This window comes from Cnephaeus nilssonii (genome assembly GCF_951640355.1).
Source record: "Cnephaeus nilssonii genome assembly, chromosome: 20".
Classification (NCBI taxonomy): Eukaryota; Metazoa; Chordata; class Mammalia; order Chiroptera; family Vespertilionidae; genus Cnephaeus; species Cnephaeus nilssonii.
This window is the reverse complement of record NC_137091.1, coordinates 43751941-43877211: the sequence shown is the minus strand read 5'-3', so window position 1 is coordinate 43877211 and position 125271 is coordinate 43751941. Positions and strand designations below refer to the sequence as shown.

The 125271-nt window shown below is 53.1% G+C and overlaps 5 protein-coding genes and 1 pseudogene across 8 annotated transcripts; 4 read left to right on the top strand and 2 right to left on the bottom strand.

Annotated features, from left to right (window-relative positions):
- Positions 1-13976: 13976 nt before the first annotated feature.
- ZSWIM9 (zinc finger SWIM-type containing 9) lies at positions 13977-26248 on the bottom strand. Of its 3 annotated transcripts, none has more exons than XM_079800762.1 (4): positions 26226-26248; positions 24728-25012; positions 21560-21872; positions 13977-16451 (listed from the first exon to the last, which is right to left on the bottom strand). In XM_079800762.1, exons 2-4 carry the CDS (start codon positions 25000-25002, stop codon positions 14322-14324), a joined length of 2718 nt encoding a protein of 905 aa, XP_079656888.1. In that variant the 5' UTR covers positions 25003-25012; positions 26226-26248; the 3' UTR covers positions 13977-14321. The 3 variants fall into 3 exon arrangements, with proteins under 3 accessions (XP_079656888.1, XP_079656886.1, XP_079656887.1); XM_079800760.1 differs by lacking the exon at positions 26226-26248 and adding an exon at positions 26061-26193; XM_079800761.1 differs by lacking the exon at positions 26226-26248 and adding an exon at positions 26057-26140.
- Positions 26249-28782: 2534 nt separating this feature from the next.
- Positions 28783-61361, top strand: LIG1 (DNA ligase 1; the record flags this gene model as incomplete). Its single annotated transcript, XM_079759810.1, has 28 exons — positions 28783-28886; positions 29325-29415; positions 32402-32566; positions 32927-33056; positions 35254-35349; positions 36850-36957; positions 37609-37728; positions 37947-38022; positions 40912-40938; positions 41072-41152; positions 41399-41455; positions 41534-41706; positions 42848-43014; positions 43270-43346; positions 44225-44316; positions 44500-44599; positions 47191-47276; positions 47891-48006; positions 48907-49002; positions 49264-49374; positions 49922-49993; positions 55704-55848; positions 55979-56061; positions 57291-57443; positions 59047-59100; positions 59702-59845; positions 60932-61024; positions 61149-61361. 28 exons carry the CDS (start codon positions 28783-28785, stop codon positions 61236-61238), a joined length of 2907 nt encoding a protein of 968 aa, XP_079615936.1. The 3' UTR covers positions 61239-61361.
- A 4359-nt stretch (positions 61362-65720) lies between these two features.
- On the top strand, positions 65721-84603 carry CABP5 (calcium binding protein 5; the record flags this gene model as incomplete). Its single annotated transcript, XM_079759809.1, has 6 exons — positions 65721-65783; positions 67632-67662; positions 68167-68310; positions 69735-69844; positions 74278-74450; positions 84507-84603. 6 exons carry the CDS (start codon positions 65721-65723, stop codon positions 84601-84603), a joined length of 618 nt encoding a protein of 205 aa, XP_079615935.1.
- Positions 84604-85426: 823 nt separating this feature from the next.
- ELSPBP1 (epididymal sperm binding protein 1) lies at positions 85427-100556 on the bottom strand (the record flags this gene model as incomplete). The annotated part of the gene is made up of 5 exons (XM_079800793.1): positions 85427-85584; positions 89153-89308; positions 91586-91732; positions 92155-92292; positions 100487-100556. The coding sequence occupies 5 exons, from the start codon at positions 100554-100556 to the stop codon at positions 85427-85429; spliced, it is 669 nt and encodes a 222-aa protein (XP_079656919.1).
- On the top strand, positions 94904-98864 carry LOC307092425 (taperin-like; annotated as a pseudogene). Its single transcript has 2 exons — positions 94904-94938; positions 96985-98864. The product of its transcript is annotated as a taperin-like (transcript).
- Positions 100557-115613: 15057 nt separating the features above from the next.
- Positions 115614-116683, top strand: LOC307092539 (binder of sperm protein homolog 1-like; the record flags this gene model as incomplete). Its single annotated transcript, XM_079759808.1, has 2 exons — positions 115614-115851; positions 116541-116683. The coding sequence occupies 2 exons, from the start codon at positions 115614-115616 to the stop codon at positions 116681-116683; spliced, it is 381 nt and encodes a 126-aa protein (XP_079615934.1).
- Positions 116684-125271: the final 8588 nt, after the last annotated feature.

The following is a 125271-nucleotide window of genomic DNA, read 5'->3' as shown; positions in this document are numbered from 1 at the left end:
CTTCAGATGGCTCTTAAGTGATGAACTATTCGTGTAGCCTTGTCCACACTCCGCACACTTATAGGGCCTCTCTCCGGTGTGAAGCCTGGTATGTCTGGTCAGACTCGAGGACTTATGGAAGGCTCTCCCACATTCCTTACATTTATGGGACTTCTGCGCCATGTGTCTGTACGCATGCCTATTGAGGTGGAGGGAATATCGGAAGGCTTGCCCACATTCCTTACACTCATAGGGTTTCTCTCCAGTGTGAATGCTCATGTGTTTCATAAAGAATGCATGATAAGCATAGGATTTCCCACAGTCTTGACATTTATAGTTTTTCTCTCCATTCCGCGTACTCCTGTGGGACCCGGCGTTTGGAACGTGGGCGAAGGTTTTCCCCCTTTGTTTATTCTTGCTCTTTGTCGGCGCTGTGTGAGATTGCACCTGCACGGCAGGCATCGAGCTCCTCCGGAAGATGTTTTCACACTCACTGGACTCGCACACTTGCTCTTGAACGTGAGTCTCGCGTGCCCGAAGGACACAGTCTTCCAGGAAGACGTTCCCCCATGGCCCCCATTCATAGACATTTACCCCCAGAAATGGTTTATCAGGTGCACGAAGCACGTGATTGCGATTCTTGACCCATGTGACTGGTGGCCGCTCGGCTGGCGTTCGCACACGTGGAGCTGACCGAATGCTCTGCCACCGTCCTCTATTGTCCTGGCTGTCTCCAGAGGTTTTGTGATGACTCCTTAAGACACAGTTTGGATTCAAAACATTTTGGGGTGTGTGTTTTCTTGTGGAATCTCCCTGGGAAGGCACAAGCTTTGAGCTGGGCTCAGGGTTCTCCCTCGTTTCACAGACTTGAACCAGACAGCCGTCTTCCTCTTGGGCAACCGCCACGCGCCTCCCTTTCTGCCCCCTCCGCCTGTGTGGCTCCTCTGCTTGGTGGCCTTCCCAGTCTCCTCCTGAAGTGGGATTGTTGCTTGTCAAACACACTCTGTTGGCTTCACGAATTGTGTTTTTAGCAAGAACGTCCTGCTGAGAGGCTGCGTCTTTGGTTTTCTGTCGAATCACCTCGCCTGAAATACAGTGCACAGAAGTTAAGCGCTTCGTTGAAAGTAAAGATGGGCTGGAGAGGGTAAAACAGGTGAATGGCCGTGTGGGCTTCTTTCCTTTTTAAATAAGCTTTAAAGTTATTTTTATTGACTTTAGAGAGAGGAAGAGAGATGGATAGAGAGATAGAAACATCTATGAGAGAAACGTCGATCGGCTGCCTCCTGCACGCCTCCTACTGGGGATTCAGCTCAAAACCCAGACATGTGCCCTGACTGGGAATTGAACCACGACCTCCTAGTTCAGTGGTCGGCAAATCGCGGCTCGTGAGCCACATGCAGCTCGCGAGCCGCGGTTTGCCGCTCTGTTGACTAATGAGTTTGCCAACCACTGGACTAGACTAAATGTTACCGTGTAGTTGGAAGCTGTGAGGATTAGGCAATTGTGGCATATTGTGTGCAAAGAGGTAAAGGGTAGTATATGACAGTGGTCGGCAAACTCATTAGTCAACAGAGCCGCGGTTTGCCGACCACTGTCCTAATTCATGGGCTGACAACTCTCAACCACTGAGCCACATCAGCCAGGCTAATATGCTTTAAAAAAATTTATTTCAGCCCTCGCTGGCTTGGCTCAGTGGATAGAGCGTCAACCTGCAGACTAAAGGGTCTCAGGTTCGATTCCGGCCAAGGGCACATGCCTGGGTTGTGGGCTCAATCCCCATAGCGGGTGCGGCAGTAGGCAGCCGATCAATGATTCTCTCATCATTGATGTTTCTATCTCTCTCTCCTTCTCCCTTCCTCTGTGAAATCAATATATATATATATTGATTTCAGCCCTGGCTGGTGTTGCTCAGTGGTTAGAGCATTGCCTGCGAACAGAAGGGTCTCAGGTTCGATTCCCGGTCAGTGGGCCCCTAGGTTTGCTTTCGGCTGGCTGAGTTTCCCCACTCAGACTCTCTGGGTGCATTCCTTTTCCGCAAATAAATTATCACCGGCTTTGGCTGCTGTTTATCTCTTGCTTGAATTCTTTCCCACAAGAAGACAAGGACTGCGGACACAGAGCACGGTCTCCGGCCGGAGGCCACCTGCTCACCGCTGACCACATTTCCAGTTCCACCGGGGAGACCCTGGTCTACCAGCAGCAGCCGTGTCTCTGGATAGCTACAAGACGGGCCCCACTTCAGCTGCCTCCTGAACACGGGAGGGCCCGCCCCCCTCCGGGCACAGGAAGGGGCCCTTACCCACGGAGGCCAGGTTCCGGATGTTCTCCAGCATTACGTCTCGGTAGAGGTCCCGCTGCTCCGGGGCCAGCAGGGTCCACTCCTCCTTGGTGAAGTTCAAGGCCACATCCGTGAAGGTCACCGCGTCCTGAAAGGAAACACCCTTTTTGGCTCATTGGGGTGGCCTTACAGGTAAAACTGTGTCCCCTCCCAAAGACATGGTGCAATCCTAGCCCCCAGGCCCTCGAATGGGAACTGATTTGCAAACAGGCCCTTTGCAGAGACAAAGGGATTAAGATGAGGTCACACAGGAGTAGGGCGGGCTCCTGGGACGAGGGAATCGGGACAGACCCACAGAGGGAAGGCGTCACAGGACAATGGAAGTGGAGACGGGAGTGATGTGTCTACAAGCCAACGAGTGCAAGGACCGGCTGCTGTACACAGGGTGTCCCCAAACACGTCCGCACACTCCAGCAGCTGGTCACTCAATGGAGGGTTCTTTCCTTTCAGCCAGACTGAGCTTGGCGCAAAGGAAATTCATCCTAAAATGCTACTGGAAGTTTGAAAACGCAGTTAAGTACGCACACTGCCTCTATAATTATTCAAAGTGTGTGTACAGCCCTAACCGGTTTGGCTCAGTGGATAGAGCGTCGGCCTGCGGACTCAAGGGTCCCAGGTTCGATTCCGGTAGGGGGCATGTACCTTGGTTGTGGGCACATCCCCAGTGGGGGGTGTGCAGGAGGCAGCTGATCGATGTTTCTCTCTCATCGGTGTTTCTAACTCTCTATCCCTCTCCCTTCCTCTCTGTGAAGATCAATGGAATATATTTAAAAAAAAAAGAAATGTGACACTCCAGTAAAGCGATCAAATGCTTGGCGGCAAAACTAGACGTTAAGGCAGATAATCTAGGTTTACCCTGCAGTCTCTCAGGTGGAAATGTCAGACTTGGATGACATGGAATGCAAAGTCAAAAATGGTTCTCTCTCTCCCGTTTACCATTTTAACTCACTGAGAAACCTTGTATTCTAAAAATCCTATCCTCCTGCCCTAAAAAGTTTGGCTCAGTGGATAGAGCATCTGCCTGCCCGGTTCTGGGCTCGGTCCTCAGTAGGGGGCGTGCAGGAGGCAGCCGATCAATGATTCTCTCTCATCCTTGATGTTTCTCTCTCTCTCTCTCCCTTCCTCGCTGAAATATCTCTCTATATATTAAAAATCCTAGTCTAGTAAAACGTGGCTGTTTCACATCATAAGAAAGGGACACCCCACCCTTGCCTGGGGCATCTAAGTCCCTGGCCCAGAGGAGCGGGGTTTCAGATAAGCGGGCGGCATCCACCGCCATCTGAGTTTGTGGTTTGCCGGGAAACAGCCCGACGGGAAGATAAACCCACGGCTCTGCCGGCGCCTATCTAAGCGGCGGCTTCGCTGAACCGGAGCCTTCCCCGCAGTGAAGGACCCCGGCGCCCCGGGTCAGGCGGGCTCCTGTGCAGCGCAACCTCCCCGCCATACAGCCGGGGCCCCGGTTTCGTCCCCGGCGGCCTCCCGCGCTCAGCGTGTCCTTTTACAAACTCGCTCCGCGGGGGTCTCCGTTCACGTCGGACCAAACTCAAACCGCGAAGCCCCGTCCCCGGAGGAGCGCGGGCAGCCCGCTCTGCCGGCGGGAGCCTCCCCGCGGCCCCCTCGCACCGGCTCCAGCGCGGGCGCACGTGGTGGATCCAAAGCGCACCGCTCCGCGCCGCTGCCCTCGGGGTCTCTCCAGGGTCAAGGGCGCTTTGCAAGGTGGTGGCACCCCCGCCCCGCCCCAAGGCGAGAGGATTCAGGCGCAGCACGTGGGCCGCTCCCGGCCTCCCCCGGGTTCCCCTCGGCTTGGGCAGCCCCGGCTCCCGGCCGCCCCGCCCCGGGCTGGAGCCGCCGCGCGGCCGGCGCACTCACCATCCCGCAGCACCGGCTCCCGGCGCGGCGCACGCGCTCCTTCAGGTGCCGGAGGTAGCGGAGCGGCGAACGGGAGCCCTGGAACCGAACAAACCAGAAGAATCAAATAAACCGATACCAACACCCCGCCCCCGCCCCGGGGGATCCGGGACCGAGGGGCGTCCCGCCCAGGCAGGCGTCCCTGCTTCCCACCCCCTTCATCCAGAGGGACCGGTTAGGGGGTGAAGGGGAGGAGGAGCCACGCTGGAAAGGCTCCCCCGCCCCCCGGGGGACCGCACCCCTGCCCTCCCCGCGGACCTGACCTCTGGGAGCGCAGGGCCTGACCCCGCCCCAGCAGATTTGCAGATCGCAGGCCCTCGGGCGCTTCCCGGCGCGGGGCGTTCCCGCGTCTTCCCTGCCTCCCGGCCGCGCACCCTCCCTGTCTCCGACTCCGGCCCCAGACGCGCTCCGTCCTCCCCAACTTTCGGTCTTTGTAGCCTAAATGCACGGTGGGCGTGGATGCTTCTCCACGGGTTTTACTTGATAAGAACCCAGCGAAGTCGCTTAGCAACGGAGCTGCTCAGACTTCATCAGGGACAACGAATGACACACCTCACTTGGCTTTGATAGCAAAGCAATCTTATTTCATTAAAAAAATATATTTTTATTGATTTCAGAGAGGAAGGGAGAGGGAGAGAGATAGAAACATCAATGATGAGAGAGAATCATTGATCGGCTGCCTCCTGCGCGCCCTCTACTGGGGATGGAGCAGCAACCCAGGCATGTGCCCTTGACTAGAGTCAAACCTGGGACCCTTCAGTCCTCAGGCGGAAGCTCTATCCACTGAGCCAAACCAGCTAGGGCAAGCAATCTTATTCTTAAAGACTTGATTTTTGTCATAATTTGAATCATATCAAGCCAATATACATTTTTTTAAATGAAACGTCTCTTCATTTCTACTAATGCAATCCTACCTTAAAGCTTATGTTGTCTAATATTGATATATACCTTGTTAATAAACAAAATTCAGCCCTAGCTGGTTTGGCTCAGTGGATAGCGCATAGCCCGCAGGTCCGTGCAGGAGGCAACCAATCGATGTGTTTCTCTCTGTCTCTCCCCCTTCCCTTCCACTCTCTCTAAAAATCAATGGAAAAATATCCTTAGGTGAGGATTAACAACAAACACACAGACATACACACACAAAAAACAAATAAACAAAATCCAACCAACTAAATTTGAAGATCTAATTGGCTTTATTAGATCTCAAGCGATTCATGAATAGGGCAGTATCCCAGCTAGCAACTAAAAAGAAGGTTGTAAAAATGGAAAGTTTTTATAGGCAAAAAGAGGGTGGTGACCAATAAATTATATAACAGGGTATAGGATATTAAAAAAAACCAAAACACCTCACACATCCTAGCTGATTTGGCTCAGTGGATAGAGCGTTGGCCTGAAGGGTCCTGGGTTGGATTCCGGTCACGGGCACATGCCTGGGATGTGGGCTTGATCCCCTGTAGGGGGCGTGCAGGAGGCAGCCAATCAATGATTCTCTCTCATCATTGATGTTTCTGTATCTCTCTCCCTCTCCCTTCTTCTCTGAAATCAGCATACTTTATATTTTTATAAAATATATAAAAATATATTTTAAAATGTATTTTAAAAACATTTCATTAACTACCAAGAATTAAAAATGAGAATATCCTAACAAAACTTAGAGTGTAAAATGTTAATCGTTTCGTAGTTAAGCGTGCTACAGGCAGAGTTTCAGTTCCCCTTCTGGCCAGCCTCAACCGCAGGAGTGTAGCAGATGCCGAGGCAGACAAGGCCTCCAACATCCTGTCCCCAGGCCTCAGCGAGAAAACCCACAGAGAGAGAAAAGCGCCAGACACTGACACACAGGAAAGAGAATATCAAACCCCCCGGAGAGCTGAAGTGGGAAGCGGCTCGTCCCCAGAATTCCTTAGTTCCCCTCTTCCCACCACCCCCTTACAAACGCCCTTTGCCTACCCTGAGACGTTGAGATGGTTGTTAAGGCATGAGCCTGCCATCCTCTCAGGTTTTCGGCACCCGGATAAACCACTTTCCCTCCATCACACCCGTGTGGTATGTTTGGCACCATGGCAGCAGGCAAAGGAACTGGAGGCTCGTTTAGGCTGGTTTCAATTATACGCCCTACCCTCACACATGCATAGCCTCTCCCCTTACCAACATCGCTCATCAAAATGCCCCTTCTTCTTCTTCTAACCAGAGATGAACCTACATGGACACATCATAATCACACCAAATCCATAGTTTACCTTGGGGTGGTCTTCCTGAGAACCACCGTCTCCAGTCTTGGGCAAAGGGAGAAAGCGCTCTCCCTGAGTTGACTTATGTAGCTGGAAGGCTCCGCCCCTTATCTTTGATTGGTCAGCTCTTCGATCCTAATCCACACCTGTTTGTCTTGGGTCTAGAGATTGGGATCGGGCCTAAACTGGCAGTCGGACCTCCCCCGAGGGTTCCTGGATTGGAGACGGTACAGGCTGGGCTGAGGGGACACCCCCCCACCCCACCCGTGCAACAATTTCGTGCACCAAGCCTCTAGTCTACAATAAGACTTGACTTTGGCTGGCTCGTGGGTCAAGAGGATGGGAAACGCCATCCCATAATCATTTTGCAACGCATGCGTATATCAAATCATCACACGGTGCATCTTAAACGTACATGTAAAACCAGGGAGAAAAACAGTATAGGCAGCCCTGGCCGGTTTGGCTCAGTGGATAGAGCGTCAGCCTTTGGACTGAAGGGTCCCGGGTTCAATTCTGGTCAAGGGCACATGCCCAGGTTGCAGGCTCGATCCCCAGTGGGGGGCGTGCAGGAGGCAGCCAATCAATGGTTCTCTCTCATCATTGATGTTTCTATCTCTCTCCCTCTCCCTTCCTCTCTGAAAGCAATAAAAAATATATTTTTTAAAAGTATATGCCACCCCCAAGAGATGCCACTTTGGCACAAGAATTATTCCGAGCAGATGGCAAGTGAGCATGGAGATGCAGGACATTTGCTGGCCTCGCCTTATCTGCCGGGCAGCCGGGCATATGTTTCTCTTTGAAGAAGGTGCCCATCCCCCACCCAGTACCAGGGAGGGAAGAGCGACTCCTGCCTGAACACCTGCAGGAACGGACTCACTAAAATAGTCTGCGTCTTTCACTCGCCCCGCCCTCCCTCCCTGTTTCCTGTTCCTCCAAGCCCAACCCTCTTTCCTTTGTTCCAGGGAATGTGAGCCCAGAGCCGCCTGCTCCTGTGTGCCACGTCTTTTCTGTGAACCCCTGAACTTGTAACTGTGAGTAAAAAGTGTGCGCCTGTTCTCCTGTTAATTGTCTTTTGTCCGTTTCATTCACAGGCCCCAGACACCCAACCGAAGAGGAAGAGGACAAGATTTTGTGGACGAAAGGGGCCACATGCTGACCTGACAAGCTCAGGGGAGGCCGGCATGGCGGTCTTACAAACTCAGAGACCTAAAGGAACCACAAAGGATGGTCTGGAATTAAACTTTAACTAAAAGCAGTGATGGTGGGCAGTTGAGTCCTAGGCCGGTATCTTCACTGACAAGGTCAACCTTTACCTTCACTGAGCCTATCTGTCTTTTTGCATCTATGATAACATATCTATGAGATGTCTGGGTAACTTGTAACTTCCCTTTTTCTGGAGCCCCTGGGGCACAACCAACTGTGGTGGGCGCCAGGGCAGATGCCACAAATTCCTTCTTTATCATGTTAATTGTTCCTGCACCCACCTAAGTATGTGTCCGTCATTTTACTTTTTTTAAAATATATTTTATTGATATTTTACAGAGAGGAAGAGAGAGGGATAGAGAGTTAGAAACATCGATGAGAGAGAAACATTGATCAGCTGCCTCTTGCACACCCCCTACCGGGGATGTGCCCGCAACCAAGGTACATGCCCTTGACCGGAATCGAACCTGGGACCCTTGAGTCCACAGGCTGACGCTCTATCCACTGAGCCAAACCGGTTTCGGCTGTCATTTTACTTTTTATCCAATCCCAGGGGTTTCCCCCTCCCCCTCCTTTGTTTATTCCACCTCCTTAATCTATCACCAATGAATTCATGTAACCCACCTACGTCCCTCCTTTGATGGCAATGTATAAATACAGATGTAACCCGCCATTCTCCGGAACATTCTCTCAATTGTTGAGGTTCTGCTTCCCGGCATATGTCGACAGTTTAGCTCAAATAAACTCACAAAAATTCTTTACAGGTTTCAATGTTTTTTTTTTACGTTAATAATTTTCCTTCTTAACATGGGAAAATGGCTCAAGAAATCACAAATGGGGCCTGGCCAGGTGGCTCAGTTGGTTAGAGCTTCGTCCCAATACCCCAAGGTTGCAGGTTAGATCCCGATAAGGCACATGCAAGAAGCAACCTATGAATGCATAAACAAGTAGAACAACAAATCAGTCTCTCTCTCTCTCTCTCTCTCTCTCTCTCTCTCTCTCTCTCTCTCTCTCAATGAATAAATTAAAAAAGAAATCACAAATGGGACAGATCCTGTAATTCTGTTCTATAGTGACTGAGTATACTTTGAAAAAATGAAAAACAGCCCTAGCCGGTTTGGCTCAGTGGATAGAGTGTTGGCCTGCAGACTGAAGGGTCCCGGGTTCGATTCCAGTCGAGGGAACTTGTCCAGGTTTCGGGCTTGATCCCCAGTAGGGGGCCGTGCAGGAGGCCGTCAGTCAATGTTTCTCATCCATGTTTCTGTCTCTGTCCTTCTCTCTTCCTCTCTCTCTAAACATAAAAAAAACACACACACAAAAACACCCCAAAATCTATACCATGTTCATGAATCCAGTGTCCTGGTTGTGGGTATAAGGGCACAATGCCATGGACACATGGGAAGACATGTATGTTGGTCTCAGCCTGTCAACGACCAATGTTGGGGCTGGACCAGCATTGGGGTTCTTATTATGATTGCAAGACACCCTTCAGCAATAACCGTCAGGAGTAAGATACAGGTTTATTACTTACAAGGCCTGGGAATTACATAGCACACCTGGGGCCACACAGCAAAGTCCTGGGGAAAAGAGAGAGAGAGAGAGAGGAGCTGGGGTTCTCTTTTAATTGGGGTCGAAGGTGGGAGGCCTAGGGCTCCATGGGCTCACTCTTTATGGTGAACTTAAAACATATAAGGGGAACTAAAAGGCATAGGAAGAGAAAACAAGGGAGTAGCCCAAATGTTCAGTTTTGTTTTTAATCCTCACCTGAGGATATATTTGTATTGACTTTTTTTAGACAGAGAGGGAGAGAGAGAGAGAGGGGGAGAGGGAGAGAGAGATCAATCTGAGAGAGAAACATTGATTGGTTGCCTCCCTTATGCACCCCGACCAGGGATCAGACCTGCAACCTAGGCCTTTGAGAATCGAACTGGAAGCCTTTGGGTGTACGCGATGACGCTTCAACCAGCTGAGCCACCTGGCCAGGGTGACTCTAGTAACTATTTTGATGATGACAGATTCCGTGTGTTACCTCAGATAATCCTCAAATTTGTGAGATGAGTATTATTATTCCCATTTTACAGATGAGGAGATTGAGGCACTGGCAGTTTAATAATCCTACAAATAACAATGAATTCTATAGAACATCCCAAGTCTTCCTCAGCCACCTCCCCATTCATTTGCTAATGTCCTCAACCTCCTGGTGCCCCAATTCCGCCTTTATCACCCAAATTCCTGGTTATCACATGTCCCCGCACCTCCCATATGTCTCTTTCTCTGAAACCCCTAAAATACCACTGCTCTTTTATTCTGAATAGCCTCCATCCATTTCATCAACATCATTCACGGAGTGTTTGTGTCCTCTGTGCCAGGCACAGTTCCCGGCACTGCTATTTCCGTGGTGAGCGGAACAAGGCCGCCCCCTAGTGGAGAAGATGGACAATGAAAAGGCACATGATCAATGACCAAGATTAATTTTAGATAAGGAGACGTTTCTAATAGAAATACTACAAAGGGATGGGGTAGTTGCTGAGGTGGGAAGGGGGAGGTGGTTACTTTAGCTAGGGCTGTCTGAGCGAATGAATCCTCTCTCCTGGGAGGTGACTTTTTTTTTTTAATCCTCACAACGATGCTCTTTTTCCTCTCTGAAATCAATAAAAGTATATTTAACCCTTTGCACTCGCTTGCTTTTTTCTCTATTCCTTTATTCTAATGCTAACTGTGTCGAGTCACACTCGACATCCGAGTGCAAAAGGTTAAAAAATATGTTCACATACAGCCCAGATGGTAAAGTAGTTCATTATATCATCTGCTCTACTATTTTTTATTTTTAATATATTTTTATTGACTTCAGAGAAAGGAAGGGAGAGGGAGAGAGAGATAGAAACATCAATGATGAGAGAGAAGCATTGATCGGCTGCCTCCTGCATGCCCCACACTGGGGATCGAGCCCACATTCCGGGCATGTGCCCTTGACCGGAATCGAACCTGGGATCCTTCAGTCCGCAGGCCGAAGCTCTATCCACTGAGCCAAACCGGATAGGGCTGTTTTACTATTGTATAGGGTTGAAGATTTTCAGAATAAGTTTTTCAAAACAAAAACACTTAGCATAGCCCTGGGCACACAGCGAGCGCTGATGCTAGCGTTGGCTTCAACACTCCCCTTTTTCTTGCGTATCCCCAGCTCCTCTTCCTACAACCCAGTTACTCTCCAATGCCCCATGAGCCCTATAATAACTCATTCTTCCCAAACGCCCCAATCCCCCCAAATTAGGGTTCCAGGCAAAAATACAGGATGCCTAACTGAATTTGAATTTCAGAAAAACAACAAATAACTAAAATACTGTGTGTTGTGAAATTCGGATTTAACTGGTTGCTTTCCCCCTAAATCTGGCAATGCCATCCACAATGTTGACTTAGCTCACTAAGGTATCCTCAGGGCTTGCCAGATGGTATTCAGTTGATCTTCTAAAATAGTACCAGAGCCCTAGCTTAGAGGTTTGGCTTAGAGGATAGAGCATCAGCCCTTGGACTGACGGGTCCTGGGTTCAATTCCGGTCAAGGGCAGGTATCTCAGTTGCAGGCTTGATCCCCAGCCTCAGGTCAGGAACGTGCAGGAGGCAACAGATCGATGTCTCTCTCACATCGATGTTTCTCTCTCTCTCTCTCTCTCTCTCTCTCTCTCTCTCTCTCTCCCCACTTCCCCTCCCTTCCTCTTTCTCTCTCTTTTTTAAAAAAAGATGGAAAAATATTCTCGGATGAGGATTAAAATTTTTTTAAATACTTAAAAAATAATAAAATAGTACCAGAATTAATTTACATAATTCACCAATTCCTTGTAAAACCTCCAACTTCTCCATATCACCCTAGTTCCTTTTCCTAGAAGACCCCCCTTTTCCTAGAACACCCTAACTCCTCCGTAGTCACACCTGCCTGCTCACCACTGCATTTCCGAAGTCTAGCTGTGCCTGGCATGTAATAGGAGCTCTACAGATAATTTCTGCGAGACAAACGGGTTTAACAGTCTATTTTCCCCACTGCATTTCTATTTCCCCCCAATCATCCGCTATCTATTAGCATGCCGATTTTTCCAATGACCACCCTAAAGCCCCTCATTACATACGAATTCACTAAAACACTCCACCTCCTTCAAAACTCCAGTTCCCCTAGATCACCCGGCTCCCCCCATCTCAAGATTCCTTCGTCACATTCTCCGAGAGCGCCTTTTCCGGTCACTCTGATTCCTCTCCTGTTATCACTAATCCCTTTGCTCTCACCCCGCCGCCTTTGGCCCTACGGTTACCATGGCAACGTCCACCTTTGGCTTCCCCTCCACCCTCTGCATTAATCCTCTTTGGTTCCAAGCCCGGCCCGTCACCATGGAGACCGGAGCGGTCCCCTCTGCTCCCCTCCTGTGGTCCTGGAACCCAGACCCCTCCCACCGGGAGAGACACGAGGGGCCCTGCAATGCTCAGCGAGCCAACGATTCACATTCCTCTGTCCCCAACCTTAGCGCCCCCCCAAGTACTCAAGAGCTGTCAAGGGACAGCTGATCATACTGCGCAGGCGCACAACTTGGAAGGTGCTGGCGGCGCTTAGCCTGCTGGGAGTTGTAGTTTTCAGGTACACGTCGCCAATGGGAGAGCCGGGTGGGGTTATTGAAAAGGAATCTTGCTCCTTTGTCACCATAGCAATATGGAGCACGATGAAGCGCTAGCTCTACTAGCCAGCCTGCCATTTATATTCTTTCATCTTTCTAACCCAGTGCTTACTGCGGAGATGCTGGAAAACAAAATAGAGCTTATATTTTGGTGGGGGCAGATTGACTATTAAAAATGGGGGACACAGATCATTGGAAAACAGGGTATGTTAATAGGTAATTGAGAGCCCTTTGGGGAAGCGGAATGTTAGAACACTGGTACACACACTCATTCATCTATCCTCAGATATGCACTATTATTATCCCCAAACTGTAACGAAGACAGAATAAGAAACCACATGTCACATAGCAAGTAAGTACCGGAGCTGGGATTTGACTGAGTCTGGCTTTATCGTCTGTATGCTTAAGCACTGCTAAACTGGTCAACAGCTACATGGTGTAATCTTAGGAAGTGCTAAGGTTGTAAAGAATAATGTTGAGACTGGCCCGTGTGGCTCAGTAGTTGAGTGTTGATCCATGAACCAGGTCACAGTTCAACTCCCCATCAGGGCACATGCCTGGGTTGTGGGCTTGATCCCCAGTGGTGGGCATGCAGGAGGCAGCCGATCAATGATTCTCTCTCATCATTGATGTTTCTCTCTCTCTCCCTCTCTGAAATCAATAAAAACTTATCTATAATAATAAAAGTGTAATATGCTGATTAGACCGGATGTCCTTCTGGACAACCTTCCGGACGAAGCTGGGGCTGCGAGGGAAGCCCGGATCCCGGGTGCCAGAGGGAAGCTGGTGCCAGCAGCCAGGGGAAGGCCTACTCTTACATGAATTTTGTGCATCGGGCCTCTAGTGTGTGTGTGTGTGTGTGTGTGTATATATATATATATATATATATATATATATATATATATATATATATAATGTTGAGAAAGAATGGAGTGGCTTTAATTTATTTTTATTTACTTATTTTTTGGGGTGACTCCTTAGATGAACTGTTCAGGGATGGCCTTAGGAGGTGACATTTGAGGGGAGGCCTGAAGGGACCGAGCTGAGCATGTGGAGCAGGTAGAGGTACAGGAAGCCTAAGCTGCCGTGGAGATGGATTCATTGTGGCCCCTTCCTTCCACCGGCCCCCAAGAGGCCCATGGGAAGAATGAAGGAATGCTGGACCATCTCGCTTTCCCTCCGGGCCTGGGCCTCCCCCAGAAGTCAAGAACTCAGCGTGGAAACCAAAATAATGCTGTTTTATTCCCGTCTTGAAGCACAATAGCCCCGACTGCTCCCCTCACCACCGGAGGCCCCCAGGCCGTCCCCCAAGACTCTCGGGCTCCCTCTTGTTCCGTCTTCTGGGAATGACAATCAGCAGGTGACGGGATCCAAGCCTCCAGTCCTTGGGGAAAGAACCCAAATCACTCTGCTCCTGTCCTCTCTCCCCCTCTTCCCCACTTTTCCTTGGTTGGGTCTCCGTAGGTTCTTCCCTCTCCACCTTTCTCCTTCCGGCCCCTCCTCCTGCCTCCCTCTGCTTCTTCCTGTTTCTTCTCCATTCCGCCTCCTCTCTCGCGCTCTCCCCCATTTCTATCTTCTTGCCTTTTCTTCCCTTCCCTCTCCTCCATCTGTCCTCTTTCTTCCTTGCTTTGCCCCTCCACCCCCTGCGCCCCATGGACTTGACCAGTCTACTCCTGCCAGGCGGTGCCCAGAGCCAGGCATCCTCCCCGCCTCTGTTGTTCGTTCTTCCTTCTGCCTGGGCCTGACCCTGTCTATGCCTCATCGTCTGAGGAAGCCATCAGAATCCACCCTGGCCACCACCTTCCACACCTGTGGCTCCAGGACCTTGGAGACCACTGACCACTTCCCCTCGCACCCAGAGAGGCAAACTGCCAAGGTGAGGTCCCTGGGTGACCCAGGAGGTGGCCAGAGGGGCTGGGGTGGCCTCCTTGGCCTCGGCCTTGTTATCTTTGGGATAAAAGAATGCCCTCCGGCCCTCACAGGGAGGGAGGCGGGCAGGGGCTGAGGGTCAGGACTCGGGGGCTCTCCCCCAGCAGTCCCTCAGCAGGTCCACGTGGAATAAGGCCGCCCCCGTGAGGAGGCGTGCCGCGAAGAGGTGGCGGCAGGGCAGATGGCGGGCAGCGTGGATGGAGCAGCTGCAGCGCGTCAGGGCGCCGTCCAGGAAGAAGTCCGAGGTGCCATCCTTCAGGGCAAAGCCAGCCCCCGTCACGTGGAAACCCCGGGTCCCGTGCTGCCTGGCGAAGGACAGCTCCTCGGCCACCAGGTCGGCCAGCTCTGGCCCGCAGGCCGCGCGGAACTTGGCCAGCGGCTCCCAGTCCGCCTCCTGCTCTCCTGACGGGCAGCGAGGTCTCTTTGGTTCCCTCGGGCCTCCTCCTTCACTTCCTTCCTGAAGTCTGTCCCCTGCCCAATCAGGATCACCCTCAAACACAGTCCCCGTGGGGGTGCCGCACAGGACTCCATTCCCCAGCCCTAGACACCGCCCTCCTGCATCCATACACTCCCTTCCTTGCCCTGCTCGGTTCTTGGGGCCCCCAGACCGAGCCCCCCCTCCCTCTCCATTCTCTAGGCCTGTCACCCGGGGGTCCCCTAGCTGGACCAGAACTACGTCCTCCAGGTCCCTTCTCCTTTTGACCCCCGGCCACACTCCTCTCTCTTCTCTAATTTCTGACCCTCTCCTCTCCTGTCCCCAATGGGGCGCCCTTTGGTCTCTGTTCTCAGGGACCGGCTCCGGGGGCTCCTCCAAATGGACCCCCCTCCAGTTCCTGACCTCCACCCTCCCTCCCTTCTCCGCTTCCACCGGGAGCCCCTTCTGGTCTCTGGGTTTCAGTCCAGGGACTTTTGCATCAGGCCCCTGCACGCCCCTGCAGCTGCCTCCTTCCAGGCCCCTGGCCCTGGCCCAATCGAACTGGGTCCTCCCGTCCGCGGTCTGCAGAGGTCTAACCCTTCGGTCCTCCAACGGCGCCATCCTCCAGGTGTACCCTTCCAAACTTCTCAGCCCCTGGTCCTCCACGTGGGCCCCGCTCCAGACGTAACCCTCTAGTCCCCAGTCACTCTCACCCTCCAACTGGGCCCCCCTCCAGCCTCGGTGCTCGCTCTCCAGCTGGGACCTTCTCCAGACACTCCCTTCGAGTCCCCTCACCTTCTGGTTCTCCAGCTGGACCCCTCTCCAATATCGGATTTGCATTCCTCTCTCCTTCTCCCGTTCTGACTGAGCCCCACGCCGGTCTCTGGTCTCCAGTTCCCTGGCCCACTCCTCTAACGGGGCGCCTCTCCAAATACTTCCTTCAGTTGGGGCCCCTCCCCAGTCTCCGTTCTCCCGGCCCTTTGCTCTCTCATCCTCTACCTGGGCTCCCCTCCACCGCTCGCCCTCCAGCCAAGGCCCCCCGCCGCCGTCGAGCGCCACCTCTCCGGACGCATCGGCCCACTGCATGGCCACCAGGTCGCGGAGGCACTGCGCCATGCTGCGCGACGGGCTGAGGCGGCGCAGCAGGCGCCGGCGGTGGCCGCGCACCAGGGCACACGCGTCCAGATCGCGGGCTGCCTCAAAGGCGCGGAAGCGCACCCACATGTCGCGGCGAGACGCCCAGTTGCGCTCGAAATAGTCGACGAAGGCGGCGGGGCCGTGGGCGCGCAGCTCCACCAGCGCTTCGGCGTAGGCGGCCGGCGACGAGGCGCCGACCAGACGACACAGGCGGGGCCACAGGCCGGGGTCTTCGCGGCCGGCGCCGCCCAGCTCCTGCGCCTTGCTGAAGAGCGTCTCCAGGCCCTGCGCGCGGCAGATCTGCACGCGCGCGCCCGGCAGCAGCTGGCGCACGGCGGGCAGCTGCGCGGTCACCTCGGGCCCCGCCGTCAGGCAGCGCACGCGGCCCTTCACGTCCGGCACGCTCTGCAGCAGCGAGGCCAGCGCGAAGCGCAGCAGGCTCGGCGTGCCCGGGCGCGCCACGCAGCAGGCAGCCTGGCGAGCGCGGCCCGCGCCGTCCACGCACAGCACCGCCAGCAGGTCCAGGGCGCCCTGCAGTCCCGGCAGCCGGTCCACCAGGAGCATGCGCGGGAAGCGCCGCAGCAGCGCCCGCGTGCGCGACGTCAGGAAGAACACGGTCTCCACCACCGCCTGGTTCTCCATGAACACCAGCTTCACCTGAGGGCCGGGGCGGGGAGGCGGGGAAGGAGGTCAGGGTACGCCGGGGCTGCCACGCCCAGCTCCCCGACCTCAGTTTCCCCGGCTGGGGGATTTGGAAATCCATTCATTCATGTGGGCATGCAGTTATTATTTTGACCGGCAGGAGGCAGTGCAGGGCAATGGTTAAAAATGTGGGCCCTGGAGGCCAATCGCTTGGGTTTGCGATCCTGGCACCACCATCTAACAGCTGCGTGGTTTTTGCACTAGACAGCCTCTCCGAGTTTCCGTTTCCTTAATCACAAGGAACAACAACAGCCTGTAATTATTGGAATCGAGAGTGGAAACAAGTTAGCCATCCCTTCAAGCGCTGAGAGGCAGCCTGAGGCAGCGGTTCTCAAGGCGTGGCCCTGGACCAGCAGCACGCGCATCACCTGTCAGGATCTTGACAGAAATGCGTATTCTCAAGCCCGCCCCCACCTGCTAAGTCAGAAACTCTGGGAGCGGGGCCTAGCAACCTCCAGGGACAAGCCCAGCAGGAGATTCCCATGCTGGCTCAAGCGTGAGAGCCACTGGTTTTGGTAAAGCGCATAGACCATGCAGCCAGACTGCCGAGGTTTGAGTCTGGGCCTCACCGCTTTCCAACCTTGTCATTGAGCCTGTGCCTCAGCTTCCTCCGTAACCTCCTTTCCCCCCATTTCCCTCTCTGGGAGCTGAACATTCATTCCCTCGTGCACGAAGAGGCAGATCCCGCAGCGCCTCTGGAGCCTGCTGCCTGGGCTGAGATGCGGGAGCCCTAACCTTGGGGCTGTGTGGCTTCCGGCAACTGCCCTGACCTCCATCTCATTTGTGAAATGATGATGCCGAGGGTATCTCTGATTGGAAGGCTGAAATCAATGAAAGCATTTAGAATGCTGCTTGGCACAAATATTACTATTATTCAACAATACTCACTCAAAAAGTGCTCTCAAAGCGTTTGTTATCACTATAATTATATAGTAAAGACCACGTCCCCGTAATGGCCTTCTCTAACTATCCCGCTGAGCAAACACTCTGGCTCTCTCTCACCCGTCCTGGCCATGGCACTTACCGCCCTGAAGCATGTCACCTCTTGATTGGCTGGTTTGCTTACTGCCCGTTTGCCCTGCCTAAGAGGTAAGCCCCACAAGGATTTGTTGCATTTCAGACACCTGTCCCAGCGCGTGGGCTCAATGCATCCTGCATGTGTGCGTGCACCAGTGCGTGGGTGTGAGTGACGTCCAGGGCCTTCGTCTCTGGAGTGGAGGTCAGGGTACAGTGTTTGAATCCTGGCTTTTCCTCTTTTTTTTAATAAATATATTTTTATTGATTTCAGAGAGGAAGGGAGAGGGAGAGAGAGATAGAAACATCAACGATGAGAGAGAATCATTGATCGGCTGCCTCTCGCACGCCCCCACCAGGGATCGAGCCCACAACCTGGCAATGTGCCCTTGACTGGAATCGAACCTGGGACCCTTCAGTCCCCAAGCCAACGCTCCATCCACTGAGCCAAACCAGCCAGGGCCTGGCTTTGCCTCTTAGTAGCTCTGAATCCTTGGGCAAGTGACTTCCCTTGCATTTTAGCCTCAGTTTCCTTGTCTGCAAAATGGAGAGAATGAAGCCTGTTGAACAGGGTCCTGGTTCGGATAAAATGAGATCATCTGTGTCCAAAGCTTGGCAGGCCGGCTGGCATGAGTCAAATCCCAGCTATTACTACTGTCTTCCTCGAGCTCTCAGCAGCGTTCAGATGGTGACCCTGCCTCCTTCCTGGAACACTGGTGGCTCTCGGCTTCCGTCACCCCGAACAGGCCTGGCGTTCCTTCCCCCCAGGCATCTCCTCTGCCCGTTCCTCCCCTGCTCCACGTCGAAGTGCCACAGAGCCCCGGCCCTCTCCTCTCTCCCCTCTCCCGCTCTGCCAAGGGGATCGCACCAGTCACCGCCCGCATCACCTCTGAGCTGTCCAGGCTCCAGACCTACCTACCCAACGGCCTCGGCACCGACATGGCCCCTTGGACGGCGTGCGTGACCGTTGAGACTAGTGGCCCAAAGCCCTGAAGTTGCCTCTCACTCTCCCAACCTGCCCCTCCCTGGTCAGCCCCATGTCCATCGAGGGCTCCAGCGTCCACTCCACAGCTCAGGCCCGGACAGTCAGGGCTGATTCTTTGTTTCCCTCCTTCTCCACCCTCTGCGTGCAGTCCATCCCTAAGTCTTAGAAACGGCCTTCATAACGAGTCCGGAATCTGACCACTTCCCCGACCCCCGTGGCTACCACCACCTCTCACCTGGTTCTACAGCTGCCCCTCACTGGGCTTCCTGTCTCCATCCAAATGCCCCTCTGTTCCCCGCATGGGTACCAGAGGGGCATTTTCAAAACTCCTATCAGATCATCCTCCCCCTGCTTAAAAGCCTTGCTCAGGACCTGGCATCACACTTTTTTTTTCTTTTTTAATCCTCACCTGAGGATATTTTTCCATTGATTTTTAGAGAGTGGAAGAGAGAGGGAAAGACAGAGAGAAATATTGGGCTTGCTTGGGCTAGGGACGGGCCAGCAACCAAGGCAGGTGCCCTTGACTGGAATCGAACCTGGGACACTTGGGTCCACAGCCCGATGCTCTATCCACTGAGCCAAACCGGCTAGGAGGGCATCATCACACTTGAAGTAAAATCTAAGCACCGATCTCTCCACAGACTCTGTCATGACCCATCTCCTTCTACAAGACGGTTAAAAAGCACCGCATAGCTCTCCGCTTTCGAGGGGAAAAACAACCCCAAGGAAAAAAAAAAAAAAGCCTAGTAGAATCCAAAGAGAACAAGGCAATTGCTTTCCTAACCCTGAAATCATACATTCAGCATCTTAAATAGTACTGGAAGGCAATACATTTTATGAAAAAGCCAAGTAAGCACACCACTGAATTAGTCACAACACCACTATCATTTTTCTCAACCGCCATCCGTTTTTATGCTATTACTTTATGATTATGTCAGCAGAAGTTTCAATCTGGTGTTGGCTGGTATGATGTAAAAAGAGGCTACATGAAGCCCTAGCCGGTTTGGCTCAGTGGATAGAGCGTCGGCCTTGGACTGATTCGATTCCAGTCAAGGGCACATGCCCTGGTTCGATTCCAGTCAAGGGCACATGCCCTGGTTGCGGGCTCGATCCCCAGTAGGGGGCGTGCAGGAGGCAGCCGATCAATGATTCTCCCTCCTCATTGATGTTTCTCTCTTCTTCTCCCTTCTTCTCTGAAATCAATAAAAATATATTTAAGAAATAAAGAGGCCACACACAGAGAGAACATTTCCTGCGATAAGGCTGTGTGACTACCGAGCGGGAGAAAGTGCCCAGATTCAGACAGGGCTCAGGGGACCGGCCCTCCACAAGCCTGTGGCTGTCACCTGCTTGGCAGCCTGAGCCTCTCTGCCCTCCTGCACTTAGGCAGGGTCATGTGACCTGCTCTGGCCCACAGAGCGTGACTAGAGGCCTTAGCAGCCCTTCCTGACAGATATGGCACTTATGTGGGACGGGTCCCCATCTTCCTGTACCGACGCCACCGCCAGGGTGTTCTTATGATTCCGTGATACCTCCAGAATCAGGGCCACAGCTCTCCCAGCTCCCCCGCAGGCTCATGCCTTTCTTTCCTCCAGGCATGAAAGAAAAAAGCACAGCCAGGGGCAGAGACCAGCCTTCTTTCCTTCTCTCCTTCCTTCCTGGCTTCCCTTGATGCCCACCCAGCCCTGAAGTTGGGTCAAAGCCGCGGAAAGCTCCCTCGGCGGTCCAGCGTTCTCGCTGTCCCTCCAGCACACAGAGCTTGCTCCTGCCTCTGAGCCTGTGCATTGGCTGGACCCTCTGCCTGGAACTCGCTCCCCTCATAAAACTCAGCACCCCTGACCCCCCATCTAATGCTTGATCTGGGTACAGGGATGTTTTCATTTTGTGAACACGCAACACACTGTGTACTTACCATTCACGCATTTCCTATACGTGTCGTTCAGTTTTAAAAATGTGGGCTTGGGCCCTGACCGGTTTGGCTCAGTGGATAGAGCGTCGGCCTGCGGACTCAAGGGTCCCAGGTTCCATTCCGGTCAAGGGCATGTACCTTGGTTGTGGGCACGTACCCAGTAGGAGGTGTGCAGGAGGCAGCTGATTGATGTTTCTCTCTCATCGATGTTTCTAACTCTCTATCCCTGTCCCTTCCTCTCTGTAAAAAAATCAATAAAATGTTTTTAAAAAATGTGGGTGTGGGTGTCATCTCAGACACACAGACCAGGGGCACTGGGGGGAATCGATCATAGAAGGGGGGTTCCACGAGAGTGGACATCAGAGACCACCCCACTCCACACTTTCCATGCATGTTTCTAAAACAGTGCCTCCCGTCACCTTGAACCCTCCTCTTCCTCGCGCCCAGGCCTATGACCTGGTATCATATCTGGATGGGTGTGTCTACTGTCGGCTTCTCCCCCTGCCACTGCGAGCTAGTGCCAGCCGTCACTTCTGCAAATGGCCGACAGTCAGCAGTGGCTATTTAAATTGCAGGTAGTTATGCCCTAACCGGTTTGGCTCAGTGGATAGAGCATCAGCCTGTGGACTGAAGGGTCCCGGGTTCGATTCCAGTCAAGGGCATGTACCTTGGTTGTGGGCACATCCCCAATAGGGAGTGTGCAGGAGGCATCCGATCAATGATTCTCTCTCATCGATGTTTCTCACTCTCTATCCCTCTCCCTTCCTCTCTGTAAAAATCAATAAAATATATTAAAAAAATAAATTGCAGGTAGTTACAATGAAATACAATTTAAAATCCAGTTCCTCGGTCCTACCGGCCATGCTCAAGGGCTCAATGGCTAACTGTGGCCGGGGCTTCCCTGCGGGCAGCGCAGCATCACAGACCGTTTCCTTCACTGCGGGAAGTTGGACTGGGTGGTGCTGGCGCTGCGCCAGAGGGCGTCTCTGAGGGCAGGGACCACTTGCGTCTTCTCCGCTGCTGCACCCCCAATGCCCCCATGAGTAGTTACGGAATGAATGGAAGGAGGAATGAATGAAGGAGTGAATGGATGAGTGGGAGGGTGAGTGAATGAATGAATGAATGACCCCCCACCTGCCTCTCCTGAGACCCCACCTTGGCCTCAGGGTCCTTGTGGAAGAGCCCCTGGAGCACGCGCAGGGCGTCGATGACGCTGTGGTCACGGTCCTTGCAGTAGGAGAGCAGGCGGTGCACGTCGGCCAGGACCAGGAACTGCTTGGAGATCTTGTTGGTGGTGCGCACCGGCAGGCAGGTGTTGGCCAGCAGGCGGCCCGGGCGGAAGTAGTAGGCGAACTCGATGGGGCAGGCCGGGTGCGAGTGGGTCAGCTGGCACTCCGTCACCACCAGGCGGTCCCGCAGGGGGCTCAGCTTGACGATGATGAAGGCAGGGCAGCCCGCCTCGTGGTGCCTGCGGAGGAACCACACGGCCGCCAGCACATCACCCACTGCCCTCTTCGTCCCTCACTCTCCTTTTCATTATTATTTTTTATTTTGTTATTATTTTTTAAAAATATTTTTTATTGATTTTTTTTACAGAGAGGAAGGGAGAGGGATAGAGAGTTAGAAACATCGATGAGAGAGAAACATCGATCAGCTGCCTCCTGCACGCCCCCTACTGGGGATGTGCCCGCAACCAAAGTACATGCCCTTGACTGGAATCGAACCCGGGATCCTTCAGTCCGCAGGCCGATGCTCTATCCACTGAGCAACACTGGTTAGGGTTATTATTATTTTTTAAATTTAGAATGGTTTCAAGCATAGAGTAGAGGGCCTTAAGCATATGCCGGGTGCCTGACTTTGGGCAAGCCACTTCTCCCATTTTTTTAAAAAATATATATTTTTATTGATTTCAGAGAGGAAGGGAGAGGGGGAGAGAGATAGAAACATCAATGATGAGAGAGAATCATTGATCGGCTGCCTCCTGCACGCCCCCTATTGGGGATCGAGCCTGCAACCCCAGGCATGTGCCCCTGGCCGGAATGGAACCTGGGACCCTCCAGTCCGCAGGCCGACGCTCTATCCACTGAGCCAAACTGGCTAGGGCCACTTCTCCCTTTTTTTTTTTTTAAATTCTTTCAAGAAAAGGATCTTAAGATTTAACTGATCTCCAGAAAAATGTTTCCATTGCTTCAGCTGTAGACAGGGAGAGAGGTTTCCGGGAGTCAGACTTCTTGTGAGGTGGGCCCAGCGGACAATTTCTAGAGACAGGGAATTTTCCCAACAAATCGCCCGTATGGTCTTGTTCTCCTGCACATTCACAGTCGAGCAGGTCACGAGGCACACAGTGTGAACTCTCGTGTAATGTGAACGAATTTCTAAGCTCCTCTACTGAAAACTGGATATGCTCAGATGTCTTGGCCAGGTCTACAACTGCCCCAGAAAGACCTTGCCGACTGATCTGCCTTTGATAGATCTTTTCTTCTACTGTTCCTGTGGTTAGGAGCCTGTAAGTATGTACTGGATGTTTCTGACCATCTCTCCACACTCCAGACATTGCTTCGGTTGCAGGTCTGATCCCCGGCCAGGTCAGGGCACACGCAGGAGGCAACCATTCAACGTGTCTCTCTCACATCAGATCTCTCTCTCTCTCTCTCTCTCTCTCTCTCTCTCTCTCTCTCTCTCTCTTTTTCTCTCACTCTCTCCCTTCCATTTACTTCTCCCATTTTCCAAGTGAGGAAACTGAGGCCCAGAAAAGGTGAGTCACAACCTCAATGTCACCGGCTAATCAGCAGCAGAGCCATGGTCTGCACCAGAAGCCTGTGCTCTCCATTCCTCCTATAACAGCTATCCTTTACCCAGCCGCCCCGTGTTCCCGCGCATGGTGTCACGGGAACCTCCCAGCAGTACCACGAGGTAGGTACTGTGATAACGCCACTTCACAGATGAGAAAACCGAGGCCTGGGCATGTGAAGTCTGTTGCCTAAGACACCCACCCAGGAAGTGGGAGGAGGCCAAAGATGGGGTGAAGGTTTATTTCTAGAGATTAATGGGGGTGTATCCCGCCCGGGGCCCCATCTGCATAGAGGCGCCACCCTGGGGCACCTAGCTCGAGCAGCCTGAGGGCAGAGTCTGTGTTCTTAGGCACTCCACTCTTGTCCCTGGCTCCCCAACCAGCATCTCAAACTCATGCGCCTACAGGGGGCCAGGCAGGCAAAGCAAGGAAGCGGCAGTGCTAAGTATGAGCAGCAGGGAGTGGTGGGGTCTGGGGCAAACCTGAGTGCCGATGCCCGTCTAACTGGGGTGGCCGTCTGCCACGCGGGAATGTGGGCTCAGCCTCTTCCTGTGCTTCAAGCGGAGCCAGAAACTAACATTCTATGGGGAACGTTCCCAGTTTAAAATTGGGGCCGATTGAAATACGCTTTGCCATCTGGGCGTGTTTCTTTCTTTTTTCTTTTTTAAAATATATTTTATTGATTTTTTACAGAGAGGATGGGAGAGGGATAGAGAGCCAGAAACATCAATGAGAGAGAAACATCGATGAGCTGACTCCTGCACCCCCCCCACTGGGGATGCGCCCGCAACCAAGGTACATGCCCTTGACCGGAATCGAACCCGGGACCCTTCAGTCCGCAGTCCGATGCTCTATCCACTGAGCCAAACCAGTTAGGGATGGGTATGTTTCTTAGCTCTCTTGGATTTCTCACTTGCCCTACTGTAGCATGATAGTTGGAGGGAGTTACAAGTGGGTTTGTTCATTCAACATCAATCTTCCTGCTCAGTCTGACGTTTCAGACCGGCAGGGAATTTGTCCATCTAGCTCAAACAACCGCCTCTCCATCCCCCCAGGGAAATATCCCAGCCCCCCTGCCGGGGCCTGGCCCTGTATTTATTGAATCCATGGACTTTTCTCTCTGTCCTCTGGCTCTCTCTGCAGCCCTGTCTCTGATCTCCTTGTATGAGCACAAAACCTGGCTTTCACCTGTTTTTCTGGCTCTGTCTGGTATCTCTGGCTCCAAGTCTCCACGTTTCTGGAATCTGTTGAGTCTTTTTTTCTTCTTCTGTCTCTTGGGTATCTATCATAAAGTCTGTAAGTAGAGCCCCTCCCGTCTCTCACTGTGTGTGACTTTGTCCCTCCAGTTCACGCGCTCTCTCTCAGTAAGCTTCCTTTCTTGACCCTCTCAGCCTCTCTTACAAGGTACACTTAGCTGTTTTACTTGGCATCTCTCTCTTCCAGTCTCTGGGTGTGTGGCTCTGTGCTTACCCCTCCCCCTTGCTTCCCGTACCCCTCTAGCACGCAGCAGGGTGGTGGCTGAGCTCACTTACCCCATGGCGGGCCGGCTGGGAGCACGCACGTCCTTGCACACCAGCCGCACGTAGCTGTACTTGAGCACGTCGATGAGCGTGTACAGCGGGGGCAGCCTGGCCCAGTGGCAGCGCGTCAGGTGCATGGAGCTCTGGATGAAGAAGAGCGCCAGCCGCTGCTGGCACCACGCGTCGAAGAAGCGGCTGAACTCAGCCCAGGAGAAGAAGGCCCGTTCCAGCAGCTCCTGCTCCTCCTGCTCCTGCTGCCCCACCACCATGCCCCGTGGGGGCTCCATCCTGGGGCACCTAAGTCAAAGGTGGGAGGACAGGTGCCTAAGACCGCAGACCCATCCCCACCTGAGTATCCTACTCCCTCCACTTTAGACCTGCCTCTCGGCTACTGGTGCCTCTATGCAGGCGGGGCCCCGGTGGGATACAACCCCATTCATCTCTAGAAATAAACCTCCACCCCATCCTCGGCCTTCTCCCACCTCCTGCATTATCCACGGACGGCTGGAGCCCGTCATCCTGACCCCTAACGCCAGCTCTGGTTCCCTCCTCCGTAGACGTGACCCCTAGGTACAGTTGGGGTCCCTCTCCCAAAGTATGACTCTTAAGCTCGGTTGTGGAGACTTCCTCAAATAGGTTCCCAACTTCCAGCGAAGACCTCCTCCCCCCCCTCCAGATGTGCCTCCGACATGTGGCAGTAACCTCTCGTGCCCCCATTCGTAAGGAACTCTCCCCTCCGCGTGTCTACACTTGGCTGTACAGCTGTGCCACACCCCCCAAAGATGCTCCATCTCCAGATGTGCTCCCACATCCCGCCGGGGACCCCGCACCCCCAGTCATATTCTTCATACACCTGCAGCTGTTGACCCTCCCCCAGGTGTAGCTCCTACGAGTCGCCTCACCCAGCGGTGGCCCCTGTTTCCTAGAAATACTTCCCTTTCTGGATGTCCTCCCCACAGACAGCAGGTACTCATTCCTCACAGGCGGGTACCCCATCCACTTGTGGCCAGTTCTCAGAAGTGTCACTAATATTCGTCTGCGTCCCCCTTCCTGCTCAGTCGCGCTCCCTCCGTCCCGCTGGGGCCCCCTCCTTTCATCTACAGGTATCATCCTCCAGGGGTGCGTTATGGTCCGAGACATGGCCCCGGGTCCTCAGATACGCTCCATCACTCAGATGCTCCAGCGTCCAGCTGTGCGACCCCCACCCCTGCAGCCCCGCCCCGCCCGCTCTCCCAGCCCCTCCCAGCTCCGCCCGCCGCGGCCCCTACGCTCCCGCTGTCCCACCCAGTGGTACCTCCTCCCTCCCCCAGATGTGCACCCTTCCCGCCCCTCCCCACTCACCTACCCGCCCCGGAGCGGCGTCCACCTCCCACAATGCCCCGCGCCAAGGCCCTTGCTCCCGGGATGCCCCGCGCGGCCTCCGGCCTCTCTTCCCGCCGTGCCTCGCGCAGCGGCTTTTTCCAAGTCTCCCTCTTTCCCCGTCCGTCACTCCGGGGACCCGCAAGCACACCCGCTGGTCCAGACCGAGGAAAGGCGCGGGCCTTCTCCCAGCGTGCTCTGCGGGAGGGCTCGCCCCCTCTTCACCCCTCCCCTAACAGCCTCCCGCCCTGGAGACTACAACTCCCAGCATCCACCGAGCGGCGGCGGCGCGGACGTCGCCCGCCCTGGCCCCGCCTCTCAGCCCGGCCCCACCCCCGGCCGCCGAGGTCTGCGCGCGAAATCCGTGGCGCGAATTTGGGAGCGCAGTCGAGTACCCGGGGGTTCCCGGTGAGACGCCCAGGGCTGCGGCGCGCAGGGCCAGCGCGAGGCGAGTGGGGCGGCCCGCGGGGGCTGAGGGGCGCCCGGGGCTCGCGGCTTTGCGGGGACTGCCGGCTTCAGCGGCCGGGAGCGCGGTGAGGAGGGGAGAGCGCCGGCAGCGCGGCCGCCGGAGGGAGAGGGCCGGGTGGGAGGTGGACGCGCGGCTGGAGCCAGTTGGACGGAGAGGGTTTCGTGCGAGGTTTGGAGGGACCGGGCCACCTGGGTGGGGCCACAGTCAGGAAATGGCTAAGTGGACTGGGGCACCGAAAATTGGAGGGGCCGGGGGATGCGGGCCACCGGGGGGGGCGGGGTCACCTGGGGGCGGGGCCACCTGGGGGCGGGCCACCGGAGGGGCGGGGCCCCGGAGGGAAAAGTGAAAAGTTGGAGGCGTGGCCAGCTTTAAGGGGTGAGCCATGGAGAGGCCAGTGGTAAGGCCCTGGTGTAGGCAAAGGCCTTATGGAAGGTCGGGAACCTCCTGGATGGGGAGTGGTCTGGCCTCGGTTACCTGTTTGGGGGCGGGGCCAAGGGGAGGGCTTTGGAGGCTGGACTGGGAGTAGGAGGCCTCGGTCTGGGAAGGGGTGGGGCCGTAAGTGGATGGGGTACCCGCCTGTGAGGAATGAGTACCTGCTGTCTGTGGGGAGGACATCCAGAAAGGGAAGTATTTCTAGGAAACGGGACACCGCTGGGTGAGGCGACTCATGGGAGCTACACCTGGGGGAGGGTCAACAGCTGCAGGTGCATGAAGAATACGACTGGCAAATCTCACTGGCAAATTATTCTGGTCCGGAAAAAAGGGGAGTTTCTTCTCGAGGGGGAAGTGCATGTTTCTGATCTTGTGGATTGTTTTTCTTTCTGCAAGAAGGAGGTTTATGGCCCTAGCCCAGGCGCCCTCAAACTACGGCCCGCGGGCCACATGCGGGTGTTTTTGCCGTTTTGTTTTTTTACTTCAAAATAAGATATGTGCAGTGTGCATAGGAATTTGTTCATAGTTTTTTTTTTTTAAACTATAGTCCGGCCCTCCAACGGTCTGAGGGACAGTGAACTGGCCCCCTGTTTAAAAAGTTTGAGGACCCCTGCCGGTTTGGCTCAGAGGATAGAGCGTTGGCCTGTGGATTGAAGGGTCCCAGGTTCGAGTCCAGTTGAGGGCACATGCCTGGGTTGGGGCTCGATCCCCAGTGGAGGGGGGGGGGTGCAGGAGGCAGCTGATCAATGATTCTCATCATTGATTTTCCTATCTCTCCCTCTCCCCTTCTTTCTGAAATCAATAAAAATGTTTTAAAAAAGGGAGGTTTGTGAGTTTTTGTATCTGCACAAGCAGTCTTCTCACCAAGTATTTGGATTTCTGTTCCAGAACAGCAGACCGGAGAAGAGGAGGAGGAGCGGGGAAGGGACAGTTTTGCCGCCATCATGCAGCGAAGTATCATGTAAGGAACCCTCGTCCCCCTTCTCGTCTTAAACTCTCCGAGTCTCTCCTTGTCTCTGGCACTCGCTGCCTTTTCTTAGAAAAGCTCAGGTTGGCATTTTCCAGAAGTTGATCAGTATGGGAAACGGGGAGTGAGTTAACTAAAACGTTTTGGGTGCAGGGTTCAGAAAGCCTAACCCAGTGGTCGGCAAACTCATTAGTCAACAGAGCCAAATAGCAACAGGACAACGATTGAAATTTCTTTTGAGAGCCAAATTTTTTAAACTTAAACTTCTTCTAACGCCACTTCTTCAAAATAGACTCACCCAGGCCGTGGTATTTTGTGGAAGAGCCACACTCAAGGGGCCAAAGAGCCGCATGTGGCTCGCGAGCCGCAGTTTGCTGACCACTGGCCTAACCCAGTGGTTCTCAGTCAGTGGCAGAGTCGCCCTCCACATCTGGCAGGATTTGAGGTTGTCACAGCAGGGTGAGGGGGCTAAAGGCCAGGCATGCTGCTCAACATCCTCGATGCAACAGAGAATGGTCTGGCCTGTCATGCAGGCATGCCGAGGTTGAGAAGCCCTGTCCTAAGGCAGGGCTCAGGAAAAGAAGAAAGGGGATTACGTGGCTGTGTCGTTGAAACCTTCTGGAGTTAATAGTTGGATCTAGTTGCCAAAGCTTTGCCCCTGGGAATCGGTCTCTCGCCATGTTTCAGCTCTGCTTTCCTTCACGTTGCGTCGTGTTGGCAGGTTCTCGTCCTTGGGCTCTGGCACCAGAGAGTTAGCAGTCCCCGTGGGAAGAGGCTGCCTCTCTCCCAGCTGTTCCAACAACGTCTAGGCTCGTGTTTCATTGGCTCAGCTTAGGCCCCATGGTGGTCCCTGATCTGGCCACAGGGATGCAGGTCTCTGATTGGCCAGGCCTGGGGCATGTGCCCAGGTCATGGGTGAAAGGACAGGCCTATGCAAACCTCAGGTACGGAGAGAATGTGGGGAAGAGGCCTCCCAAGAGAAAAGTGGAGGGCTGTTATCAGGAGCTAGTCAGACCCAGACCTGGACACCCACCGCACAGACCTGGGAGATGGTGGCTCATACAGACTCCACGCTGCATTTTTCTCATGTGATGAGAAATCTGGGGCTAATCTGTCCTTAGCTTATACTAAGTGCTTAGTTAATACTTTTTGGGTGAAAATGGGGATGTGGCATGCCTCTCAGGTTGAGTTAGGGCAGAAAAATAAGCAGAGTGTTGCCTCCTCATCTGGGCTTCAGTTTCCTTACCAAAGGGGGTTGTTTGAAATCTCCTGTTACATGGTAGGATAGGAACTGGCGTCAGAAGCTGTAGAGGACATCATGGATTGGAGGCGTTCTTGGTGCTGTTTTCATTCCCTTTCTTCCCCCTCCTGTGCTCCTCCAGGTCATTTTTCCACCCCAAGAAAGAGGGCAAGGCAAAGAAGCCAGAGGAGACATCCAGCAGCATCAGAGAGACCGAGTCCCCTCCGAAGCACGTAACGGGTCTGGGATGTGGTGAAGTTGTTCCTCTGTCAGTCAGGACTCTTGGCTGCAAGTGTTAGAAACTCGTCTCAGGCTATCTCAGGATGTCAAAGGGAATTTTTGACTTCAATAACTGGAAGTCCAACAGGGATGTCCAGCTTCAGGCACAGCTGGATCCAGGGCCTCAGAGTTGTCTTCAGGGCTCTGTTTCACGTCTCTAGAGCAGCGGTCGCCAACCTTTTGGACCTCACGGACCACCAGTTTGGAGCAGCGGTTGCCAACCGGTGGTCTGCGGACCGACCACTGGTGGTTCGTGAGGTCCGAAAGGTTGGCGACCGCTGCTCTAGAGCAGACTTTCTAAGAGGCAGAAAAGCTGGCCACTGGCCTCATTTTGATGCCAGCTTATCAAATTCAGTGATTTTCAACCTTTTTCATTTCATGGCACATATAAACGCATTACTAAAATTCTGCCGCACACCAGAAAGGATATTTTTTGCTGAACTTACAGTTTTAACTCATTCACAATTGATGGCTATTGTGCTTTTTTGAGAATTTAAGGGAAAAGCGGTCAGTGCCCCTGACTAGTCAGGTGCTGCATGTTTTACAAATTCTTGCAGCACATCCGTGTGCCTTTGTGGCACTCTGGTTGATAATTGCTGATCTAAGAAGAGAGCATCTACTCCAGCACCGACTTCACAAGTTCATGGGAAGGCCCTGCTTGGGTCACATGATCACCCCTGGACCAATCAGCTTGCCCAAACATGGACTCAATCTAGATTTCTTTCACATCCCCAATTTGGGACCCTGGGCAAGTAACCTTACTTCATGTGTCCCGGCTCCTGATGTGTGATAGGGTATCTTAATCTCTGTTAGGCTTTCTGTGTGGGTTTAATGAATTAACGGTGTACGATGTGGAGAATAGTACCCAGTTCACACACTTATAGGCTCAGTAAGTGGCAATAATCAAGTCATATTCTCTTCAACACTCTTGATTTTCAGATCTGCCCCTGTTGTGTATACATAGCTGTATATCCTATACTAGAGGCCCGGTGCACGGATTTGTGCACGTTGAAAGGAAATTAATTAGAAGAAATATTTTAGAGGCTGGGGAGGGACCACGGGAGATTGGCCAGCTGGGTTCTGATCTGCTGACTTCAGCAGCAAGCTAACCTACTGGTCAGAGTGTCTGCCCCCTGGTGGTCAGTGCATGTCATAGCGACTGGTCGAACAGTTGACTGGTCAGGCACAGCATATTAGGCTTTTATTATGGGAATAATAAGATTATCCTAGGATAATAAAAGCTTAATATGCTAAGTGTCTGGTCTGGTCAGCCATTCAACCGATCAAGTGTAATATGCTAATGATTGCTAAGGCTGCTCAACCGCTTGCTATGTTGTGCACTGACCACTAGGTGGCAGAGAGTCAACTGGTCTAGTATGTATACCCTAATGTGGAATTATACAAGGTGATTGATAATATGTTAAGTCAGAGAAGTAGGTAAACATTTGAAGTCTTTCTAATCACTTTCCAAAGGAACTACTTTTACGAGTTTGAGGTATATCCTTTTTTCTGTGCCTATAAACATATGTGCACCTACCAGAGTTATTGATACATAATAGGTGCTCAATAAATATTTGTTGAGTGTTTCCCATACTTACATATTGCACAGCAGGACTGTCGTTTTGGTCGCTAATCTAGCCCAAGTAGCTGGCACATGCTTGATATATACCAGATGCTCAGTAATAGATACCTTTATTTTTAAATAGCAAAAGTTAGATTAATATATATGCAAGTTGCAGGTACAGATTGGCAAACACTCAGATATTTTTTACACTCATGGACTCATACGATACATACTTATTTTTTCAACAAATACCTATTGAGTGTCTTCTGCGTGTCAGGCACTGTCTGGATCCTGGGCTTTAGTGAGCAAAATCAACAGCAGCTCCTCTGGTGGTGTTGATCACCTGCTTTTTTCCTCTCGAGAATGTCTTTTAAAGCCTTTCCATGATGCTTTGTATAAACCCACTTTATTCTTTTTGAGGATCCATAAAATGAGTGTGCCATCACTGACCTAACTAGGGAGATATCTCCATTCATCAGCCAGACCATGAGCTCTGGGGATGCAGACACCTGTAGGAGTCAGCCTTGTTCTCGTACTGTAAACGACCTCCACACTGCTCTGTGTTTTGATGGTCTGTGCCTGTGTTCTTCACCAGACCGGGAGCTCTTCAGAGCCAGTGTTGGGGGTGTAGTGGGGCTGCATAGGGCTGGTAGGCAGCTCTGTGCTAGCAGGTTGTCTTGAGACCGACGTTCCCTCCTTACCCACCCTTCCCCACCACCCTCCCAGCCCAGCCATGCCCTCATGAACATTATCAAAGCAGGCCAGCAAGTTCAAGTTCCAGGGGTAAGACCATGTGAGGGCAAGTTGCTTGTCAGTCATGGCCACTTACATTCTTATTGGTCAGAACTTATTACGTGACCATGCCTAGCAGCAGGGGAGGCTGGGAAGTGTAGTCCCTAGTCGAGTGGCTATGTGCCTAGCTACAACTCAGGGGCTTGTATGACTAAAAGAGGGTTTTCAGATGGATGTTGAGGCCAGTTTCTGCCCTAAATAGGGACTGCACTTGCTCTCAGCATCACCCATCACACAGTGGGCACATAGGCCTCCAGAGATTCATCATGGATAGATAGATAATTCAGAGTATATGCTTAGGCTTGGCTGGGTGGCTCAGTTGGTTAGAGCGTCATCCCAATACACCAGGGTTGCTGGTTTGATCCCTGGTCAGGGCACATGCCAGAAGCAACCAATGAATGCATAAATAAGTGGAGCAACAAATTGATGTTTCTCTCCCCCTTCCTCTCTCTCTAAAATCAATAATAATAAAAATAGAGTATATGCTTAGGAGGCCCCAGAAAATGTTCATTGATGGTTGAAAGGAGAGGAATCAGACATGGTGAAGGAGCTGGAGTGTTTGTCTGGCCAACTCTGCCAGCTAGAACACCCCCATTTCCCCACCTTCTAGGGTGGCGCTGAAGGAGCGGAATAGAGTGGTGCCTGAGAGTGACTCTCCAGTGAAGAGGTCGGGGAGGAAGACGGCCCGGGTCCTGTGCAGCGAAGGGGAGGAGGAGGAGGATGAAGCCATCACGTCCCCCAAAGGCCAGGTTGGTCCCCATCAGCCTGCCCACTTTTACGGCAGAAGCCCTAATTCCCATTAGCCTTTGGAACGGAGTGCAGCAGCTGCTCAGGAGGGCCCTGGAGACATGCCCCGGAGGGGAAGGGTTTCGTGGTTGTGTCCTGGAGCAGTTGGGCTGGTCTCCATGGTCCTAAGTCCGCCTAGGTTGTGGGACCCTGTAAGAGGGGCCGTGGCCTGAGCTGGGGCTGGGACTGGTGGCATGGAGAGGAGGAGAGACACAGACGAAAGGTCTAGCGTCCCTCTCTGCTCTCAACTGCTTGGGAAATGAGATAGCTGGGCGCTCTCCCCGCCCCCCCTCCACCTAATTGCTCTTTCTGTCTTCTTCCAGAAGCCTGCCCCCAACTCTCCACACGTCTCCCCTCCCGGTCCTGTCACGTCCCCTGAGAGCAGCCCTTCCCTCTCCAACACCTCTCCAGCAGCGACCATCTCCCCGTCAGGGATTCCGAAGCGGCTCACAGGTAAGGACACACGGGCCCTGCCCTTTCAGTTGCTTGTCCTTGTCCCCACTTGGATTTCCGCACCAGGCAACCATCCTCGTGACAGCTCTGAGCTCGGCCTTGTGGTTAAGAGCACAGCTCCACCCTCCGCTGGCTGTGTGACTGGGCAGATGACTTCATTCACCTGTTTTTATCCCTCTTTTCAGTGTAGATACCTGAAGATTTAAGATGATGAGTGTGGTTCGCATGTATTGCCATTGATGGTGTGGTATCCTATGTAATAAGAGAGGAATATGCTAATTATCTGTTATGCTGTGAGGCGTAACGACCAACCGCATAACGACCAGATCACAGATCTGCAGGAGGGTGGGGCAATGAACTACAAGTGGGCAGCAGAGAGCTACAGGAGGGGGCAGGGCAGCAAGCAAGCAGGAGGCGGAGAGCTACAGGAGGGGACAGGGCAGCAAGCTATGTAGGGGGAACGGGGAGCTACAGGAGGGCGGGGTAGCTGGCGGAGAGCTACAGGAGGGGACAGGGCAGCAAGCTATGTAGGGGGAACGGGGAGCTACAGGAGGGCGGGGTAGCTGGCGGAGAGCTACAGGAGGGTGGCAGCGGCCTGCTGGCGCACGGATTTGTGCACAGGGCTACTAGTAAGAAATAATAGTGGTAACGAGGGCTGTGGGAGCACAGAACTGAGCCAGCCCAGAGGAGGCGACCCGGAAGATGGGGTAGGGTTCGCTGTGTTGGGAAAGGGCGATGGGAAGTGTTGCAGCTGAGAACAGCATGTGCAGAGGCCAAGAGATAGAACAGCATGGTGTGTTTGGGGAGTCCATACGCTTCAGTGTTTCTGGAGAATACAGTGCAATTTGGAGAGTAGAGAGAATCTGAGGACGAGTGGGGAGAGATGAGCTGAGGAGGAGAGTGGGGCTGGCTCCCGGAGGGCCCTGCATGTGAGGCTAGGGAGCCCATGAGGCTAGGGAGCCCGGGCTTTGGCCTGCGGTATGGGGAGCCGTGGGGGCGCTGTGAGCTGGAAGGGCTGGTCAGGCCTGCGGGAGAGGTGGTCCTAATAAGATAACTGAGTGGCTCGGGGCTGACACTAACATTGGCTTGGGGTGTATCAGGGATTCATTTTAGAGGAAGTGACATCTGAGCTTTGTCCCAAAGGGCTGGGCCACTAGCTCAACAACACGTGCAGAAGCCCAGAGGGGTGACAGTGTGGAGTGTTTGGGAATGACAGCAATTCAGTGATGTCGGTAAAGAAAGTGGATTGTGTGGCATGGGCGTTAGAGGGTCAGGTGGAGAGAAGTTAGGGAGGATGGTAGGACAGAGTGGACACTAAAGGACTTTGTCCTGGAGTGGGGGGGCGGGAAATGCGGAAAGCTTTTGAGCAGGGCAGGGACAGTCCCAGCCACAGCTGCTGAAGGTCCCTCTGGGTCATGTGAAGAAGCCAAGAGACCAGGGACAAGGTGAGAATTGATGAAAAGCATTACAGCTGCCTTTTCTTCACCATGTGATCTCAATTTGGAATCTTCTAGAAACAGGCTCTGAAACTGTGACAAGGATTCAATGCAGACCATTTCTTGGGGAGGTGGGAGGTGCAGAGAAGACAGTGATTCAGGGAAGGGGAGTCGGCCAATAAGACGTGTTCTTAGGTCGGATCCCGCAGTGCGCCCTGGAGCTTCATTCTCTGGGGAAGCGCTGGGAATTGGCCTAAATGTGTGCAGAATGATCTACCGGAAGTGCGAGGAGCAGGGTGCTTGTACACCAGCACCGGTAGTCATTGGGTGAGGGAACTCCCAGGCTCTGTTGATTCCTGGTGCATCGGGCCTCTGAGGTTCTGGGAAATGTGTCCAGGACACACGGACATGGTCAGATCCTAGGGATGCAGGGCTCGGAGAGCGTTGGCTGCAGTTGGGACTGGGCTGAGCCCATTACATCCTTGCTTACTGTTTGGGATTATTTCTATTCTGCAGATGTGGGAGAGTGAGGCCCAGAGAGATTAAGTAACTTGCTCACCGCCATACAGCCAGGAGGCAGCGTGAGCTCCAGGCACAAGCTCACACTGGGGCAGTAGCTGTGGGCAGGAGGAGAAGGGGGGACCCAGGGCCTTTTCAGGAGCCCCATCATAAGGGGGTTGGGGGGGGCGTGGTGCCAAGTTCCCCGGGGCGGGGGCAGATTGGCCAGCGAGTCGGCCACACCTCAGCCTTTGCCTTCCCAGCTCGCAAGCAGCTTTCTAAACGGAAGATTCAGGATGTCCTAGAGGAGCACAGCATGGACAAGGGCCAAGAAGCCAAGAGGAAGAAGGTGGAAGAAGGTGAGGTACCGGGAAGAGGTGTGTGTGTGCGTGTGCGCATGCGTGTGTCTGTCTGACTGTGTGTCTGACTGTGTGCACTGAGGGAAACCTGGAAGGGCGTGGCCTATCCGGGAGGACAAGGGGCTAGGACCCCACTGTGTCCATGAATCTAAATCCCCACACACCAATATGGGATTTTATTAGGAGAGCATTTTGGAATATATTCACGTGGCTGTCTCAGTTTAGTTTCCATACACAGTTTCTCACTTTTTATCGTTACTTTTTGGAAATATGTTCCTCTAAATGATCCCCTTTTTCCTTGTAAATTTTACCAGGAAGCAGAGGCTCCCACATTTTCCCAGACCCCGCAGTGTCTCAGGCATTTTTTCATGGTGCCCTTGGCCAGCACCAGACCAGTTCTGTTTATTAAGCAGTGGATATCCAAACCACCGTTGATGTTCTAGGAGCTTGGGCACTTGAGGAACATGATACACATACGTTGAGAGGAAGATTAATATTTCTACTTTATTCTTAAGTAGTCACAGTGGTTTGCTAATAGGATGTCTCCGGGGCGCTGCACCGTGTCTCAGACTGGAATCCAGTTGCAAACTGCCACCCTCATTTCCTGTTTCCTGTCCCATGCTGATTTCTGTGCAGCACTTGGTTTTTATCACAGCAACTAGGGAAAACCAGCTTTGCAAAAATGTAACATCAGAAACTGCAAGGAACGTGACCCGATACTGAAAACTAAAATACCTTGACGTAGTAGTTCATCAGTGTGGCGCACAAGTCACCAGTTTCCGTGGAAAGTGTCAGATATCCTGCCGTGTCCCTGTGAGTTCGTGCATCTTGGTGACGAGGGAGCTGCAGTGATAAAGATCTGATCGATCGATCGATCATTTGGGGCCTGAGATTAGAACAGCTGCAGCCTTTGCCACTGTCGGCTTGTTTGTTTAATAAAAGGTCTTTATTAAGCTCATCTTACCCGGGGGAGATTTCATTTCCTGTTGGCAATTTTTAGTCAGTAATGAATTTTACTATGAATTATCAGTGTCTGGGGATGTGGGGGTGGGGGGGGGGTGGCTTTTTCTATTAAGATAAATTTTCCCCAAGTTAGTTTATAGAACTTTTATTGTTACCCTGATATGATTTTTTTCGGTCAGTTTAAAATTTTTTCTTGTAATTTATAACAAGTTATCACATGCAACTCCTGTGGTAACTAATTCTAAAATAATTATAAGGAAAAACTGGCCTTGCTCAGCTGCACAGGTGAACACGGGATCGCTTTCCCTTGGAGGTCCCCACCTCCCGTCCCTGTACAGCAAGCATGTCAAACTCAAAGGCTGACACGGGCCAAATAAACGAGGCATGTGGCCCGCGGGCCGAGAGTTGGACGTGCTTACTTTACAGAGACGCTTGATTGGCTCAAGAAAGAATGAAGGGGCAGAACGTGTTGGGAGTTGAACTGTCCTTGGGGGTCAAAGTGATTTTTTGCCTTCTCGCTTTCCTGTGTGTCGTCAGAAGCAGAGACCCCAACAGAAAACCTCCCAAAGCCAGAAGAGGCCAAAGAGAAGAAAGCAGAAGAGGGGGACCTGCCCATGATGCCCCCTGAGCCCCAAAACACCTGCAGTGAGTTTCAGATCCTCGTCCCCCTGCAGCCCCATCTCTGCTTTTGGGGTCAGATGCCTTTGGAGGACAATTCATTCAAATGAGACGTAGATTCTCAAGTGTGCTGTTTAAATGTGGATTCCGGGTTTTATTATTGTTATTATTTTTCTGCATGCACGTGAGAAAAAAAGAGCCAGTCATCCTTCAACACAAGGCATCTCAGGAATCCTAGGTACTAAGTGTAACGAGTTGAGCAATAATTTTTAAGTTGGACAACCAGGCGGAGTTGCGGGGTTTAGATGTGAGCCTGCCCCTCACAAGCCCGCCATCCTGTGTCCGTGAGACCCCTGAGTTAGAAACAACCCATGGGGCCGTTTTTAGGGTGCAGCGTGGTACCTAATTTTCTGCAGCTGCAGAAATGGGGACATTTTCTCATCGGGCTGGGATGTCTTTTACCCTTTCCGTAAGTCTCCAGTTTGGGGCCAAGTGCTAGAATCCCATGAGTTAGTACTGACAAAAAAGCATCAGGCTCAAAGCTTACTCTGGGCAGAGGAAACGGGCAGAATTGGTTAGGTTTTCCATTCAGAGGGTCAGAATGACCTTGGGGTTAACCAGGGAAAAGCTCCAGGGTGGAGACAGTTTGCAGCATCATCGTCTGACCTCTCGCTTTAGAAGCCGAGCCGCCGACAGAAAGCAGTTCAGAGCCTATGGTGGTGGTGAAGCAGGAACCCCAGGACGAGGACCAGGCCAAGCCTCCCCCCAGAGCTCCCAAGATGCTCAGCAGTTTCTTCAGTGAGTTTCTCCTCCTGCCTCACCTCCCCTGGGCTGTGCTGGGAGGAGGCAGGCCCGTCTTTCTCCAGAGAGAGCTGCAAGTCCATCGGCCTTCCTGCGTTAGAAAGTCTAATTAATACATCTCCTGGCTTGTCATTGGCTATTGAGTGTTGGGGAGGGGTGTGGGATGGGGGCTATCAGAAGGAGAAGGACCCACAATTTTCTGGCTTCCTTCCCAGCCCCCCGGAAGCCGGCAATCAAAAAGGAAGTGAAAGAAGAGGAGCCTGGCACCCCAAGAAAGGAGGCGTCCAAGGGGTGAGTCAGTGTGTGTTGTTGAGTAGAGAGGACAGTGGATTGAAAAGAATCAGGCGGTGGGCCCAAACCTCTTTGATTTTACTGTAAGCTTCCAAAAAGGAGACAGATAATCACAGAAAATGTTCAGCTTTAATTATATTAATACTAATTAAAAAAATGTATGGGGGATTCTTTTTTTTTTTTTCTTAATATATTTTATTGATTTTTTACAGAGTGGAAGAGAGAGGGATAGAGAGTTAGAAACATCGATGAGAGAGAAACATCGATCAGCTGCCTCTTGCACACCCCCTACTGGGGATGTGCCCGCAACCAAGGTACATGCCCTTGACCGGAATCGAACCTGGGACCCTTGAGTCCGCAGGCCGACGTTCTATCCACTGAGCCAAACCGGTTTCGGCTGGGGGATTCTTAACATCAGTTTTGCACCCCAGTGGAGACCTAAGTGAGATTAAGTGGCATCGTTTCAGCGTGCGCCTGCATTGCAGCAAGCTCCTTTCCTCGAACACGCACTGTGTCAGGTTCAGCGGAAGGTGCTCTCCATCTCTGCAGCAGTCCTGTGGAGGAGGCGGGTATTTTAGCCATTTCACAGGCATTGGAACCATGAGCCCAGAGAGGTTAGGTCGGGTTCCCCGAGTCCCACAGGGAGGGGGGGTAAGGCCAGGCCTGGGCCCCAAGTCCCCTGATTCCTAAGCCTGGGCTCTTCCTCACCACTGCCCCGTCGTGCCTCCTGGGTGTGCGTCTGTGCTTGTGCATTTATGAAGACGTTTCTCTACCACAGACAACGTTTTATGTCTCGTTTTTTATTTCATGTGATGCTGCAACCCTTTTTCTTACACCTCTCCCAGCCCGATCACTTGTCTGTGTCTGATGGCTGCCTATAGGTGACAGAGCGACCTCCAGGACCTCCAGTTTCCTCACCTTTGAAGTGGGGATGTATTGATGACAGGAAGTTAACATCCACTGTTAATTGTGTCCCAGGCGCTAGGCCGTGTGCATCTGTGTGCTCCTCACGGCGCCACGGGGTGTAGATGCTGTTGGTCTCCCCTTTCACAGCAAGGGGAGTGGGCCTGGAGGCAGGGCAGCATCGTGGAGTGCTGAGACCCCAGCTCCACCCTTGCCAGCTGTGTGGCCTCAGGGAAGTGACAACCTTTCTGTGCCAGTCTCCTCCGGAGGGCTTGAGGCATGTAGACTAGGCCAGTGGTCGGCAAACTGCGGCTCGCGAGCCACATGTGGCTTTTTGGCCCCTTGAGTTTTTAGCAAAGGCCAGCTTAGGAGTACCCTAATTAAGTTAATAACAATGTACCTACCTATATAGTTTAAGTTTAAAAAATTTGGTTCTCAAAAGAAATTTCAATCATACTCTTGATATTTGGCTCTGTTGACTAATGAGTTTGCCGACCACTGGACTAGGCTTTGGCTATGGCCAAACTCAGCAAGTTTATAGCTGCTGCTATCATTACTGTCATTACTATTATCTGATTTTAGTGCCTTGCTTAGGTCGCAAACGGGGAGTGTGGCAGAGTTGGGATTTGAAGCAGGCAGTCTGCCTGTAGAATTTCTTACCCACCATGCTCTGCTGCCTCTTGTTGTAGTAACAATAGAAACAGCCAGGACGGCTACAGTTATTCAACACAGAGCCTGTACACTTTGTTGTGCACAGCCCTGCCCCTGTCCCATCCACAGTCCTGTCTGCAGAAGCATCAGCAGAAGAGCTGAAAAAATCTGGAGTCTTCCCATGTACCCTTCGGTCCCCCTAGTTTTAGAATAGTTATAGGCCTGAGGCTGGGGAGTCAGTGTTATATTTATTTATTTAAAATATCCTCACCGGAGGATATTTTTTTCCATTGACTTTTTAGGAAGAATGGAAGGGGGAGGGAGGCGTGGAGGGAAGAGAGAGAGAGAGAAACATCAATGAGAGAGAGAGACATTGATTGGTTGCCTCCTGCATGTGCCCAGACTGGGGACGGAGATCAAACCTGCAACACAGGTACCTGCTCTTAGCTGGGAATCGAACCTGCGACCCTTCGGTTTGCAGGCAGATGTTCTAACCATTTAGAAACACTGGCCAGAGCATCAGTGTTGTTTTTAAAATAATCCCCACAAAATGCACCTTGCGAGAATCCTTACCCTAATTTTCTCCTTAACCCTTATGACCACATGTCACTGTAGGATTTTGGTGGCTTCATTGTACAGGTGGAGACACTGGTTTGGAGACGGAAGCCACTTATCCAGGGTGACACAGCTGGTTGGTGACGCAGCAGGGATTTGAACCAGATGGTCTGACTGCAGTCTGGGCTGCGCTGGCTCTGACGGGGTCAGCGTGAGGCTCTGATGTAGTGCTTTAGAGCAGTCTGGAGCCCTGCTCCTCCTAGCTGTGTGAGCGGGGGAACTGCTTAACCACTCTGGGCCCCTGGTCTGGGAAATGCGGAAGAGCCCGCACCTGCAGGACTGCTTGCCAGCAGCTGTGTGCTCTTAGCACAGTGCCTGGCACTTCGTGGCGCCCAGTGACCTCACCCTTGTGCTGTCCACTAGAGTGAGCGAGGGAAGGCTGGTGAGAAGCCCAGAGGTCTCGTAGAGTGGACACCAAAAACCATGCTCCACTGGAACCACGCTGACCCCTTTTCTGTTCCTCAAACATGTTGAGCGTGTCTCTACCTCAGGGCCTTTGCATTTGCTGTTCGCCCTGCCTGGGATGCTCGTTTCCCTGATAAACAAACACTCTGCTCACCCTTCGTGTCATTCTGCTCAGATGTATCCGCTCAGGCCTTCCCCAACCACCCTCTGAAGTAGCATCTACCAACCCGCTTTCTCCCTCTACTTGGTTTTATTTTGTTTTCTGAAATACTTTTTAATATCTAAAATTCTTTGTTTATATATTTTCTTCCCCAGACTCTCCCACTCGGATGTGAGCTCCAGGTTAGCAAACTTTATTTTCATTTACTTCTGAGCAGTGCCTGGCCATGGTAGGTGCTCAGTAAATGTTAGTAGGAGGAGCGGCTTCTCTTCACCCAGCCATCTACCTTACCTAATCTCCCCTTTGCCTCCGCAGCCCCCTGGACCCATCCAGCTACAACCCTGCCAAGAAGAACTACCATCCCATCCAGGACGCATGCTGGACGCAGGGCCAGAAGTGAGGCTTCGCCCTGCCCGCCCTGCCTGGGGGCCTCTCAGGAGACCAGTCGCAGGACACTGTCAAGGGTCTCCTCTGTGTTTTGGGGACACAGCAGCATTGAAGGGGACAGAGAGAAACCCCGGGGAGCAGGCGGGATTGGGGGTGGGCATGCGTTTGGGTATAGCAAGGCCGTCCTCAGGAGGCAGGTGGGTGGAGGGCAGCGTGGGTTTACATGCTGCTCTTGTGTCTCCTTCCCCTTCCCAGGGTCCCTTATCTGGCTGTGGCCCGGACGTTTGAGAAGATCGAGGAGGTTTCTGCTCGGTAAGAGTCAGGCCGGGCGGGCGGGCGGGCGGGTGCTCTCTGCTCTCTCCCTTGCCTGGCAGTCCCTCCCTTCTCCAGGCTCCGGATGGTGGAGACGCTGAGCAACTTGCTTCGCTCCGTGGTGGCCCTGTCACCTCCAGACCTCCTCCCCATCCTCTACCTCAGCCTCAACTGCCTCGGGCCGCCCCAGCAGGGCCTGGAGCTCGGCGTTGGGGATGGTGTCCTTCTCAAGGCGGTGGCCCAGGCCACAGGTGAGGAGGGCTGTGGCGGACGTTCGGCAGGAGGGAGCTTGGAGAAGGCAGAGAGGCCGGGAGGGTCTGAGATGATGGAGAGGGACTCCGAAGGCAGTGAGTGAGGAAGACCTGGTGGGGCAGATCGGCAGGGTGTGAGGGGCCAGTTCCTTGTGTGTTAGAGTCTTGGTTGTATTGAAATGACGTGTCGGTAGGGCGTCGGCTCTGCGTTTCTTTTCAGCATAGACGAGAGAGACCTTAGCAGTAAGGTACCTTAGCAGTAAGGCGCCAAGGACGGGGCACAGAGGGCAGAGGGCTCCGCCTGTGGCACTGCTGGGCAGCGACCCCAGCCCCACAGCTGCCTGCTCCAGCCTCTGTACTGGCTCCGATGGAGGGAGAACTGCTGGTCACAGCTGTGTGATAACTCAGTCTCCACTTCCCAGCCCTGCTCTTACAGCCAGGGGTGCCCGTGGGCCCAGTCTGGGCAATGAGTGAGGCCAAGACACGTCTGTGTGTTTAAATTGGTGACTTCAGAAAGTTCAGAGTGGCCCTGGGCGGGAAGCTCAGTTGGTTAGAGTGTCATCCCGATACACCAAGGTTGCGGTTCGATCCCCCGTCAGGACACATACAAGAATCAACCAATGAATGCATATATAAGTGGAGCAACACTTATATTATCGATGTTTCTCTCTCTCTCTCTCTCTCTCTCTCTCTCTCTCTCTCTCTCTTCCTTCCTCTCTCTAAAATTAGTAAAAATAAAAAATAGGGTAACAAAAGAAAAAGCAAAGGCCTGTGGACACTGTTGGATGGTATTCACAGTTAACTAGGGGACAGGCAAAGGGTGCTTTGGCCTCCTCTGTCTACACTCGCCCCCTGGTAATCTCATCCTACCCGTGGCTTTGAATCCCATGTACACACTTACACTACCACTACCCTAGTGTAGACGGGTTCATCCAGCTGCTTACCATACTCCATGTGGACGGCTAATAGGCGTCTCACACCTGATGTAATGGAGGCAGATGAGCCATTTCAAGGAGTGGGTGGGCACTAGGAATGGGGAAGTTGGGGGCTTGCCACGAGCACACGTAGCTGGAGAAAATGCCAGAGAAAGTCGACATGCAGCCACGGGCCTCACCCTGCTCCTCACACTCTGCCCCCCAAGGTCGGCAGCTCGAGTCGGTGCGGGCTGAGGCAGCCGAGACGGGCGACGTGGGGCTGGTGGCCGAGAACAGCCGCAGCACCCAGAGACTCATGCTGCCCCCGCCCGCCCTCACCGCCTCCGGGGTCATCGCCAAGTTCCGAGACATCGCCCGGCTCACTGGCAACGCTGTGAGTGGGGCAGGGCCGCTCGCCCCAGAACCCCCAACCCTGTGCTCTTCGCTTTGGGGACCCAGTGCCATGCCTGTGGCAAGGGGGTGGCTGGTTAGACTCTTTGGGGCTGGATCGCGTCAGTTCCGTGAGGGGTGCAGAGCGGGAAGGTGGGTGCAGTGAGGGCGGCATCTCTCCAGGCAGCTGGATGGCCGGGAGGAGGTGTGGTCCTCTCCCTTCACCCTGGGCCTGACTGCTCTGCCCCCACCTCTTCAGTCCACAGCCAGGAAGATGGACATCATCAAAGGCCTCTTTGTGGCCTGCCGCCACTCAGAAGCCCGATTCATCACCAGGTGAGTGTGTGGGCTGGGAGGCGGGAGAGGTGGAGGCAGGAGGGACGGGCAGTTGGAACCCCGGCCGGTGCCTGGAGCCCCTAAGATGAGAGCAGCATGCACTGCGCGAGGAGCCAGCCCTGTGGGAATGGGGACACAGGTCTCCTTCAGGGGCCAGCTCCTCTCCTTGGTCCTGCCCGGAATCGGGGGCTCGTGGGTGAAGAGTGCCATGATTGATTAGTGATGTCTGCCTTGGCCTGAGCCCGGCAGTGAGCGTGGGGGCCAGGTGGTTGCCGTGACAGTGAAACACCATGGACATCCTGGAGCATTTCTTGGGTGCCCTGCCCTGGGCCACGTGCTTCATCCCATCAGTGCCTCCTGCAGCTCTGAGAGGCAGGCGGTTTCCTCACCCAGTTTTCAGAGGGGAGGTGGAGGCACAGGGAGGGTAAGCCTCGCGCTCCAAGTCACTGGCTCAGGTCAAGCCTGTGCCGTGACAGGTCCTTGCCCATCACGCTCTTGGGCACCACTGGGGCAGGCTCTGTTCTGGTTCCAGGCTGGCTTTGCCCCGCCTCCCCCTCCCCAGGAGGTGGCAGCTGACCTCACCCAAGCCTCACCACTTTTTAGATGAGATGAAAGGCGAGGACACCTGTGAGGCACATGGTTCTGCCCCCAGGAAATGCCAGTGGTGATGGTTACTGGCCTCGGTTTCCTCATCTGTTAAGTGGGGCTGTGTGATGTTTGGGCCCCTTCTGGCTCTGAAGGTTGTTTTGGTTTTTGAGGAGAGGGTCTACAAAGGGTGGGGGTGGGGGTGGGGGAGACTGGAGGAGCGGAGGAAGGTGTAGCGGGCAGGATTGGACAGGTGTGGGCAAGCCCACTGCCCCTCACCCGCTCTCTCCCAGAGCCCTGAGTGGACGGCTGCGCCTCGGGCTGGCAGAGCAGTCTGTGCTGGCCGCCCTCGCCCAGGCCGTGAGCCTCACGCCTCCAGGCCAAGGTGAGCCCCCATGTGGTCCTGTGCCCACCCCTTGAGTTAACCCGGGCGTCCCTTCTTCCCTGAGGAAAGTGTCCCCGGCACCCGTTTCCATTCCTTGTCTGTAGCACCCCACCCACTGTGGACCCTGGGGTACCTGAGGGGGTTGGGCCATCCCAAAGCCTCTTCTGTTGGCTCTTGTCTTAGAATTCCCCCCGGCCGTGGTGGATGCTGGGAAGGGCAAGACAGCAGAGGCCAGAAAGACGTGGCTGGAGGAACAAGGCATGATCCTGAAGCAGACGTTCTGGTGAGACCCGGGGCCGTGAATCTGGGAGCCGCTGGGGATTGATGCCCAGCGGGGGGTCAGATATGTGCGGCGTGACAGGGCTCCAGGGAGAGCCATGTGGAGGGACCGGGCCTGCAGCCTCCACAGCGAGACGGTGACAGCCCAGAGTGTCAGCGGCAGGAGGGCTGATGAGCAATTCCACACATGCCACGGGGCACCTGCTCTGGGCCAGGACCACAGGGTGCTGGGCACAGGCAGTGAGTAGCCCTGCAGAGCCCCAGGCGGGGCAGGGGTCTCCGGTCTGCCTGCGCATGGAGATTACAGACGTGCTCTCACTCTCCCCCCCTCCCCCCAACCAGTAAATCAGCACCTCCGGGAGGTGGAGCCTGGCCTGGAAGAAATACTGTGTTTTGTTTTGCTTTTAACGTCCTTGAGTGCTTCTAACGTGTCGTTAAGATGACAGATGGGAGCTGAAGGCAGCTCAGACTAAGGGACATAGGGTCAGAGTGATGTGTAGTGACACAGGGAGGACGGGGGCAGATAGCAGAGGCAGAGTGATGAGGAGTCAGGGAGAGGTGGGGGCCGGCCAGGGACCAGGTGACAGCAGGACTCAGGGAGAGGTGGGGGCTGACCAGGGACCAGGGACAGAGGACTCGGGGAGAGGTGGGGGCTGACCAGGGACAGAGGACTCAGGGAGAGGTGGGGGCTGACCAGGGACCAGGGACAGAGGACTCAGGGAGAGGTGGGGGCTGACCAGGGACCAGGGACAGAGGACTCGGGGAGAGGTGGGGGCTGACCAGGGACAGAGGACTCGGGGAGAGGTGGGGGCTGACCAGGGACAGAGGACTCAGGGAGAGGTGGGGGCTGACCAGGGACAGAGGACTCGGGGAGAGGTGGGGGCCGACCAGGGACCAGGGACAGAGGACTCAGGGAGAGGTGGGGGCCGACCAGGAACAGAGGACTCAGGGAGAGGTGGGGGCCGACCAGGAACAGAGGACTCAGGGAGAGGTGGGGGCCGACCAGGGACAGAGGACTCAGGGAGAGGTGGGGGCCGACCAGGGACCAGGGACAGAGGACTCAGGGAGAGGTGGGGGCTGACCAGGGACCAGGGACAGAGGACTCGGGGAGAGGTGGGGGCTGACCAGGGACCAGGGACAGAGGACTCAGGGAGAGGTGGGGGCTGACCAGGGACCAGGAACAGAGGACTCAGGGAGAGGTGGGGGCCGACCAGGAACAGAGGACTCAGGGAGAGGTGGGGGCTGACCAGGGACCGGGGACAGAGGATTCAGGGAGAGGTGGGGGCCGACCAGGGACCAGGAACAGAGGACTCAGGGAGAGGTAGGGGCCGACCAGGGACAGAGGACTCAGGGAGAGGTGGGGGCTGACCAGGGACCAGGAACAGAGGACTCAGGGAGAGGTGGGGGCTGACCAGGGACCAGGGACAGAGGACTCAGGGAGAGGTGGGGGCTGACCAGGGACCAGGGACAGAGGACTCAGGGAGAGGTGGGGGCTGACCAGGGACCAGGGACAGAGGACTCAGGGAGAGGTGGGGGCTGACCAGGGACCAGGGACAGAGGACTCAGGGAGAGGTGGGGGCTGACCAGGGACCAGGGACAGAGGACTCAGGGAGAGGTGGGGGCTGACCAGGGACCAGGGACAGAGGACTCAGGGAGAGGTGGGGGCTGACCAGGGACCAGGGACAGAGGACTCAGGGAGAGGTGGGGGCTGACCAGGGACCGGGGACAGAGGACTCAGGGAGAGGTGGGGGCTGACCAGGGACAGAGGACTCAGGGAGAGGTGGGGGCCGACCAGGGACAGAGGATTCAGGGAGAGGTGGGGGCTGACCAGGAACAGAGGACTCAGGGAGAGATGGGGGCCGACCAGGGACAGAGGACTCAGGGAGAGGTGGGGGCCGACCAGGGACCAGGGACAGAGGACTCAGGGAGAGGTGGGGGCCGACCAGGGACCAGGGACAGAGGACTCAGGGAGAGGTGGGGGCCGACCAGGGACCAGGGACAGAGGACTCAGGGAGAGGTGGGGGCCGACCAGGGACCAGGGACAGAGGACTCAGGGAGAGGTGGGGGCCGACCAGGGACCAGGGACAGAGGACTCAGGGAGAGGTGGGGGCCGACCAGGGACCAGGGACAGAGGACTCAGGGAGAGGTGGGGGCCGACCAGGGACCAGGGACAGAGGACTCAGGGAGAGGTGGGGGCCGACCAGGGACCAGGGACAGAGGACTCAGGGAGAGGTGGGGGCCGACCAGGGACCAGGGACAGAGGACTCAGGGAGAGGTGGGGGCTGACCAGGGACCGGGGACAGAGGACTCAGGGAGAGGTGGGGGCCGACCAGGGACAGAGGACTCAGGGAGAGGTGGGGGCCGACCAGGGACAGAGGACTCAGGGAGAGGTGGGGGCTGACCAGGGACAGAGGACTCAGGGAGAGGTGGGGGCTGACCAGGGACAGAGGACTCAGGGAGAGGTGGGGGCCGACCAGGGACCGGGGGACTGGCAGGCAGAGGTGTATCTTGCAGCCAGAGAGCAGAGCTTCCAGGCTGCCTGACTTTTGAGCTCTGGAAGGACACCTCCCACTTATTCTCCTGCCCCCACCCCAGCCAGGTGCCCGACCTGGACCGGATCGTCCCCGTGCTGCTGGAGCATGGCCTGGAAGGGCTCCCGGAGCACTGCAGGCTGAGTCCAGGTACGGCCACCCGGGGCCTTGAAGGTCTGGCCACAGCCTCACCCTGTGCACCGCTGGCTCGGGGGTGGGAGCTGGGGCTGCCCCTCCTTCAGGCTCCTCTCCCTCCTCTTGGCCTTGGCTCTGCCCTCCAGGGAGGCTGTGAGGGCTCCCCTCCCAGGCACTTCTCTAAGAACCCGAGAACCTTTGTCCCCAGGGTGGAGTGTTGTTCCCTGGGGCCCAGACCCATTCCTTCCCCCAGGAGCTGCACTCTGTCTAGGTCGGGTATGAGGCTGCTGTTGCGGATTCCCCAAGGGCAGTGGGTCAGGCCAGACCGAGTCTCTCACACCCGAGTCCAGAGGAAGGCAGCGGCCAGGGTGGGCATTCGGCTACGCTCTGGGATCACCCAGGGACCCAGGTTTCTTCTCTTGCCACCCTGTCATCCCAAGATTGTCACCCTAATGCACGTAATCACAGATGGCTGACGTCTCCGTCCTAGATGTGAAAAGAGAGGGGACAGCCAGAGTCCTGTGAGGGTGTGACCCAGACCCTACACACATCGCTTGTGTGCAATTAGCAGTCGCACAGTTAGTGGTCCCTCTGCATCTTTCCTAACTCTCCCTCTCCTCCCCTCCCAGGGGTCCCCCTGAAACCAATGTTGGCCCACCCCACCCGGGGCGTCAGCGAGGTCCTGAAACGCTTCGATGAGGCCGCTTTCACCTGCGAGTACAAATACGACGGGCAGAGGGCACAGGTAAGGGGGGTTGATGCATCCCTTCCGCAGAGTGGACAGGGCCGGAGAGCAGGGTCGTGGGGGCAGCCGGACCCCAGCGCAGACACGGCCTCCGCGGACTGCCCGTCTGCCCTGCACGCCTCGGGGCTTAGTTCCCACCTCTGTGCAATGGGTGCAATAACCACCCCCTCACTGGCTGATTTGAAAATCGATTTTATTTGGTAAAGTCGTCAAAATTCCTGACCCACAGCAGTGGGAGCTCAAGAAGTCAGTTGTGCTCGTGCCCTGCTGGTGGGTGTGCTCATTGTAGCAGATGCCGCGTAAGCATAGGAGCAGTTACACAGGCGTGTGTCCTGTGACCCAGGGCTGGAGACGCCCTGTCGGGTCTGTAAGGGTGCTCGTAGCTTTTCTGTTCATCGCCTGGGGATGGCTGGGCACCGTGTCACAGATGGGTCTTCAAAACACAGAGAAAAAAAATAAGAAACAAAATGACTTACAACAGTGACAGTGATTTGAAATACTATACATACATGTTTTAAGTCATATATATGCTACACCCCACACAACTATTTCTTACGATAACATATGTATAAAGTGGCATCGATGTAGCTCTGCTTGAGCACTATAACCAGGCTGTATTACAGTAAATATATTAACAGTAAAACCCAGGATAATAGTCACAGCATAACAACATCCAGACAAATCACATAGAAAGACCCTTGTGCGGACGGAGAGGGGCGGGACTGGGATGATGAGAAGGACGAGGGTGGGAGATGCTGTTTGAAAGGTGACGATTTGCTCAGGTCTCTGAACCAGTCCAGCTTCCGAGCTTCCCCCAGTAAAGTGGGGTCAGAAGAGAAAGGAGGGGCTTCCTGGGGTGGATTGGGCTCTGACTTCCTCTCCCCTTCCCCACTGTCAAAGATCCATTTTCTGGAAGGCGGGGAGGTGAAGATCTTCAGCAGGAATCAGGAAGACAATACCGGAAAGTACCCTGACATCATCAGCCGCATCCCCAAGGTGGGTGTCTGCCACCCCCCGTCTCTCTCTTCCCTCCGGCCGGGGCTGCAGTTACTGCTGCAAAGAGCCGGGGTTGGCCCAGGCCAGCTCGGTGCAGCCCGGGATACTGGGTCCATGTCCATGTGTCTCTTTGAGTTTGGTTTCAAGTTGTCAGTGGACCTTGAGAGCTACAGCAGGAAAAGGACATTTGTTCCCCTGAGTCTGCCTTTTGGCCTCGTCCTCCACCTCTCACCAGCCCTGGGTTTCCCCTTCTACTTTCAGATTAAACTCCCGTCAGTCACATCTTTCATCCTGGACACAGAAGCCGTGGCTTGGGACCGGGAGAAGAAGCAGATACAGCCATTCCAAGTGCTCACCACCCGCAAACGCAAGGTAGCCTCAGCCCCACTTCACTGCCTGCCAGGGTCCCCCACTCCCTCATCTTCCTCCCAGTCCTGCCCAGTCCCCAGAGGGTCAGAGTGTTTGTCAGGATGCAGGTCTCAGCCTGTGCGACATGGCTGCCACAGCTCCAGCCATTGCATTCTCATCCCAGCGGGCCAAGTAGAAAGAGGAAGAGCTATTTTCCTACATCTCCGTGTTTTATTATGAAAGAAGGTCTGTTCCAGGAGCCCCCACAGCCTACACCCCAGCACTTCTTTATTCTCATTGGCCAGCTTTGTGTCCTGTCACCACCATTAGCTGCAAGGGAGGCTGAGAGAACAAATGCCTGACAAAGGGGGGAGAGGTTGGGATCAGCCGAGAGCCATCACAGTTTGGTGTCGGGGCCGGCAGCATTGCCACCTCCCAGCTGTGTGGCCTGTTAGGTGGGAGCAGGGGAGAGTGGTAGGTGACAGCAGTGTCTGCCTCAGGCAGGATGGGAGGGGACCCAGTCAGGCCCGACTCACCTTTCCCCACCCTGCTCTCTTCTGCCCCAACCCAGGAGGTGGATGCAGCGGAGATCCAGGTGCAGGTGTGTTTGTACGCCTTCGATCTCATCTACCTCAATGGAGAGGTGAGTTCCGGCTTCACTTCCCGGGGCAGCCGAGGGGTGAGCTTGGGAGCCAGCGGTCTGAGTTTCACTTCTCACTCTGTCACGTCACTGAGTTGGGAGGCCACTCCTGGGCTGTAGTGCTCCATGGTCCAAGGAGTTGTGTGGGTCCCCAGGACCCTCCAGGAGTCTGGGAGGCCCTCCCTACCCAACTGCACATCTGTGAGGCGGATTTTCTCCATGTAGTGTGGCTGCCTGAAGCAGATGTGAGGATCCAGTCCGTGTTAAGCTAATGTTTTTGAGATCATCACTTTTATTGCATATTTATTTATTATTATTTTAAATTTTATTTTTATTGATTTCAGAGAGGAAAAGAGGGGGGGAGAGAGATAGAAACATTAATGAATCAAACTGTGACCACCTGGTTCATAGGTGGACACTCAACCACTGTGCCACGCTGGCTGGGCATCATCATTATTATTTTTAAAATATGCTTTGGTTGATTTTTATTTTTTTTAAGAGAGAGAGGAAGGGAGAGGAATAGATAGAAATATCAATTAGGTGCCTCCTGCACACCGCCTACTCGGAATCCAGCCTGCAACCTGGGCATGTGCCCTGACTGGGAAATTGAACCTGTGACCTCTTGGTTGTTCATGGGTCGACACTCAACCACTGAGCCACACCAGCTGGGCAAGATCCTCACTTTTAATGTGATGAATATAAATATGTGATATAACTAATGTATTAATACCATATGGTAAATATTGAGAGATGTAACCCACATACATAGGAGTTCTTTGGAGTGAGTTCTCAATACATTTCAAGACTGTGAAAGGATTCTGGAACTGAGAAGTTTGAGAACCGCTGCCCCAGGATAGGTACAGGTTGAGAGTCTAGCCAGGCCATCTGCTTTCATATCCCCGCTCTCCCCTCCTAGCTGTGTGGCCGCAGATGACTGGCTCAGCCTCTCTGTGTCTCAATTTTCTTATCCGTAATTGAAGCGCTAACAGCACCTGCTCTGTCTGTTACAGGCAGGTTAAGTGTGGGACGTGGGCATGGAGCGCCGTGGCTGGCACATGGAGACTTTGATAAAATTAGCTGCTGTCGCCATCTTCCTCCAGATAATCGTTGATGATCTGGTAGCTGAACAGTGACAACTTTCCCTGCCCACTTACTAGTGAGGTGGAGTCTTTTCGGGCTTGTGGGCACGGCATTTGCTCTGTGACTTGCTCACTTGTGACTTGTCTTCTGGGTTCTTATTCGTGTCTTTCTCCAGGAGGCCAGTTTGTGGCCCCAATGCTGACATGCATCCAAGTGTCTAAACCACCTCCTTACGATGCAAATGAAAAACAGCATTTAACCTCAAAAAGTAACTGTAGGAAGACCAGTGGAATTCTGACTTGGTTTCCCAGGGTCTTTGGGGGGAAATCTCAAATATTATATGCTCTATGGTTTTTTCCTTCAAGTTTTGATTGTCCCTGCTCTGCGGGGTCCTTTGTGTCATGAGCATTACACATATTTCTTCTTATTTGCCTTTTAACTTGACTGATGGTCTTTTTTGCTTCATAGAACTTGTTTTTAACTGTTATTTTATATTTAGTCAAACATAACATTTTCCCCCCTTAATGCATTCTCATCCCTGAGATTAAAGAAGGAAAAAGGTCATCCTTTTCCTGGGATTCTAAAAGTTTTCACTGAGCTTTTCTTCTGGTATCGTCACCGTTTGTGTTCTAGTGGGAATTGGCACCTGTGTGCGTGTCAGGCAGGAAGTGGGTGCCCTGGCTTTCCTTTTACCAGATGGCGGGTGAGTTGTCCAATCAGCCGTTTATTAACTGAATTCATTTCTCCCGCTGCTTTGAATCACTTTTCCGTGAGACCCGCTCAGTCCCCTCCGTGCTTGGTCTTCCTGGTCCCTCTCCTGTGGTGCTGCAGGCCGTTCTTTTAGTTCCTCTCTTACAGTGATTTTAAACTATTTTCACGGCTTTCTGTTCAGGCGGACATTTAAGTTTTTCCCCATCAATAGTGTTTTTCTTTTGTAAAATCATCCCAGTGAACACTTTGTACAGAAAGATGAGAGAATAACGGTAATGGTGAAGTTAGAGCAGATTCTGGAGTCAGACCACATAGGCTCTATATCCCAGCCACACATTTCTCAGCTGGTGACTTTGGGCAAATGACTTAACCTCTCTGAGCCTCAGCTCTCTCATCTGTAAAATGGGGGAACCCCTACCTGAGAGAATGAAGATCAGCTGAGCTGTGCTGCCAGTGCAGCAGCCTCCAGCCCCATGGAGCAGTTGTGCCCTTGAAATGTGACAGGTCTGAATGAGATGTCTCTACGGGTGAAATACACACTGAACTTGGAATACTTAGTCCAAGGAAAGATAAGCTAAACTACCTTATTTATTTTTTTTTTCCAATTTTTTTATTAAGGTATTATATGTGTACATATCTTACCATTGCCCTCCCCACACCCCACTCCCATATATGCCCCCGCCCCCCAGAGTTTTGCATCCATTGGTTATGCTTATATGCATGCATACAAGTCCTTTGATTGATCTCTTATCTCCCCCACCTCTCCCTAACCTTCCCCTTGTAATTTGACAGTCTGTTTGATGCTTTACTGTCTCTGTATCTATCTTTTTGTTCAAGTTTATAATGTTCTTTATTATCCTAAACTACCTTATTAATAATTTTTTATTGGTCATCTTTTAACATGGTAATATTTTAGGTATTGTGTTAAGTAAAATATATCATTAAAGTTAATATATGTTAACTATTTCTTTTTTTAAACCTTTATTGTTGAGAGTACTACAGATGTCCCCTTCTTCTCCCCCTCATTAACCCCTTCCACCTGGTTCCCTTCACCCCAGGCCTTCACACCCTGTTGTCTGTGTCCGTAGGTAATGTATATATGCATGTGAGTTCTTTGGTTAATGTCTTCCGTGTTCTCCTCCCCCTTCTCTCTGAGATTTGTCAGTCTGTTCCTTGTTTCCATGCCTCTTGTTCTGTTTGCTTCATCAGTTTATTTTGTTCATTAGATTTCTTGTTCATTTATTTTGATTTTTAGATTCAATTGTTGATAAATATGCTTTTATTGCAATTTTATTGTTTATATTTTTTATCTTTTATTTCTTCTTTTTCTCCTTCTTCCTCCTCTTCTTCTTCCTCTCCTCCTCCTCCTCCTTGACTTTTTATTTTTAAAATATATTTTATTGATTTTTTTTATAGAGAGGAAGGGAGAGGGATAGAGAGTTAGAAACTTCGATGAGAGAGAGACATCGACCAGCTGCCTCCTTCATACCTCCTACTGGGGATGTGCCTGCAACCAAGGTACATGCCCTTGACCGGAATTGAACCTGGGACCTTTCAGTCCGCAGGCCGACCCTCTATCCACTGAGCTAAACCATTTAGGGCTTCTCCTTGACTTTAACATTTCGTGTAGTACTGATTTGGTGTTGATGAGCTCCTTTAGCTTTTCCTTGTCTGGGAAGCTCTATCTGACCTTCAATTCTAAATGATAGCTTTGCTGGATGGAGTAATCTTGGTTGTAGGTCCTTGCTTTTCATCACTTTGAATATTTCTTGCCATTCCCTTCTGGCCTGCATAATTTCTGTTGAGATATCAGCTGACAGTCATGGGTGCTCCCTTGAAGGTAACTAACTGCTTTTCTCTTGTTGCTTTTAAGATTCTCTTTTTGTCTTTAACTCTTAGCATTTTAATTATTATGTGCCTTGGTGTGGGCTTCTTTGGGTTGAGCTCCCTTATAACCATTGTTTTGAACTTTGTATCTGATAGTTTTCTTGCTTCCATTTCATTTAGTTCTTTTTCTAGAGATTTCTCTGTTTTTTTCATTTGTGACATGGCTTTGGTGCTCACCGAGTCCGCCCCTTGAGTGTGTGACTTGTGGAGGTGGTAGGGTTGTAATCCGGCGTGGTCTGAGGTTGACTCTCGGGTGCACTGGCCCTGGGGCCTCCCAGGAGGTGTAAGGTCAGCCTCTGCCTGTGCCCTGCCCGGGGCCACCCCGCATGAGCTACAAAGCAATCTGTAGATGGCTGCTTCTTGTATTGAGCTTGTACGAACCCAGGAGAGGCCAAGCGGTGAACCAGGGCAGGCTGCTGCTAGTTCTGGGTCTGGGGCCACGTATTGAGAGGTAAGGGCATGCTGATGCCAGCTGCTGCTTAATTGAGAGATTTTAGGACAGTCCAAAGCATAAGGCAAGAGAGGCCAGTTGTATGGATAAGCCACTGGAAATTGCTTGATGAGCCTGCAAGTAGGGAGGGGCAGGGAAGTGGAATCAACAGGGCAGGGTGAAAAGTGTGAGCCAGGCTGATGGGGAGATGCAGATACGGTGCCTGCCAGTCGGCTCTGTGGCAGGGAGGGCTCAGCAAAGGAACTCTGGCCTCTGCCAGCACTTCTGTGTGGGAGAAAGCTGCCCCTCCAGCTCTTGCCCTGAAACCAGACAAGTTAGTTCCTCCCTGAATGTCCCAGGTTCCTTTCAAACTGCTGCCTCAGTGCTGGAACTCAGGGACGGGATCTGAGTACTACTAGTAAATCTGTGTGCGGGCCCTTTAAGAGGAACACCTGGGACTCACGTAGCCTCCATGTCACTCAGCCACATCCCTGCTGGTTTTTATAGCGCAAAGTTACAGGGACTTTTATTCCCAGCACTGGAACTCTGGGCTGGGGGCCTGGTATAGGGCTGGGACCCCTCGCTCCCGAGGGAAACCTTCACAGCCAAGATAATCCCTCCCAATTTTAAACCGCCACATGTGGATATGGGACCAGCTGGTTCCTTGATTCTGCCCCTCCGAACAGTCTTGATGTGCTTCTTCTTTAATTTCTTGGTTGTAGGACTTCTGTTCAGCTATATTTCAGGTGGTTCTGAATGATGGTGGTTCTGTATTTTAGTTGTAAATTTCGATGTGGTTGTGGGAGGTGGTGAGTACTACGTTTACCTATGCTGCTATTTTCCCTACTTCTTTAAAAAAATTTTTTTATTGATTTGAGAGAGAGAGAGAGAGGAGGGAGAGAGGAAAAGCCCCACATTGATTTGTTGTTCCACTTATTTATGCATTCACTGGCTGGTTCTTGTATATGCCCTGATTGAACCCAAAACCTTTGTGCATTGGGACAACACTCAAACCAACTGAGCTACGTGGCTCCAGAAATTCCAGAGTTAAAAAATGGTCACACTGTGTGTTTATTAGACAGTTCCCAGCACAGTGGCTACCAGGGTGGGCAGATAATTGCACATTCAGCTTCTTTCTGTCCTAAAGAGGCAGAGTTGAGCTGCTGTGACAAAGATGGGAGTATCCTGCAGAGCTGAGAATATAGTAGAATTTGGTTCTTCATGGGAAGAGATTGCTGCTGTGCATCAACATAGAAAACACCCTCTCAGGAGCATGTCTGTGTTATAGCATAATGATCGTAGGCTTCTTTCGGCCTTGATTCAACTGGTGTTAAAAAAGGAACAATAGTCTTAGCTACAAGAGACCGTCCAAGCTCCAGCAGGGCCGAGGCTCCCTGTCTTACGCCCCTGGCGTCCCCGGGATCTGAAAGGTCTCCAGCCCCCGGGCCGCTGGCCAGCCTGTACTTAGACTCTCAGAGCCCTCATGTCGGCTGGTTCTCCCCTCTCCAAGCTTTCCTTAGCTCCCTGTGACTTGTGCTCCCTGTTTTGGGGACTTTTCTTTTTCTTTCCACAATGGCATCCCTTCCTCGCTTGCCTGCCCCTTAGTCCCTGATTCGTGAGCCCCTTTCCCGACGCCGGCAGCTGCTCCGGGAGAACTTTGTGGAGACGGAGGGCGAGTTTGTCTTCGCCACCTCCCTGGACACCAAGGACATGGACCAGATTGCAGAGTTCTTGGAGCAATCGGTGAAAGGTGAGGGTGCCGCTTCCCTCCCCACTGCGGTCAGTAGCCGGCCTGTGATCCCGGCCCACCCTGGACGGTTCGCCTGCTCCGGCCGCTGTGAGCCCCAGCTTCACAAGGGCGGCGCTCTGTGTCTCCTCAGACTCCTGCGAGGGGCTGATGGTGAAAACCCTGGATGTCGATGCCACCTACGAGATCGCCAAGAGATCGCACAACTGGCTCAAGGTGACTGTGCCCCCCAGCCTTCCCGCTGAGCCCTGGACCCGGAGATCGTTCCTGACCAGGACGTTGACTTCAAGTCCTACACTTCACCCTGTTTGAGCTCAGGAGCCTTTTCCTGAACCCTCTGCCTCGCGTTGTAGCCTCAGGTCTCCCCGCTGCCAGTCCTTGTTAATGAAATCGCCAGCTCAGTGCCCTGAGGCCGCGGCGGGAAAGCCAGATGAGGTTTCTCTTCTCCCCGAGCCTGCCTTCCATGTCGGGCGAGGCGGTCCGCAGGGCACAGGGAGAGTCCGGGAGTGATGAGCGCTGTGAAGAAACGTCAGCTCAGGGGCAGCGAGGGCAATTGGAAAAAGCCTCAGAGGCCACATTTGGGTCAAGACAGACAGGAAAGGTCGGCCGCGTGAAGATCAGAGCAGACATCTAGGCAGGGCGAGCAGCAAGTGCAAAGGCCCTGAGGTCAGAACGAGCTCGGTGTGTACAGGGAGCGAGGCACGTGGCTGTGGGGTCAGGGTGGAGAGCAGGCCCAGGTTACACAGCGCCCTGGGGACTGGTTAAAGAAAACAGGGTCTTCAGGGTTTCGGAAGCCAGCAGAGGTTCTGAGCAGGAAGGCACGTGATCTGCTTGTCATTTTGCACAGGTCCTCTGGCTGGTCCGTGGTGGTGACTGGTGGGGGGTGCTGGGCAGAAGCAGGAGCACAGGCGGGAGGCTATTGTTTGGTGGGAATGATGGAGAGGGACATGAGGAGGGGCAAAAGGACCGGAGCTGGGAGGGTTTGGAGTTGAGCTGGCCAGGCCTGCACCTTTATGAGTCGTCTGTGGTCTGTCTCCCCCACGGACTGTAAGCAGCTCTGAGGGCAGGAACCTTTCTTGTCTTAGGACACAGCCTCTGTGCATCCCCGAGGCTGAGCTCCTGCCCGGCTCACGGTTGGCACTAATTAGTGTTTCCGGAACGAATGGATAAGTGTTCTCTGTGTGAAGGAGTGAGTGGAACCTGTCTCCGTACTGAGGGAAAGCGGGATCCAGCATGACCCCAGGTCTCCCCATCCGGCCTGTCCCCTCCGTCACACCTGCTCCTCCCATGGCAGTCGCCTCGTTCCCTCCTCTTTCAGCCTAGATGCCCGTTCGTGTCCGTTCTCAGTGGCCACGCTCCGTCTTCTTTATGGAAACTCCTCTCCACTCTCCCAAGCCACCACTTCCGTGATTCTCCCCCTCACCTCCTGCCCTCCCTCCTCCCAGCTGAAGAAGGACTACCTGGACGGCGTGGGTGACACCCTGGACCTCGTGGTGATCGGCGCCTACCTGGGCCGGGGGAAGCGGGCCGGCCGCTACGGGGGCTTCCTGCTGGCCTCCTACGACGAGGAGAGCGAGGAGCTGCAGGCCATCTGCAAGGTGCGGGGCTGGGCTGGCGCTGGCGCAGGGGCAGGGGGTGGGCTCCACTGGGCCGGGGGGCCGGATCGGGGGCTCTCACCTCCCTGCTTTTCCTCGTTTTTATGTACTTTTTCTGTCCCTATAAAGTCGAGTATAGAAAGATGGAAGGAAGCCCTGTCAGTCAGGACCTGAGTTAGACAATGAGGCCTAGGTCAGAGAAGGGTTTCTTTCTCTCGTGTCATGGGAAGTCTGCAAGGGGCGCAGGCTGCTGCTTTCCCCCAGTGGGTTTGCCACGTGCTTCAGCCTCTGCTTCACAACGTGGCTGCAGCCGGAGGTGGGGCCACCTGAGTCAGCCTCCGCCAGCGAGCAGCGTCTGCGGAAGGTGCATTGGTCAGAGCTCTGCTCCTGGCCCAGCCCCTCTGCAGGGGATCCTGGGAAACGTAGGTTTCTTTTTTCTTTAGTTTAAAGCTGCGCACATTTGCCACAGAAAGAGAGTAAGCTATCACCCACAATCCCGGTACCTGGAGGCAACCACTGGTCACATTGAAGGGAACGCTTTGTCTTTACAAAATTGTGATCCTTCTCCACGAGTAGTTCTCTCTCCTGCTGTTGCCCTAGAAGTACTGTATTTCCGTGCTGTCCCTGCCTGGGTCGTAGAGACGGGAAGTGTTGGAGGTTTCTCCGTGCCATTCAGGACTTTCACGCGCATGACTTGAGTGCGTCCCTAGAGTTTTGCAGCAGCTGGGCCCCAGTTTCCCGAACCGGCTCCTGCGGTTGCGGGGTAGTTTTGCATTGCTGCCTGTTCTTATAAGTCAGCACTGCGCATGTGTTAACTCATCGTCTGTAGAAGAGATTTTATAATTCACAAGTATCTGTGGCCGCCAGTCTGTCACCATTTTACATAATTTATTAGAATACTTTTCTGCAAGAGCTGTTGCTGGGACAAAAGTGAGAAAAAATTTTATTTTTATTTTAAAAAAATGTTAAATATATTTTTATTGATTTAGAGAGGAGGGAGAAGGAGCGAGAGATGGAAACATCAGTGATGAGAGAATCATTGATCTGCTGCCTCCTGCATGTCCCCTACTGGGGATTGAGCCTGCAACCCGGGCATGTGCCCTGACCGGGAATCAAACCATGACCGCCTGGTTCATAGTCGATGCTCAACCACTGAGCCACACCGTCCGGGCAAAAGTGAGAAGATTTTAAGGCTCTCAGTACAAAGGGCTTTCTGTTGACATTTTAGATCAGTGGTTTGAAGTTGTCCGTCTTGCTCTTTTGCCCGCATCAAGGAGTATTTTTTAGCCTTGACTGGGTGGGTGACAGAAAACTCTTGGCAGTGTTCCGATTGGACATGACACCAGTTATGGGGCAGGTGGGATGTCAGGGGCCCAAGGGAGTGACTTCCGGGCCAGGGAGACAGAGCAGAAGGAGCAGGGACTGTCGCCCCGAGATTTGTTCTCCATCCCAGGTCTGCGAGGGGTTGGCTGGATGCTCAGCACCCTGTGGTTTCTGTGGGTGCTGGTTAGGCTGGAGCGGGCTGGGGGCGCTGGTGTGCAGATTCGGGGCCTCAGCGGAGCAGGGAGGCAGTGCTGGCCGCTGACCTGCCCCGTCCTTCCCGCAGCTTGGAACTGGCTTCAGCGACGAGGAGCTGGAGGAGTATCACCAGACCCTCCAGGTGAGCGGGCGGGCCCTGCGCCTCTGCAGCGTGCGCTTGGCTCTGGTGAGCTCGGGCTCCGGGTGCCACTGGCTTTGGGGGTGCAAGTCCCAGCTGTGCCGGCCACTAGCCAGTGCCGCCAGTCAGGGGCCCCATCTCCCCGAGCTCAGTGCCTCGGCCGCAGCAGGGGGGCAGTCTCGGGGCAGGGCGCTCTTGTGGGGTTCCCTGAGTCGATCCTTAGGGTGCTGGCTGAGCTCCTGCTAAGTGGGAGTGTTTGCGGTCATGGTCGGGTGTTTGGGTGTGGCTGTCTTGTGTTGGTATCTGTGATTCGGTTCCTGTCCATTCTTTGGTTCTCTCTCTCTAGGTCTCTATCCCCACCTCCCGGGGTCTCTGCCCCTCTCTCTACCTCAGTCAGTCTTAATTTCTTGTCTCAGCTCCCAGGGTCTCTGTCTTTCATTTATTCCTTCTCCCATTTCTCCCCACCCCCCATTCCTGGCTTTGTACTTTAAGGAATGTTTGTGTCTCTGTCTTCCCCCATTTACCTCACTTCCCAACCCCCCAACCCTCGATCTTGATTCTGAGACCCGAGATCCTCTCTTCCACCTCCTGCTGCTCCCTGCAGGCCCTGGTGCTGCCCACCCCTCGCTCCTACGTCCGGGCAGACGGCGCCGTGGCCCCGGACCACTGGCTGGAGCCCAAAACCGTGTGGGAGGTCAGGTGCGCAGACCTCTCCCTCTCGCCCATCTACCCCGCTGCCCGCGGCCTGGTGAGTGACTGCGCCTGGGGTAGACCCTCCAAGGGAATTCCGGACGGGAGAGTGGGGGGGCCCTGCAGACGTCCCCCTTCCTGGGGGGGGCGGGGAGGATTGGGAAACCTTGAGCTTGCATTTTATTTGGGTGTCAGATAACAGGGTCAAAAGTCTTCTCTTTTTTTTATTAAAGAGAAATGCCCCAGGAGTAGAAAGAAAACAGTGAAATTGCTGTTTCACACTCAGCTCTTAAGTAATTTTTGAAAACACAGTTCTTTCACGTAAAAGCTTATGACACATCCTGTTACTTTCTTTCTTAACTGTAATTAATTCCCACACCACCTAGCTGTCCAGTTCCTTCTCTCACTGGTGGTTCAGTCCTCACCACGCGGAGGGCCAGGGCCGCGGAGGCGCTGCCGGTGCCCAGCGCGGGCTCTGAGCTTGCTTCCTCCTGCAGGAGAAACGGGGTCTCGCATTTAAGTGTGCTTCCTTTGAGATTTCTTCGGGTCTTTCCATCTAGCAGCCGCTTTTCTGATTAGAAGCGGGCCTCCGTTCAAAGGCGGAGCCTGTGTTTGGGATCACATGCCTCTGAATCTTCTCACTCATGGAGTCAGGGTCCCGGGACCAAGGGTTGGGAGCAGCCTGGGCAGCGGGCGCTGTGCCAGCAGCAGGGCACCGGTGTGCACGTATTTAATCCTCAGGACTCTGAACAGCCCCACCCTCAGGTGGGGAAGGAGAGCCCCGGGACCTGAGGGACTGGCCCCGGGTCTCGCGGCTCCTGGGAGTGGGGAGCTGGGATTTGACCCCACAGTCTGGTTCCAGAATCCACACCCTGACTCCGCTGCTCTGCGTCTCGGCCCTAATAACGCCAACCACCTAAAAAACAGCTGTCACAGCTGGCATTTCTTAAGCGCTGCCACGTGCCAGGACGGTCCCAAGGGCTTAGTACCTTATTTAACCCTTACAACAACCCATTGCTTAGCCCCACGGTATGGGTCAGGAAATGGCCAGAGGTGCAGGAGCGGGGAGGAGACTTCGGTAGGGAACTGTTAGCGAGGACCGAGGGCTGGGCCACAGGAGTCCCCATCGTCACGCCCTCCCCAGGTGGACAGTGAGAAGGGGATCTCCCTTCGCTTCCCTCGGTTTGTTCGCGTCCGTGAAGATAAGACGCCGGAGGAGGCCACCACCAGTGCCCAGGTGAGGCCCTGGGAGGGGGGCGCTTGCCTGGCCCGACAGCTTCTTGGCGAGGTGGGCGCTGACCTGCAGGGTGGTGAGGGGAGGGGCACCCTGGCTCTGACCACCGCCTGCCCCGTCTCCTCAGGTGGCCTGGCTGTACAGGAGGCAGAGTCAGATTCAGAACCAGGAGGATACAGACCAAGACTCCGACCTGGACCTGGAGTGTTTCTACTAGGCCCTGCCCTCCGGGACGGGCGGGCCAGCACCTCTGGTGTTAATAAGCAGATCTGGTGTGCAGTGTGTGTGAGGGTGTGGTTTAAAGTGGGAATTTAGTCATTTTTTAAAAATAAATAATTATTAACCCCCTGCTCCGTGTCCAGGTCTTGCCGGGCTCAGGGGGTGCTCTGAAAGCTCGCATGTGGAGCACGCGTGCCAGCGTGCCAGGGGCTGTCTGAAGCAGCGCCTTCCAGCAGAACTTTGCAGCGACAGGAACATCTTCCACCCCCATTGTGCACTGTGATAGCCACCGGCCAGCGGCGAGCACTTGAAATGTGGCCGGTGCAATGAGGACATATTCTATATATGTTTATTTTTACTTATGTATTAAAATACTAGAGGCCTGGTGCACGAAAATCGTGCACTCGGGGGTAGTGGGGGCAGTCCCTCAGACCAGCCTGCACCCTCTCACAGTCCGAGAGCCCTTGGGGGATAGCCTCCTGCCACCACCGCTGTGCTCGCCAGCTGTGAGCCCGGCTCCTGGCTGAGCTGCGCTCCCCCTGTGGGAGCGCACTGACCACCGGAGGCAGCTCCTGCGTCAAGCATCTGCCCCCTGGTGGTCAGTGGGTGTCATAGCAACCGGTCGTTGTGTCATTCGGTTGATTTGCATATTAGCCTTTTATTATATAGGATGTTTTTAATGATTTTTAGAGAGAGGAAGGGAGAGGGATAGAGAAAATCATCAATGAGAGAGAAACATCGATAGGCTGCCTTCTGCAAGCCCCCTACTGGGGATCGAGCCTGAAATTGAGGCATGTGCCCTGACTGGGAATCGAACTGGTGATCTCTTGGTTCCTGGGTCAATGCTCAACCACTGAGCCACACTGGCTGGGCTCTGTTTCTTTTTAATTACATTTCACTTAAGTAGCTCCATGTGGTTAGTGGCTATTGCATTGGACAGTGGCAGTTTCAACTTTAGAAACTCATTTAACCTCCCAGCCACCTAACCAGGGGGCCACCGTCCCAGAGAGGACAGGGAAGCACAGAGGAGGGAAGGGGCTCGCCCAGGGCCGTAGCCGGTGTGCTGGCACCAGGGTCTGACTCCACTCTGGCTCTGGGCCCACACCTTTCGGGGATGGACCTCCTCCTGTGGGAGACAGGAAGTTATAGTGACGTGGGAGACCCAGCTCTGCCTCGCACCCCTGGGGCTAGGCCTGGCCTTCAGTCCTCACACAGCCCTCTGGACCTGACCCCGTGGGGCAGGCAGCGGCTGTATGCGTCTTGCTCATCCTAATAGCCCCAGCCCTTAGTACGATGCCTGGCATTCAGTCTGATCGAGAAGGAGCCAGCCCTTCCCTTCCCGCCTCACCTGTGCACACGGTGGTGGGTCCTGAGGAACGAGCCAGGGAGTCAGAGGGAGCAGCCCCTTAATCAGCGAGCCCAGGGCGGCCGCTGCTGGCGGCTTCTTGTCCTGGGGGCTGCGATTACCCCTCCAATAAAGTGGCTTTTGTTTCTCAGCTGAGAGTTCCTAACAGAGCTCTATCTTAAAGGACTAGTATGCACCCATGCTCATCAAGTTCAATAAAATGTTTAAGGCAATAATATTTGATTGGGTGTTTGTATGCCTGGGGATCCCGGTGTCCGTCTTGCTCTGTGCGGAGCCCCACGGTTCCTTTAGGTGTGCAACTGGGTCTCCCTCCCTACACCCCGCAGGGCCTCTGGGAACACAGGTCCCCGAGCAGCCATGGCTGCCATGTCCTTCTGCCAGGGCTGGGCAGGGGCATGCTCACTCACCAAAGACCCTCATGTACCCCACGAGGTAGGTACTTTCATTATCCCATTTAACAGACGAGGACACAGGCACAGGAATGGAAGGTCCTTTCCCTCGGTCCACTGTCCAGGAAACAGGACCAGGATCTGGTCCAGGCCGTCAGCAGGAGCCCCTGCGTGCATTGCCACTGACTGACTAGTGTCTCCCGAGAGCCTCGTGTGCCCCTGCGAGGAGGTGGTGCCTTATGCCCATGCACGGAGGTGGCAGGTCTGGGGGGAAAGAGATCGTGCTGATGGCTGGAGTATAAGACACCGAAGGGGTGAGCCTGGCGTCTGAGGGAGCAGAGACCATCGTCCCCCTGGTGAAACCACGTTCTGTATAAAATCGGTTGAAACCCATCAAGGGGAGAGGATGCTGGGAGCTGGGCTCTGGGAGGTTTGCAGGAGCAATAACTCGTGATTGCATATGAATTAGAGTGCGTAATCTCTATTTGACACATCACTGATGATGTTCACTTTAATCCTTTGGTTAAGATAGTGTCTGCCTGGTTTCCCCTCTCTAAAGCAGCTCTCCTTTGACATTAGTATTTTGTAAGGAGGCATTGAGCTATGTAAATATTGTCAAACTTTCCAGTGATCTTTTTAAAAAATATATATATTTTTATTGATTTCAGAGAGGGAGAGAGAGAAACATCAATGATGAGAGAGAATCATTGATTGGTTGCCTCCTGCACGCCCCCTACTGGGGATCAAGCCCACAACCTGGGCATGTGCCCTTGACCGGAATCGAACCTGGGACCCTTCAGTGCGCAGGCTGACGCTCTATCCACTGAGCCAAACCAGCTAGGGCTCCACCGATCTTTTTAAAAAAATCTGTGGGCCCAGCCGGCGTGGCTCAGTGGTTGAGTATTGACCTGTGAACTAGGAGGTCATGGTTGGATTCCCAATCAGGGCACATGCCTGGGTTGCAGACTTGATCCCCAGTGGGGGGCATGCAGGAGGCAGCCGATCGATGATTCTTTCTCATCATTGATGCTTCTCTTTCTGTGAAATAAAAATGTATTTAAAAAAAATCTCTGTGGACTCCCAGTTTCCTGTGTTATCTAATATAATTTGCTGTTGTTTATTTTGATTTTCAATTTGCCCCGATGTGGCCGTGGCACTTCCTCAAGCCGACCTGTATTCTGACCTGTCCCCGGGCCGGAGCATTGCTAACCTGGTGCGATGTTTCAGGCTCATCTTACGCTTGTCCTGCTCCGGGCCTGGGACCGGCCATGTCTCCGAGGAGCTGGCTTCCTGTAGTGGAGCGTGGTATTTAGAAGTCGATCTGGATGCGAGAGGTGCTCACTCACTCACCGGTGTCACTGCTCCCGCTCTGAGAGCTAGAGAATACACATTCTGTGCTCAGCGGCGGCTGTGAAATCCATGACCACCCACCACCGCCCCCAGCTCAGTCCAGCACCACAGGGCTCCTCCTCTCCCCCTTTCTGTATGAACAACGCCCCTTTCCAGCTGTGAGGAGCCGGACCTCCGTTAACCTTCACGTAATCCACATGTGTGGCCAGTCTCCTGTCCCCATTGCCACCCCACCTCTGTGGGGACACCTTTCTCACGCTGGTCTGGCTTCAGCCGACACCATGCCACCCCCACGAGTGGACGTCCTCGGGACACCCCCCCAGGCGAGGCGATGACCCCTGCATAGAGTCCCTCCTCGGCCCGTGCTCCAGTCCCCACACAGGCTGCGCCGGCAGGCCCATCCTCACCTTCCCAGGCGCAGACTCAGGCCGGCTGCCCCTCTGTGGGGACACCTCCCTCATCCAGACCCTGTTTGAACTCTGGCTCCCCACAGTGATGGCCCCACTTCCCTCCCGATCCTCCTCGCCTCCTCGGGCTCTGATCCCATGACATCGCACCTTGTAGTGGAGCGTGGGCGGGCATCTGCACCGGCTAGATGCCCGCCTTGCACCATCCCCCCCACCCCAAATTCCCAAGTTATTCAGAAAGAAAGGGAGGAGATGAGCATGGGAAGAGCAAACACCAACCTCTTAACCACTGTGCACGCCTCCTCCCTGCTGGTCGGTGCACATTCCGGACTCACACAGAAGCTCCTCGGGCCTGACAAAGGATGCCCGTTGGACTCAAGCAGACCTGGCCCTGCCACTTACCGATTGCATAAGCCTAAAGCAAGTGACTCCGTTTCCTCATCTGTAAAATGGGAACGTATTACCGACCTCAGGAGTCGTCCTGAGGATTAAATGACATCAGGGACACAAAGCCCTTCGCACAGGGCTGGGCACACAGCAAGCTATGCAAGGTCATCGCTGCGTGAAGTCCTCTCCGTCTTCACATGCCCAGAGGCCAGCAGGGGCCAGGCTTGGAGTGGCGCCCCCCTAGTTGAGACACCTAATGAACGGATGCCCTCTGCTCTAATCCCCACTTTTTAAACTCTAATTCCATTCTGGGGATAAAAGGTCAGAGCCTGAGACCAGCTGTGCCTCCGTCTCACTCGAGCCAGATGGGGAGGCAGGGACGCTCTGATCCTCCCCCCCCCCCCCCCCCCCCAGGAGCTCTCCGCCCCAGCTGCCACAGCTCTGGGACCCCGGCGCCCAGGGAGAGGCCAGGAGAGGCAGAGAGGTGATAGAGAAGATAAGGAGGCTGAGCCACCGAGGGGCACCGGGAGGAGGGGAGCCGTCTTGAGATTGGTGCCTGGTGAGCTCCGCCCGGCCCCTCCATGCAGTTCCCCATGGGCCCTGCCTGCATCTTCCTGCGGAAGGGCATCGCTGAGAAGCAGCGGGTGAGGCGGGGGCAGTGGGAAGGATGGCGGGGGGGGGGGGGCGGCAGCAGGGGCGCCGTGGAGCAGGGAACAGGTGGGGGAGCGTGAGCTGAGGAGAGGAGGCTCCAGGGAGCACGCTGGGGACACGAGGGTCAGTGAAATGGGCGAGGGTGAAAGGGGGAGGTCAAGGGGGCGAAGAAAATGGAAGGGGAACTGGGATGATGTCAGTATCGGGACCACCATTTTCCCTGTGGACACCCTCAGTGGTGATGATGAGGAGGGTAGCTGGCACTCATTAAGTCACTGCTATGTGCCCAGCCCTGTGCAAAGGGCTTTGTGTCCCTGATGTCATTGAGTCCTCAGAGCGGCTGAGGTCGGTAATACTTTCATTCCCATTTTACAGATGAGGAGACTGAGGCTGAGACATGAAGTCACTTGCTTTAAGCTTATGCAATCACTGTGGCAGGGCCAGGTCTGTTTGTTCCCATGGGCACCTTTTGTTAGGCTCTAGATCTCTATATATAAAAGCCTAAGTGACTAGATGACCGGACGACCGAACGACTGGTCGACCGGTCGCTATGACACGCACTGACCACCAGGGGGCAGATGCTCAATGCAGGAGCTTCCCCCTGGTGGCCAGTGCACTCCCACAGTGGGAGTGCCACTCATCTGACCGACGGGGAGCCAGATGCCTGCTGGCAAGTGCAGCTGTGGTGCGAGCCTCTCCCGCCTCCACGGCAGCGCTACCGAGCGAGGCAGCAGGCGCAGTGGGGCCGGGCTCGGGCTCTTTCCCGGCCACCTGCTGCTTCGTGCACTATGACATCCCTCGGGGGATGTCCGACTGCCGGTTTCGGCCCGATCCCCGTAGGCCTGGCCCTGAAACTGGCAGTCCGACATCCCCAGAGGGATTGCAAGAGGGCGCAGGCCAGGCTGAGGGATCCCACCGGTGCACGAATGTGTTAGCAAGTCTAATAGTAATAACAGAGAGAGGGAGGGGACATGGGGGGACGGGGATGACAAGAAAGAAGCTAGGGGCAAGGCTCCGAGGACAAGGGGAAGAAGGGGTGACAGACCAGAGGCGGGTGGAGTTTCCCAGGTGGCGGCCTCCTCGCCAAGCCTGGCCCTTCAGGGCTGCCCAGGATGGGTGGCAGCAGAAATGACTGGAAATTCTCAAAGGTTTTAGGAATTGGTCCTGATGGCACTGATCATCCCTCCGGGCCGCCCCTGGACACTGGTCCCTCCTCACAAAGGGATTCTAACTCTTGGGAGAAAGGATCAGAAATTCTGTCCTGGAAAGAATTCCGACCTGGGAGCCAGGAGCCCTGAGTCCACCTCTCAGCGCTCGCTGCAGCCAGAGCGGTGTGACCTTGGGCAGGCTACCCCTCTGTCCCTCAGCTTCCTCTTCGATAAGATGGGAGTGGCCTTTGGGCCGACCTCGCAGAGCGGTGCTGAGGTTTAAAGGAAGCGATGGTGGGAGCTGCCGGGCATAGTCAGCCATCAGAACACACGAGCTGTGACAGTAAGACTCACCTTCTTCACCTGGAGAAGGAGGGGGTTGGATCCGATGACCTCTGAGCTCCCGGCCGGCACCGTGGGATGGCTGTCTCTTTGGGAAAGGCGGAGGGAGAGAGATCAAGATTCAAGGATGGTAGAGAGGCAACGAGAAGGGTGAGGAAGAGGGCGATAGCTGTGGAACGGGAGTCGGGGGACAGGAGGAGGAAGAGGAGAGGGGTGGAGGGAGCAGGGACTGGAGGAGAGACAGGAAGGGGGGAAGAATAGCTTGGGAGAACGTGGGCACATGTTTGGAGAATTGAATGTTGGATCCCTGACCCTCTCTCCAAATTCCATCTCCCTGGCCTTCCTCTCCAGGAACGACCACTCGGACAAGATGAGATCGAAGGTAACACCCTCCCCCCCAAAGGCCCCCACATCACCATCCACCCACTTGCCTGCTCTCTGTCCCTTCGTGCAGTTCAGTGTAAGTCCCCTCACATGAAAAGTTTACATTGCTCTCTTGCCGCTCAGCAGTGATTTTGTGGAACCCTTTCTCATGGCAGTGTAGGTACCCCCAAATATTTAGAAGGCATACCCATCCCCGGGTGTCTCAGAGACCCAGGGGGGTCACATGAGTTTTAGAATGAATAGAAAATTATTGGTTCTTCTTTTGATGGTTTTGAACTTTCCCATAGCTTCGCCCAAGACTTGGGAGGACTTCATGGCCACCGTTTGGTGGCCTCTTGCTAACACATGTCATGTATCACTCCTTCTTGAAATATTGGCTTTTAAAAGCGTGTTCTCCTTTGAGGAGTCTCTAGTCTGTGCCTCATTGATGGTTTCAAGGGACGCCACTCTTCCCCATTGGCGGTTTCGAGTTCCTCCAAAGTTCTCCCCTCTTAACTTTCAGAGCTCCGGGAGGCGTTTCTGGAGTTCGACAAGGACCGAGATGGGTTCATCTCTTGTAAGGACTTGGGGAATCTCATGAGGACCATGGGTTACATGCCCACGGAGATGGAACTGGCTGAACTGGACCAGCAAATCCGCATGAACTGTGAGGCTGGGGAATGGGAGCGATTCCGGGGCGAGGGGAGGGCTGAGGGTGTACCCGGGAAGGACAGAGAGGTTGAGAGTGGAGAGAGGGAGGAGGGTCGGAGGGACTGTTCGTAGGCAGGCAGCAGTGAAGCGGTTAAAATGGTGACTCTTAGGGATGGATTTGGGTTCAAGTCCCAGTCTGTTATGTACTAATGTGGTCATTTTGAAGAGTGGAGTTAAGCCCCGGGACTCTCAATATTTTTTCCCTTCAGTTTCCCCATCTGTTGAGTGAAGATTATATCACTCCTTACATCATGAGACTGTGGGTAGGAAGGGATAAAGATGCTAACGCAGGTAAAGGCTTAGCTTCCAGCAAATGCTTATTAAATCTCGGTTATTACTATCACCACCAAGATTGACCAGTGGAGCACAAGATTGGAACTGCTTTTTTTTTTTTTATAATATATTTTATTGATTTTTTACAGAGAAGAAGGGAGAGGGATAGAGAGTTAGAAACATCGATGAGAGAGAAACATCCATCAGCTGCCTCCTGCACACCTCTCACTGGGGATGTGCCCACAACCAAGGTACATGCCCTTAGACCAGAATCGAACCTGGGACCTTTCAGTCCGCAGGCCGATGCTCTATCCACTGAGCCAAACCGGTTTTGGCTGGAACTGCTTTATATATATATATATATATATATATATATATATATATATATATATATATATAATGTTTATTTCAGAGAGGAAGGTGAGGGAGGGAGAGAGTGAGAAACATCAATGATGAGAGAGAATCATTGATCAGCCGCCTCCCGCACACCCCACACTGGGGATTGAGCCAGCAACCTGGGCATGTGCCCTTGACCGGGAATTGAACTGTGACCTCCTAGTTCATAGGTCAGTGTTCAATTGCTGAGCCACGCCGGGTCAGGCAAGATTGGAACTGCTTTTGATGCTGGAAACAAAATTGGACTTGGAGCTAGTGTCGATGAATAGTGTTGCAAAAAGGATGTTTATTTCTTTATTTTTCTCAGAGAGCAACTAGAGCTGATCTGGGGATGGAAGTTGGGTTTGCCTCTGGGCATGTTACTGAGTGAACAGGGTTGAATTCCAGGACGTGGAAGTGTTCACGTCTGGAAGAGACTTTGTGCTCATGTAATTCACACTCTCCCTTCTACAGAGGAGGGAGCGTAGATGTGGAGCAACGAAGAGGTTTATTCCAGGCTACAGGGACAATTAGCTCCTCCCCCCCCCCCCCCCCCCGCCCCCATACTCCTCTCCTCTGTTCAGATCCGAGTCCCGAGGGCTTGAGTTGGCTGAGAGAGAAGTCGGAAGGCAGAGAGACCGGAGAAGGTCTATGTCTTGGACAGACCTGAAGGGCAAAGGGGGGTAAAGGGGGGCTGGGCAGACCTCACCAGACCTGCCTCTCCTTCCCCAGTGGGCAGCCGCGTCGACTTTGACGACTTTGTGGAGCTGATGACCCCCAAATTGCTCGCAGAAACGGCCGGGATGATTGGCGTCCAGGAGCTGAGAGACGCCTTCAAGGAAGTGAGTTGAGGTTTCACCATGCGGGGGGGGGGGGGGGGGGGGGGGGGGCTCAAGCTCACCCAGAGGTCAATGACTTGTCATTCACCATCGACAGAGCCCACCCAAACCAACTGTTTTTCTAGCTATGGTGGGATTTATAGAGAAGGAAAATAACATATTTGAAGCCCTTGCCATGGACAAAGTCCTCTACCTATTTTAGCGAATGTAACCCTCACAAATCAGGGCAGGAGTTAGTAGTCATTTATCTCTCTCTCTCTTTTTTTTAAAATATATTTTATTGATTTTTTACAGAGAGGAAGGGAGAGGGACAGGGAGATAGAAACATCGATGAGAGAGAAACATCAACCAGCTGCCTCCTGCACACCCCCCACCGGGGATGTGCCCGCAACCAAGGTACATGCCCTTGACCAGAATCGAACCTGGGACCCCTCAGTCCGCAGGCTGACGCTCTATCCACTGAGCCAAACCGGTTTTGGCTCTCTCTCTCTTTTTTAATTGTTTAAAGTATTACATATGTCTTCTTTTCCCTGATTGACCCCCCCCGCCACTCCCACCCCCTAGGACAAGCCCCCCACCGCCCAGTGTCCGTGTCCATTGGCTAATATGCATGCATACAAATCCTTTGGTTTTGTATACAAATACAAATCAGTTATTTATCTCTTTTAAATTTTTTGTTTATTTATTTTAGAGAGAGCGAGAGGAAGGGAGAGAGAGAAACACGGATTTGCTGTTCCACTTATTAAGCATCCATTGGCTGCTTCCTGAATGTGCCCTGACCGGGCATTGAACCCACCACCTTGGTGTATCGGGACGATGCTCTAACCAACGGCGCTCCCTGGCCAGGGCTAGCAGTCATCTTAATCACAAATATGAGGAACCGGAGGCTCATGGATATTACAAATCTTACCCGAGATCCTGGAATCCCCAAAACACATTAGGACCCCTCGTCTGCTAGTGTGTAATAAGAAGACAGAATCAAAAAGCGTGAGGTCCCAGAAGGGACGCCCAGATCATGTGGTTTAATGCATGTGTTGCAGTGAAGAGATGCTTTAAAAATGAGACCCAGGGAGCGTGGGGCTGGCTGAAGTTCACCCCCACCCCCGATTAAATGCTGTCCTCGCTCAGAGCGCTTTCAGCCATATGAGGCAAAAACGTAGAATAGTATGGAGGAGACTCTGGAGCCAGGCGAACGTGGGTCCGAAACCCCGGGAGGGCCACCTACTCGCTGTGGGGGTCAAGCTCCCGCTTCATGGAAAGACCTAGAGCTGCAGCGTCCAGCAGAACTTCCCGTGGCCACGGACCCGCTCTGTCCAGGACGGCGGCCGCTGGCCACGTGGCAATCGAGCCTTTGAAGCATGGCAAGTGTGACCCAGGGACTGAATTGTTAATTTTATCTAATGTTGATTAATTCCACGCAAGTGATTTGTTTAATTCTCATGTATAGTCGGTTGACTAGAAATTCAATTTGTTTCCATTTAGAAAGAATGCTGGAGCCCTAGCCGGCTTGGCTCAGTGGATAGAGCATCAGCCTGCGGACTGAAGGGTCCCAGGTTCGATTCTGGCCTGGGTTGCGGCTCGATCCCCAGTGGGGAGTGTGCAGGAGGCAGCCGATCAGTGGTTCTCTGTCATCATTGATGTTTCTATCTCTCTCTCCTTCTCTCTTCCTCTCTGAAATCAATAAAGAAATATATTTTTATTTTTATTTTTTAAAAATATATTTGATTGATTTTTTACAGAGAGGAAGAGAGAGGGATAGAGAGTTAGAAACATCGATGAGAGAGAAACATCGATCAGCTGCCTCTTGCACACCCCCTACTGGGGATGTGCCCGCAACCAAGGTACATGCCCTTGACCGGAATCGAACCCGGGACCCTTGAGTCCGCAGGCCGACGCTCTATCCACTGAGCCAAACCGGTTTCGGCAAGAAATATATTTTTAAAAAAAGAATCCTTGATTCAACTATTGGAACACATTTGTTTAGAACCGTGGTCGGCAAACTGCGGCTCACGAGCCACATGCGTTGCTTGGGCCCCTTGAGTGTGGCTCTTCCACAAAATACCATGTGCGGGCGCCCACGTACAGTGCGATTGAAACTTCGTGGCCCATGCGCAGAAGTCGCTTTTCGGCCTGGGCGAGTCTATTTTGAAGAAGTGGCGTTAGAACACTCAATGGGCCAAAGAGCCGCATGTGGCTCGCGAGCGGTGGTTTGCCGAGCACTGGTTTAGAACAACGTGGGTGCGTGAGTCTCCCGTGTAGGTATACATTTTGTGAGATCTAAGTACAGGTCAGGCTCTGGTTGGGTAGCTCAGTTGGTTGGAGTGTTGTCCCAATGAGCCAGGGTTGTGGGTTCGACCCCTGTATTTGTTGTTGTTAATCCTCACCTAAGAATATTTTTTCCCATTGATTTTTAGAGAGTGGAAGGGAGGGAGAGGGGAGAGAGAGAAAAAAAACCATCCATGTGAGAGAGACACACTGATTGGTTGCCTCCTGCATGCGCCCTGACCGGGGCGGGAATCAAACCTGCAACCAACCCATCAGTGCAAGTACCGACACTCTAACCATTTGGAAACACTGGCCAAGGCAGATTTATATTTAATTTATTTTTATGTTTTTATTTTTAATTTTTTTTTTATTGATTTCAGAGAAGAAGGGAGAGAGAGAGAGAGGGAAACTTCAATGATGAGAGAGAATCATTGATCGGCTGCCTCCTGCACGCCCCCTACTGGGGATTGAACCCGAAACCCGGACATGTGCCCTTGACTGGAATTGAACCCGGGACCCTTCAGTCCGCAGGTCAACGCTCTATCCACTGAGCCAAACAGGCTAGGGCGGATTTAGGTTTTAAATGAACGTGATATGTGGACACAGACCCTGTGGGACTGCGATGGGAACCGGAAGACCGATTAGGAGGCTGTTGCCATAATCCCGACCAGAGATGAGTGTGGCCCGTGCTGGGTTAGCGTCAGCAGAGCAGGAGAGGGGTGGTGGGCTCCCCAGTGCATGGTGGACAGAGAGCGAACAAGAAGCCCAGGTAAATTGGTGGAGGGCGTGCAGTGGACAGGCTTGGAGGCAATTAATTAATTCAGCAAACATTATCCAGTGCGACAGTGTGAAAGGCACCCTGGGGAGACTGTGGGCGGAGCAGTAACGGAGGCAGTCAAATTACCTGCCCTCCAGGAGGTGACATTCTCATGGGTGACAATGTGCAGAAGCTCTTAGCTTGGCCAGTAGGGGGCGTGCAGGAGGCAGCCAATCGATGTTTCTTTCTCATCGATGTTTCCATCTCTTTATCCCTCTCCCTTACTCTCTCTCTACAAACCAATAAAAACATATATTTTAACAAGCTCTTAGCTTAGTTCTTTAGTTACAATAAGTGATCAGTAAACACTGCTTTGTTTTTATCATCATCATCATCATCATCATTCTCCTCATTGCTAGTAAAGTTGACCCTTGAACAACACAGGTTTAAACTGTGCGGGTCCACTTTTATGGGGTGCCCCCCCCCAAAAAAAATATATACACACATTTTGAATAGTTATAAAAGCAGTGGTTATTAAAATACATTTCATTTCTAAATTGAGCTGTCAGCTGCTAAAGTGTGAATACATTTTTGGGGGACACCCTGTCTGTGGCTTTTTTTCAATGCATATATTGGAAAATATTTTGGAGATTTGTGATCATTTGAAAAAACTGACAGATGAATCTTATGGTTTTTAAAAAAATTTATTTATTTTGCCCTAGCCGGCTTGGCTCAGTGGATAAAGCGTCAGCCTGCGGACTGAGGGGTCCCAGGTTCGATTCTGGCCAAGGGCACATGCCTGGGTTGCAGGCTCGATCCCCGGTAGGGGGTGTGCAGGAGGCAGCCTATCAATGATTCTCTCTCATCATTGATGTTTCTATCTCTCTCTCCTTCTCCTTTCTTCTCTGAAATCAATAAAGAAATATATCTAAAAAAACTTTTAAAATATATTTTTATTGATTTTAGAGAGGAAGGAAGAGGGAAGAGAGATAGAAACATCAATGATGAGAGAGAATCATTGATCGGCTGCCTCCTGCATGCCCCCTATGGGGGGATCGAGCCCTGAACCTGGGCATGTGCCCTTGGCCAGAATCGAACCTGGGACCTTTCAGTTCACAGGCTGATGCTCTATCCACGGAGCCAAACCGGCCAGGGCATGATTTTTTTTTATACCACTTTCTCTAGCCTACTGTGTTGTAAGAATACAGCATACAACACATATAACACACAAAATAGGTGCTGACGGATGGGTTTACGTATGGGTGAGGCTTGCGGTCAGCAGGGGGCTATCGTCGTTGAGTTTGAGGGGAATCTAAAGTCACAGGCAGGTTTTTGACGGGGCAGGGGGTCGGTGCCCCTCGCCCCTGAGTCATTCAAAGGGTCAACTGCACGGTCCCCTCCTGCTCCTCTTCAGTTTGACACCAACGGCGACGGGGCCATCACCCTGGGAGAGCTGCGGCAGGCCATGCAGAGGCTGCTGGGGGAGGAGCTCAGCCCGCGCGAGCTCGCCGAGGTGGTCCAGGAAGCCGACGTGAACGGAGATGGCACCGTGGACTTTGAAGGTGACGCTGCCAGCGCCCGCACCCTGTGTGGTTCCCCATCGGCCGCTCCTCCCCGCTCCTCCCCCAGCTTCAGGGTGGGGGTGGGCAGGTTTGGGGAGGGTTTTTGTTGCAGCCCTTTCTGCCCACGTCATTTCAAAGACCTCGGCGTTGCCCCGGCTGGTTTGGCTCAGTGGTTGGAGCGTGGGCCTGATGGTTTGACTCCTGGTCAAGGGCACATACCATGGTTGCAGCTTCCATCCCTGTGCCTGGTCAGGGCGTGAATGGGAGGCAACCAATTGATGTGTCTCGCTCACATCGATGTTTCTCTCTCTCTCCTTTCTCCCTCCCTTCCACTCTCTCTAAGAAATCAGTGGAAAAAATATCCTCGGGTGAGGATTAAAATCCTATCTAATAAAGAGGGAATATGCAAATTGACCGTCACTCCACCACAAAGATGGTGGCACCCATAGGGCAGAACGCTTGCATTGTCGCCCTGGGGACGAGGCAAGCGTTCCATGCCCGGCCGCGGAGAAGGCCTCTGGCTGGGCCAGGCGTGGAACACCTCTGGCCGGGGAGGGCAGTTGGGGGCCATGAGGCCAGCAGGGGAGGGCATTTGGGAGCAATCAGGCCAGAGGGGGGACAGTTGGGGGCCCAGCACGGGGGGCAGTTGGAGGAGAGCAGGCTGGCAGGCAGAGTGGTTAGGGGCGATCGGGCAGGCAGACAGGTGAGCGGTTAGGAGCCAGCGGTTCTGGATTGCGAGAGGGATGTCCAGCTGCCGGTTTAGGCCTGATCCCACAGGGACATCCCCCGGCAGTCGGACATCCCCCGAGGGGTTCCAGATTGGAGAGGGTGCAGGCCAGGCTGAGGGACACTCCCCCTCCCCCATGCATGAAATTCGTGCACTGGGCCACTAGTATTAAATAAATAACAAAGACCTCAGTGCCTCTCCCTTCTCCTCGATTCTCTGGCTGCTCCCGGGGACACCGTGTCCAGGAGCCCAGGCTCGGGCAGGACTCACGGCCACCGCCCATCCCGTCCTTGTTCACTGGGTGCCCTTGTCATCGGAACAAAATGTCCGATCAGATGGAGAGTGGACTGGCCAGTAGCTGAGACTCTGGGGTCAGATTCACAGGGTTTAAACTCAGTCTCTTACTGACTCTGAGGCCTTAGCCTCGTCACGCATTCACTTCAAGTGTCAGTTTTCACATCTGCAAAATGGGGGCGATGACACTTTTCTCCCAAAGTTTTGGAGGAAATTAAAAGGAGCCATATACTGCCCTGGTCGGTGTAGCTCAGGGATTAGAGCGTCGCCCCCCCCCCCCCCCCACACACACACACCCGAGGGTCTCAGGTTCAATTCCCGGTCAAGGGCAGGTCTGATCCCCACCCCGGTTGGGTTGTGTGTGTGAGGCAACCAATCGATGTGTCTGTCTCACATAGATGTTTCTCTCTCTCTCCCCCTCTTCCCTCCCTTCCACTCTCTCTCTCTCTCAAAAAAAAAAAGCAATGGAAAAAAGATCCTCGAGTGAGAATGAACAAAAATCAAAATAAAATAAAAGGAAACAGGCACCTAATGCGCCTTCCTGTCCTCACTCATTTCACTGTTCCTGCCTGGGACACCTTTTCTCTTTCCCCTGGCTAATGTTTTTTTAAAATTCTCACTCAAGGAAATGTCATTTTTAAATTGATTTGAGAGAGAGAGAGAGGGAGAGAGAGAGAGAGAGAGAGAGAGAGAGAGAGAGAGAGAGAGAGAGAGAGAGAGAGAAATCATTGATATAATTGATGTGAAAGAGAAACATGGATTGGTTGCCTTCCGTTCACGCCCTGACTGGGATCGAACCCAAAACGTTGGTAATCAAACCAGCAGCCTTTTGCCTTTTGGTGTTGGGGCCGGTGCTCCCACCAGCGGATCCACCGGCCAGGGCTCGGGGCTGCCTCCTGGTTCTGCTCCTGGAAGGTGTCCCGCCTCGCTTGCCAGGCTCCACGACCCCAGGCCCCCATGCGTGCCTCTGCAGGAGGGCGGATCCCTGACACCCGGCAGCTTGCATTAGCTTCCTTCGGAGGCCACAGAGCACGTCTTCATGGCTGTTCCCCCAAGTCCTCGCCTGAGGAACAGGTGCCTGAAACAGACCGGGAGGCAGCTCCTTTGTGTGGGAGACAAACGGCCGTCAGGCTCTGATGATGACACTTTCTGGTTAAAAACCTCAGCATCTACCTGCTGCCCAAAGGCCCAAGCCAGCGCCCTTCGCCTGATGTCCAAGGGCACCCCTGACCCCACCCTTCCCTCCAGCCTTGCTCCCCCGCCCCGAACTTCCACACCTGGTGCACCCCGGGCACCTGCTCTGCTCCCCCCACTCCTGCTCCTGTCTCCTGGGGTTCACGTCCACACCTTCCCCCATCATCAGTGCCTCTCCAGGTCTTACCCGCCCTCAGGACTTCGCGCCAACACAACCAGCGCTGGACGCGCCCCTTCGGCCTCAGTTGGGGGTGCCGCCCCTTGGGCCTCAGCTGGGGTTCGTCCCAGCTGGGCAGCCTTACAGACCTCTCTGCTGGTCCCCAAAGGCAGTTATCGCCGCAGACCTTGCTGTGTTGACTTGTGTTTGCCCCTCGGCTGTGAAGTCCTGGGCGGGCAGCGAGGGGTCTTCCCTGAACCACCTCTGCTCTGTAACTCCCGATACCTAGTCAGTATTTGCTGCGTGGCTGCTGGTCTGGCCAGGCCCAGGGGACCAGTGGGCCTCACTGAGGATGTGAAGGAGGCAGGAGATAGATCTCTGAGGAGCCGGCCTCAGCCCACACAGGCAAGGGCAGGGCAGACTGACCTCCAGACCTGGGTGGGGCCAGTGGGCTCATCGGCGTGGGTCGCACGCAGCAAAGTCAGGTCAACTGTGTTCCTGCCCCGGCTCGCCACTCCCGCCCACATACCCTCAGGCTCCATGGGTCAACCTCGCTGGCCTGGGTTTGCTTATCTGCGAAGTGGTACTTACCCCTCTGGGGTTGGTGGAAAAGATGAAAGAAGATACTTGTAATTACTATTTATTTAACACGTACTGTGACTTATCCCATATAATAAAAGTGTAATATGCAAATTTTCCCCTGGACCGGGAGTTCTACTGGGAGTTTGACCAGGAGTTCAACTGAGGAATGGGTCTGCCTTGCCAACCTCCTGCAGCCCCTCCCCCCAACCGGCCCGCCCCAATCGGCCCCAATCGGGCAGGCTGGCTGGACCCCACCCATGCATGCATTCGTGCACGGGCCTCTAGTAGGCATTATATTGTTTAACCACTGTAAAAACCATATAAGGTAATTTCTCTTTAAAAATATATATTTTTATTGATTTCAGAGAGGAAGGGAGAGGGAGAGAGAGATAGAAACATCAATGATGAGAGAGAATCATTGATTGGCTGCCTCCTGCACACCCCACACTGGGGATTGAGGCCGCAACCTGGGCATGTGTTAGAACCCTCCTGGGTTCATAGGTCAACGTTTAACCACTGAGCCACACCGGCAGGTGGTAACTTCTCATTTAAAAAAAAATATTTTATTGACTTTTTACAGAGAGGAAGGGAGAGGGAGAGAGAGTTAGAAACATCGATGAGAGAGAAACATCAATCAGCTGCCTCCTGCACACCCCCTACTGGGGATGTGCCCGCAACCAAGGTACATGCCCTTGACCGGAATCGAACCTGGGACCCTTGAGTCCGCAGGCTGACGCTCTATCCACTGAGCCAAACCGGTTAGGGCAAATTCTCATTAATATATATATATATATCTTTATTGATTTCAAAGAGGAAGGGAGCGGGAGAGAGAGAGAGAGAGAGAGAGAGAGAGAGAGAGAGAGAGAGAGAGAGAAACATCAACGATGAGAGAGAATCATTGATCGGCTGCCTTCTGCACGGTCCCTTCCAGGGATCGAGCCCACAACCCGGGCATGTGCCCTTGACCGGACTTGAACCCGGGACCCTTCCGTCTGCAGGCCGACGCTCTATCCACTGAGCCGAACAGGCTAGGGTCCATGAAGAAATGAAGGCCCAGAGGGGTCAGGAAATCTCCCAAGTCCCACGCGGTTCCCGACAGCAGGAAGGGCGCAGGAAGGTGCCGGGGCTGCTCTCAGGAGCAGATCCTCACCGGGACTTCGGTTCACAGAGTTTGTGAAGATGGTGTCTCGCTGAGGAGGTTCTGGGGACGCCAGCCGCTCCCCACCTGGTGTCGGGGATCAAGGTGCATCAATCAGCCTGCGTCCCCCCTCCCCCTCCTGCCCTTGATTTCGGGGGGCGCACTCTGTGTTCCCCTCTGGCTTCCGGCTTCCTCGTCCTCGTGTAAGGGACTCGGGCCACCGAATTAAACCACAGATCAGATTATCAAGGTTTAGGCTAAGCGGATCCCCAGGGAATTAATCCCCCCGCAAAATGTCATCCTGCAAAGAGAGAGACGGGGCAGCAGCCCCCAGAGCCCCAGCTGGGAGCCCCACCTCCGCCTCGCCCTCCTCCGGGGCTGCTCGGGGAGATCCCTCCGAGTGGCTGGGCAGCGGGCTCCAGGCTCCAGCCCCGAACCCCCGACCCAGGTCCAGGCTGCGGAGCCGGAACCGAGGCGTCCTCCTCCAGGCCTCCCCTGCGAGCAGGAGGCCCTCCCCGAGCAGAGGGCAGCTGCCGCCTTCCTCCCCGTGGTGCCCACTTCTGAAATCAGCAGGAAGATGTGCGGACCGGCCCACCGGCTCCAACAGCCTGTTGCATAGAATTAAAAGGTTTAAAAAGTGGAGTCAGTCCGGCCGGCGAGGCTCAGGGATGGACCGCTGACCTAGGAACCAGGAGGTCAAGGGCGCCTGCCCAGGTTTCGGCTCCATCCCCAGTGCGGGGCGTGCAGGAGGCAGCCGATCCATGATTCTCTCTCATCATTGATGTTTCTCTCTCTCCCCCTCTCCCTTCCTCTCTGAAATCAATAAAAATATATATTTAAAAACACACACACTAAAAGTCTGTGGGTTGTGTTTTTTTTTTTAAAAAAAAGTGGAATCAGAATAATGTATTTCCTAACCCATTACTGTGGCCTCTCCTTGTCCTTCTTCACCATCCTGAGACCATGGCATTTTACGCTTCCTACCCTTCGCTCGCTTTCCCCTCCCTCCACCCTCCTTCTGCCTTCGTTTGCTCAACAGCGATGCATGACGTGCTTGTCATGTGCAAACTCGTTCCAAGTCCCCCCTATCCCCCCAGCCCTGGAGCTTACACGGTAACGGGAGGAGACAGCCTCGGAACCAAGTAAAGGAGCAAATGTAATTGTATTGTGCGGGGGCCTGAATGCGGCGGGGGCCAGGCATGGCGGAAATCTCTCTTTTCGGCGTCCAGCACAGAAAGAGAGATGAATGAACCGGTTCTAAGTGGAGGCAGCCAGGGATTGAGAAATAATAGAAAGAAAGAGAGCAAGACGCAGAAATAGATTTATAAAGCTGGGAGCCAGGTGGGACGCCATCCTCTCTGATGGAGAGGCAGGACGACAATGACGACGACCCTGAGCCACACAGCACATTTATTTATACCCCCAATACCAGGAACACCAAAACTTAGGATCAAAGGAGCTTATTTGCATGCCTAAGTAGGCCCTAGCATGCCTGGATTTACATATCTAGTCCCGCCCCTGTGGACACCTGGGCTGATATAAAGGCCAAGCCGATTACACTGTCTGCCATCTTGGGGGAAGGTGTATCCTAGACGCGGCTCTGCCAGTCGTCTCGGACGCAGCTGACAATGTAAGGAAATGCCCATGTGCCTTCCCAGGCGGCCCTCTACAGTATTGAGGATGTTAGAAGGTGGTAAGAGATATGGGGGGGGGGGGGATGGAACAGAAAAGGGGCTTGAGGGGCTTGGGGAGCGCAGAGGAGTGGTCATTCCGCAGGGGCCCGGGGGCGTGACTGTGAACATCCGGGACACGGAGCAGGGTGCGGGCACAGGCCCTGAGCAGGAATGTGCCTGGGGTGCCGGAGGAATGGCCAGGGCCAGGGGGAGGGAGAGGGTGAGCGGAGGTGTGGGAGGCAGTTAGACAGACATGAGCAGAGCAGGACGATGGGCCAGGTACAGGTCAGCAGAGTGAAAGCCCTAAAGGCCTAACAACAGACACCTGGGGGGTGGGGGGGCTTGTCCCAGCGTGACCTGTGCTCCCCTAGCACATCGCTGGCCATGCAGTTTGGACCCCCTGACCTTTCCCCCCTGGAGACAACATCCAGGCCTCCGTTGTAGTTCAGCTCCAGGCCCAGAAAAGCAGCAAAACCAGGCAAGGGATGCCACGGCCACGGCTACTCTCAGGACCAACTGCACTGAATGATGACCCCTGTCCTGGTGCTGGCCAATCAGAGGGGACTCCAACCCTGAAAGGACTCACCTGGAAAGCAGCTGGATAATCTATGGAGATCTTCCCCTGGGACCCCCCCCCCCCCAAGTCTCCACCCTTAACCCCTTAGGACGCAGGTCCCATGGTGTTCTCCCTCCCAGGGGCACACCCACGGCTTGCCCGTCTCCCTCTGGCTCCCCGAGGCGTGTTCCCATTACCTTCCTCGCTCCCCAGCTCCGAGGGCCCCTCGTTGGCCTCCGGAACTTGTTTTCTGAGCCCATGGCTTCACCACGCATTTCTGCCACCTCTGAGATTTCCTAAGTAGATGTTCTCTTACGGTTTGAGCCTTGGCTCTGAATTCTTTCTCAGCCAGAACTCAAGTTCCAAGGCTGCGGAACCCAAATCCGGTCTGACCCACGGGTCTAACACCGGGTGCCGTTCCCGCTGCCGCCAACAGCAAGGGGTCAGTGTGGGTCAGGGTTCCATCACGCGGGTCTGTTCTTCGAGGCCATTTTAAGGATCTCGGAGGGTTCAGAGCAGAGCAGTGACATGATGCAGACCCGCCTTTCCAAGCTGACTTCTGCCTCCTGTCCCAGCTCCATCCCATCCCATCTCCACACCCGCCCACCCATCCATCCCCTCCCTCACGCAGTCAGTATCATATTTGCTGAGTCCCTACTGTGTGCCTGGCACTGTCAGGTGAGGGAAGTAGAGCAGTGATAAGGGACTTGACCTCAAAGAGCTTATATTTTATTTTATTTTAATGTTTTCTTTTTTTAAATATATATATTTTTATTTATTTCGGAGAGGAAGGGAGAGGGAGAGAGAAAGATAGAAACATCAATGATGAGAGAGAATCATTGATTGGCTGCCTCCTGCACGCCCCCTACTGGGGATCGAGCCCACAACCTGGGCATGTGCCCTTGGCCAGAATTGAACCCAGGACCCTTCAGTCTGCAGGCTAACACTCTATCCACTGAGCCAAACTAGCTAGGGCAAGGAGCTTTTATTTTAGAGCCACACAATTAAATAGGCTTTTTCGGCGATGATGGAAATGTCCTTGATCTGTGCCCTGCATTCTTGCAGTCCCTAGCCATATGTGGCGATTAAGTATTAAATGTGAGTGGCACCGGACAGGGTTGGGGCTCAGAGCAGGTCTGCCTCGGGCTGGCTGGTGGTGTGTGGGTTCCTGACTTCGTGCAGGAAAGATTTCATAACATGAGTCCAGGTGGTTGTGAGAGTGCGTTCATTAAAGCAGGGACAGTGACACAGGAAGGGCCTAGGGTAGAAGGAGCTACAGGAGGTTCTAGGCGGCTGCTGTCAGCTCACTGGGGAGTCAGAGACAACGGGGCCTTGGGACAGGATTGGGGGCGGGGAGGGGGGTAAAGCTTGGGACGAGCTGTCACTGCCCATTGCTCCCCTGGTTGCAATCTCGTGGGGACCCTTAGAGTTTTTAGGAGGAAGTAAAAGTTCATGCCCGAGAAGGAGCACAGGCATGTTCTAGAGGGAGCCCACACCGGTATCTTCTATCTTAAGGGTTTTATCTCCCTCCTGCAGGTGAGAACCTTAGAGGAGGGTTTCAGGAGAATATTCATCAGCTCTCCAGGTGTGTGTTTAATATGCTGAGGCATCCAAATGAGCGTAGAGTGGAGTTTGGGATTATTCTCTGGTCGGCTTTGCTGTTTTAGTTTTATCCTGGGTCTGTCTGGCTCTGGTGGGGTTTTTATGAACTCCCCTGACTTCATCTGTCCTTGGGTTCGGCCGGCACCGGTGGCATTAACTGGGCCTCTCTTCTCTCTCTCCCCGACCTGGGGGACTAAGCTCTGTGTTCTCTGGTTGGGGAGAAGAGATATAAGCCGTTTGCTCTCAAGCGTCCTTGGTGAGGGGAGCGAAGTCTCGCGATTCACCAGCTGGCTGAACTTCCTTCCAATGGTTTGGCCTTGTTAGCTATCTGTCTGTTTCCCCATTCTATGTGCCCAGGAGTTTTCCCAGCTTCCTGCTATCCTGCCTCATGATGAGTGAGGCTGAGAAACGGATTTAAAACATTTTTTATTGAATTAAGTTAATAACATTTCATTCATAACTTATTGATCTTGTGAATCTTATGAATCCGACCTCCCCACCTGGGTCTCCCGTGTGGCGAGGGGCCCCTGCCGTGAGCCTGGGCTATTCTAGGTCCTGGAGACAGCCCAGCGACAAGGTCTTTGCTTTCTTGGAGCTTACAGTCCAGGGCGAGGGGAGAAGAAAAGAATAATTACTTAAGAAGGTGCTTTGAGGAACATGAAGTGGGTGGTGAGATACCAAGAGAAGTGGGGGCGGAGGCAGGATGGTTGAATCAGCTGGAGTAAAGGAGGAGGGAGGGGTGGAAGGAGTAGAGGGATGGAGAGAGGAAGAGGGGCAGAAGGAAGAGGAGGAAAAGAAGAGGGGAAGGGGAGGGAAAGAGGAGGAAGAAAAGGAGGAGGGGGAGAGGAAGGGGAGGAGAGGGAAGGGGAGAAGAAAGGGAGGATGGGGGAAGGGGGCCCTGGCCAGTGTGGCTCAGTTGGTTGAGCGCCGTCCTGTGCATTGAAATGTCGCCTGTCAGGTCAGGGCACATGCCCAGGGTCTCGATTCCCCCAGCCAGGGTGATTGTGGGAGGCAACTGATTGATATTTCTCTCGAACACCGATGTTTCTCTCTCCCTCTCCCTCTCTCTCTAAAAGAAAATCAATAAAGACATATTTAAAAAAAAAAAAAAAAGAGGGAGAGAGAGAGGCAGAAAAGAAGGAGGGGAGAGGGCAGGGGAAGGACAACAAGAGATTGCATCTGGGCTCGCAGGGAAACAGATTCTGTCATCGATTATTGATGTCTGCCACGGTCGAGGGGAAGGCGTCACGGAGGCAGTCTTGCAATGAATTTTCTACCCTTCGTTTACTTACTAGTTTATTTATTGATGATTTCCTAAGGACCCACGAATGCTCCACCCAAACCTGTGATTTTCCCAGAAAGAAGCGTGAGGCTGCACTGACTTCTGAGGCTCCCTGGGCTGGCAGCCTGATCTCCCCGCCGCACAGGCGTCTCACCAGCGCAGCCACCACGCACTCGCCCCCTCACCACATCGCTCCTGCTAGGAAGCAGGACGGCAGCCCGAGTTCACGCTCGGGCTCCTGTATTGGTGCCTGGGCCGCGTTTCCCCTCTGTGTTCCACCGGTGACCGAGGGGTCAAGCAAGATAGCAGACAGGGTGTTTCTAAAGGTGATCAGCGAAGCTTGAAAGAGGACACGGAGAAGACGAAGCTGGCCCCACACTTCCTCTTCCTCGGGAGATGGTCCTCCTCCCCTTGGAGAGAAAACCCAGAGCCAGCGTTTAGGTAACAGGTATGCCTGGACTCACACTGCAATATAAACGGTATTGGTGTTCAAGCATTTGGACCCCCCCCCTCCCCGCCCCTCCCCTGGCACCAGCATTTGACCCCCCCGCCCCTCCCCTGGCACCAGCATTTGGACCCCCCCCACCCCTCCCCTGGCTCCTGGGAGCCAGCCAGTCAAAGACCCCTGAGCGCCTCAGCTCTGTTGTGGGAGGTGTGGTGGGAGAGGGACCTGCAAGAAGCAAGTTCTGCTCTGACGGGTGGGACTTGGAGGACGGGCCCTGAACATATTCTCAGTCTCAGACACAGACCGGGGGCCACGGTGGGTGTTTCTGAATAGCCACCCGGTTAAGCTGGTGCCGGAGTTCACACCAGGAGTTCGCACCCCGGAGTTCACACCCCCCTAGTTCACGCCCACCCTTGCCCCTCTCCATTCAGGGGAGAGAGTTTTCACTGCCAGGCCACCGCGGAGGAGGAGCCACGGATGCTGGCATCACCCGTGAGCCACGCGCATGACGGCGCTCAGGAGAAATAGCGCCAGGGTTTCCCATCCTGGCAGTGGAGCTCGGTCCACACGCCTCCTGAAAGGGCTTCTCTTTCCGCTAAAATCCCAGAATGCCCTAGGCGGGTGGGTCCCTGCAGGGGGTCTGCAGAGACTGTCTCCGGCCTTCGAAGGCTGAAGCCAGGAGGGACTGACCAGAAAGAAAGGGAGGAGACAGCTGGTCCTGCAGAGAGAGCTGGCTTCAGCGCCCAGGCGGGGAGGGGGCCCAGAGGACGAGGAAGAAACGCGGACCCCGCCTGCTCCTTGGTCAGCCCCGCAGCGATGGGGGTGGTGGACCGCCCACCCCGCGCCTGGGCTGCCGGGGACCGGAGGGCCGTCTGTTCCCGGCAGCTCCGGTTGGAGAAATCCCACGTTCCCACTCGCTCACACTCAGAGCTCCCGGACCCGCACTTGGAATCCTGGGTCTGCCCAGCTTCGCCCACCCCCTCCCCCTGCTCTCCTGCCTGACACGGGCACCCCGATGTCTCCCAGCCTTCTCATGTGGGAAGTTGCCTCCCCCGCCCACCCCCCCCCCCCCCCCCCCCCACACACACACACACACTCCAGCTGGTCTCCGGGGAAGGCAGCTCGCCTGGCCGGGAACCTGGGCAGATCGCACAGGCTGGGAGGAACGGATCCCACCTTCCCATCCACAGTGCGCCCCCCACCCCCCACTCCCCAGGGTGCTCCCTGACCTCACGTTCACATCAGCCACGCCCCCAGGCTTGGCCCCTGCGCCCTCCTGCGCCTGCGCCTGAGCCTGCGCGAGGCCCCCAGGCCCCCCCCCCCCCCCCCCCCCCCCAGTCTCACCGGGGCGTCAGCAGTACACCCAGGTGCGGTCCTGGTCGTAGTCGTAGGAGGTTGCGCACCACAGGAGGTTCTCCTTGGACCCTTTGCGGGTGCAGTTGAAGTAATTCTTGTTTTTGTAGTTGAAGGGGAAGTGGCAGGGGGCGCCGGGCACCAGGGAGGTGATCCCTTGGGGGAAGGAGGAGACCAGACGGTGGTTATCGCCGCGCCCTGGCGCTACCGGGAAAGCGCAGGCGTGTGGTGTGGGCGCGGCCCTGGCTCCCCAGGGAGGGGCGAAACGCTGGCCTAGACCCGTGGTCGGCAAACTCATTAGTCCACAGAGCCAAATATCAACAGTACAACCATTGAAATTTCTTTGGAGAGCCGGAAACCGACTTCTGCGCATGGGCCACGAAGTTTCCATCGCACTGTACGTACGTGCGCGCCCGCACGTGGTCTTTTGTGGAAGAGCCACACTCAAGGGGCCAAAGAGCCGCGTGTGGCTCGCGAGCCGCAGTTTGCCGACCACTGGCCTAGACCTGAATGCCGGAGGACTTCTCTGCCTTTGGGAAGGAGCTGAGTTTAGGACTTGGGGGGAGGGTGGGGGAGGGCTAAGGGGAAGCACCAGGGGTCGAGGTGGTGGGAGCTGGACAGAGCTTTGTCCCTGGAAGAGCCAGGGAGTGGAGTGAGGCCCGCAGGGGACAAGTTACCGTGGGTCCTCTAGTCACAGACCCCCGATTTGAGGATCCGCCTACTCGCTGACATTCATGTGGGCCCCCAAATCAGTGCTGGTGGCAGGTCTGCAGTCCTTGGTGGTGGGCAGTGAAAAAGGAGTCCCCCAGGCCCCCGTTCCTAGCCCAAGGCCAGCAGGCCACCCTCCGCCGCCTCCCGCTCCCCTGCTGAGAGCGGGCCCTCCCGGGCACACGCAGTCCTCCCCGCTTTGCCTTTTTGTGCGTTTGGTTGGCGGTTTCGCGGTTTTAAATGGCCCCACGCAGAGCGCTGGAGTGCCGGCTCCTTCCCTAAGCGCAAGGCGGCCGCCCCCCGGCGTCTCTTGGAGAAAATGTGTTAAGGAAGGAGCTACTCTCAGGCACCGATGATTGGCCATTAACAAAAATGATCTAAAACGAGAAAAAAAGCCCTAGCCGGCTTGGCTCAGTGGATAGAGCGTCAGCCTGCGGACTGAAGGGTCCCGGGTTCGATTCCGGCCAAGGGCATGTGCCTGGGTTGCGGGCTTGATCCCCAGTAGGGGGCACGCAGGAGGCAGCCGATCAATGATTCTCTCTCATCATTGATGTTTCTATCTCTCTCTCCTTCTCCCTTCCTCTCTGAAATCAATAAAGAAATATATTTAAAAAAACAAAAAAAAAAAGGCGAAAAAGGGCTAAGGTATTGCCACATGACCTTTTCATGTCGCTCTAGACCATTGTCTGTTGCCAAGGTCAAACCCTAAGGGTCACCCGATTCTCTAGCTCAGCGTCAGCAAACTTCCTGTAAAGGGCCAGACGGTCCAGCTTTGAGCATCACGCAGCGTTTGCCACCATCTTCACGCCACCGTTGTGGCGGGAAGGCAGCCACAGACAAGCCGTAGGTAATGGGCATGGCTGTGTGCTGGTGAAACTTTACATACTGACCCTGGATTTTGTTCTGTTTTTGTTAATCCTCACCCGAGAGTATTTTTCCATTAGGTTTTAGAGAGAGTGGAAGGGAGGGAAAAGGGGAGAGAGAGAGAGAGAGAGAGAGAGAGAGAGAGAGAGAGAGAGAGAGAGAGAGGTGAGACACTTCAATTGGTTGCCTCCTGCAGGCACCCCAACCCAATTGTGTATTGAACTTGCAACCCAGGTATGTGCCCTTGGCTGGGAATTGAACCCATGACCCCCGGCTGACGCTCTAACGACTGAGGTGGACCCAGAATTTTGAATTGCATGTCATTTTCACCTGTCACCAAATGGGATTCTTCTTCTTCTTTTTTTAAAAAGCATACACAAGCCGAAACCGGTTTGGCTCAGTGGATAGAACATCAGCCTGCGGACTCAAGGGTCCCAGGTTCGATTCCAGTCAGGGGCATGTACCTTGGTTGCGGGCACATCCCCAGTAGGGGGTGTGCAGGAGGCAGCTGATCGATGTTTCTCTCTCATCGATGTTTCTAACTCTCTATCCCTCTCTCTTCCTCTCTGTAAAAAATCAATAAAATATATTAAAAAATAAAAATAAAAAAAATAAAAGCATACACAAAAATGTAAGGGCTATCATTGGATCGGGGGCTGTAGGAAAAGAAGCATTTGTCCAGCCCTGGCCAGGTTAGTCGGTTGGTTAGAGCGTCGCTTAATACACCAAGGTTGTGGGTTCAATCCCAGGTCAGGGCACACACAAGAATCAACCAATGAATGCATAAATAAGTGAAACAATAAATCGACGTTTCTCTCTCTTCCCCCTCCCCTCTCTCCTTCTCTCTCTCTAAAAAAAAAAAAACCAAAAAAATTCAATTTAAAAAAGGAAGAAAGAAGAGTTCGTCTAGATTCGGCCCATAGGTGGGAGTTTGCAGATGGCGGCTGTAGGGAAATATAACTGTGTTTGATTTCCTATCTGCTATGGATCGGAGGCCCCGACGCTGTAACGCGTAGAAGATTGATGTGTTGCGAATAATTTTTGCTCAGTAGAGATGTCAATTATTTCTATCTGGTAGACAGGATAACCCCAAAGGTTTGATAGCCCTTTAGATGTGAATGTATTTTATATCTAATTTAGCAATCTTGTTTCTGCTCGGCATTCTTTTCTTCACTGATTATATTATTTCAGTGAAGAAATCTGTCCTTTGAACTGGTTTTCTTACCCTTCTAGTTTTCTTATTAATAGACTAGGGGCCCGGTGCACAAATTCGTGCACCAGTGGGGTCCCTCGGCCTGACTTGTGGGATCGGGCTGAAATCGGCTCTCCGACATCCCCCGAGGGGTCCCGGATTGTGAGAGGGTGCAGACCAGGCTGAGGGACTCCACTGGTGCATGATTGGGGCTGGGGAGGGGTGTGGGAGGTTGGCCAGCTGGAGAGGGACCTCGGGAGGGCTCCAGGGCCTGTCCGGCTTGTCTTGCTCAGTCCTGATTGGAGGGACCCCAGCAACAAACTAACCTACTGGTTGGAGCGTCTGCCCCCTGGTGGACAGTGCACATCATAGTGAGCAGTTGAGTGACATTAGCATATTACGCTTTGATTGGTTGAATGGCCAACCGGTCGACTGGACACTTAGCATATTAGGTTTTATTATATAGGATTTAAAAAAAAACACCCTTAAATATTGCCCTGGACAGTGTTGCTCAATGGTTAGAGTTTCCCCCATGCATTGAAGGGTCTCAGGTTCAAGTCCTGGTCAAGGGCACGTACCTGGGTTGCAGTGCAATATTTGGCCCTGGTCGGGGCACACGTGGGAGGCAACCTATTGATGTGTCTCTCACATCAATGTTTCTCTCTCCCCACTCTCTTCCCCCCTTCCACTCGCTCTAAAAAAAAAAAAAAAATCAATGGATAAAATATCCATGGGTGAGGATTAACAAAACAAGACAAAAACCCCTTAAAAATCATATTTATGCTACTTGTTCATCAAACCAATGAGAACAGGACTCTGCCTTATTCGTCACCGTATCCCCAGAGCCCCGCACAGTGTCTGGCTCACAATAGGGCTGGAGTAGCATTTGTTGAGTAAATAAATGAAGGGGTCTGCCCGCCCCCCCCCCCCCCCCCCCGCCATTCCCAACCCCCAGATTACTGGTGTCGGCACAGAAGCTCCACATCCCATCCTTGTCCATGTTCTCTGTGGTGGGACACCAGAGCTTGTCTTCATTCTCAATGCATTCAGAGATCACGTTATTTCTGTAGACGGAGGGGAAGATGCAGGACTTGCTGAGGGAGTTTCCCCCGAACTCTGAAAACGACCATACAAAGGTTACGGGTCAAGAAGGTGAGAAGGGCTTCCATTCATCGCACACCAGCGATGGCCTTGCTTTGTCTCACGAAAGGTAATATAATATTGGACACTCCCAAGCAACTTCTCGTGATGTTATTATTTCCGCTTTACCGACAAGTGAGAACCCAAACCATTGACGCCCACACCGTTTACTGTCTACGTTCACAAGGCTTTCTTGTTCCATGGGCTTTATCAATAGGACTCGACTAGCCTAAGAAATTCTTGTCCAGGAAGATCAAAGTTGCAAATATTGTAACTTTCAAGAATTTCCTGAAAAAACCATTTAAATAAACGTCAGACCTTTCAGCTTTTGAATAAATTATATCGAAAAGACTATTGACTCCTCAACTGTAATTGAAAAATAAATTTAAAAAAATTTAAAAGACTACTCTTTAAGGTACTTTGAATCCTTCTCAGAAACATCACTTTGTCATGACCACCACCAGTTCTAAACTATATTATTACCCATCCCCAAGCCTCATCACATCCCCACATTGAAAGACCCCCAAAACCTAATTAACATCCCGACTTTGCTCTCCTCCCTCCAAGATGCTATTAAGACACTGTTGCCGAAACCGGTTTGGCTCAGTGGATAGAGCGTCAGCCTGCGGACTGAAAGGTCCCAGGTTCGATTCCGGTCAAGGGCATGTACCTTGGTTGCGGGCACATCCCCAGAAGGGGTTGTGCAGGAGGCAGCTGATCAATGTTTCTCTCTCATCGATGTTTCTAACTCTCTATCTCTCTCCCTTCCTCTCTGTAAAAAATCAATTATATATATATATATATATATATATATATATATATATATATACATATATATATACACACACACACACACTGTTAAGGTGGTGTTCTCCCTTACGTTGTATGCAATAAACTCGGCATTGCCTAATTAAAACGCTGCTTTGGTGGGTTCTGTGGGAAGCCAGAATTACACCAAGGGGCTTAGCCTGGGTTTAGAGGCAGAGGGAAAGAGAGAGGGGGAGGGAGAGGGAGAAGGAGAAGGAGAGGAATTAAGTGATTAAGTGATTAAGAGAACAATTTCTGAAGCTTAGACTTCCTGGGATCAAATCACAGTTTTGCCATTTAACAACCGAACATCTTTGAGCCTCAGTTTCCCCATCTGCAAAATGGGGCTACTGGTCATATTTTTTTTTAACCTCGTAGGGGTTGTTAGGGCATATAAATGAGTTCTTGCATGTGAAGTTCTTAGAACAATGCCAGGCACACAGCAAGTGCTTACTGAAAGGTCACTATATTATGACCATTATTATTTGTATTATCTAAGGTGCCCAAGATCACACAGCTGGTAAGTGGTAACAGCAGGAGTCTCACTCAGGTCTGACTTCAAAGCCCATTTTCCTGACTACTGGCTCAGATGATAGGCAAGGTGGAAAACTCCTATTTCTTAGGCATGTGGTGTGTTTGAAACACAGTGACAGATCTTTTATGAAAATGATCTCTAATCTTTAAAAAAAACACCTTGAAGTCAGCCTTAGTGTCCTCATTTTTCAGGTAACAAACTGACCAAGAGATTTAATAACTTTCCCAATGTAGTAGAGGAATCCAGAGCTAAAGAGGACCTTTTCTTCCAGGACCTATTCTTGGGCATCGGTTTGGTGATCTAAGCAAATTCTAATTTCTGTAACCCATTACACCATTCTCTTAACATTGTTCTGTAAATGCTGGCTCTGACTAATACGCAGTTGTAGATAATCAGCATGTTGGTATAAGAATTCTAGGAACTAACTTTAAAAGATACAGACTCGGACCTTCAGTCATCCCAGCTCTGGGAAATCTGTTGACCTTCAACTGTAAAACCAGGATGATATAAAACGAGGATGCACACCAGTTTCAAGGACCAACTGAGGATAGACTGTGCTGGTCTGAACTTAGTCCCCTCAATAGAGAACTCTCAACCCCCGCCACTTGATCTCTTTGTTCTGTCTTCCCTCTCTCTCCTTGTAAAAACCTCTGTCTGCACTGAGAGGTTGAGATGGTCTTTGGGATGAGAGTCCTCCATCTTCTCAGGTTGCTGGCTCTTAAATAAACCACTTTCCTTCTCACCAGCACCTATCTGATGAGTCCTGGTGCTTGTCACCGTGTACTCTCTGAGAAGACCCTTGGCTCCTAGAATAGTGCTCTGCTCTCCACCTTGCCACCATCCTGTCATGAGGACCGTTGACTTCCACTCTCCTCTCCGCCACGCACCCCATCCTTGCTCCAGTGCCTCACCATTGATTTCACAGTATTTCCACTGCTTCATCTCATCAAAGTTGGAGGTGACTGAGCACCACAGCTTTCCAAAGAAGCTGCCTTCCGTGATGCAGTTGCTGTAGGACTTTCCCCGGTAGATGAAGGGGAAGATACATCGTGGGTAATCTGTATGGAAAGCATGCAGGAGGCACCCAATCAATGTGAGAAAGACACATCAATGTTTCTCTCTCTCCCCCCTCCCCCATCCATCCCTTCCCTCCACGCTCTAGAAACCAATAGAAAAAAATATCCTTGGGTGAGGCTTAACAAAAAGAACGTAAACAGAATCCCCCCCCCCTTATTAATTTAGAAAATTAAGAAAGAGACAAAGAATACAATGGTCGACTGGTTACAGTCCCTCCATTGAGAGAGCACTATCTTGGTGAACATTGTTACCCATCTTAACATTACATGTAGTTCCCCAGAGCATTTTCCACGCACACATGTATATTATAGCCTGTCTGCAAACACCATATACACTCACACCGTCTCTTTTGTAGTCCGTGATTTACAGAAACCCGCGGATGGGACACTATGGCTCTACTCACCTTCCACCAAGCATGGCTTCCAGTGTCTGTCATACACCGCTCTGGTTGCACACCAAGGGGAGATGCTACCTTTTTTGGTGCAAGAGAAGTAGGCAGACCCCTTGTAGACGAAGGGGAAGACACAGGTAGCCTTGCCAGCTGAAGAACAGAAGACAACACAGGAGGGGATGTCTTGATTCTTGGAAAAGTTAAACCACACGCAAATGTAAACAACTGGTTCTTTTTTTAAATATATATTTTTTATTGCCCGACTGGCGTGGCTCGGTGGTTGAGCGTTGACCTAAGAACCAGCAGATCACGGTTCAATTCCCGATCAAGGGCATATACCTGGGTTGCTGGTTCACTCCTTGCACCCCTTATGGGGCGCATGCGGGAGGCAACCAGTCTCTCTTTCTCTCTCTCTCCCTCCCTCCCCCCCTCCCTCTATCTCTGAAAGCAATGAAAAAAATATCCTTAGGTGAGGATTAACAAAAACAAACAAACAAACAAAACGATGACTCATAGAATTTGGGCGGAAATGGTGTTCATTTTCTGGCTCAAAAAAAACCACAACAAGCCGAAACCGGTTTGGCTCAGTGGATAAAGCGTCGGCCTCCGGACTCAAGGGTCCCAGGTTCGATTCCGGTCAAGGGCATGTACCTTGGTTGTGGGCACATCCCCAGTAGGGGGTGTGCAGGAGGCAGCTGATCGATGTTTCTCTCTCATCGATGTTTCTACTCTCTATCCCTCTCTCTTCCTCTCTGTAAAAAATCAATAAAATAAAATTAAAAAAACACACACACAAAAAACCCCACAAAAATAACGTCCCAGCTGACAGAAGAGAGGCGATTATGACCCCCCCGCCAGAGGACATCAGACAATGTTTGCAGCCATTTTCGGTGGTTACAACCGGGAGCGGGGACTGGGAGCTGTGGTACTGAAACTACTGGGTAGGGACCAGGGATGTTGCTAAATATGTCCCAGGCACAGGGCAGCCCTCCAGAGCAAAGAGCCATCAGCCCAAATGTCAGTAGGGCCAAGGCTGAGAAACTCTGATAAAGAGGCCCCAATACAGAATGCTGACCCACCCCCCTACCCCACCCCCGCTCGGGATGGTGGGGCCACACAGCAGAAGGATCCGGTGTCTCTGAATCACAACCAAATCGCACCAAACATCCACACTGAAGTGTCAGATGAGTTCGACCTGAACCCCTATTTGGCTCAGCCACGGACATCCGGGAGTTGTTTGTTATCACAGTTGGTCTCTTACTCATACAGGCGGACAAGGCACAAGCCCCTGTCTTCAACCTGGTAGCCCCCTCTTGTTCTGGATCAGACCCTCACCCTGTATAACCTGGCAATGACCACGCCAGGGAGAAGGATGTTTTGGGACAGAATGGAAAAGGTAGAACTCCATCTTTGAGCCTCACCAGTGGGTGGGCACAATTAGGGTTCCTTAGCAATATTGCATTTCCTACCTCGGGGTCTCAGAACTGTTTGGTCTTGGTTTTTGCCAAGTTTAAAGCGTTAAGCTTTAGAAAGTACTCAGCAGGGTGCCTGGAGCGTGGCTGCTGCTCAACAAACGTCAGCTATCATCCTCGTCGTCATTGTCATGGTCATCAATGACTTTCCTCAGTGATGGGCGTCCCTGGGTCAATGGGATGCTGGTGGTGAGGGGCAGGCAGGCAGATGCCCCCTGTGCACAGCATTAAGGCTATCCTGGGGAGCTGTTAGTGAGAATCAACACATAACAGACCCTATTAGCCATCTGCAAAGAAGTCCAGCAGATGGTCTAATCTTCTTAGCTGAGTTAAAATCCTCCATAATCCAGGCCCCGCTGACCTCTCTGTTCTCACGCCCTGATGAACATGGCCTTGACCTTACTCCACACTCTTTCTTGCCTTTGGTGGTTTTGCTCATGGCCTCCATCCTGCCCTGAGTGGCTTTCTTCTCTTCCTAGCTTTACCCCCTGCTTCTCCCCCATGAAGACTTGGTCCAGTCTGGATTAATACTCTTCCTCACTCTTAGAGTACTCTGAGCCAATCTCTGAAAATGTACTCACCAATTTTTAAAAGAATATAATGATTTGCTTTTGTATTTATCACTCCTATTCACTGTGAGCTCTCTGAATATAAGGCCTGACCTTTTTTTTTTAAAATATATTTTATTGATTTTGTACAGAGAGGAAGGGAGAGGGATAGAGAGTTAGAATCATCGATGAGAGAGAAACATCAATCAGCTGCCTCCTGCACACCCCCCACCGGGGGATGTGCCCGCAACCCAGGTACATGCCCTTGACCGGAATCGAACCTGGGACCTTTCAGTCCGCAGGCCGATGCTCTATCCACTGAGCCAAACCGGTTTCGGCAAGGCCTGACCTTTTTAAAAAATATATATTTTTATTCATTTCAGAGAGGAAGTGAGGGAGAGAGATAGAAACATCAATGATGAGAGAGAATCATTGATTGGCTGCCTCCTGCACGCCCCCTACTGGAGATCGAGCCTGAAACCCCGGGGCATGTGCCCCTGACTGGAATCAAACCCAGGACCTTTCAGTCCACAGGACAACGCTCTATCCACTGAGCCACACTGACTAGGGCAAGGCCTGGCTTTTATTTATTGCTGTGTGTCTGGCCCGTAGTATTGTGACTGGCACTTAGAAATCACTCAACAAATATGTACGGAATAAGTGAGTTTATGAATACGTGCGGAGGGGGACGTGGGGGTACTGAGTTTCAGCACTGGAATGTGGGTGTGGGCTCAGGAAGGCATGGCTGACCAGAATGAGACCCATAAGCGGAAAAGGTGACATTTTATCAAGCACACTGTTCCCTGTGTGAATAAATTGGGTTCTTAACCTTTTGGGGACTTGTCCGTTGTTTCAAGAACCCAGACCTTCTCTCTAGGGAAAGGTTCGTATGCCCTTCTGGTAGAGACTGCCGTGTGGTCACCAAAACCAGCTTCATTTTCCTCCCAAAGGCACTGCTGAACTACACTTCCCAGACTTCCTTGCAGCTAAGCATTATGTGAGTTCTGGCTGGTGGAAATGGGAAGAAGTGGTGGATGTTACTTCCTGGCCTGGCCAAAAATAGGCTCTCATCCAAAGTCCTCTAGACTCTCTTGGTCTTTGAGTATCAGCTAGAAGCAAAAAAAATCCACACAGCATTCTGAAGTCCTTGGGGATGGTGGAACCCCACGATGAAAGAAGCTGGATCCCTGCCAACTAGATGCACCCTCATTGGATTTTATAGGAGCAAGAAATAAAATGTCATTGGGTGAAGCTTCTGATACTTTGGAGTTTGTTACAATAGCTGCTCTCACTACCCTGATAAATGCCTACTCTAAAAATCCAAACCCAGGGTTTCATGGACACTAGTGCTCGCCTAGTGGCCCCAAGTTAGAAATCTCTGGAATATAGAATGTGATCATTGAAAACGAACTTCATGGACCCGGCTGGCGTGGCTCAGTGGTTGAGCTTTGAGCTATAAACTAGGAGGTCACGGTTTGATTCCTGGTCAGGGCTCATGCCGGCTCAGTCCCCAGTAAAGGACATGCAGGAGGCAGCCAATCAATGATTTGCTCTCATCATTGATGTCTCTCTCTCTCTCTTCCTCTCCCTTCCTCTCTGAAATAAATAAAAATACATTTTTTTTAAAGGAAAAGGACTTCATGGAATTAAAGTGCATGAGTATGAGTGTTTTTTTGTTTTGTTTTGTTTTTTTAGTTTTGGCTAAGGGACAAGGATGTGCCAGGCAGAAAAGGATTCTAAGTGTAGAGAATGTTTCGCCATAACTTGCACGGTTATATAGATAATCAAGGTCTCACTATGCTGACCGTACAATCTTAGGGTGGTTAATTAATTAATTAAATTTGGGGCGGTGGTGGTGGTTAATTTAGATTCCTAGATACATTAAGAATGTAGCTGCCCTGGCTGGGTGGCTCAGTTGGCTAGAACATCAATCCCTGCACCAAAAGGTTGCAGGTTTGATTCCCCATCAGGGCACATACCTAGACGGCAGGTTTGGTCCTCAGTTCAGGCACGTACAGGAGGCAGCTGATCAATGTTTCTCCCTCTCTCCCTTCCCCTCTCTTTAAAATCAATAAAAAGCATATCCTCAGGTGAGGAAATAACATTATACTAAGCGAAATAAGCCAGTCGGAGAGAGATAAATATCACATGATCTCACTCATATGTGGGATATAATGAGCAACATAATCTGATGACCAAGAATAGATCGATCTAGAGACAAATGGTAGGGGAGGGGGGGTTAGAGAGCAACCAAAGGACTTGTATGCCTGCATATTAGCATAACCCAGTGATGGCGAACCTATGACACGTGTGTCAGCACTGACACGTGTAGCCATTTCTGATGACACGCGGCCGCTGAGGCGGCCGCATGCCGAGGATGAAATATTTGCGAAATAATGTTTTTTTCCTCAAAGTGACACACTGCCCGAGTTATGCTCAGTTTTTTGGCGAAGTTTGACACACCAAGCTCAAAAGGTTGCCCATCACTGGCATAACCAATGGACACAGACACTGGGCGGTGGGCGCTTGCCCGGGGTGGGAATGGCTGGGGGGGGGGGGCAATTGGGGAAAAAGGAGACATATGTAAAACTTTAGACAATAATAATAATAAAAAGAGCGTAGCCCCCCACATACTAGAATGGCTACTATGGGGAAAAAGGAGAGAGTAACAAGTGTTGGCAAGGATGCGGAGAAATCCAAACACCAGCGCACCGTTGGTGAGGACGTAAGACGGCACAGCCGCTGTGGAGAGCAGGGGGACAGCTCCCCACAGAGAATAAAAAGGGGGCGCTCCGCAGCTCCCAGCGCGCGCTCCGCAGCAGGGCCGGCCTGGGGGGGGGGGCCCGCGCCGGGATGCCCGCCGGGAAGCGGGAGATCCTGGAGCGGAGGCGGGCCAAGCTGGCGGCCCTGACCGGGGGCTCGGCGCCGGGCACTGGGGCGGACGCGGCGCGGCCGGTGCAGCAGCCCCCGGAGCTGCACCGCCGGGGGCCGGGCGTGCGGACCATCCAGGCCGACAACATCCTCATCCTCGAGTCGGTGCCCGGCTTCCCGCCCGCCGCTCCCGACCCCGCCACCGGCCTGGCTGCCCGCGTCCGCGCCTCCGAGGTGCTCGGTGCGAGGCGCCGCCGTTGCCCGGCCACGTCATCCGCCGGCTCCCGAAGTTCGACCCGCCGTCCGCGCCGTCGCGGGAGCCCGGAGCGCGGTCGCCCCCTGCCGCCGCCGCCGCCCCAGCAGCCCGTCCTCTCTTGCACAAGACCAGCAGCAGCTCGTTCGCGGTCCACCCTCGGGGCGCTCCCCAACGGGCCCGGGGACTCGGCCGGCGCTGCCAGCGGCATCGCGGGCTCCTGCCCTGGGCCGGGCGAGTACAAGCCAAAGGTGGAGTCGGGGAGCCCCCCGCCCCCCAGCCCCGGGACCCCCAGGGCCACTCCAGCCAGTGCCACTGGGTCCCCTCGGCCACCAGCGCCAACGCCTCCTTCCAGATCCGGCCGGGCCGGCCCCCAAGCCAGACATGGACACGGTCCCCGCGGGGGACCTGCAGGCCCGGGCCCTGGCCAGGCTCCGTGTGAACTCCCGCAGCTCCTTCGTGCTCGTCCCCAAGCGCAAGGCCACCGGGCCCCTGCCCCCAGGGAGGCAGCCGGAGAGGCTGCCAGAGGGGGGGGGGGGGGGCTGTCGGGGCTCCCGGCGCCCGCAGCGTGGAGCCCCGCTGGCGTCCGGGGCTGACGGTGCCCCTGTCCGAGAGGAGCCCCAGGCCGGCCCCGGCCCCAGTGGACCGGGCTGTCAGGGGGCAGCGGCCATCCTGGCCGCCCCATCCCTCCCGGCTGCCGCCGAAGCTGAGCCTCCCCAGGGCGTCGGGGTTTCCGGTTTGGCCAAGAATGGCGGGGAGCCTGCAAGGCGGGGCTGCCCGTCACCTTCATCGGTGAGGTGGACTCGGAGGCTGAGGTCCCCCGAGGAGCCAAACTGCCCGGCTCGGGGGCCAGAGTGCCTCCCCAGTACCTCCCATCGGAGCGCCTGCACCAGGGTGGCCACACCTTCCCGGTGGTGCCCCAGAGGAAGGCAGGGGTCCTGCCGGCCGGTGGGGAGCCGGGGCCGGAGGCTGAGGAAGTGGAGGTGGACCGCCTGCCAGAGCCCCCTGCTGTCCTGGGGACCCCACCGGGCAGAGATGGAGGTGATGGGCGGCTCCCGGGCCCTGCAGAAGTCCTGCCTCACCAAGGCTGGCTCCTCGAGAAAGAGGAAGATCTCCTTCAATGACAAGAGCCTGCACAGCAGGTTTGAGTACCCACCCGGGAGCTCCCTGGTGCGGGAGGCCCAGGCGGAGGCCCAGGGCGAGGAGGCGGAGGCCCAGGGCGAGGAGGTGGAGGAGGAGGAGGACGGGGGGGGGGGGGGGGGGGTGTCTCTGGCTTGAACAGGCGGTGGAGAAGCCCTTTGCGCTCTTCCTGCACCTGAGCCACCTTTGTGAACAGCGTGGCGCCCGACAGCCCTCGCCCTCGCCTGCCAGGCGGCAGCTCAGGCCTGTCCAGCTACACTCCCAAGCACTCCATGGCCTGAATTCAGCAAGTGGCAGGAGCAGCCTCTGGCACAGGCCCCGGGGAAGGTGGAGCCCTCACTGAAGGAGGTCATGCTCCCCCCCTCCCCCCCTTCCCCACCAGCCACAACGACCTTTGACCTTTTGGACTTCCACAGCGAAGCAGCCCTGTATTTCTGACACCGGTCCCACCAGGATGGCCAGGCTCCACCCTCACTCTGCATACCCCCTCCTGCCCTGCCAGCTCTGCTCCCCCAAAGCCCACCCCTTTCCTGGGCCTCAGAACCATGCTGCTGCTCCAGGCCTGAGCCGGGGCCACTCCTTCCGGGGGGGTCTCGCTCTGCAGCCGTGATTTGGGGGCAGGGTCCTGCTGGCAGCCATGCCCAGTGACTGCTGGGTGTGTCCAGGGCCAAGGACTGACTCAGCAGCCTGTCCCCTGCAGGACTACAGCCCCCCCGCAGCCCCCTGCACCCCCGTGTCTGAGCTCAGCCTCCTTTGTGATGAACGGAAGCCTGTTCTTACCTCTGATGGAGTCAATAAACAGCACTGGACCAGCAAAAAAAACAAAACAAAAAAACAAAACAAAAAGGAAATAAAAAATATAATTATTACATGACCCAGCAGTTCCACTTCTGGGTACAAGCCCAAAAAAACGGAAAGCAGGATCTCAAAGAGATGTTTGTTCACCCAGGTTCATGGCAGTATTATTTGCAAAAGCCAAAATGTGGAAGCCACCCAAGTGTCCATCAGTGGGTGCATGGAGAAACAAGATGTGGTATATATGCAGACCATGGGATATTATTCAGCTTAAAAAACAAACAAACAAATGCTGCAACATGGATGAACCTGGACGACATTATGCTGAGTGAGATGAGCCACTCACAAAAGGACAAATACGCAGGATTCCCTTTATAGGAGGCACCCAGAGCAGTTGAACTCATAGAGACAGAAAGTCAAATGGTGGTGGTCAGAGTCCGGGGGGTGGGGGCGTGGAATAGACGTTGTTTAATGAGGACAAAATGAAAAGAGTCCTGGATATTGGTTGCCCAACAATGTGAATGTACTTAACACTACTCAGCTGTGCACTACTCAGCTGTGATTAAGACGGTAAACTTTATGTTCTGTGTATTTTACTGCAATTACAAAAGTGATGTAAAGGGAATTTTTAAGTTACGTAATTAAGTTAAAAATAATGTAAAAGGAGTCTTAGGGTCCAGTCAATTGAAATTATAGAGCCTCCTCCTTTTAAAAAATTTAACTTATTTTAGAGAGGGAGGAGGGGAAGGAGAGAGGAGGGGGGGAGAGAATATCAATGTGAGAGAGATATATCGATTGGTTGCCTTCTCCTACAAACCCCAACTGGGGATCGAACCCGCAATGTAGGTATGCACCTGACTGGGAGTCAAACCCATGACCTTCTGGGTGCATGGGACAATGCTCCAACCAATTGAGCCACACCAGTCAGGGCTAGAGCCCCCCCCCCTTAAATAAACATAGTATTTGCATTCCCCCTGCCATATACTGAGCATCTTGCAAGATGCTTGTGTCCATTCTATTTAGTTTTCTTTTTTTCTAGTTTTCAAAATAGCCCCATGAGGTAAATGCCACTGCTCCTCTTCAACAAGTTGAGAAGTGACCTCAGAGAGGTTGCATTGCTTGATCAAGGTCACACAGAGCAAACGGGTCCAAGCCCCAGTCTGTCTGAGGTTTCTACCAAGCCTTCTTGGATTCAGGAATCATTACTTTGGCCCGTTCATTCTTCCCAGTTTCCCAATCCCCCCATCATTTTCCAGGACACTCACCTCCACTTGTCTGGTAGGAGTAGAGGAGGAAGGTCGTCCATCCCAACAGGTAAGTGGACCATCGGTTCATCTCGGCCAGCCTCTTCTTTCTGCTTGGAAGGAAGAAACAATTGTGCTCCCGTGCGTCCCTTTCCTCTTCCACCAACACCCAACTTTGATGTCATGCCTGCCATCCCATCTACCGTGATGATTCACTGGGATCATAGAGCAGAACAGGTAATACCCACTGAGTTCCGCACACAGGACTCTAAGTGCATTAAACTCCTGATAATAGCCCGAGGACCTAGATACTGTTATGACCCCCATTGCATAGATGGGGAAACCGAGGCACAGAAAGCGTCAGCAGCCTTGCTGAAGATCACACACATTGTAAGTGGTGGGGCTGGTGACAGGACCCTGACAATCTAACTCTGGACACTGGGCTCTCGGCCACTGTTTGATGCTGCCTCTAGGCCTGGCATGGGACCTAACGTGTGCTGAGCACCCCATGGATGTCAGCCCAGTGGAATCGTTGTTCAGAACAGACATTTCCACCCATAGACTGATCACCAAAATTCGGTGGCAGAATTGCCTTTTCAACTGCCTCCTGGACATGTCCCTCTAGATCAAGCACCTCAAAGTCCAACATTTGGCATTTGATGGATAGCCCCAAATATCGTATCCTCCCCCCTTTACTTACTTACTTAATTTATTTAAAAAATATATTTTATTGATTTTTTACAGAGAAGAAGGGAGAGGGATAGAGAGTTAGAAACATCGATGAGAGAGAAACATCGATCAGCTGCCTCCTGCACACCCTCTACTGGGGATGTGCCCGTAACCAAGGTACATGCCCTTGACCAGAATCGAACCTGGGACCCTTCACTCCACAGGCTGATGCTCTATCCACTGAGCCAAACCGGTTAGGGCCTTAGTTTATTTTTAAAAATATATATTTTTTGATTTCAGAGAGGAAGGAAGAGGGAGAGAGAGAGATAGAAACATCAATGATGAGGGAGAATCATTGATCAGCTGCCTCCTGCACGCCCCACACTGGGGATCGAGCCTGCAACCCAGGCATGTGCCCTGACTGGGAATCAAACCATGACCTCCTGGTTCAAAGGTCAAAACTCAACCATTGAGCCACACCGGTCGCCCCACCCCCCCTTTACTTCATTTCATTGTACTATGTTTGCTATTAAATGTTTGTGTCTCCCCAAGAGTCATATGTTGACATCCTAACCCCCAAAATGATGGTATTAGGAAGTAGAGCCTTTGGGAGATGATTAGGTTACGAGGGTGGAGCCCCCCTGCAATGGATTAGTGCCCTTAGAAAAGAGCGCAGAGAGCTCCGTCATCGCTTGTGAGGACAATAAGGAGACAGTGACTTCTCGCCAGACATCGAATCTGCCGGGGCCAAGACCTTGGACTTCCCAGCCTCACAACCAGGAGAAATAAATGTCTGTTGTTTATAAGCCACCTGGTCTACCCGATTTCTGCTACAGCAGCCCGAAAAGACCAAGACAGTGCTTTTCCCAATCTCCCAAGCTATCACCCCAAAAGTAACGCGTTGCTCCCCTTGTCCCCTCCCTATGCTCTCTCAGTCCCCAAATCCAGCTGCTTCTACTTTCTGAATAGCTCTCTCCCTAGCATCCGTTCCTCTCTCCCCGCCGCTGCCGTTACGGACCAACGTCAGGCTTTTACCATCTCTCCCTAAAGTGCTGTCACGTTCCCCGCCGGATCCCCTGGGTCCAGTCTCTGCCCGGCCCAGTCCTCCACGCTGCTGGTCGGGTCTCTCTTGGTGCGTGTCTTCATGCTCTCATTCAGGCACAGGGTGTTTATTGAGCGTTTACACTAGGTGGGGTGCAGGGCTCGAGGGTGAGTATAGAGCGGTGTGTGAGCTGGGCGTGGCCCCTGCCTTCACTGGGCTGTCTATGAAGGACACGGACAGGAAGTGAATGAGCCAGAGACAAACATATAACCCCTAGCTGTGATCATTGCCATGAAGACTGAGAACGGGGCTGCGGTAAGGAATAACTGGGCGAAGTTACTTTTTGATTGGGACGCCAAGGGAAAGGATGTGTAAAGGGAGGCCTGGAGAAAGAGAACTATGAGGTAGACAGGAGAGGAGCTGGGGTGTGTGGAGGGGGCGGGGGGCTCCTCCAGGCGGAGATTGGCACGGGAAAGAGCTGTTTGTGTTCAAGGGACAAGTCGAACTGCTGTGTCTGCGGCCATGAGCAAAGAGGCTGGAGAGGTGCCTGGTGAGGCGGGTGGGGCCGGACCCTGAGAGCCGTCTTTATACTCTCAATGCAGCTGGAAACCACTGGAGGGATAGAGTGGGGAGCGGTGGCATCACTAATTCTAATCTCCCCGTCAAGTTATAGTAGAATCCACCGTCCACACCGTGGCCCTTCCCTTGATCGGCCCCAGCTACACTAACCTTTTCACTGTCTCCTGTGCAAGCTGAGCTGGCTGGACCCCAGGGCCTTTGCACCTGCGCTTCTCTCCGCCCTGCAATGCTCCTCCCCGACCCCCCACCCAGACCGCCCGTGCCGTCTGCATGGCTCGCTTCTTCGTGCTGTAAAGGATTTTGTGCAAACGCGAGGAGTTGATATGGACTGACGTTCTGGAATGTTAATGAGCCCGCTTGGATCACGATGTGGATATTAATAGAAAATATTCTGGAGGCAGTTCAAGACAGTGATTGAACCGTAAAGGGAGCCTTCATAGCCAGACACCCACGCCTGGGACATTCCCCTTAGGGCTGAGGATGCTCGAACGCTCGGAGGACCCTCTGTCCCTGGCTGTGGGGGCGTCGGGGCTGGCACCCGGCCACTGGCCCCGTGTTGCCGGGTGCTCAGAGAGAGGGGTGCTGCGGCTCTGGAGTCAAACCACAGTCAGACCTGGGTGCGTCTCCCGATCATCAAATGTGGGAGCATAAAGCCCACCTCAAGGTCTTATTCTAAGTACAACCGATGCTGAAAAGTCCTTTGCAGACGGCAGAGGGCGTGCAGGGCGGGGGGGGGGGGGTGTTAAGGGCTACTGATGGACAGGAGAGAGGCACGGTGTGCCCCTTGCTCCCCCCCATTGGCCTCCTAGTTTCACGCTTCCATGCCTGCCTCACCACAGCTTTAAAGCTGCACCTCAGTGAGTTCATTAACCTCGGCCCCTGGGCGGCCCTGGGAAGGCCCCTTCAGCTCTCTGACCTCCGGTTTTCAATGTTCTCATCTGTTACGTGAGGATAACAATCCGACTATGGAAGCCACTGTGCGAGGGACAGGCACTCATGGGCGTAAGGTCACTGGAGGGAGTGTGTCTCCGAAATACAGAGTCCTGCAGGCTGGTGTGGCTCAGGGGTTGAGCGTTGACCCACGAACCAGGAGGTCACAGTTCAATTCTCCATCAGGGCACATGCCCGGGTTGCAGGCTGAATCCCCAGTGGGGGGCGTGCAGGAGGCAGCCGATCCATGATTCTCTCTCATCATTGATGTTTCTATCTCTCTCTCCCTCTCCCTTCCTCTCTGAAATCAATAAAAACATTACAAAAAATAAAAGTACAGGCGCTGAAAGGAAGAAGGTGATTCATTAAAGAGAGAGAGAGAAAGAGAGAGAGAGAGAGAGAGAGAGAGAGAGAGAGAGAGAGAGAGAAAGAGCCCTAGCTGGTTTAGCTCAGTGGCTAGAGCGTCAGCCTGCAGACTGAAGGTTCCCGGGTTCAATTCCAGTCAAGGGCATGTACCTGGGTTGCAGGCTCCATCCCCAGCTCCAGTCAGGGGACATGCAGGAGGCAACCAACTGATGTGTCTCTGTCACATCCATGTTTCTCTCTCTCTGTCCCTCCTCCCTTCCACTCTCTCTAAAAATCAATGGAAGCATATCCTCAGGTGAGGATGAACAACAACAGAATAATAAAAAAAAGAAAGAAAGAAAAAAAGACCAAATACTGAGTCCTGCTCCTCAGCAGCAAATGGCTCCACGTTTGGAACCAAACCTCAGAGTAAGAGCCCCGCATACACACATGTGCACATACATGTGCACACACATGTGCACACACACCTACATGCACACACACTCGTATGCATGTATCTGGGCTGCCTTTGGAGGGAGCTGCGGCAGGACCTGGGGAAGGTCTCTGTGTCTCGGCTTTCTCCTTCACAGAACAGCAAGCCTGGGCCTTACCTCAGAGCCGCGACTTTCAGCTGCAAGAGTTTCAAAACACGCAGTACCTGGCTACTCAGTCAGGGGCTCGGGCCCCCTTCCCCTTAGATTGCCAAATGAGAAAATGACAACAGCCCGGCCGGCGTGGCCCAGTGGTTGAGCATCGACCTATGAACCAGGAGGTCATGGTTCGATTCCCGGTCAGGGCACATGCTGGGGTTGCGGGCTCGATTCCCAGTAGTGGGCGTGCAGGAGACAGCTCATCAATGATTGTCTCTTATCATTGATGCTTCTATCTCTCTCTCCCTCCCCCTTCCTCTCTGAAATCAATAATAAAAATATTTTAGCCCTGACCGGTTTGGTTCAGGGTCCCAGGTTTGATTCCGGTCAAGGGCATGTACCTTGGTTGCAGGTACATCCCCAGTAGGGAGTGTGCAGGAGGCAGCTGATGGATGTTTCTCTCTCATCGATGTTTCTAACTCTATCCCTCTCCCTTCCTCTCTGTAAAAAAAAAAAAATCAATAAAATATATTAAAAATAAATTTTAAAAAAAATGACAACAGCCAACACAACAGTAGCGGTTCAGTGTAAATGAGTCAAAATGATACCTATTTTTTGGTCAGGTCGGCAAAAAATATGTAATATATTTTTCGGTGTGCCGCAGAATTTTAGTAACAGTTCCCGTGCCGCGAGATAAGGAAGGTTGCTGCCTTAGAGGGTGGGTGCCACGGCTCCGAACCACGAAGAAGTTCACAGGCCATTTGTCCGGCCTAGTTCCCTTTTCTCCCACCTCTTTCCCCAACCTTAGGAGACAGGCAGACTCCCGCTCCTTCAAGTTTCTTAACAGAGAAAGGACCCGTCTGCCCCGAGGCCGCCTTCCACCTTCTCGGCCCTTCCTTCCCAGAGCTCCGGAGGCCCGTGCCCTGTGACGGCCGCCAGCCGCCGGCCGCCGTGGCTCTCCAGGCCCTAAAACGTGAGCTCCAGCTGTCCTTGGGTTAAACAGGCGTAAAACACTCATTGGGTTCTGAAGATGGAGGATGAAAAAAGAATGTGAACGTCTCCATCATTTTTTGTGTCGATTGCATGTTGAAACGGTCAGATGTGGGATACCATGATTCACCCACACACGTCATTGAAATGAATGGCCCCTGTTCCCCATGACTTTCCAGAAAGGAGGGGGCCACTAGAAACCGCCCAGTGGCCCAGGGGGCGCCCGTGACATTCCCCTAGTGGACAGGCAGCCCCGGACCCCCCTTCCTTGCTGTGGGGGCGCAGGCCTCGCTGCTCACCCACCCCCAGGTTCCTAGTTGAGTTGTACCTTTGAGAGCGTCCTTCTTGGCCCGCGTTAGGGTTCTGCTCCCACGGTCTCTGGGCTCTCTGGGGGCTGGCCCTCCTGCGCTGGCCCCAGCCTATGTGCCCGATGAGCGATGGCCCCGGGGGACGTTTTGAGTGACTGGTCACAAGGGGGCCCTTGTGGACGGGATGGCCCGGTGGTGGTGAACGAGGCCCCGACCTGCGCGCATGCATATTCATCAGGCCCATAAGGTTCAATCATGTGCATACGAATGGGCTTGTGCGGGGGCTGGAGCCGTGGGCAAGAATAGTAATGAGCGGAGGGGAAAGGACTCCTCCAGCGACAGCCACGAGGAAGAGAATGGGGATCAGCTGAGTGACGAGAGACGAGAGCCCCGGGAACCAGAGCGCCTGCTCTCGCCTGGTGTGGGAACTCTGTTCCACCCTCTGCAAAGCTCGTCCACCGCCCACAGGCCCTCCCCTGGCATCAGAGGTTGGGCGCGCAGACACTCACCCAGGGGCGCCCCAGATCCCAAGCAGGCCTCCTCGGTTTGCAGAAGGGGGAACTGAGGCACAGATGTGTGGAGGGACTTGCCAAAAGCCATCCAGCCAATGGGCGGGGACAGTGGAGCTTGAAACAGTGTAGTAGGGGGCCTCATTTTATTTTATTTATTATTTTTTAAAATATATTTTTATTGATTTTTAGAGAGGAAGGGAGAGGGAGGGGCAGATAGAAACATCAATGATGAGAGAGGATCATTGATTGGCTGCCTCCTGCATGCCCCACACAGGGCATGTGCCCTGACTGGGAATTGAACTGTGACCTCCTGGTTCACAGGTTAAAGCTCAACCACCGGCAGGGCAATGTCTCTCTTACGTGTCTCTCCCCTCCTCTCCCCCCGCATTAACCAACCCACCCTCCGCCACTCCCGGATTTCAGAAAGAGGAAGAGAGAGTGATAGAAGCATTAATGATGAAAATCATCGATCAGCTGCCTCCTGCCCGCCCCCTACTGGAGAATCGAGTCCACAACCTGGGCATGTGCCCAATGGGGAATTGAACCGTGGCCTCCTGGTTCATGGGTTGACACTCAACCACTGAGCCACCCCGACTGTGACCTGGACTTTTGGTCAGACAGTCCAATGGCCTCTCTCAGTATCTTTCCTGGAGTCCCCAAATGCTTTGACCAATGTTCTTTGAGATTACTGAGGCTGTTTTCATTTTTAATACGCATAACCTCAGCAGTGCTAGCAAGTCAGGTTTTAAATTCATTTCATTATGTTCACATTCTCCTTTAAATCTGAGTCTGCATTTTAGATCCACCGGCAAGGGAATCTTATAAACTTTAGATGTAGAAATTACGTCAGTGGCCTTGGCCAATGTGGCTCAGTTGGCTGAGCATCATCCCGTCCATCAGAAGGTCGCCGCCGGTTCGACTCCTGGCTGGGACACGTGCCCTAGTTGTGGGCTCCATCCCCAGTTGGGCTATGTATGGGAGGCAACCAACTGATGTTTCTCTCTCCTGCTCCCTCTCTAAAATCAATGAAAGCATATTAAAAAAAACAATACCAGACAGCCCTAACCGGTTTGGCTCAGTGGATAGAGCGTCGGCCTGCAGATTGAAAGGTCCCAGGTTCGATTCCGGTCAAAGGGCATGTACCTTGGTTGCGGGCACATCCCCAGTAGGGGGCGTGCAGGAGGCAGCTGATGGATGTTTCTCTCTCATCGATGCTTCTAACTCTCTATCCCTCTCTCTTCCTCTCTGTACAAAAAAATCAATAAAATATATTTTAAAAAATAATACAAGACAGTGTGTTTCAGAATTTGCAATTAGTCTTACTTTCAGAGTTGGGAAATGTCGGTGACTATACATCTGGCTTCACTTACTCCTGAGAACTGCAAGGCCCTGCGGCCTTTGAGGCGAATCGCCAAGCGTGGCCGCGGCACAGGGTTCTTGCACTGAGGCTCCGTTCTCCCACAGCCTCCCCGAGCCTCCCAAGCCTCCCCAGCCTCTCAGGGACTTCCGCCCCGGCTTCCAGACACCGATTGGGTCTAAGACACAGACATGCCTGTGGCTGCTGTGATCCTTGAAGATCGTTGTCTTGGCAACAACCTGAAATTCCTCATCCGGACTCTTCAAATCCTCGTCTATATTTATTTATTTTCTTTTTATTGAATTTATTGCGGTGACACTCTTGTCTCTATTTAGTGCCAATTATCTTAAGTATTTTTTTCTCTCTCTGTATTTCTTCTTATGCAGAGTAGGTGTCTGGCTCTGGGGCAGAGAGAGGGAGGGAGGGAAGGTGAAAAAGGAGAAGAAAGAGGAGGAAGAAGGAGGAGGAGGGGCAGGGAAGAGAGATGGAGGAGGGGAGGGAGAAGGGGAGAGAGCAGAGACAGAAGGGCGGGAGAGAGAGAGAGAGGAGGAGGAGATGGAGATGGAGGAGGAGAGGGAGAAGGAAGGAGATGAGAAGTAGGAAGGGGAGGGGAGAAGGAGGAGCTGGGACAATGGAGCCAGGGAGAGGGGGAGGAGGAGAAAGGGGGGAGTGGGAGGAAGATGGAGGAGGGACCAGGAGGAGGCCTGGCTGTGGCTATAAACCGTGAGGGTGAGCTGGGCGCCCCAGCCCCGGCCAGAGGAGGAGCATGGGACAGCGTGCGGGGCTCCTGCTGGCGTGGGCCTGCGGGCTCCTCAGCGCCGTCAGCGCCGAAGGTGAGGAGTTTGGGACGGTGTGTGGGGCTGGGCACACCTGCCTGGCCACGGAGTCTTGTCCTTATGTAGGTCTTGTGCTCCGAGAAGGAGAGAGACGCTCTCCGCATTGTCCAGTTAACAGACATGGTCCACTGCTGGGCTTCAAAACAAAACAAAACATAAAAGGGGGCTCAACTAATAAACACGGAAGACCGGGGATGTCAGCTGGAAAATTCTACTGACCCTGAGGGCGGGGTGTCTCCCTCCGTCCCAGTCTGTGTTAAGTGCCTCCTGTAGAGGTTTTGGAAGGAAACGAAGTTTTGGGACGCCTGTCTTGTTCCTCTACCAAACCATGTCACCTTCAACAATGACAGAGGGAGAGGGAGAGACAAAGCAGAGGGAGAGACTTCGTGGTGGATGCATTTCCCACGAATGTGGCGAGGGTCACCCAGAGCCGCGAAAGCCATTCTTTTATGGGATGGCAAGGGACCAGGATCTTGCATGCACGACTTTATAATTTTTTAAAAAGATATTTTTATTGATTTCAGAGAGGAAGGGAGAGGGAGAGAGGGATAGAAACATCCATGATGAGAGAATCACTGATCGGCTGCCTCCTGCACGCCCCCTACTGGGGATCGAGCCCGCAACCGGGGCATGTGCCCTGGACAGGAATCAAACCCGGGACCCTTCAGTCCGCAGGCTGACGCTCTGTCCACTCAGCCAAACTGGTGAGGGCGCATGCATGACTTTAAATATTTCCAGGCCATCTTTGCAGAAAAAGAAATCAAACACGGGGGTTTGATAAAGGTCTAAAAAGAAAACCCAGAAAAAAAGAAAAGATGGTCCTCAGTGAGCCGTGATCACTGCTTGCTTATCAGCTGGAAGTTTTACTTTATGCTTATTGAAAAAGAACAGTTTTTGACTTAGACAAACACTTTTTTATGGGACATCACTTCTGTATGTACATTAAAAAAAAATACCCGTAGAAGTGAAAGAACTGGTGAAGATGGCCCTAAATCTCTTCCGTGTTACTGTCTGGCCTCCTGAAATATCATGTCATATGTTCCCGCATCTTATCTCTGTCTGAACTGTCTTAGTGCCCTGGCCCGGCGGCTCAGCTGGTTGGAGCGTCGTCCCACCCACCAAAAGGTTGCAGGTTCCATTCCAAGTCAGGGCGCATACCTAGGTTTCTGTGTATATGGGAGGCAACCGATCCTTGTCTCTCTCTCTCTCTCTCTCTCTCTCTCTCTCTCTCTCTCTCTCTCTCTCTCTATTTATCTTTATTGTTGAAAGTTTTTTGAAAGTATTACAGATGTCCCCTTTTCCCCCACTGACTCCCTCCCCACCCCCCCGCCCTCCCCTCACAGGCCTTCACCACACTATTGTCTGTGTCCATGGGTTATGCATACATGCACATGAGTTATTTGGTTTATCTCTTCCCACCCCCGCCTCCCCTCTGAGATTCCGCAGTCTGTTCTGTGCTTCTGTGTCTCTGGATCTGTTTTGTTCGTCGGTTTATTTTGTTCATTAGATTCCACATAGGAGTGATATCAGGTGATACTTGTCTCCTCCCCGAGGGACTCGAATTCAACGGCCCGACCCACTCAGTAGCATCACGGAGCTCCGTGGCCCCTTTGGGATGGTGGTGCTCTTGTCTGTACGACGGTGGAAAGAACGCTTGTCTCACATCGGTCTGATGCGTCCAGCGTAGTGCCCGGCACAGAGGAGAGGCTCCGTGCGTTTGCTCCCCTTGTACCCCAGGGGTCTCGTCTTCATTTTTCTTTCCTCGAGGAAGGGATTTCCATTTGGACAGCGACAGCGCCAAAGGCATGGATCTCTAATAGTAGAATTCAGGTGGGAGTGAGAAGGGTGACAAAAATGGAAAAAAAAACACCAAAAACACACACAAAAAAAACCCCAAAACATCGTGTTCCATATCAGAAACACCACGAAGCCCTCCCCGAAGACGAGCCTGAATCTGAGCAATGACAGACAGCGGTGATGAAGTGATGGCGATGGCGATGGAGTGGGGATGCCGCTGCGGACAGTTCAATGGTCATAGCTTGTCGGGAACAATAGCAGCTCTCAGTTGTTAAGGGCTTCCTTTGTTCCAGACGCTATTCTACGGAGTTTAGATGCACGATGCATCTGTTCCTCCTAATAACCCCCCAGGCAGGTAACTCCGTGGTCCTTGTTTAATAGGAGAGAATCCGGGGCACAGAGGGGCTGAGTCCTGTTCCCGAAGCCGCTCAGCTAGCTAGTGACAACTGGGATTCGGCTTAAGATTCCGAGAGCGTATTTCCTTTCTTTCCCTTTCTTTCTATAATCCTCGCCTGAGGATATGTTTTCATTGATTTTAATGAGAGAAAACGGGAGAGGGAGGAGAGAGAAACAGCCGCTGGTCACCTCCCATATGCGCATCACCTTTAAAATATGATTATTACTGCCGGGACCGGTTTGGCTCAGTGGATAGAGCGTCGGCCTGCGGACTCAGGGGTCCCAGGTTCGATTCTGGTCAAGGGCATGTGCCTTGGTTGCGGGCACATCCCCTGTGGGGGGTGTGCAGGAGGCAGTTGATCGATGTTGCTCTCTCATCGATGTTTCTAGCTCTCTATCCCTCTCTCTTCCTCTCTGTAAAAACTCAATAAAATATATTTTTAAAAAAACAAAATAAAATGTGATTATTACTAGGATATAATTTGGTAAAATTTATTTTATTTCAAAGGCTAAATCTAGTGAAATAAATATTTGTTTAAATTGTGTCTTTCAGATTATTCGCCAACCGCAGGTAAGTGGCTCAAAACTCTCTTATTACAGTTTCTTTTGCTATCTCGCAGTAAAATGTGGAGTTGTTGAATACTACATTTCTTTTCCTGGTAAGAAATCATACGTTTCATGGAAAACGGCTACTTTATGTACTTGAATATTAACAAAGGTACATGCTATGTTAAAAATCATTCAGGAAAAAGAAGAGAGCAATAAGTTTTACTGTTAATATTTTCAAGGGATCGAATATTTCACTATATACAACCTTATAATGTGATTTTCACTTTGCAGAAATAGTCCTCTAGAACATAACGAAATAGGAGATGCCTTTTGTCACCTGCAGATGAAGTCCAACATTTTCCATGCCTATTTCATATCTCCTCTTTGCCTGTATGACGTTATTAAGCTATATTTTACTTTAACATTCCCTTAGTGATGAATATTTTTGGATTGATTTCTATTTCTTGTGCTATTATTAACCATGCTAAAAATGAACATTCTTAACCTGAATGTCATTCCAACAAAGACCAGGGACGTACAGAGGTCAGTGGTGTCTACTTTGACCAGTGCTAGTTAACATTATTGGGGGGGGGGGAATGGGGTGTTCTAACTGACGTAGGTGATATTGCAAAAAGGAAATAACCTGGAAGCCTACAGAAAATTATGGGCAACATTATTTTATGATTGTAAACTTAAAAATCCCTAGGAACACTGGGAAAGAGGACGAGTTTTAACAGAAGAATTTGGCTATGTGGCTGGATATAAGACAAACATACACAGTCAATAGTTTCTTTGCTGGTAAGAGCTTACTGCACTTTGGTGGAAAAGGAAGCGTTCCATTTTACATCAATGACAAAAACCGCTGTGGAGTTAAATTGGCAAGAAATGTGCAGGACTTAGGGGAAGTAAATGATAACATCATACTGAAGAACATAAAGCAATTCTAAAAGACAGACTCTCTCGCCATGTTCTTGGTTGGAAGACATAACAGTGAAATAAACATCAGCTTCAAATTTTATTTTTCAGAAGCTATGCCTTACTTTCCAGAAATGAAAGGTAAGTTGATCATAAAATGTTTACTAAGGCCCTGGCTGGTGTGGGTCAGTGGTTAGAGCGTTGGCCTGCCCACTGAAGGGTCACTGGTTCCAGATGTTTCTCTATCTCACCCCTTCTCTCCCTCCTTTTCACTCTCCCTAAAAAAAATATAAAATCAAAAAATATCCTCAGGTGAGGATTAACAACAACAACAAATTCTTTTTTCTCCTTTCACAAAATGTAATGTAAGTACTTGTAAACAGACTTAAAAATCATGAACAAAAGTAGTGCTGGTGGAGAAGCACCTGTGTTATCAGATATTTAAACAAGCCATAAAATAGCCTATCTAATAAAGAGGGAATATGCTAATTGACCCTCACACCATAGCAAAGATGGCAGCACCCACAGCCAATAAGGAGGGAATATGCTAACTGACTGCCCTGCCCTCAAAGATGGCGGCGCCCACAGCCAATAAGAAGGGAATATGTTAATTGACTGCCCTGCCCTCAAAGATGGCGGCGCCCACAGCCAATAAGGAGGGAATATGCTAATTGACTGACACGCCCTCAAAGATGGTGGTGCCCACAGCCAATAAGGAGGGAATATGCTAACTGACTGCCCCGCCCTCAAAGATGGCGGTGCCCACAGTTGCAAGATGGCGACGCCCAGTTCCCTCAGCCCCGAGGGGGCAGCAGGCGGGCCTGGCCACTCCACCCACCTGCCTCTGGAGTCCCCCAGTCCCCTCAGTCCCCCAGCTGCCCAGAGCTGGCCCGAGGCTCAGGTAACCAGGATCAGCCGAGGCTTTTGCTGCTGGCAGTGGCAGCAGCAGAGGTGTGATGGGAGCGTCGCCTCCCCCTGATCGCTGGGTGGCCTCCCGCCCCTGAGGGCTCCCGGACTGTGAGAGGGGGCAGGCCGGGCTGAGGGGCCCCCACTCCAGTGCATGAGTTTTCATGCCCCGGGCCTCTAGTCCTCTATAATAAAACCCTAATGTGCAAATTGTCCCCTTGGGCAGTTGTTCCACCGGGAGTTTGACTGCTCGCTATGAGGTGCACTGACCACCAGGGGGCGGCGCAGAACATGGCAGGCATCGGCCATGCAGTGCTGGCAGCTGGCAGCAGGGGAGGCGCTGCTGGCCCTGATGGGCCCTGACCAGAGTGGGACCATGGCGGGATGGTGGAGCAGGTGAGCGGGCGGCACCAGGCCAAGGCAGGTGCAAGCAGGGGCCTGATCGCGCCGCTGATCGACCAGTGGCAGCTGTGGGGGACAGGGCTGCCATCTGGCTCCCAGGCGCTGAGGGAGCCGGGTGGGGGGGCCCGTCCTGGACCGATAGTCCCGCAGGCGGGATGGTGGAGCAGGCGAGGGGGCAGTGCCAGGCGGGGCTGCAGGGCTACAAGGCTGGGGTGTGTGTGAGCTGGGGCCTGATCTCCACAGGCCACCCTGAGGGACCCCACCCGTGGACGAATTTGTGCACCGGGCCTCGAGTAGTAAAGTAAATAGCATGGTAATATCCTATATAATAAAAGGCTAATATGCACATTGTCTCCTCGGGAATTCAACTGACCGGGAGTTTGACCGCTCGCTATGATGTGCACTGACCACAGGGGGCAGTGCAGAATGAAGGAAGGCCCTGGCTGGCAGCTGGAAGGCCCCAGTCAGCCCTGATCACTGGCCAGGCCTAGGCACCCTACCCGTGCGTGAATTTTGTGCACCGGGCCTCTAGTAGTAATACAAACAGCTGGGTGGCTCAGTTGGCTGGAGCATTGACACATACATCAAAAGGTTGCGGGTTTGATCTCTGGTCCAAGTGCATATGGGAGGCAACCAATGGATGTTTCTCTCTCACGTAGATGTTTCTCTTTCTCTCTCTAAAATCAATTAAAAATTTTAAGTGTATAAATGTTTCATGCTGGTGAAACTTCAGGTAAAAGAGCACACTAATGGGAAAGATAAATTGCTATTGTCCTTAAAGAAACCAGCACCCACCAGTGTTAAAAATTCACATACGCTGTAGCCTAAACCTTGCTTTTGGGATTCTATTCTGTAGAACCAAATATTTCAGCACAGAGGGATTTACATACGTCAGATGTTCGCTGCAGCTTGATTTACAAATGGAAGGAAACTCTAAGTAGGAGAAGTGTTGAATGAATTGTGGCAAAATCCAGATCACAGAATATGTCCCAGCATTGTATGTTTTGTATTGGTTTTTGAGAGAGAGAGAGAGAGAGAGAGAGAGAGAGAGAGCGAGCAAGGGAGAGGGAGAGAGAGAGAAACATGGATGTGAGAGGGAAACATCGATCAGTTGCTTCCCATATGCACCCTGACCGGGGATTGAACTGGAAACCTGGGTATATGCCCTGACTGGGAATCGAACCAGTGACCTTTGATGTACGAGATGATGCCCAGCCAACTGAGCCACACTGGCCAGAGCAAGTATATGACCCAGCATTAGAAGGGAGTTACAGCTACAAAAATTAAAAAGATATGTTTAAAACGGTTTCTATGATATGTTAAGTTAGAAACTGAAGTTGTGGAAATAAAGTATGATTCATTTAAGGAGAAAACAAAAATCTCTGCTCGCACTCATCCCTGCCCGCTGTGCCTGCCGCTGCTGCTCGGAAGCACTACTGCGGAGGCGGGAGAGGCTCCTGCTGCTGCAGCTGCGCTCACCAGCTGTGAGCCCGGCTTCTGGCTGAGCGGCGCTCCCCCTGTGGGAGCGCACTGACCACCAGGGGGCAGCTCCTGCGTTGAGCGTCTGTCCCCTGGTGGTCAGTGTGTGTCATAGCGACCGGTCGACTGGTCGTTCCGGTCATTCTGGTCATTCAGTCGTAACGGATGCTTAGGCTTTTATATATATATAGAGATAGGTGGGTAGATTAAGACATCCATATGGGCATGGGGAAAGTGTGGAAAGATACAGGCCAGCCTATCTACATTTTGTGTGTCTGTGCGCACGAGTGTGTGTACATGGGGGTGGGCGAAGGTGGAAGAGGGTGAAGAAAGGAGACAGAAGTGACATGGTTTACTAGATACATGGCCACATGGATGTGTCTAAGCTTGGGGTCAGTTTCTGGAACTGGGGCCGGGTGCTAAGCAAAATGTCACGGCCGTGGATGCGATGGGAAAAGCGGGGCAGGCGTGAGTGTATAAAGCGAGCCCTTGGTGGGGAGCGAGGCCCAGCAGCCCCGCTACGGTGAGCGGGTGAGCCTCAGCAGAATGCAGGCCGGGCTCCGTTCGGGGCGGAACCAGCCTTCGGAGGAGAGGCGCGTGGCAGGTCTCCGCCCGCCGCCCAGAGACGGAGGCAGCGCGTGTGTTCCCCCAGATGGCAAGTGCTTCTTCCCGTTCCACTACAAGAACGGCGTGTTCTACGACTGCGTCAAGTTCAAGGCCAAGCACAAGTGGTGCTCCTTGACGCAGAACTTCGAAGGCTACTGGAAGTACTGCTCGGATGAAGGTGAGTGCGTGCCCAGGCGAAGGTGGAGACCTGGGGGGGGGCGGGGGGGCATCGTGGGCCCGGCGCTGAGGTTCCCCGAGACCTGCACCGGGCTCTAAACATGGAATGCACAGTCCTAGGAGCCGCGTGGCTCAGGGGTGGGAGCGTTGGCCTGTGGACTGAAGGGTTGCGGGTTCGACTCCAGTTAAGGGCACGAACTTGGGTTGTAGGTTCCATGCCCGGCCCTGATTGGGACACCTGTGGGAGGCGACCTGTTGATGTGTCTCTCTCACATCAACGTTCCTCTCTCTCTCTCTCTCTCTCTCTCTCTCTCTCTCTCTCTCTCTCTCCCCTTCCCCCCTCCCTTCCACTCTTTCTAAAAAACCATTGGGGAAATAACCTTGGGTGAGGATTAACAAAACAAAACAAAAACAAAAAATGGAACGCACAGTCCATCACGTTGTGAAAACCAGTTGTGTGCAGGTCTCTGATGGTGCGAAAACCACATGGCACCAAAGATAGATGGGAGCTTCCAGCGCATTCAGATACACCCAGCGGCAGCAGAACCTCAGCCCGCCACCAAGACTGCTGCCGTGTGTGTGTGTGTGTGTGTGTGTGTGTGGTGGGAGAGAGAAGAGTGGGCGTTAGGATGAAGAGGAGGCACCGGAAAGGAAGGCTTCTTACCCCCACGGCTTCCTTCTTCTCCGCAGACTTGGCCAAATGCGTGTTTCCCTTCTGGTACAGACGCACCATCTACTGGGGCTGCACTGACGACGCGGACGCGTTTGGGAGGAAATGGTGCTCCCTGACCCAGAACTACAACAAGGAGAGGGTCTGGAAGTTCTGCGGATGAGCGCCCGCATCCTCCGGGGAGCGAGCCTGCCTGTGTGCTGGGGGAGGGGGGTAGGAAGGTGACCCGGCTGTAAATCACTTGGGGTTTTGATGCTGGTGCTGGGCTTTTGCATGGGAACCTGTACCCTAACCTCGGCGCTTCTCCTTGCTAACGGTGTCGAATGAGGCCCTTAACCAAGTGCATGGGCCGGGGGTGATGGTGAGGTGGGAAGGTCATGGGTGGTCACACATGCCCCAGCCTGGTGTGTGTGTGTGTGTGTGTGGGGGGGCGGGGTGTTGATCGTGGGGAAGGTGTGCTAACGGGTGGGGTCAGGGAGTCCGCGAGAACGCGGTGTATGTGGCTCAATGTTGTTGTGAATCTAAAACTGCTCCCCCAAATAAAGGCTATTACAAAACGCATCGCCCGAATTAAGAATTCTTTTTTGTAAAAATACATTTTTTTAAAAATATATTTTTTATTGATTTTTTACAGAGAGGAAGGGAGAGGGATAGAGAGTTAGAAACATCGATGAGAGAGAAACATCGATCAGCTGCCTCCTGCACACCCCCTACTGGGGTTGTGCCCGCAACCAAGGTACATGCCCTTGACCGGAATCGAACCTGGGACCTTTCAGTCCGCAGGCCGACGCTCTATCTACTGAGCCAAACCGGTTTCGGCTACATTTTTTTAAAATATATTTTTTATTGATTTTTTACAGAGAGGAAGGGAGAGGGATAGAGAGTTAGAAACATCAATCAGCTGCCTCCTGCACACCCCTTACTGGGGATGTGCCCGCAACCAAGGTACATGCCCTTGACTGGAATCGAACCCGGGACCCTTCAGTCCGCAGGCTGACGCTCTATCCACTGAGCCAAACCAGCCAGGACTGTAAAAATACATTTTTATTGACTTCAGAGAGGAAGGGAGAGGGAGAGAGAGAGAGATTATGAAAGAGAATCATTGATCGGCTGCCTCCTGCGCGCCCCCTACTGGGGATCGAGTCTGCAACCCGGGCACATGCCCTTGACCGGAATTGAACCCAGGACCCTTCAGTCCGCAGGCGGACGCTCTATCCACTGAGCCAAAGCAGCTGGGGCAAGAATTCTTTTTAAAACAGGAACAATGGTAACTGAGGCGGGACCTGAGGTGGGAACACGCGTGCCGTGTGCAGTGCCCACCGAGGACCAAGCAGCTCAGAGGCGAACCATGTGCGCTGGGCAACGAGGCCAAAGGGAGCCGGTTACCTGGTGGGGAGTCCGCGTTTCCAGGAAGCCAGCAAGCTTTACGTCTCCACAATCACTGTGTATTAACAACGAAAACAGATGATGTGATACCTGCATTACTGCTGATCTTGGTAACAGCCCCTTGAGGTAAACATTGTCACCATTTGCAGAAACGATGACTCAGGTGGATGAACTAATTTTCAAAGAGGTACATGGCTATGAGACTGTTACAATATAAACCGGCAATAAAAGCACACAGCGAACCAGGGGGGCAGTGGTGGGGGGAGGTAGAAGAGGGCCTAGAGGGGATACATGGTGATGGAAAAATAATATTTAAAATATTTACTTAAAAAACAAAGCTAAACAGCTCAGCCGGCGTGGCTCAGTGGTGGAGCGTTGACCTATGAACCAGGAGGTCACAGTTGGATTCCAGGTCAGGGCACATGCCCGGGGTTGCAGGCTCGATCCCCAGTGGGGGGTGTGCAGGAGGCAGCCGATCCATGATTCTCTCTCATTATTGATGTTTCTATCTCTCTCTCCCTCTCCCTTCTTCTCTGGAATCAATTTTAAAAAATATTAAACATCTATAATAATAAAAGGGCAATATGCTCATTAGATCAGGCGTTTTCTGGACGTCATTCCGGACATCCTTCCTGACGAAGCAGGGGCCAGAGGGAAGCCAGCCGGGTCCCGGGTGTCTGCTGGGGGCCGGAGGAGGGAAGCCCGGGTCCTGAGGGCCGGAGGGAAGCCGGTGCTGGCAGCCAGGGAGAAGGAAGGCATACTCTTGCACAAATTTTCGTGCACCGGACCTCTAGTAAATAAATAAAATAAAACAAGGAGGATAGCCGCTTTGTGGCTCTTTGTGCATAGGGAATAAGGGAACCCATGTATTGTTATTATGTGTGGCCGTTGTGTTTCTACACAGTGGCTGTGAACACTGAACGAGTGAGCCCTGAACCGTGGCCGATGGGAGGAGGAGATGGTGATCGGTGGATCAGGGCTGGGCCGGCGGCGTTCGCACGTTTGTACCAGCTGCTCAGTACACGACCCGACTAGACATGTATTTATCCAGTTAGTGTATGTTACTGACTCTTTGACACTGAACTCACAGCCAACGCACTGTCCCTGGTGCCGCACAAAGCTCCCTCATGGGGTTTCCTGCATGTGACAGACACACCTGGGATGCCAGCTTGCACGCCAGCACCACGTGTTAAACAGCAAAACCACCAACAAAAAGCACCACGCGCGGCACTCAATGAACAGTGAAAAGGAAACTTGTTTACAGGGTGAAAGCTGAACCTGGGCACGGGGGAGGGAACTCCAGTGTCTCGTTGCTCTGAGCGGGTCCACGAATTTGACAGCCCGGGTCGGCGGTGTGGAGTAGTTAGTAAGATTCCTAGCTCGAGTGCGCCCTCTGCCGTCCAGGTAGTGAAGGGCAGTTTATTTCAAGGATTTCCCCCCCCCCCCCCCCCGCCCCCAGTTTTTTGGTTTTATTTTGTGATATCCTACAGCGTCTCCGTCCTTTTCTCCTCCCAGCCAGCCTCCAGAGGCGATCTTTCTCTTCGTTGTGCTCTTTTCTCCTTCAGAAGGGATGCTTCCCACGCAGCCACCTCTAGTCCATGCTCTTCTAACTATCCCCACCCACCCCACCCCTTCACTGACCTCCCAGCACTCCTCTTCAGAAGGGCAGGGTTCTCCTTTTCCAGAATGTCCTGGAGTTTGAATCATACAGTACAGTCATCCCAGGATTGACCCCATGGCAACATCTGCAGATGCTCTGCCCGACCGACGTGGCTCAGTGAGCGTCGACCTATGAACCAGGAGGTCAGGACGCATGCCCCGGTTGCTGGCTCGATTCCCAGTAGGTGGCGTGCAGGAGGCAGCCCGTCGATGATGTTTCTCTCTCACTGATGTTTCTCTCTCTCTCCCCTCCGCTCTCTCTCTAACAAGCAATAAGAAGGTAAGTGCTGTCTAGGAGGGTGTGGAAGAAAAGGAACTCTCACATGCTTTTCTTGGGGGATCCACTAGGGGTCAGGCTTGAGCCCATCACGCTTCAAAACTCTACTTCCGGGGACATCAGAACGGAGGCTTGGCATAGTGGTTACAGCACTTCGGAGTCAGAGCACCTGGGATTTGAATCCCCACCCACCATCACCAGCTGTGAGACATCAGACAAGTTGCTTCACTTTTTTAGGCCTTGGTGTCTCCATCTACCAACTGGGCTCATACTCTTGCGTACCGTATACAGATCTTGTTTGGATTATATCACACTAGAGGCCCAGTGCATGAATTCATGCACAGGTGGGGTCCAGCCAGCCCGGACCCAATCGGTGGATCGGGGCTGGGCCTGTCGGGAGGAGGAGATGGTGATCAGCCAATCAGGGCTGGGCCAGCTGGGGAGGGGCCATGGGCGATTGGCGGGCAGGCCCCGCACCCGATTGGGGTGGGAAGGCTGATTGGAGGCCAGCCGGCCGTGGGGAGGGGCTGTGGGTGGTGGGCCGGGGAGGGGCCGTCCCCAAATGGGGTTGGTGGGGGGCAATCTGGGGCCAGCGGCCTGGGGGAGGGGCCACGGGAGGTTGGCCGGCCGGCCCCACCCCCCTGATCGGCATGTTTGATGGCCACAGTGGGTTTTATAGCCGGTCATTTGGGTCATTAAAGCGTTCCGGTTGCTTTAATATTTAAAAAAAAATTAAATATATTTTATTGATTTTTACAGACAGGAAGGGAGAGGGATAGAAAGTTAGAAACATCGATGAGAGAGAAACATCAATCAGCCGCCTCCTGCACAGCCCCCACTGGGGATCAAGCCCGCAACCAAGGTATGTGCCCTTGACTGGAATCGAACCTGGGACCCTTCAGTCCGAAGGCCAACGCTCTATCCACTGAGCCAAACCAGCTAGGGCTATATAATCATAATTTAAAAATAATTGTGTTCTAGCTGGTTTGGCTCAGTGGATAGAGTGTTGGCCTGCAGTCTGAAGGGTCCTGGGTTCGATTCTGGTCAAGGGCACATGTCTGGGTTGCGGGCTCGATCCCCAGTAGGGGGCATGCAGGAGGCAGCCAATCAATGATTCTCTCTCCTCATTGATGTTTCTATTTCTCTCTCCCTCTTCCTTCCTCTCTGAAATCAATAAAGAATAAAAGTAAAAATACTTGTATTATTGTTGGTTGCACTGATAGTTGTGGTAGCAGTCGCAATGACTGAAGAGAACGGGTGTCCAGCACTCACTCTGTGCTCGGGGTGACTTGAATGGTTTTGTGCACACACCTGCCCAAGTAACTCAGCCGTTGTCATCTCCATCTTAGCTATCGGGGGAGCGAGGCATGAAGCAGGCTAGGTCACAGCTCTAGCAGGTGGAAGAGCAGGAGTCGAATCAGGGCAGTTTGACGAGAGGAATAATATTTCTTTTAAAACCCTCACCCTTGAATATGTTTTTATTGATTTTAGGGAGAGAGAGAGACATCGATGTGAGAGAGAAACATTGATCAGTTGATTCCTATTCGTGTCCGAACCAGGGACTGAAGGATTGAACCACAGCCTAGGTATGTGCCCTGACTGGGAATCAAACCCTCTACTCTCAGTATACGGGATGATGCTCCAACCAGCTGAGCCAGCCAGCCAGGGCAGGAATAACATTCTTAACATTAAAATCAATTATGATGCCCGAGCAGCTAGGGCCTAGCTGGTTTGGCTCAGTGGATAGAGCAGCTGCCTGCAGACTGAAGGGTCCTGGGTTTGATTCTGGTCAAGGGCACATGTCCGGGTTATGGGCTCAATCCCCATTAGGGGGCGTGCAGGAGGCAGCTGATCAATGATTCTCTCTCACCATTGATGTTTCTAACTCTCTCTTCCTCTCCTTTCCTCTCTGAAATCAATAAAACTTATATATTTTTAAAAAATCAATTATGCTGATGGTTTTTTCAGGGGCCGACGTGAGAATCAAACTCAGATGAATAGGACTTGAGGGGTCACAGTATTTTCCATCAAACTAAACAGCCTCTCCCCCTCCCCCAATACATATATATTTTTTCGTGCAGTGTCCCACACACGCAAGAAACACGGGGACATGCAGGCATGCTAAGAAACATGCCATTGGGCCCCCACACAAGGCAGTCCTTGCCTTTTACAAAGTACCAGAGAGGTTAACTGGACAATTTTAATGTTGCCCTCAATAAGGCCTAACCTGGCTCTCACATCTTCAGAACCAGAAATGCTAGTTTCTCACGCAAACCTAAGTCCTTTCTTCTAAGCGTCATGGAAACGGTTCCTGTGACTGGCCCTGGAAAAGACTGAAAGTTATCCCACCTCCTGTCTGCCACCCAGCGCCAGCAGTGACTTCCTGATGGTGACAAAGCGAGCCGCAGTCCGCAGACTGACTACAGGAAGAGTGACCACCGTTCAGACTGCTCATCTTGCCTGGCCGGCGTGGCTCCGTAGTTGAGCATCGACCTATGAACCAGGAGGTCACAGTTCGATTCCTGATCAGAGCCCATGCCCGTGTTGGGGGCTCGATCCCCAGTGGGGGGCGTGCAGGAGGCAGCCGATCAATGATTCTCTCTCATCATTGATGTTTCTACCTCTCTCCCTCCCTTCCTCTCTGGAACCAATAAAAAAAAATATATTTTTTAAAAGAAGACTGCTTATCTTGTGCCACGTTTTGGCCCGGCTGCTTCGCCACATCGTCTCATAAACCCTCACACCAAGCCCACGAGAGGGGCCTATCATGGGCCAATGTCCCAATGGGCGCCTACTGACCACTGCTGTTTGCCAGCCCCCTTTTTATTTTCCTGAGATAAGCACTGAACGGGAGAAAGCCCTCGCCTTCAGAGTCTGCAATGTAGTCGGGGAGGAAGATAATAAGCAAACACACACACACACACACAGCCATCGACAGGGGCGTGGGTTCAGACACAGGTGTGAGTGCGGAGAATTCCGTCAGGTGGAGACGAATGCCGTGTCGAATCCCAAGTCAGGGTCTGGGGCAGAGCGAGGCTGTGGGGGCTCCTGCTGTACAGAGAGCGGCGGAGGAGGGTCTCTGAGCAGGCGGCATCGAATCCCGGAGGTCTGAAACAAGCGAGGAGGGAGTCCTGCCCGAGGCGTCCCGGGATAGCGTTTCTGGCAGACAGACCCACGGATGTGGATGCCCTGAGAAGGCATTGTGTTTGGGATGTCGGAGGCAAAGCAGGGGGTGGCGGGGGGAGGATGTGCTTGGGTTGAGTGCGGGATGGGGAACGTCAGAGGTCAAGTAGGGGCGTTGGTGCTTTTCCTGAGTCGTGGAAGGCTGTCTGGGATTCTCATCACAGCAGCAACACGACCTCGCTCTAGCTGCGTGTGGAGAGGATGAAGGGAGGCAAAGGTGAAGAGTGGGGGGTGGGTCGGGGAGAAGGCTGGTTAGGCAGGTGTCCTGGTACACGGGGGAAGGATGGTGGTAGCACAGAGAGGTAGCATTGGCAAAAAAGGGAGGCAGCTGGAGTTAGGGCATATTTCCATGGTGAAGTGTGGGATTGGCTGGGCACTGGATACAGGGTAGGAGAGAGGAACCAAGGGTGACTCCACTGTGACCCATGCATCCGGCTGAATGGCTGTGTCACTTACTGAGAAGGGACGGCAGGATGAGCAGGTTTGGTGGGGAAAATAAAGAGTATTTTTAAAAATCCTCACCCCAGAATGTGGTTTCATTAATTTTTTTTTTTTTTGGTGGGGGGAGAGGAGAGGAAAGAGAGAGAGGGAGAGAGAGAGAGAGAGAGAGAGAGAGAGAGAGAGAGAGAGAGAGAGAGAGAGAGAGAGAGAAACATCGATGAAAGATACATGCCCTGACTGGGGATCACACCCTAGGTCTGTGCCCTGACCAGGAATGGAACCCGTGACCTTTTGGGACAACGTTCAACCAACTGAGCCACCCCCAGTCAGGGCAATAAAGAGTACGTTGATAACTCCAGGTTTATAGATGAGAAAAGCAAGCTCGGAAGAGGGTAAGCCAGCTGCCCAGAGTCTCACAGTGAGAAAGAGGTGGGCATTCAATTCAAACCCGGGCATTCCTGATTCTTAAAATGCTCGTCCACGTTCTCTTCATCATCTCTCTGTGTGCCAGTGAATTCCCACGTCCGTAGCTCTGTCTTGAAACCCTCAACTCTGTGAGCGATAGATTAAAATAAAGAACTAGTTGTTTCGATGTGCATATGGTTTAACTTTTCCAAGAATTGAGACATCTTTGCTTTTTTATATGTTGACTTGCAATTCATGCCGGTGAGACTGAGACCAACACTCTCATTCTGCAGAGATGAATCAGGGTGTTATGGGTAGAATTGTGTCACCCCACCCAATTCATATATTGACACCATAACCCCCCGAAGAGACCACAGAGATAACTCCCTCTCTCTCCATATGAGCACAGAGGACACTACAAGAAGGTGGTTGTCTCCAAGCCAGGAAGAGAGCCTGCACCAGACATCTCCTGGCATTTTGATCATGAACTTCCACCCTTCAGAACTGTGACATATTAATGCATGTTGTTTAAGCCTCACAGTCTGTAACATTCTGCTATGACATCCCTAATGAATACATAGGGTTTCAGGGAGATTTATGTATCTTATCTACAATTACTCAGCTTTTGAAAGCAACAAAATACCAGTGAAGGTTGAATGCTTGGTATTCATCTTGTGCTGTGCATCTATGAAGCATAGATATTAAACTACCCACCCCCCATAAAAAAGAGTGGGCAAGTTATTGAGCTAATGTGCCCAACCAATAAGTAGGAAATCTAAGATTTTAAAGTTAGTCTATTGGATATCGATGCTCATGTATTTCCCACTGGTTTCAGAGCTGGCATTGAAAGCTGACACTCTGAATCCAAACCCAGCTCTATCTATCTTTCTTTTCTTTAGTTCATTTTTCTATCAGCATTGATCCCCCCGTCCAGTACCTTCTTCCTCCTCCACCCCCACCTCTCCTCTCTCTTTTCATTTTTGCAGAAGATAAAACTGAGCCCCACATAGTCCCCTCTCTGCCTGTAATCATTGGCCATTTCTCTCTAGTTCCCTGCGATGAGTGCTATTCTTAGGGACGCTCTGGAGTCCAAGCCCAACTTGGCTTAGGACTGGGGTAGATTTTTTCTTTCATCCTCACCCAGCCCTCCCAACACCACTGGCGAGACACCAACTTCAGTTCTGAGAAATGTTTTCTCACAGTTGGTTGAGTGCCTGGAGACGTAATGGCTGTTCAGTTAAGCAAAGAAGGAACAATGGGTTCTCGCCGACGTCCACGGCGACCCTGCCAGTGGGTAGGGTGCTCTGGGTCCTGCTCGGAGTGTCCTGGCCATGCCTCTAGGGGCTGGGGTGGGTGAATCTCTAGAACGTGTCTCACCAGCTTGGCACGCACTCAGCACC

What these genes read in the sequence shown, in the direction of transcription:
- ZSWIM9 (XM_079800762.1), bottom strand. Translation starts at nt 25,002, where the DNA reads ATGGAGCCCCCACGGGGCATGGTGGTGGGGCAGCAGGAGCAGGAGGAG. An exon ending in CCCAGCCGGCCCGCCATGGG is followed by an intron (nt 21,873 to 24,727) that starts GTAAGTGAGCTC and finishes GTTCCTCCGCAG; the next exon opens with GCACCACGAGGCGGGCTGCC. An exon ending in ACAAGGACCCTGAGGCCAAG is followed by an intron (nt 16,452 to 21,559) that starts GTGGGGTCTCAG and finishes CCCGGCCCTCAG; the next exon opens with GTGAAGCTGGTGTTCATGGA.